Source organism: Aquila chrysaetos, chromosome 7, assembly GCF_900496995.4.
Source record: "Aquila chrysaetos chrysaetos chromosome 7, bAquChr1.4, whole genome shotgun sequence".
NCBI classification, from domain to species: domain Eukaryota; kingdom Metazoa; phylum Chordata; class Aves; order Accipitriformes; family Accipitridae; genus Aquila; species Aquila chrysaetos.
This window is the reverse complement of record NC_044010.1, coordinates 38,465,045-38,609,223: the sequence shown is the minus strand read 5'-3', so window position 1 is coordinate 38,609,223 and position 144,179 is coordinate 38,465,045. Positions and strand designations below refer to the sequence as shown.

Here is a 144,179-nt window from a genome sequence, read left to right as displayed (position 1 = left end):
GCCGGCAGAGAGGCTGTGGGTTTGATATTTACTCCCTACAGCATATGCCGTCGTGAGATCCTCTACACATGGACAGAGGGTCTGGAGCAAGAAGATGTCCCTACCCAGAGCAATAGGCCTGGGAAAACAATACTGCTCTACTTTTACCTGCACCTCGGGAAGAAATGACGGTTTTGAAAGAAAGGGAGCATGCACCATTGCTTAATATTGCCTGTCCCACGGAGCCAGCGGCGGACCTTGCCAAAGGTCCAACGGGAGCCAGCTATGGATCCCAGCTTCTTCCCTTACATCACCCTGGGTCCCTAAAATCACAGGCAGCAGTGCTGCCTTGCAAGAGACAGGGGCCAAGGAAACAACTTGGAGCTGTTACTTTGCTGGCCATCGAGTGCTCCAGCTCCTTCCCGATCTACAGGTCAAGTTCTGGCTGTATCACAGCCGTACATCTGCCCCTAAGGATTCTCCTGTGGTATAGGCAGAGCAAGCAGCTCACCTAGGCTTATTAGGGTAGCATGCAAAGAATATTCTTCATTTCCAAAACTATTGAGATTTGTAAGAGCCTGGTCCCTTTACAAGTGGGAGATGACGGCAACCGAGCAAGAGGTGCAAACCTCAAAAGAAAAAGGTAAAGAGGAGTTGTTACTTCTTAGGCAGCTACTGAAAGGTGTAGTGAGATACAGAAAAATAAACCATTTCTCTGTTGATGTGGGTTTTGCCATTGAATCTACATGAGATCCAAAGGCAAGCATAAGGAGGTTCTTCAGAAGATCATTGCCCTTGTTGCCAGCACAACAGCTAATTTCACAAAACTCGAGGTGAGTACACCATTGAGCATGCGGAAACCACTGGGGCTATTAGTGCTGGTTGTTTTGGTTTTTGTTTTCAAAATGAAAAGTTTTCCTTTATAACAAGATGATCCCCTCTGCATATGGGCCCACTGTGAAAGTCTGATATAAAAAAATTAAACAAGGTACTACTGGACTCCCAACGGGGTGATGGATAGCATATCCTTGGGCTTGCGGAAAAGTTTGACTACAGACCAGTACCAAATGTCTGATTTTCTCAGAGTCCACCAGACATTGCTTTTTATGAACACTCTATGTAAAAATATAGTAACAGGGATGTGGTCGTGCATAGCCTCATAAACAGCAATAGTCTGTCTACCTCAGTTTGGGGGACCATGGACTTATACCGAAGCTGCTGGTATCTGAGACAAATTCTCATAAGATATATGTCCAATATCTCTTTCATGAGGATTCAGCTTCCTTTCTGCATATGTAACTTCTCTGGCTTCACTTTCTTCCTTTCCCAGCTCCCTCATCTGCTGTAGGCTGTAGCAGTATCAGAGAAGTCATACGAGGCTTTTGAAACCCACAAGAGTGTTTTTAAATGCATTGGGCTGGTGGAGGTGGGAGACTCGATCATGATGCAGGTAATAACATGCAGACAGCTCCTGAAGAATAGCATTCCTGGAGGCCTGATGGCCTGCAGCCCCTCCACAGAAGCGGCACAAGGCACTGCATGGGGAACACTGTCTTAGGATCTATCTGCAATATAGAGCACTCAACAGTGAGCCAGACCCTGGCTGTCAGAGCCTGGCTTGGAACATCTGCCAAAAAAGACAGTGAGCCATGCTGTTCTCCTAGATCAGCCTACAAATTGGAAAAAAAAAAAAAGATTTGATCTGAGGATTGTCTGCTCAGACAGGCAAGCAATTGGCCTGGAGAGAACAACACTGGGCAACCATTCCCAGTGTGCTGGGAACAAGAAAGAACAAATTTTCCAAATCCTTTTCAAAAGGACGTAGACCTGGTGTCTGCTTTTCACTCTTACTTAGCAGGTATCTGCATCACTCAGTCTTCTACCCCAGCACGGGACCTTGGAGGTGGTTCAGAGCATGTCTGCGAACACTTTTTCCAGCACCCATCTGTGCAGAACTAGCCTCCTCTGAATTGTTTTTGACATGCATTCAGATCAAGCCAATTGGTCTCTGGTCTAGGAGTGAGTCAGCTCCACTGTTTTGCTCCTTTGAGGTGTACTGCTGTTCAGCTCAGGGACGAGGGGGATGCCTGCAGACACTGCACCTAAGATGAAATAAGCAGCCTCTGAGCAAACCCACAGAACTTATTAGGACCCATCCACACAAGGATGGGTACGGATCCAGCTAGAACCTATGTCCTTATAAATAAAAGCGATGGGGAAAAAAATTTTGATTTTTGCAGTGTGTGTGGCTAGGATAAAATCAGAGCTCTTCCATAGCAACGCTATGGAATTTCATATAATGGTAAGTTATATGCAGGATCTGTGCATGCCAAAATTAGAATATGCATATATAAGGTTTTGAATTCAGCTTACCTTGGGCAGAAGGGACTGCATTTCACAGTGGAGCTCAGGGAGTGTTGTGTTTACCACCTGCAATGCACAACTCAAAATTGTGATAAATAAATGACAGGTGAAGAGCCAAAATAAAAAGTGTTTTTCCCAATGAAGATGTATCATGTCCTTTTCTTGTACCTATATATTACCTGCTCTACAAACAACTCAGAGTCTTGATTATATCTACTCAGATCATTTCCTTTCTTGCAGCAAAGACACTTGTTCAGAGAGGCACATCACTCCTCATCTTCCTTTTGACTTGTCTCAAAGGAGTTTTCTGCTAATGTTGTAATACTTTCGGGCCTGTCCAACAGCAAAGCAGACAGATGGTGTAAGTGGGATTCTTGCTCAACAACCCCTGTCTAGAACATAATACTCAGCTACCTGCTAAGTGACTTCCTACTAGTTAATGTGAAGAACTGTCCATGTTCTAAAATCCACTCAGGCGAAGGTATAAAACAACCTGCAAATGAGCTGCCCGGGGTGGAAAAACTAAAGCGAAGAGACCTTGGAGTGAAGACGTGAGCCATTTCGTCTGTATCCTGCTAGCCTCTGACATCACTTTACTGATGAGGAATCCTTTTTCAGTACATTTGATCAATGTTAAGAGGGAGAACTAAAGGTTTCTGGATGCAAATACAGCAGATTTTCATAATAAAAGCACATTTATTACCTTCCATTCTTGTCTCAAATACCTAGAGCAGATGCAGAATACTGTTGATTCATACTACCCGCTTAAGCAATAACAACTGAGTCACAGGGCATTTCCTAGGGATTAATGAGTAGCTGGGAGAGTTGATGGCCCAAAGCAAACTGGAGGGCCATTAACCCCAGCCAGCCATTAATTCCCTGGGAATGCCCTATGCCTCAACTGTTATTTGCCGCTATGACCTCCATCCCCTTCTTTATATTGTTATACAGAGGAAAAAAAGATCTTGAGCAGCGATGATGCTAGATGCTGCTCCTGCCAGAGGCAGATATTTCTCAGCCCGGGGAATTCGTGGCGAGGCCAGGAGATACTAGCGGCACATTGTGCTCAGTTGTGTTCATGTGCTGCAGCTGCCAGTCAAGAAATATTTCTCTAGATCTTTGCTGAAAAAGTTCATGTCTGTTCAAAATGCACAGATAGCAATGAAGTAAATTCTTCTGTTTTGAAAGATAAGCTTATGAGCCACAACAAATGCAATGGTCAGTGCTCTAAGAGCTGGGAAGGACCACAGAACCCACCACATCGAAGTGCAACAACAAGCTTTACAGAAGAGTCTCCTTAGAATTCTTGTTTCTCCTTTTTGGAGGTGCTGTGTATGTGTCCCACGTTTGGAGTCTCGGAAAAAGCAAAGAGATGGGGACATCCTCCCGCTCCAAAGCCAAATGCAGCAGCAATGGCAGCAGCAGAGATGCATAGTGTCTTCCCTGCTGCACGATACAGAATACATGCCACGCTAGGTAATGCTAATTGGAAGACAACTGCTCCTATAAGGCATGTAATGCTGTGGATCACAAGGTAACCTGCTGCACGTAGCGTTCATTCAGAGCAGAGCAGTTTCTGCCCTCCCCTTTAAGCCCCATCCTCCTCCTGGGACACCACCCTGGAACAGCAAAATCCTTAGGTTGAAAAATCTCTCGGAGCAGCTGTGGCTGGTTCCCTTCCCCTGTAAATGCTGGAGCTCAAAATACCCTCCTCCATCTGGAGAATGAGGTTTCCAGGTCATTTTAATGCAGTTTGCTGTTTTTGACAGCACAAACTTTGTGCCAATTCACAACCTGCGTAACTTGAATTAAATTAGCGGGGCTATGCAGAACACAAGCCACTGCCTTTTCCACCCTCCCTGGTAGCTGACATAGCAGACAAAAAACCCAATCACTTAAAAACTTTTATGGGGTTTGCGTGGCAAGGTTTGGGGGGGGGGGGGGGGGCTACAGGGCTGGCTGCTGTGAGAAGCTGCTAGAAGCTTCCCCCGTGTCCGACAGAGCCAATGCCAGCCGGCTCCAAGACGGACCCGCCGCTGGCCAAGGCCGAGCCCATCAGTGATGGACGGTGGTAGTGCCTCTGGGTGAATGTATTTAAGAAGCGGGGGGAAAAACTGCACAACAGACTGCAGCCAAAGAAAGGAGTGAGAATATGTGAGAGAAACAGCCCTGCAGACCCCCAGGTCAGTGAAGAAGGAGGGGGAGGAGATGCTCCAGGCGCCGGAGCAGAGATTCCCCTGCAGCCCGTGGGGAAGACCCTGGTGAGGCAGGCTGTCCCCCTGCAGCCCAGGGAGGTCCATGGGGGAGCAGATCTCCACCTGCAGCCCGGGGAGGACCCCACGCTGGAGCAGATGGAAGCTCGAAGGAGGCTGTGACCCCGTGGGGAGGCCGCACTGGAGCAGGCTCCTGGCAGGACCTGTGGCCCCGTGGAGAGAGGAGCCCACGCTGGAGCAGGTTTGCTGGCAGGACTTGTGACCCCGCGGGGGACCCACGCTGGAGCAGTCTGTGCCTGAAGGACTGCAGCCCGTGGAAGGGACCCACGCTGGAGCAGTTTGTGAAGAAGTGCAGCCCGTGGGAAGGACCCACGTTGGAGAAGTTCATGGAGGATTGTCTCCCATGGGAGGGACCCCATGGTGGAGCAGGGAAAGAGCATGATGAGTCCTCCCCCCCGAGGAGGAAGGAGAGGCAGAGACAACATGATAAACTGACTGTAACCCCCATTCCCTGTCCCCCTGTGCTGCTTAGGGGGAGGAGGTAGAGAAAACCGAGAGTGAAGCTGTGCCTGGGAAGAAAGGAGGGGTGGGGGGAAGGTGTTTTAAGATTTGGTTTTGTTTCTCATTACCTTACTCTGATTTGATTGGTAATAAATGAAGCTATTTTCCCCAAGTCGAGTCTGTTTTGCCCATGACAGTAATTGGTGAGTGATCTCTCCCTGTCCTTATCTTGACCCATGAGCCTTTCGTTATATTTTCTCTCCCCTGTCCAGCTGAGGGGGGGACTGATAGAGCAGCTTTGGTAGGCACCTGGCATCCAGCCAGGGTCAACCCACCGCAAAACTAAACAACATTACATGAAATAAGCACTTTAAAAAATAAACATTTAAATGAAACGTGAAATTAAAACAATTCATATCAAGGTCTAAAGTTATATCATTTATTAAAATAACATTCAGCAACATACTGTTACTGCTGAAGTTCTAGTCAGGTGAACTAGGCGGGTTCCCTGGGACAAGCATTTGCTGAAGTAGAAAACCAGATTTGGAAGCAGCAGCCTCTTTGCACATACAGAATATTTAATCACTTCATTGTATTCAGTTAGTTCTATTCAACAAGTTCATTTCAAGTTGAGAAACCACAGAGAAGTTAAAAAAAAGGGGGAGGACTTGTTTTTCCTTCTCCAATATATGAATAAAGATGGGTACAATGAGTTCTGCAATTTCTTGGCTATGATTTACTTCAGTGACTGATAACTTAATTATTAATAGTAACAAACGAGTTAGTTACTTTTAAACTTAGAAAAGCATGTCTGTTGTTTTTTTTTTTTCCTTATGAGATATCACTTGAGGTAGTTTATTTAAGTAACAAAGAGAATATTAGGCTATTTGGGGAAATTCTGATTGAATTCTAATTTTCATTCAAACATAGATTCATAAAAACAAGAAAAAACCCCTGGAAATAAATGAACTATCCTTCATTTTCCAATTAAAAATATGACAAAATTAAGAATCTGATAAAATTATTCTTAATTTATCACCATAATAAATGTGCATAGATAAATACTTTCAGTTAACAAGAAGAAAGACCTCACTGAGTACTCTCTTGTTATAAATCAAGGTGTTCTAATGGTTACCAACCCATGAAAGCTAACTTTTCTTTAAAAAAATAACTAGCATAACTTACAACTGCAAGAAGAGATAAAATCTGTTATTTAAACCAAGATTTCCTGCTTGCTGATTTAAATCTTGATTTAAATCAGTTCACTGTGGGTGTTGGAGTTGGCTTACAGCCTTCAAATAATTGTAGGGAAGAAAGGAAACTCTGCTGAGACACATGCTATAAATGTAATATTTGCTGGTATCTGAGACTGCAGTGACGTCTTTACTTTCAGAACCTCTGGGTTATCGGCATTAGAAGACTGGGTAAAGCCTCTGAATTGCACTAAAATAAGTGACTGAGGCTAAGGAAGCCATAGTAATCGGTACTTGACTATTTTAACATTGACCTAAAATAGTGTGTGTAGCTTTTGAACACTGTTTAACAACCAATCTGTTGGCCAGTTACCTTCCAAATTCATCTTTCAGTATAGGACAGATCCTGTGATCCCAAAGTTTCACGGGCAGCAGATATAACATCCAAACCATGGGACCAGCACACCTTAGAATTGCAGCAGGACGTCAGGAAAAGAGGAGAAGCAGAACCATAGACCATAAAAGCAAGGATGGCTACAGGCACAGACAGCTAGAGAGACCTGCAAAATGGCAGTTCATAAAGCATATATAAAGACTGAAAACTGGCACTCGTAAAGTAAGGTGTTTTAATCTGTGCCTTCCCATTTTCTTCAGTACCTGGTGAACTGACTCCAAAGAACAGTATTTTCTTCTCTCTTGGCTATGTCAGCAGTCTCCAAATCCACACAGACAGCAACATGCCTACAGCTGGTGTATATGCTCAGAAATAGGTTCACAGTTTATCCAGTTGCTTGAGTGCTTAACCTGAATGCTTTGGATGGTTGGTGCTACATCCTACATCTGTATTTGTCTGTTTTTTAAAAGCATCATGTCTTACTGTGGTTCCCAAACAAATCTTCATCAGTGGTCTAAAAAAGCCAAATGCTGGCTTTTCTATCCAGTACAGGCACTTTCAAATCCAATTCAAGAATGGCTGGTATCCATTTAACTTAAGCCAGTAATCACTTAGATTAAAAAATTTATTACTATGAATTGTTTTAAAAACAATTTAAGGGTTCATCTGCACTTACTTTCAAGTGGTATAAGACCAGCTGTGATTTACCAGTTGCATGGGTTTAAAAGTGATACAACATCAGTACTACCCAGTGTAGTGCTTAATCTCAGTCTTGTGATGTGCCACTGCACAATGCTTCCCCTCGCTTCTCAGTTTCCCCCGGTTCATGTAAGAGACCTGCAAAGCAATACATTCTCCTTACTGGAGGTATGGTTGTGTTGGTATCCAGATGTGGTTTGTTCTGGTAGAGATCTTCCCTTAGGGGACAAGGAACAACTATGCCACTTATTATTTACATATAACTACATCTACAATGGTATTTTTTACAACACTGGTGGAAAGTCACCCTCACAACTGATGTAGTTACTTGTGTGCAACTTTTCAGCTCTGATGAGGGCAAAGAATGACCACATCCAGTCAAATACTAATTTAAACTAAAAAGTTAAATGACTAATTTTGGGGGAAGGGGAGAGAAAGATTTGGGCACCTTTGAGCAAAGTATTTTCAATGAAGAAACCCTTTCCTCCTCCGATAGTCGCCTGATGACTTATGAAAAAAACCTAGTTGTGTATGACGCCTGAAGTGCAGTTTCTGAGCAGAGCAGCCAGTAACAGCTAGGGAATATGGTATCGGCCAAAGAGCACTCTGTCTCACAAAACTAAATGTGCTTTTCTCAAAATTAGATGGCAATCTGACTGTGGCTAGACCAAATGCCGGGTATATAGTAACATTCATATTACTCCATTCACCATGGAAGGAGAGATAAACTCTTTCAGCCTTGCCTTTACATTGAAGCTTTGACAACTGTGGTACAGAAGTGATAGCTTTTTTTGTGTAAAGAACTGGAATAATTGTTGGTACACAGCTTAATCAAGAAAAGAGCAATATTTCTTTTTACAGATTCTGCACTGCTTGCAGACATTTTATCAGTCCCACAAAGCCATTCTCTGATGCAACTAAATATCCGTTTTACAAATGGGCATGCTGTGATACAGGAATAGACTCAGTCACACAGTCACTGGTGATAGATGACCTATAAACCACTTCAGTTTTGACACACAGGTATTATTATAACCATCAGACAAGGCTACCGTATTAGGAATGCAGAGGTACCTTTGCAAAGGGTTTTGAAAATACAGCTCTCACTTGACATCACAGCTGAAGTCAATGGGACTTCTTTAAGGTCAATAAACCCCAGAGCATCTCACAGGCTGCAGCCCATATTCATTGCTCCAGAGCTCCTCAGAAAGGCAGATGGACTGGACATGAGAAACGGATCTTCTCACTTTTCAGGTTTGCAGGAGGACTCAGTGGAATGGCCAAACACGTTGCTATTTGATGGGATCCATTTGGCTGGAAAAGACTTCCTTTTCCCAAAGGCTTCTCTTTATAGCAATCTGCCTTGGCTGTGAAGGTCTGGAGGAGGCTCCCTATGGAGCTTATCTATGCTGCTTCTTGACCACTGCACAGTGAAGTAGGCTTTCCAAGCCTTAGAGAAACATGCTGGGCAACAGTCCTTTCCAGACACTCAGAGCCCAGGTGACAGTGCTAACCCTCTGGGCCAGCTCTATAGCTTATTCATTATTAAATTTCAATCCTTCATCACTTGTGATAAAATAGAAGCCAGAGGGTGGATGCACAGAGAGCATTTTCGAGAGCCCTATTTGTGTCATAGTTTACTCTGTGGTGGCTTAAATATAGACCAGAATGAATGCTTAAATCACAGCACAAAATTCTTTGGCCTCGGGGTAAGAAAAGCATTTTAAACATTGCTGGCCTCAAGGTACAAAACCAAATATTTGCTAAATTTCCAGACTTCAAAGAGTTGGCTTTTCTAAGGCAATTCCTTATTGCTGCTTCTCTGGGAGGTTTTTCCCTTTCTCTGCTTCCCACCCTTCAGGAGGAACATAGGCAAGGACTAGGAACACAGCCTCTGTCTCCAGTTCCCTCTGCTCCTGTGGGATGATCATCTCGGCTCCCCAGGTGTCAGCCAACACCGAGAAGCAAAAGGAAAGCGAGATGAGAGAAATACCATCCTCTGCAGACGGTTTAGAGATGGCTTGCATTGTTCTCATGCGCTTAGTTCACTACACAGACCTCAAGGAAACACTGATCTCATCACATCTTCCACAGGATCAGGAAGCTTCCTGGTACCATATGTACACTTTTCTGTGCCTGGCACAGCACACCCTCTTACTTGGTGAGAGGGAATGTGTCTTGCAAGGTGTCAAGAATGTAAAAATGTGATTAAACAAAGACCACCACCACCACCTCTCTTAGCTCCTAGGTCCAGGCAAGACACAGGATGCGATTAGGCGTAACACAGAAGTTGTCATTTATTTGTTTTTTGTCATCTTTTAGAACTTACTCTAGCCTTTGTTCAAGTTCAGGTTAACCTTCGTCCAGCCCCCTACATAGTGTACAAACAACCTGCTGGGAACTTACACTGCTGGTGCAGTGTCAGGTCTTATTCTTGGCACCCGGGCATGGTTTTAGGCATAAGCTTAGCAGCAGACTGCCCATTAACTCACCATTCTACCCAGTTCCCTCATGGCTAGCAGCAAAGTCAGGGAAAAAGGAAACCCTTGCCATAGTTTGATGACCATTTCCTTCAGCCTCAGTGCCAACGCAGACGCCCCCGTACCTTGCTGCTTGCTCCTACACCATGCTACTCCTTGACTGTGCTAAACCAGCTGCTCATGGGGCCATGCTGTGAACCAGACTGAAGAACTGGTATGAGTTAAAAATAACCAATGCAACATTAAAAAGGTAATTTTTTAACCTAGAATAGTTCTGACCCAGCCAGGCCACCACACATCAAACCGTTACAGGTCGGCCAGGCTACACCTTCCACACTGGAAAATGAGATGTGACATTCGTTTTGCACTGCATCAGAGGCCGCAGCACTGCAGGGAGGTACAGACTGTCCCGCCAAGAGCCAAGCAGTTAACAGAATTTGAGCGTCTGATACCTGAACTACCTTTTCCCATGGGGTGCCATGGTTTGCCAGACAGACTGAGATTAATGTCACAGAGCACTAAGAGCCAACAAGTCCTCTTCCTTCACCAACTGCAAACCAAGCATTTCAGACCAGGAATATCAAAACTTTTTGAGAGGACTTTTTGAAATTAAACACTTCAAACTGAAATATTTTAGGACATTCTATCCCACTGAGAAATTCATTTCAGTTCCGTTTTCATCCTGAGTCCAAATGAAAACAGATTTTAAACATCTGAATAAAACTGAGCAAAAATTCTTATTTTCAGTGAAGTAAGGATTGTATTCAATACCAACTATAAGTGACAACAGGGACAAGTAGGGTTAGCACAATATATGATGCACAAAAAGGATGAAAATCCAAGGATTATCTTTACACAAATCTTCTGTAACTGCAATAAAATAACATAGCAAAATATAATACATTTAACAATTGTTATACAATATTATACATCATCATACCATATTGTCATACAATACTGCCATACAATGCACAAGTAACAATTTAAAATTTGCACATATGCATATAAAATATTCACAACTTGCTCCTCTGGCACTTCAGTATAATTCTAGTATTATTTTCACATAAACACTCTGAAGTAGCTTTAGGGGAAGACTCCAGAACACAAGAAATGTTGAAGCAATAACTTCATTTCAAGAAAAGTGCTTGTAAAGGGATTGGTTCTGTCAGTGGAAGGTAAAAAAGGATTTTGTTAATTTTCTCTTTTTAAAATGCTTTTTTAACAGACAAGTAGATTAGAATTTTATGGCTAGTGATGGAAAGCCTCAAATATTTTATAAAAAACCAGAAATATCTCCACCAAAAGAAAGACTTTTTTCTTTCTGTAACATATCTTGTCATTGTCTTGATCAATCAAAGATCTACTACTCACAGATATAAATGCTTTGTATCGGAAGTATTATTGCTGTACAAGGATTTCTAATACTAAATCCATATGACTATATAGACACAGTTACTATGCCACAAACATATACTGAACAGTCAACAAGGTATTGGGGAAAAGCTAGGAAAAAAGAAGTTACAGCATATGAGAAGAAGTTGAGAAGAATTTCTGGATGAATTATGGATTTACAGAAAATAGGGCTGAGGAAAAGACCACAAGAGATCTATACTTGGATGCAAAATTACAAACATTTCTGACATGTTTGTTTATTCTCTCTTTAAGACCTACCTCCCTAATTAATCTACTGTAATGCTTGCTATTCTGGCCTCTTACCATGAGGCTGGGAGGAAGTCTCTGCTGCTACAATTTAAAACCTTTACATCCTGCCCACCCCAGCCTAGACCTGGTGAACAAACTCTTTCTTTTTCTCTTCACAACAGACTTTTCCACAGGATTCAGGGAGCGATTTAAAGCTAAAAAGAAGGAAGTTATCATGGAGAGAAAAAAGGTTAAATGGGACAGAGCTTTGGGGACAGAATAGCTGAATGTTATTTATCCAAAATAAACAAACTGACCTTAGAGGAAAAGCACTGTGAGTTACTGAAGGAATGAGTGGTGGAAATAGCGAAGAATCAGCAAGAAATAAGATCCAAGATTTCATGAAACAACTTAAAAATGGATTATGTGAAGGCAGGTGAAGCACGTACTTCCTGAGCAAGAACAGAGACACAACGGCATGCTGAAGCCTTTGCTGGAAGTGAGCTGTCCTTTTTAACATTAACGATTTTTTCTCTCTTTGGTGTGCCTGGAATAAAAAGTCCTCAGATACATGCACAGTATCTACTTCCCCCCATTGTGCTCAGATGCAAAGGGAGAGTAAACATTAACCAAACTCGATGCAAATGAGACGCAAACATTTACCTTAAAAAAACCTCTGTCTGCAGGCCTGGGTTTGGAAATCTCTGCACTTACTAGATCTGTAGGAATGACTCATTTTTATGGTAACTACTCAGCAACGTTCACTGGACAGTTTCTTACCTAAAACACACGTGCCCAGAAAAGTGCTTTTTAATCAAAAAACCTGCTTTAGCAGAGTGTGCAATAGGTAGGACTGCAATAAACTAAGTTAATGGTATACAGTCCCAGTGATAAATACTGGCATATGAAGAAGACACCACACCTCTCTCAAGCTCTCTGAATTATGGATTTCTTTGTACCATGCAGGGAACTCCTGGAAACCACTCCTTGCATGGGGAGGACAATGTGAGAAGCCCACACGGCACAGCTTTTTCACTCAGGGTCTTTTGCACTGGGAGGATAATCCTTGCGAACTCTGAAGCTCAGAGCCTATAATCAATGGCTCGCCACTGCTATTACCACCTTTTTGTGATCTGCTCTGGGAAAACAGTGGTTCCTGCAGCACAGCTCCAGTGGTGCCCAAGTTCACCTACATACAGGACCGTGGAGTCAAATGTAGAGACCAAACCCTGTCCACGGCTCAGGATTGATATGTTGAGTTGTCCGTTCTTCTCTTCACAGCAGTGTTTAATTCTCACAGAAGCTACATAAACTGAACTTGAGGAAACTACACCTCCACATTTGCCTGGATTTCCTCCTCTCTTCCTCCCTGTGGGTGTCACAAAAGGCTTAAAATAGCTTGTGACTTGCAGTACTTTTCCTGTACTATCTATTGCAGACATTTGAAAAGGGTAGAGGGAGGTAGGTTAAGATCTGAGGTAGTATTTATAAGCCTAGGGAAATCGTTATAACGGTGCTAACCTGGCTCAGGACCAGCTGTCTCTTGGACCCAGACGACAGAGTTTTAATTCCGCAGTGTCTCCTGATTTTGCTGTTTCAGAAATGCACACCATGTTAAGAAATTAGGAAGCTGTGTCTCCTTTTGTCTCAAGGGACTTGGCTTTGTTCACCATTCTGGCAGTCCTCTGTGTCCTTTGAAGAAAAAAACCTTCTCGTATTTGCCACTATTTTTAGTGTGTGTTTCTGAAGGAAGAACTCCGTCTACATCGAACAGGTCCCTGAACACAATCTCCAGTGCAGACACATAGTGACATATGAATATGAATGTAATGCTCTGAATATTGTGCCTCTGCTTCATAGGCCAATTCTGCCAATCTACCACGGTTTGTGATTCATGAAAGTAGACCTTGTCCTTAGACACAGAACTTTAGTTCTCCTCTTTCCTGCGTCAACCCACTGAAAAACTAATTCTTAAGGAACATAATATTGTCCGTTTGCTGATGTAAAAGGCTTCTGGTACAAAAAAAGCAGCTTTTCCTCTACTGCCCTGCAGTGGGAAGCAGACTGTGCACAGCAAGGTGATGTATTATTAGAACCAGCAAAATCCAGGAAATTCCTTCATGAGATTGAAAGAAATTCTGTTTCGTTTGTAACTGTGTTTGCTATTTTTGTTAAACTGCCCCCTCTCAGGTCCTATCCCAAGAAGAAATCCTGTCAAGAAGGATTATTTTTGGCCAATTCTCCTTCAAAGAGTCATAATCAATAATCTCTCTTATAGAAGGCAACCTTCGGGAACACAGTAAAGGATGTTAATGGTAGTTCCTATGGACATCTCACTTTCTCTAAAGGCAACAAATGAAATATTAAAAACTAAGTAGCATTTAAACGAGTCACTCACCATGAAGTCTGTCTCAAAGCACACAGACTAATCAAAACCAGAGCAACACAAGGGACCCTGGCTTTATAAAAATAATCTTTTCTCCTATATCATCAATTTCATAAAAGGCCTTCAAAATCCACAAGAGTAAAACTGTTTCTCACTTAGAGAGCAAAAAAAAAAAAGTGTGTGAGCATGTCAGGCTTTTTAAAGGAAGTAATGTAGCAAATTGTAGCCTTGTGTAATTCCATTTAAGTAAGCTGAGTTAAATACATATGGCCTACAAGGTTGTGGGGTGGGAATTTGGTAGGCTTTAGAAATTCAGAAACATTATAATCTCCTTACTATCACCTGTAAGTGGGATATCACTCCATATTTTTTCAGCACTAAGTGGCTTATCAATACAGACTCTCAAAGAAGAGCTTCAGATTTTGTTACATACCCTGAAAACCTTCACTTTGAAACAATGCGCGCTGTTCATCAGTCAGCACTGTAACTATATATACAAATATATATATATGTTTTTGTTGAGAAAGCATAAACTGAAACAACCCATAATACCTTTCCTGCCAATATCTGCCTATAAAATTATTATGAACCTTGTGCAAATTTGGGTAGGTCTGTGATCTGTCAGGTATTAGAAGTAATAGTTGGGGTTGTTTGCTTCTGCAGCTGTAAGCAGTTACAGAAGGAGGTGCTGGCGATGCTGGTTCTCAATAGTTAGGCCATACATGAGACGTGCTGTAGCAAACTGCCATTTGCTCTTCTCGTTCCCTTCTCAACCCAGAGAGAAAATACTGAGCTTCACTGAATCAGGAGCAGGCCTGCCTCTTTGTTGCAGGAATGAAGGCAAAATCTTTCCTGTTACAGTTGGTGCAGCATTGGCAGCCGCACAATGAAAATCAACCAGAGCCAAATCTTGTCTCTCACTAGACAGTGAGGTACCACAGAACCTCCTCTCTTTTACCTCAAAGAGATGGTAATGACTTTTCCTTCTCTCTGTTCCCCTTTGCTCCTGGCTGCCCTGCATGGGTTTCTCTGCATAGGACCTCTGTATTGCCCACGCTGTGTTGAGCTCACTAAAACTGCAGGCAGAAGAGCAAAGAACTACCCCAACAAGCAAAAGGGATAGCAGCCTCCAGTGAGAGTCCCTCCTCTGCAGCACATCAAGCGCATCAAGTGCTGGAGAGCCAGTGTTTGTCAGCCAGAACAGGACTTTAAATACTCCAGACAGCTTAACTGAAATTACAGCTAGCTACAATTTCACTATAATGAGTGTTTTATATATATATATATATATATTCTGCAGTCCTGTAGTTGTGAAAATCGTTCCTATGCAACTGCGCTCTGGCATCTCCATTTAGCTTTTCATTGTGCTTCTAGCCTTTTCATTGCGAGGAAAACCTAAAACCTATAAACTGAATGCAAACTGAGACAGCATCACTGCAGGAAACCATCAGCCTGCACGGTCTGACCTGTCCCGCTCCCCTCCCTGGGGACTGTAGGACTGTAGCCGTTGGTGGCTGCCCTCAAGTGCAGCTGCGAGCATGGGACCTGCTTGCTCTCCCAGCCTCTAGCTCTCCCCGCGCGTGGCTGCTTTACAGGCAAACCACAGAAGAGGTGCAGAGCGCTGCGGGCAGCCCAAACGCAGCCTTTTTGGCCGTGCCTACTGGCCTGGAGATACAGTGCTGCAGGGCAACCCCCCCCCCCCGCAATGGAGGCTATGCTTCCAGCTTCACCCTCGGTGAAATCTGACCGCACATCTGAGTCCGCACAGGGTCCCTTTCGAGAGGCAGCAAAGATATACCGAGCGAGTCCAGAGCCCATGCGGTGTGCACCCTTCCCAGTTTGGCACAGAGCTCTCCACCCTGCCGGAGCTCACTGCTGGGAGGTGCTGGGGCTCTCTCTTTCCCTGGCCTGCCAGGTCCTTCCCACAGCTCCATCTCTTATTTGCAGGCACTCAGAGCTTTGCAGCCTGTGCACTGCAAGGCTGTGCCGCTTCAAGCAAGATTGCTGGAGTCCACTTTGCCACAAAGATCAAGAGCAGCCAAAAGCACGGGATGGCAAACTTTCTTGCCTTGAGGTTAGTGCAGCACCTGGAGAGCAGGGGAGGTGATTTCCTAAAGATGGCTATGAGCTTCTGACCTTCCCAGCCTATGTGAGGAACATATGGAGAACACCGATGAGCCCAAATCTGAAAGTCAGGGAGATGCATTGCTGAGAACAGGTACGCATTCTCCCTTTTCAAGGCATGGGGCTCTTCAGATGGGCGCAGAGAATGAGTCCTCATCCTCTCTACTGTTCCTGAAGGAGGGAAAGGGAAGCTTCCCCCCACTCCAGCAAACAAATTAATTTACTGGACTCCTATATCACCTGTTGGAATTATGAAAGAATTATTTGCCTAGGACACTTGACTGCAGAACTTATATCCCTTTTAAGCCTAAGCATGAAAATGTCATGTTAATATTCAAAGCAAAACTAACCAGCAGCACATTCTTTGACATCAGCTCCTCACTGACGAACCATGGATCAAGAATTATTCATGGGAATCCTTCTGTTGGGACACTTTCAGTAGCAACACTTTGTATTTGACTATTTGACTTGAATGGAAGCAGACCTCATCTTTTCCATCCAACTAATTAAACAGGCCAAGAATATATCAATTATATCAAGAGCCTGGGCACAAGGTTGGGTTTTAAAAAATTATTTTAAATAAACTCATCACTAGTAAGTATATGGAAAAAAAATGTTCTATTATCACAAACATCAGAACATCTGAAGGAAATACAAAATAAACATACAGCAAATTTCTAGTATAGCTTTCCAGGTCCAGTTTGAATGAGGCTGGAGACGATACCAGATGGGCTGTTCTCCCCAGGGATTTGTACATGTACTCAAATGGTAAAGAAAGCAAGCAATCTGACTGTATATTCTTTGTTGATACTAGACAAACTGATCAATCATGGTGAAAACTCATTCATAATCAGACATTTGGGTTGGTGTCAAGTCACTGCATGCTGCAGAGATGTGTGTGGCTCTTAAAGCATGCGTTGACCTTGCCGCATACCTAACATTATGCACATTCTTAACTTTAAGTGTGGGAATAATTCCTTTAATATGAAATATTTCTGTGCGTATTTGCAGGACTCAATCCTAACTCTGAGCTGGTCTTCACAAAGATATTCAGAAAAATTAATCCAAATTAACTAAAGGCTTAATTTAAAGCAGATTAGTTAAAGTGCATTTAACCCTGTAAAGACTTTTCAAAATTAAAGTAGTCTTAATTCAGCTTTGTATAAAGCTTAATCCATTTTCAATTTATACTTTAAGTGAATTTGGACTAATTAAGTTGAATGTCCTATGTAAATGAGCCTGAGGCCCTAATTCAGAACTGTGTCCAAGCACAGGTATAAAACTATCCCTATTCAGAAAAGCATATCCTTGAAATCAGCTGTTCTAAATAAGATGCATACAGGTACTTAAATGTTTTCCCGAATCACAGTCTTAACTATTTTATATTCTTAAACCATTTGAGAATTATAGTTTGATGGTAAGGAAAAATCATAGCCCAAAGGGCTGAAAGGCAGATAAATACATTTCATTTACTGTCCTCCAGATGATACCAGTTTCTCTAGTGTGTGTACAAGAAATATTCAACCATTGTTTTCTGTAGGAAATCTCTGATTGACACAGAATTAAAAACTGGTTCTTCAGGCTGGAATTATTTTTTCCTTAGAAGAGGAAAAGAAGATTAACCCTTCATTTTCTGGGAAGACTTCATAATAGGGTATTGTTTTCTCAACCCAAACTGGTAAAGCACCCTATCCATTCCCAGTGGAAAAGATGAATTTCAGCAATTGTATTTATCTAGGATTTTACATCTCAGATTTTACAACTTGTCTTTCAAAGCTCCCTTCCATGGAAGTGTACTCAAAGTGTTGGAATCTAGATTATTTTCTTGCTGGATATGCAGCAAGAAACTGAGAAAAAAACAAGTTTTACAACAAGGTCTGAATAAGTACCCTACTTCATATGTAAGTTTAAATATTCAATGTTAGTTACGTATGTGCTTAACTACTTCACTGAAGAGAGATAAAACTGTACAATAGTATTATCACTAGCAATGTAGCATCCAAGTTGTATTAAGTGGCAAGTTGTCTGCTGGCTACTTAAAGTGAACTAAGAAAAACCCACTACCTCCAGAATAAAATTTGCCAACTAAATTAGGCATGGAGCCAGAAAGGCTATTTACAGAGTCATGGAGCCTAGGCAGACATCCCACGTCTGCTTATTCAGAGTGGGTTGGAGAAGTCAGCTCAGACATGATACAGCTCAGCTCCTGATCCATCCAACTTACTGTCCAAATACAAATTCCTTCAGCTCCCCTGGTACTTGAATAGTCATATTCACACAGTGCAACAGAGCATAGGACAGCAATCTCCCAGATGCTAAAGATCTGAGATGTTATGATGTATATATGATGTGCTGTATCCTAACACAGAGAACCAGTACAGTTGTATTTTCATGGCACTGAGCCCAAGCAAATACTCTTCACCTCTCAGCAAGACAGTACAAGATTCTGGACACAAGCTGGCACAGATACAGCTGACTCATGCATCTTCACCTGGTCTTTCTGTACTAGAATAGGCATGGGTGGAAGTAGATGGAGTATGTCTGCACCACCACGTACCCACAGTCCACCCAATGCAATGATGCAGTTATGAGTGATGCCCACCTGATGGCCACAACAAAACTGAGATTTGACAGCTCTGTACATCAAATTCACCAAGTGTCTGTATTTTGGTTAGTCTTCCCCAAAGAGAAGAGTCCAAAGAGATGACTTCTTCATTTTTTTCTAACTCATGCAGTGAGAGAGAGAATTTTATCCTGTGTAGGTTCTTCAAACATGCTTATCACTATGTCAGCTGAGCACTGTCCAGAAAGAGGAAGAGGTATTGCAAAGAGATCCAAGGACAATTACTACCGTCCTGCTCAGTGACTACCTAATTGCTGCTGCCAGGAACAGCAACTTGTTTGGCCCTCCTTTCTTTTACTGCCTTTCCTTGCGTTATTTTTCTACTGTCTGGCAAAGTTACTACTACCACCTTTTTTTATTGATTAAAACAGTGAAGAGGAAAGATACTGACAAGAATATAGACATGGCTGCCTTCAATAGTGCTTTGCCGAATGGCTGGGTTGTGAACATGGCAGTCAGTAGCTTAATGTGGAGGGGGCAGGCACTGCTTGCAAATGGGGCTTCTTTTTAATTTCACTATCATCATTTCCAGAATTTCCATGGCTCACTTTTAGTTGAAGAGATGTTTCTGCCACACTGAGCTGAAAGAGCTTTTTAGCCACCATCACATGCCAGCCATTCTCTCCTTGTGTTCTGTAGCTGTTTCACATCAAGCACCCAGTGGTCTCTGCACTTGCTGCTATCTCCTCTTGAACCAAAAGCTTTTACTGTTCTTTAGTTTGCAGATGTGGTCCAGATGAGGACCAGTGCCTAGCTGAGCTGTGTACAGTAAAATAATCACTCCAGACACAGAAAAGCAACATCTCCCATGCACACATTAAGCTGGCGGCATTTAACTGGCACCTAGATAATAAGGACATCTACTTGACTGCAAAACATGGTCAGGACTCACAGCCATGAAGTGGACTTGATAGCCTTTAAATTCTGTTTTACTGTGCTGGCTTACAGAGATGGCTTGGAGCCGATGTGGCAGCTCATTAACACTCAGTTAACACATCTCTATATAGCACAGCATTGACTTTTACATTTTCTTATTTCCAGGGGAGCAATGCATGTGGAATTAAAGGGAGGGGTAATAGCTTAAAACACAAAAAATATTATGAACAAATCAGTTTTTAAAACATTGAAATAAAAAAGCTACAAAGTACTGAAAGTACCATTTGTGAATATAGAGTCCAGGAGAAGCATTACTTTTACCTTGCCAAGTTTCCAATGCACATGATTTCTGAGAGTCCCAGCTTCAGGTACCAGAGACAGACATCTACAGAGGAGCAGTTCATTATCTGAGGAAGCATGCATCTAAATCAGCTTCTGTTTTCAAGCTTATAGCAGCATCTGTTTTATTTAAAAAACCTGTAACTCACTTTTAACTTAGGCTGCAAAACCAGGGAGAGTGCAACTCACTTTCTTTGATGCTGTTGCCTTCAGCTCTGAAAGCCAGAATGATCTCTTCTTGCAAATAAAGCAGTAAAAGAGGAAGTGAAAATGTCAGACTGCTTTTGATTGCCAGAAAACTGACTGTTTCCCATAATAAAAGAGAGTAATCCCCATGTGAAATGGGGATCTTGTCTACTAGTTGTCTCAGACCTCAGACAGCACAGTGAGAGCGTGCAAGAGATTAATAGGCAGATTATCTTCCAGCCCTCCCCACTGCAACATCTGTCTGTGTTAACGAGCGGCCTTGCACAGAATGTGCTGAAATCCCACTTAGGTTGCTCTCCATCGGCATGAATCACAGTCTAGCAGCCACCCAGATTCTAACAAAGGATCGGCAAGCAACAACCTGCAAAGGGACTAACGCTAGCCAAGGAGGAAAAGGGCATGCTGAAGGTGGCCAGTAGATATACTGACAGCCTACACAGCTCCCCAGGGAAACCCCCCTCTCCCTGCCTCAATGACTTTTATCAGACAACCTCTCCCGGAGCGCTCAGCAGAAACAAAAGCTGCTTCTCTCTGCACAGGACTTTGGCAGGCAGCATTTCCACTCTTCCCCCCCAGGCTGAGCCTGCCAGGAGAGAACTTTTCTGACAGAAGGAGGTACCCCTCATGCTCCCCACCACCTGCGGGAGGTCACGGGTCTTTTAAAGGTCCCTTCTTCGCTGATCCGGTCACTCTGTGGACACCAGGGGCCTGAGTGTGCTGCACCACACGATGCCCTGCAGAGCTACTAAACTAGTTTTAAGAGAGCTAGCGTGGTAGTAGGGGCAGTATGGCTGCATTGCCGCAAAGCTCCACCTGCCCCAATTAGCCCCACTGGAAACCACTTTGGGTGTCTCCGCGTGGCCTTGTGTTGTGCCAAGTAAACAAATACATACGGCACATTTGCAAAGACGGCCTTTACAACCACGCCAGGAACGTTCATGCACAGATTGGGTCATTAAGCAGATTTCAGCTGGATGGCCGTGCATGAAGTCTGGCGTTTTGCACGTGGAAGATGGCAGGCAACAACCGAAGAAGCAGGTCCTGGCCTCTGACGGGGGCTCATCTCACAATGAAGGAGCAGTCCTACCTGTGGAAGCTAAAAGGCACTGAGCTTTCTTTTGGAAATGTGATTGCCAATGGAGATGGAAAGCAGTAGAAGAAGTAGTGAGAGATTATATATTTAGACAGAAATCTCTTTTTGGCTACAATGTCCAAGTGGAGTGCCTCCATGTAATGCAATGAATTCCTCTTTGGTGAGGGGGCAGATGGGACAACCCTGATGCAACCTAGGGTTTTGCTCATATTTGCAAACGAAGCAACTATAGTGTAAAGAGGACCTTTAATGACCTCTGGTCTTCTCTTTTCCTTTCTCCCCAGACAGCCCTAAAAACATTCAGCTGCAGTCATCTTTCTAGTTGATCAGTCAATGCTGGGTCTCCTGAACATTTTCTTCCCAGGTATTTGATTCATCATAGTATCATTTTTGTTTGTTTTTTTTTTTCCAGACCTACCACTAATTCAGTGGGGTATATTCCATCCTTGAAAAGCAATACAATCCTTCATATTTTTAATCAATAAATATTAAATGACACCTTATTTTCAAGTATTGCATCACTTATACATTCAAACGCTGATTTCAAGTATTGATCCTGATGGAAGTTAAAAATTTGACATCTCCATATTCTACGTTCTCCTCTAATTCTCACCTACCTTATCTTCTGGACATCGGAGGCCCAGAGTTTCCAGCAGGAATAAAAACCATTTTACTTCCCCCAACCATAGAAAAAGCAAAGTAATTTCACAGAACATTTTACATGAAAAATTCAGCTTTGCATCTCCTTTCACACTCCAGAACACCCCAGATCAGAAATACATAATATTTAGGGGCTCATAAGTTGGCCAAATTGACTCTTTGTTACAGCAAAATAAAAAGTGCACCTTGCCACAGGAAGGATCTCCCCCATTTAATACTGTGTCTCTGCTATGGATGCATGGATGCACTGAATTTCTTACATAAACTGAAGGTAAGCTGTTTGACATGGAAAAAGCAAAGTTTTATAGCCAGTGTAATTTTGAAAAATGGCTAAATTATCTTACATGAAACCTCATCATCCCTGTCTCCCTCCCACAAAAAATTATAATCAACTTAGGATATGTAGAACGGAAATTTGCAACCCCAATAGTTAAAGTTTGGTAAAAGGTCTGAAAAAAGAGTTACAGTGGGAAGTGTCAGGTGAGCTTAAGTGAAAGAGTTACTACCTGCTTCACCTGTAATGTCTTCATTATTGGGGCCTTGGATATTATGGTGATAGCTGCTACTAAAACACCTGAGACTAATATCCCTACATTAATCTCTTTTGGTGATATTGGAAAAATGCCTGTAAGCTAGTAAGTACTCAGCACATGGGAGGATCAGATTTGATATAAATGAACTATTTTTTCTGGGGCTTTGGCACTTAGCTACATACATAAGAAGCAGAAAATAGGACAAAACCAGCAAGTAATATGAAAGCATGTGATAGTGGTTTATTAAAAGACTTACAGCTGAAGAATATGAATGCCCCCTTTTTGTCTCTATATGTGATGTACCAGCCCCTCTCCCACAGCTCTTTGAAGGCAGAGTATCCAGAAGTAACAGCTGAATTCTCAAATCAAAAAGCCAATGAGCTGGAATATTCCCCTCGAAAGAGATGATGGTGGCTTTATTGAAATGACTCTCCAAGAAGTGGCTGGCTCCCAGAGTGTGGTGGGGGAGCCAGCCATCTCTTGGAACAGATCTGGGATAAATGAGGAATAATCCAAGGCAGTGTCCATGCCAGGCCTCTTGCCATCGGCCGACAGTGCCGCTGGGATGTTTAGTCTCAGGACTCCTGACTTCAGGAGCACAGGCTTCCCCTCAGCCAGCAGCTTCAGTCGATCTCATTCAGAATAAGGAATCAACAGTAGCACAACCAGGATTTTCAAGAAGGTACTTGGTGGGGCATAATGAAAGGGAACCTGAGCCTCAGGGAAGAGACTACAAGGCAGCATTGCCAACTAATGCTGCTAGAAACAAAGCTCTTGTGATAGCATCTCCTCTGCCGGGAATGAGCATGAATACCAGCCAAGCTTACATTCCAACAGACTGCAGGGGTATTTGAGCAAAAAAGCCATCAGACACCCTGAAAGGAAGATCATCTTGCCCTTGCTGGCCTGCCTGATGTAGGTGAGCTGCTGTATTTACAGATGCCTTGGTTTACAGAAAAATGAAATAACTACAAGTAACTGCAAAAGCACCACTGCTTTTACCCAGTATAAATAAACTTGTAACAAACACATCTTGCACACAAACTGTTGGGGTTCTTTATCATGCAGTACTGTGGCTCAAGACCTTACAGAAGAAAAGAAAACAGAGCACTTAAAGAACCGTATGTTTGTTTCACAATACAGTATATATAACACAAACTTTGCATCCAAATTGAGCAATAAGTCTTTATTGCCTTCCATCGTGCAAATTGCCAAGTTGCACATCAACAATTGCTTTCGTTTCAGAGAAAGTTGCACATAAGAGGTGGAATTATTTGCAAATTAAGATGAAGTGTTGATGATCGTGTTCTCACCTTACGATAAAAGGGTATTTCACTGAGCTTCAGGATGCGGAGTAACAGCATGGTCCCTCCTGTGATCTCGCTCAGGGAAAGGTCAGCTAGCTAGAGAAATTATATTTACTTTTGGAGCATTCAGCTACATAAGCTACCAGCTGGGAAAAAAGTGTCGAGTGACTCAGAGGGAGATGCTTCTACACCCCCAACATGAATTGAAGTTATGAAGGGTTAACAATGAGAAATGGTGGAAGATGGTTCAATCAACTGATCTGTACCCACTGTTCCAAAAAGAAAGCCCAAATGTTCCCAAAGTAGGGAGGATTCTCCAAAGCATTTAAAGTCATTCTCTATTTCACAGATGAAAAGGTGCATACACATCCGTGTTACCATGGAGAAAACTACATCTTTGCTCTCCCCTACTTGCGGATTTCAGGCTTTGAACTTTAGATTAATACAGGTCATTTTTTACCTTCACCTACCCTTCACCACAACACAGATGGTCCTGAAACTGAAAAGTAAAACCATTTACTAATGGACCCATAGGGTTAGATTCAAACCCCAAACATTACACTAAAACTCTCAAACCTTTGGCATATTTAAACCTAGCACTGTATTTTGCAGGGTAACTATATTTCTAACGCATTAGATCAAATTCTGAAGCCTGACCACTCGGGCCAGATTCTGATACCTTTCACAACGAGTAGCATTTTTTCTGTTGAAGAGCCCCAAACTAATAGAATTTGTACAAAGAGACATAGGAATGTGACACTTTCTAGCACTCAAAATCTGGATTCAAATTCATATTTTATGGGTTGGGTCTAGCCCACAATCCAACTCATTTGGCAACACTTTTTCTTCTAATTGAGATGTATAGTTCAGCACGAATGAAATACTTCCATAGTTAAAGACGACACTAAAAAGCCTTTTTCCAACAGTTAATTGAAATTAATTTTAAAGTAGTAAAAGTCTGATTATAGAATGATGTCATTTGCATGGACTAACTTCATTCTAACATTAGGCTAAGTCAAAGGAACAAAGCTAATGAAGGTGAGAAGAGTAGCAGTGTTTTTAGCTAAAATTAATACTTTCAGCACTGTATGTTAAAACAGGTAATAATCTCCTAATCTTTACTTTGATATGTGCTTTATTTCCATATACATTAGTGGCAGGACATCAATTAATTAGTAAAATGAAAAGAAAGATCTCTAAGGCAATATTAATATTTAAAAATTCAAACACCATTGTTCCTTATGCTGTTCTCTTTAATCTTAAGTTTTGCTCCTGGAAACTGAACCTAACTTCTCCAATGCATATATTGCTCAGGGCTCCCTGATGCTAATCTGGCTGCTGTTCTGTATGGGTTTAAAAAAAGTGAGAACACTTCAAGTATAAAAGCAGTACAGAAAAGAGACTATGCAAAAATGGTACTTTCTCATTCCTCATGCACCAAAGCAGCAGGGCAAGGCAGCTTCATGGCTGAAATGCACACTGTGATTCCCCAGCTGCTTCCAAGGGACCTCTTGGAGAGCACCACAAATGCATCCCTGCCCCATCGCCCACGGAAGCCAGGGCTCACGCAGGGCTCGAGGAGGGAGGTGAGCTTCCATCTCTCCTCCACACGTAGTCAAGGCATTGCCAGGGTGCTCATTCAGAGCCAGAATTTAGGACCCACCCTTGGATCCCATGGTTTAGATGTGGCCTGCATCTATCCACTTTATAGACAAGAGGAGCTCCTCACCACTGCAACCCCAACCCACTTGAGAAAACTCTGATCTGAGAAAATGAGCTAACTTCTATCCCGAGTCCTGCTTTATCAATAACATTTTCTGTTAATAACATTGGAGCAGAAAAGATCTCACGGGTCATTGAATTTGAGGTCCTTTATCATAGAAACTACATCACAAAATCTCTTTCATAAAATTACCAATCATAGTCTAATAATAAGCTAAATTGTTTGCCACCACCACCACTCTTCCTGGACACTTTTCCAGAACCTCACTATGTGGATGACTGGAAACCTACTTCTATTTTCTAGCTTTAATTTATATACCCCTGGGGATTTTTACTATGAGCAATGATAAGCAAGCCAAAAAGAGCTTAGTTTAATTCTCGAAACCAGCATAAGCAAAGAAGGAAAGTCATTAGGAGAAGGTACCTCTTGGGAAGTAAGCAAGTTAGAATGCGGAGGTATAAGAGAAAATAAGCATCCGCTGTTCTCATATTCGCCACTGACAGGTCTTAATTGAATTTTCTGGACCTACATAAACTTTTATCTGGTTTGGTTTTACTACCAGGAATGTGGTCCTATTATTTAGAACTGGAGGAAGTTGTACCTCCAACTCTCCTCTCAGCACCTAGCCAAGAACATGCACTTCAGATTTATGGATACCAAAGAACTGAACTATGTTTATGAGGACCATTACAGAAACTTTTAGATATAATCCAGCCTAGAAAATGTTCTGATTTAAAATGTTTATTATTTATTTACAATAGAAAGGGGCACATGCTTTCACAGATGAAAACCGCCATTTTCTAGCCAATTCTAGTTGCAAACAGGAAAGAATATAAAATCTTGATTTTAAGTTTCATTTCTGAGTTTACAAGTGACTCAGCCTGCGTTCTCACACCAGTCCCTTAACCTCTTTCTGTCTCCATTTCCTCATCTTTAAAATATGGGTAATAATACTTCTGTATCCCTTGAGCGTTTCTTAAGCTTAATTAATTCAATGCTTTTCAAAGTGCTTTCTGATCCAGAGATGGGAGTGCTCCACATATCCAAAGGATTCTATTTTAGACCATTTGTAAATAAATAAAACTGTACTTTCTAGATCTTATTTTTAATACAGAATAGGAATGACCTGGCCTCAAGTGATCTTCCCTCATGGAAAAGGCATTGGAAGCCAGGTCTGCAGCCAGCGTTTTCTCCCAGGTCAGTAGTCCTCCCTTGCCTGGGGAATGTGGGAATGTGGCTGCAGGCCAGGCCTCTTGTGCACAGAGGGAGGGAATTGGAGCACCAGGCCTCTGGCCAGCACTTGCCAACCAAAGCTGCACTTTTCTCATAGAAAGCTAGTGGGAAAATGCATGTGCACGCCAATGGGTCTTGCTCAACTGAGAGCTCTGCAGCTGTCCTGCTAGGAAACGAACGTGACACAAGGGCAGCAAACTGTACAAGAGTTTAGGGGCCCCTTGTACCTTGAAGGAAGGGGAAGCAGAGGTCAAAAACTCTGGCCAGTCTCGTACTTCATTAGGACTACAGCTCCGCAAATCAGATTGCTTAAGGTAGAACACAATTTTTAGAGCTGACGCTCCACTGCAAGGCCGAAGATGGGAAACCGGAGACGGGACCAAAGTTTTTCAACTAGGGTTAAAGTGTTTGTATGTATTCAGCTCCAAATGTGTGTGAGTAGGGAAGGAACAAGAATTATTGTCCTATTACTTCTTAGTCAGGAAGGGCCCATTACTCTCTAAACTGAAAGTAACCAGGGCAACTATGATGCTTTTCCTGCAATACATCTGTTGAAGTTGGTTTTGCTCCTACACATTACGGTGAAAATTAATCAGAAGGCGGCTTCTGGCTAGCTGTGATGTTTCTTTAAAATGAAAGAATGGTTTGTCATGGAAAAAGTGTGGTCAAGCACTTAAGCAGCAAGTTCAGATTCAGGAAGCCCAGGGTGCATTCCTTATCCTACCAGAGGCATGAGAGTGGTACTTGTATTTTCTGCAGAACTCCTCATTGGGAATGCAAAGTGCCTTACACTATTTTAAGTCACTGTATCTCTGTGTCTCAGTTCCCTATGTGTAAAATGGGAGACAATAGCAAAGAAGTCTCACAGGGACTGAGAGATGCTCAGATGCTAAAGAAAGAGAGGCCATATGTGTTCCTAAAATAAGTAACAGCATGGATAAGGCTATTTTGGGACAATAGAGCTGTGCTAGCTTTGCATGCAACTGCCTCCACCACAGCAGAAATGAAATCTATAGGAGTTTAAAAAAAAATGTATACACATATACACACTTCTGTATGTTATGTTTCTAAGGTAAATGATTTTGGGTTTTAGACTGCTCAGGTGATAGCATGTAGAAATCCTGGCAGCTACTGAACTCCACTTTTAAGTGGCATAGATAATGCTGTAAGCTAGTGTAAGGTAGCTCAAGAGTTATGGCATTACCAGTCAGTAGTTTTAAGAGTGATGTCCAGGGAAGGGGATGGTTTGGTGACTGCCTGGGGTGCCTGCTGTACCCTGGCTGCCCACACAGGCAGGGAGAGTGAGGTGAACACCAGTGCCATGTGCAGGACCAGACTGGTGTGGTGAAGAAGCAGTGATGGTGGTCATGCTGCCTCATTTCAGTAAGTTCCTGGCTGAGGCTTTCAATATCGTACTTAATCACCTGATGTGCCTAGTGGTGGCTTATCCCCTCCTGCAGGTCTAACTTTTTATACCTATCTCTGAATGATAAAAGATAAAAGCTTTGAAATATATAGCTATAAAATAAAGAGCATGTGGGGCACATATATAGCTTATGGCTGTTTGCCATAATTAAGGTCTGCACAAACTCGCTTTTCCTTGTCAGGTACAGCCATGCCCCAGACTGTGCCATAATCCAAGTAGCAGGGAGAAAAGAGGCCACCAGACAGGATCATATGAACTTGTAAACAGACTTTCAGCAACTGGAGATGCGAGCAGGTCACAAGGGTCGCTGGTCTGGCACCCAGGTACCTTATCACCCAGGTATTTATTTAGATATAGACCTAGCAATTTGGCTTGTGCTCAACATAAAGATTCAAGTCTGATTTTATCAAATATCGCAGAGTTTCACCTTATAAACTGGTCTTTTATATATGTGTATTAACACATATACCCATATGATACATTTCTCATTGTTGTTTAAATTAGAATGTCACAGTGATATTCAGTGCCTTTTAAATCCATGAACAGATGCAAAAACTAGAGGATTGTGAAAAATTAATGTTGAAAATTAGCCATGTTTCCCCAAATCTCAAAAATACTCACACTTGTGTTAAACTGCTTTACATATTCTAATTTATTTGCTCTTATTTATGGGTAGTTCCCAGGCTTCTTTGCCAGCAAATAAAGTCTGTAGGTATGTGAACATCCAAGATAAATTATTAGACCGAATTGCTACAACCATCATAATTTTCAGTCAGGGTTCAGCTCCAAAGGTGCTGAGCACCATAGCCAAATGCACTTGAAGTCAAGAGAATGAATGTGCTCACAGAGATCAGCGCAACATACATTAAAGACAGAGATAATTGGAATGACTTGCTATATTGGGCATAATTGTAAGGTTTTGGTAGGAGAAGGGGCTGCAGGGATGACCTGTGTAGGAGGAGACAAAGGGCTGCCCTGTGCTGGTCACAGCTGTTTCCAGCTGGTTCTGCAACGGACAACGCTGACCCACTTGTGCACCAAGACTGAACCAGTAAGAGGAGCGTATGGTGCCTCTGCAAAAACATATTTAAGAAAGGGCGGTAACCACTAAACAAGAAGAGATGCCAGAGAAGGAGGGATGCCACAGCAGGCATCGAACAAGGAGATGTTTCCAAGCAGGGGCAAGAAAGACAACAGAGCAGGGGAGATGCTGGAGAAAAAGGAGGGAGAAGATGAGCCTGATCCAGCGCAAAGCAGGGGTAGAGCAAGAGGAGAGGCTCGAGCAGGGGTGAGGATTCTCCAGAGCAGGCACACCTCTGAGGGGACCATGGCCCGTGGAGGAACCTCATCAGAGCATTTGAGTAAGAAACAAGGAGCAGTGGAAAGAAACACCACACACTGACCACCTCCTGGGATGCCCATTGTCTCATCAAAGGGATGAAGCACGACCTGCAGTGAGGGGACTGGGGATGGGGAAGGGGAGGAGAGGTTTTGCAGAAGGAAATGGTATTTTCCCTAAGTGTTTGTCTTCTTTATTTCTCAATACTGGAATCAAGAATTAAAAGTTTACATTAATTGCAATAAACTAAATTCTGTGAAATTCCCCAACTCAAGACTGCTTTTTTGTCTTGCGACAGTTGGATAACAAAAGAATCAACTGAAACCTTTATTCCAAATCTGAAATAACTACCTACAGTTTAGCAAAAATGAGAACCTTTCCCCTCTGCTCTCTTTCTTCATGCTTTCACCATACTTACCCCAGATCCAAACAGGCCTGCATTTTATGAATTGGACAATGCCCAATAACTATGGGAATTAAAAGATAATAATGTGCTAAAACACTGACTGCCAGAGCTAGACAGACACAAGGGACAAGAAGAAATGTTTTTTCCTGACTATCCAGCTGCTTTGAATTCAGCTGAAACACAGTCTCTCTCTGAGAAACTAAGCGAAAATGGCTCGCACTGTGCAAAGCTGACCCGCCTGCTCACTCGGGAGGGACTCGGCCAACCCAGGACACGGAAGAAGTGACATGAGCTTTCTGAGGAGGGGGCCAGATTGCTCCCCATGCCAAGATATGTTGAGCCCAGGAGAAGAGATGGGATGCTAGGGAGCCCGAGCTGATTCTCGGACGATGCTGGCCCTCACCCAGGTTCTCTCATCACGGGGTGCTTGAACTTGCGAGAACTGGACAGAGTCCCTGCAGGGCTGGAGCCAGATAAGCGCCAAGGGAGTGGAGCTTCTCCCCCTCTCTAGCTTCATTTCCCTTGGCATGTTGAGAATTCCCCATTGCCAGACTGACCAGCCCAAAAGCGATGAGGAGTTTGAGAATGAGCCCTGATTGTTGTTTAGCACTCACAACAGCTAGATAGACCTTAGAGTTTCCCACTTTTTCCATCCTAAATGCAAGAGTACTGAAAATGCTAAAGTTAAGGTAAACTCATATTTTAACCACAGGCCCTGCAATTCTTCCCCACATACCCCATTTCTACCAAACAGATTCAAATGTAAGCATTTTGTGGACAGAAGCTGGAAAGGGCCAGGAATTTTAAGAAAGCTCCTATGGATGACTTATGGGCAAACCATTGCTAATTCACAAAGGGTGTCCAATTTTTAAGTATGATTGCCTTTTCAGTCACTCCACACAGCTCCAGATAGAACAAGGGCCGGGATTAGCACTTTAGGGGATGTATAATCAATAATCAGCAAGACTGAGGTATGCAGACACTATTTATCTCAATGAAACTCTTTTTACATTATGATGACCTGAATTTAATTACATCAGCTTCATCCATCAGCTGACATACAGTCTCTCCAGTTAGACTGTCTCTCAGAGCATTGAACTTGCAGCATAACCAAGAAGACATCAGCCCTTAAATCATCTTCTCTAAAGCATGGAAACACACAAGTTCTTTTAGGTAAAGAAATGATTTTTTTTCTTTAGCAGGGCCTCTTTGTTAGGCATGTTGAGTCTAGTATACCCATGTCCCGTAAAACTTTACTGGCTTATTTGTTTTGTGTAAAGTAGCACAACACAGCTGCTCTTTATGGACTGAAACTTTTACCTGGCACTGAAACGATCCTTGGCTTCATTTTATAAAGCTGTGGAAAACCTCAACCTGTGATTATTTTGTTAGCTTTAAAAAATGACTTTTGTTTTCACATGCCTTTAGTACTCTCTAATTGTGCTAGGGAGTTAGCTGCATAATTTCCCTGTGTTGATTTGGAAACTATTCTTTCTGCCATAAGATCCATGTGTGTGTTTGTAGCATGGAAAGTTCCAGTTTGTGATTCAAAAGCTGCCATTCAATTAGGTATGGACATTTCAACTTCAGTCTGGCAAAAACACTACAGTGATTTCCCAACATCACAGATGCTTTATCTGCACACAAACCCTCCAGATGCTCATGCTGTCACATACGTACCGTTGAAGGCTGTCCAACAATGCTCCAAGATCCTAAAAGCATTTACAAAACCAAGCTCAACTGCACTCACCAACAGAGAAATCACACTGAAATATGATGAGAGTGAGGACATTGCAATGAAAGCAATGACCACAATGGGCAGGCACCAGCAGGAGCTGAGCACCTCTGGACAATTAGCTCAGGGTGGAAAGGGACCTCCAAAAGTCCCAGTTGTTTTGCTCTTCATTTTGACAACCAGTCCATCATTTGTTTTTAAAGACAGGCAAGAACAAGTTCAAAGTATTTAGGGCCTGACTCAAAGCCCCCCTGTAATCAGAAAGAAAATGCCATTGCTGTAGGGGTTGGTGGTGTAGGTCTGTGATGTGTCTTTGAGAAAACATCTATTAAAGGATTATAAAACACAAGAAATTGCCAAATTACATGTGGAAAACTGTTTTCTAAAGCTTTATTTTTCATATTAGTTTTAATTTTTCTTGTAGCCCTTTCTATTTGTTTGAAAGTTTGCTGCTTGTATCCATGACCTAGACCTTACAGAATGGAGCATCATTACACTCAGCTGCAAGGAACATTCATCACAGACAAGCCCCCAGCCTTGCCCAAATCCAACTCTATGTTTCTCAGGCTCCTCAGAGAAAGACCACAGCCTCACCATCATAAGTAATGAGGAAAATAGTGCTTGCCATCATGATGACAGTTCAGAGCAAGATATGAGGAAGAAAAAAAAAATTGTTGCCTGAATCCATCCATAGGGAACAGGCAGTTTCTGCTGGGGCTTCTCTGCAAGGGAAGTCACCACCACCACAGGGATTTCCTCTGCAGCAAGAGAAATAACCCCCAAACTCTCCCCATTGAGAATGCACTTCTGTTAAAGTCATCCCCCAGCAGAGGAATGGAGCAGCCCACTGCCCCACTCAATACCAGCTAGAGGGAGAAGAATTTTCACTCATTATTTTCTAAGGTCTGTTTCTGTCAGGGGAAAGGGCTCTGGAGCATTCTCCAGGCCATCAGTAAAGGAGGGTGGGGTTTGCTCTGAACAGCAAGCGATGAGCAATGAAATCAGTCAAATCACATAAGAGCAGTGTTTGGAGGAGTTTGGGGAATTATGAGGGGTTTGTCTCAAAATTCCTTTCAATGCAATGTGTTGAAAGATAAATAATATCTGATGGAAACACCAGTTCAGCAAAACATTAAGCGGGTACTTAATGTAAAGTTAAATAAAAAATAAAAATTAACTGAAGGTAAGTATAATCCACAAACTTCCCATGAGTCTTTTGAGCTACTTCTTTGTGTGGATTTATTGCTTACTTGACCCAAGAAACCACCATACCCAATCTATTCCCATTTTTCTCTTCTAGGAATCTAGGCCAAAATCCTTTTTTTTTTTTTTTCCTTCCCCAGAAAATTACTTTAGTAAAAAAAGAAATATTCCCCACCCTCCTACTTATGGAGAAGATGTTGTGGGTTATACCATGGACTTCAACAGATGCTCATAATTACACAAGTGTTTTCTTGAATCAGAGTTTGGAAGAGAAAACGGTATACAGCAGTAGAATGGTAATTATAACCTACTGAAGTCACTGGAGAAGGCCTGGCACTACCATGGTTGAATTTGGTGGGGCATGCCTGTATGTCAAGGGTTTGTTTTAAAAGCACAAGATTACATAATGTCAAAAGGACAGAATTAGTAAACTTAGATATATTCTCATCTCAGAATACTGTGCACAGGTTCTGCAGTAATGAGTTTGATAAAATCTCTCAGGTTCATCTGTGCCATCCTGTACGCTTTAGAGGTACAGGGAAAAATATCTTCCAAAGCAAGAGTAATAAATTTTGGATCTGAAAAATATTTAGCTCTCAGGACAGTAGTAGCTAGGCATGCAGATAAGAAGTAGAACTGAGAAGCATGTTAATCTGACCAACTTCATGTTAGCCCAAGGGTGGGAAACCTTTTCCTTGTTGACGGTCAGAGACCTATCTAGCCCCATTACCACTCACCTTATCTAAAAATGAAAAGAATCCCATAACATGAAATTAAGTCACAGGTCACAGCCAGCCAACAGCCAGTATTTTCCCTCCTTGCCCTAGAAGAAGCTTTGTGGAGCATGAACCTTATCTTCTTGTCTGTAACTGTAAAGCCTAATGCACATATATATCACACTGTAAAAACTGCAATTTCCATAGCGGAACACTATATGTTCTGAAATGGCCCACACTTTTATAAGTACTGTTCTGTTCATAGCCTTGTTTATGGAATGTAATGTGTAAGGACTTTCTGCAGACTTAGAAAAAAAATGAAAAAAGCATGACTATAAGATTTAACTACCATACAGATTTCAGAATGAGGCAAGAATTTTTCCAGTCTTCCTGATGTAATTCCTTTATTTGCCTGATTTACAAAATAAGAAAAATAATGCTCACTCTTCCTTTCTACTTCACTAGGCTGCTATGAAGACCATATATACAGTACACTGAATATGCAAAATAGTATTTAACTGTGATATTTGATCTTGCATTCAGTAATCAGAAAAACATGTTCCTTTAAATTCCATCTAGTTTTACTGGAAAATTATTTGCTTCAGAAAATTTGTTTCTGGCACTTTCAAAAACTGTATTGTGTGATAACTTTGTTTTATTCTCATCATTTATTGGCTTGTTAAGCCATTTCATTTAGTGTTAATGATGCAAACCGTCTTGTTTAATGCTTTGATGCTGCCCCACATATTATTGCTTTGGTCTGCAGAATAGGGCACTTTTAATACCTCTCTTTTAAAAAATATTATCATTATTTAATTTTTATTACATAAGTTTTACAAAAATGCCATCTCAGAACAAGTAATTTATAGATTAACTAATACCACAACAGCTTTTAAAAATCACTGCAGTGTTCCAGAGCATTGGCCTAAGACATCATAGCAAGAATTTTATGAGCTCTTGTGTTTGGGACAAGTACTGTGATTTATCCACACTACAATGTCCCTTTTTAACAGCCAAATGCAGTACAGTGCAACACAGTGTCACTGCAGCATCACTACGCTGGAATGCCGTGTTTATTGACACAAGAGTGTTCTATGCAGAAGTTTTCCGATGAAAGAGACAGCATAGCTTTGGGGGCAACCTTTACTTGAACAATGTTCCTTGTTCAATGTCAAGAGAAAGCAACTTTTTTGATTCTTGAGAGACTATTGACAGTAAAAACACAGACTGGAGCAAGCAGCAGTGGCAAGCTGAGCTGCTTCAGGGATATACTGCAAAGCTCTTTTATGATTACCACCAACCTGCTGCTGGGGCATCAGCAGGACTACACTGAGATCTCAGCAACAGAATCACCAGAGAATACAGCCCTCTATTTGTTACTAGAGGTAAGACCAAGCCCTTGCAACCTTATATGGGAGAAGGTTGAAAATCCAGAATTCTTGCACAGTGGCATAAAAACATAGCAGAGGTACTTTGCTTTACTCTATGTACTCAGGCTGCAGTCCCCCAGCTACCCTTCACACCACCACCACTACCTATAGGTTAACTTAAACTAGAAATTTCTTGTTACTTGAGTAGTTCTTCAACTTCAGCAGGTAATTATAAAACCTCTTTGGCACCAAAGTTGCTGTGATGTGCTTCAGACCTGTTGTTCTGACCTCACTTAATCCTTTCAGGCAGGTGTCTATGGCATCATAGACTTAGCACTGGCTTAACATTGCTGCTGACATTTCTACCCTGTTCCTAATGGAGGTAGCAGTTCTTTGGGCTTCATCTATGTTTTGAATGGTTTATAAGGAGGTAAATATTTTAAATGTGCTCCAAGAACAGACAGTATAGGGGTTCAAGAAAAAAAAGACACTGAATTCTGCAAATGTACAACAGACATTCTCTGTTACATGATTAGTATACGTAAAAACAGTATACAGTGCCTGTGTAGTGGGGTCCCCGAAAAAGTAACTTTCTATCAGCAAGGTACTTGTTTTTATAGGTCTTACTGTGTTATTTTTTTTTTTAGAAATAAAATAAGCAAAATTTAATCAGGGGAGTCAGTCTAAAGCATCTTTTACCCACCCCCAAAGTAGGCAGTATTTTTTTTGGTGTTTTTGTTTGTTTGTTTGTTTTAAATCCTTTTCCCCACTATTCCAGGTTACAACTTTTTCTTTTCCATTCCAATAGTTCCAGTAACCAAATTGTTTACTTCAAGGATCTATTTCTTCCTACATGATTCTCAGCTTCTGTTGTGCCATTATATGAAAGACATTTTTGTTTGACATTTCATAGAGGCTTAGGAGTAATACACTTCATGCATCACCTTTGTATTTCATTTCAAGCCACTGAAAGGTAAACTTCATTCAACCCCGTTGAGGTTATCTTATCCCAAGTCCACACTGGCTAGGTGAGCTCTTTCACACAACTGCTCAGGCAAAGCCCTGCATTTTCCATTGCTAAGGCCACTTCCTCACCCACAGCTCGGAGCCCTTTTGACCAGTTTCTCTCTTTCACTTTACGAACAGATTTTTTTTTTTTTTTTTAAACACAGGGGACCCCCACAATGGTTATTTTAAATCTGATAGCACCTCTCCAATAACCCAATGACAGACAGAAAACCATGAGATGGAAATTAGCTGAACAAGTCTATAATCAGTTTGGGAGACCACTAGGGAAAGTACCCAAAGCGAGCACCAAAACTTACTTACAGAAATTGTTAAATGAGAAGATACTGCAAGCTTGAAAAGCCTTTCTGTAACTTGCAGTTGAAATGCTGAATCCCTCTTTACCCTCTCAAAGGTGTATGTAGCTACACTGTGGTTTCACATTCCATGAGGTAAAATGCAACAAGAAAAGGGTCATTTTCTTATATGGTATCTTACCAAAAACATTTTCATTATCTCCCTTAATTTCACTGTTTGGCCTTACAGATGTTTACTATTATACTGCCATCCCTTCAGCTCTCAAGCATGCCATCTCCTCCCAAAACAACTATCAGTAACAAATGAGACCCACGACGCAGTGCAACTGTGTATGAGTAGAACTGGCCTGATTTTCCCAAACATTAAGTCACTACTAAAGAAAGTGTGATTAACAGGAGAACAGTCAGCATGTTTGTATTTAGGTATCTCATTTGGAAGCCTGATCTGAAGAGCACAGAAAAGAAAAAGTCTGTCTTAAAGCCATGGGTACATAGTCACTTAATTCAGGTATGAACTTGTGCTGGGGCTAAGACAGTCCCACTTGCAGTCGGTGGCCCCTGCCTCACTACTTGCAGCAATGTTGACGTTTGTACGGTCACACCATGACCTAGCTCACAGAGCTGATCTCACTGAGGAGTGACCCACCCCAGAGGACAAAAAGCTCCGTCGACTTGAGCTTTAGCACAAGGGAGACAGCACAAACAAGGGGAGGGAACTGGAAATTTTTCTGGCAACGGCAGTGACTGGATTAAAATGACTGTTTAATCATGGCCCCTGACCTTAGACGTAAGGCCAAGAGGTGCAAAGCAGCCTGCACTAATCAAATGCTATCAGGGCACCGAAACAGGGAGGACCCCACTTCCCCTGCTCTCATCCATGCACTCCTACCTCTTCCCTTGCCCTAGCTTTCATACTCATCTTGCCTCTCAGCAAGTCAGTTCAGCTTCCTGAAGTTTAAGAAACCCAGCTCCACAAAAGAGCTGGGTCAGAATAACCACACAGTAAACTGAGAGGAGACCCCCAGCCAACACGATACAGAACGGGGGATAACCAAACTTGGGGGAGAATAGATCCAACATCACCCCTTTCAAAAGCAAGAAAATATAAGCCTAGCTCAGCAATCTTCACACTAATGGTTGCCATGATTACCTTCAAAATATAGGACATACCTAAAGCACCCGGACTCTTCAACAGGAGCTTCTGTTGAGGATGGAGGTAACATAAAAGCTTAATGACAACAAATTATATTTTAAGTCTTAACGACTCCATTGTTAACCATTTTAGTAGAAATAGCAAGCTAAGGTGTTTATCTGCTGGTAGTGACTTCTCCTCTGGGTGAACTTCAATTAAATCTCTTCAAACATAGGGGGAAAAATGTCAAATTTAACTCACTCTCTCTCACCACATCCTAAATCTTCTCAAACTGGAAGAAAAGGTGCATTTCCAGAAAGGCTGAGTAGTCACAACAGGATATTAGGCTTGTGGGGCTGCAAAACACAAGAGGTCAGAGCAGAGAGGCCTCATTAACCAAAAGTATAAAAGACCATGTTTTTCCTTCTCAGTTGGAGAACTGGTAAAGGCAGATTTCAGAAGCCAACTCTTAAACCTGCTAGCTATGGACAAAGCGTAAATTAGCTTTACCGTTCACCAAAATGGAGCCAAAGCATCCTGCCCTCCTATCACAGCTGTGTATGAGTACGCACGCAGGTAGTTACTGCTGAGTGGCTGACCTGCTGGAGAGTCACTCCCCAACTTAGTGTGTGACAAGTGGCTGACATGCCTACATCTACAAGCTCAGGTTGGGTTTTCATGTTAATATTAGCCAGTTGTGCCAGAGAAGTGATAATGCACTTGGTACCTGGTGTACATTCTGCATTTAGGACAGGATGGAGAAATGCCCTTTCACAGTACCTAAACCAGTCACCCAGCACCCCAATGTCTCCTCTCTAGCTGGTTAGCCTCTAGGGTTTCTTGGAAATTGAGGGAAATTGTAGAAAGAAAACCGAATATTAAAGTTGCAGAGGTAGGAGACCAGGTAGAGAAAGAACTGGAGTAGGACAGAGTCTTTTGGGGAGAGGAGGATTAGCAGTGTTTCCTGATTGCATATGACCAAGGCCTTTCTCCTGCTTTATGGCTTTTCCTCGCCAGAGCTCAGAGCCATGATTGAAAGGATGTAGTAAGGATTTAAGGCCTTTCTAGAAGGCGCTCAGAAACTCTAAGAATGGCTGTATGTCAAATAAAAACACAGTCTAACTTATTCTTTTAGCTTTTGGATGACTAAGGTACCAGCTTCGGTCTTTAAGAAGAATTAGGAACAGAGATGCTTTAAGTGTTGTCAGCTAAAATGTGCTAAGCTCCCCACGGTGCAGCTTATGAGATTTTGCAGATTGTCTGCAAAATTTAGCCTGGCACTACTGAAGGCAAGTTCCTCCTAATAAGATAGTAAATTGTTGTGAATGACCTTCTTACCTCTTATGAAACCACATAAGCTGAAACAAGAATAACTTAAATTCTCCACTGATCTGGAAGGAAACAGTGAATGCTGATTTCCACCAAATGTTTGTGTTTCCTTGTTCTGACTCAGTTTCTGTCATCCACTTCAGTGATGCTCTTAGCCACTGTTTACTAGAAAGGCTGGGTAGTGGGACAGAACACGAACCTATGGAGGGGACACCAAACGAAGTGCTCCCGAGAGGCTGCCTTTCATTTAACTTTGGGTTTGAGCATGAGAAAGTACAAACCTACAAACCCAGTGAGGCTGCAGCCGTATTTTCGACCAGCAGATGGTGCCAAACGTGCCCACGACCTAGAGATGCTCATTCAAAATGCCTCCCACTGGCCGCTGGCAAATCTTTGCGTGAAGTGCTTACTACTAAAATTATTAAGAAACGTGGAATGAAAACGTAATGAACAAATCGACTACAATTCATATGCATCACACACACATATATATATATCGTAATTCCTCTCTGCAATTTCAGTAAAAGACTGGGCTTCTTTCTCCCAGGCTTCCTGCCTCGTTAGTGCTACAACCTCAACATGGAGGACCTGTGTACTTTTCATTATATCAAATATCCTTAAAACCATACTCTACCCCTACCTTCAATGCCATTAAAATAGCACATTAAAAATGTGTTTTGATTAAGCTGGCTTAATTAAAAGATAGTGATTAATGTGACTTTGAAACCACTGAAATTAAGTGGATTACAGATGACCATCTTCCTCAGTCAGAACTGTTACATCAAAATTATATTCTTATTGGACTGCAGTGCTGTGTACAGGAACAAAGTGTTTGTAAAATAAGTTCTTAAAAATCAGCTATTTTTCACTGAAGGCAGAGAGAATCCTCAGGGGCTGAGAGGGCAGCATAGGCTGAAGTGCAGGCAAGAGAGGCAAGGTCCTTGTCCTTCCATTGGTCTGCTGTAGGAGCTCAGGCAAGTCAGCCACCTCATCAATACTCTCTTCCAGCCATTACCACTACTCAGACTGCAAACTCTGCACGATGGGGACTGCCTTCAACAAAACACGTGCATGGTGGCACTCTCACCTCCAGTGAACCCATATGTGCTGGCAGAGTCATAAACAAGGCCATGGAGAAAACTGTTAGAAAATGTCAGGAGTCTATAGGAGCTGCATCACAAGATCACAATTTTGACATGATGATATTTGTACTGATACACAAAAGAGATGTACAGTTCTCTTTATATGATATGCATATAGAACCTAGCAAAAAAAAAAAAAACCTAAATGGGCTTCTCATGCTTATTTGGAGGCTTTAACTGTAGCTCAGTCCCACAGTTGAGAAAGCTAGCTATCCTCTTTAAGACCACAAAGTAAGCTATTGAGTGACAGAAGTAAAAGAGAAAGGCACTTTTCCTTCCTTTCACAAAGTTCAGAAGACATCTCCACCTTTTAGAGACGGCAGCACTTACATTTTGCTTATGATTTGAGTCTTCATGAAATCAGCTCTGATGCATCCCAAGATTTAGCTCAGTAACAACACGGGGGTTTTTGTTTATTTTTAATTGTTTTCAGGGGTTTTTTTGAGCCCTTTAGAAATTATTTGAGCTGCCTTTGATTTATTTAGCCTTGGTGTCCACATTTGCAGGAACAACAACTGTTTCTGCTTACATAGATGGAGTCTGCAAATGAGGACAGGAGAGCTGAGACCACAAAGCAATTCAGCAGCAAGAACTAACAACTTTTCACGCGAGACCTGTCTGCCATCTGCAACCAGTATAAATCACCAAGCCAGGTACAATCGTCTCGTCTCTCACCTCCCAGACTCGCAGTAGCCCCAGCCCCAATACTAACTGCCCAACAGACAGTCTTTCAAACTTGTCCCATTCCCCCACCACACCAGGACAGGGGGTGTCCAACTAACTGTGCTGTGTTAAGCACACGTTCCATTAGCATGTCAAGGTCAGAAAGCATCACAGAAAACAGTGTTTTATCTTCTCAATTTTATTGTAAAAGCTTACACTTAGCTTCTGCGCATAAATTTTCTGTGAGGCTATAAAGCCTCGTACCAAAGGGGATATTGCTCACTCTATGTGCTTCTGGACCTGGTAACTCCAAACTCTACCTGGCAGAGGGAATTCATTCTTTCCTGTAGGATACTACTGGCCTGGTGTTTGCAGCAGCTAGGCAAATATTCTCCAGTTGAAGCACCATTTTGGAAATAACGGTTGAGACAATTACTCCTGCTACCAACTATGCTAGATTTAGTAGTGATATGATGAAACCAAACGATAACACAGTAGTCCAGTACAGACAAACGGCTGCCTCTTTGACTTAGCCTCTTCCTCGTATTCCCTCTTCTACAATCATTTCGTCCACAACACTGTTAGTACAGACAGGGCTCTAGGCAAAGGCAACATCCAAACACCACATGAGCAATTCCTGCCGAAGACATTTTTGCACAGCACACTACTAAAAGAGCCAGTGAATACTGGTATTTTGCCTACAGCTGGCACTTTGATTTTGTGACTGCTACTAGCAGTATATGGCATTATAAAAATTATTTCTGACCTAATGTGCATGTTGTCTCATTTTTTTACTTGCCCTGAGCAGAAGCTCAGAATGAAATCAGTTTAATAGAATAATTTTACTGTGTGTAGATTTTGTCACAAGTATTGCTTACCGGATTACAAAACTCACTCTCTTCAAAGCACAGCTGGGATCTAAATTAAGCCTAGAGAAAATAGCTAGAACTCTGCCAGCCTGTAAAGTGATGGTATTATTCCCTTATACAAGGCTTCACTGACATACAGATATACCCAGTAGGCACTGAAAACCAGTGTACAGAGTTAGTGAGACTCAACTGTTTCATAATAAAATTTATTGCTTCTATTTATTATTTTCCCAAAGAAGAAACCAAGACGAGAACAGGAAAACATAAGATAGAAGAGAGAATTCTTCACAAACCATGTTTCTATTGTGATTTCAAGACAAAAAACAATTCAAGCAGCAGAGAAGGAATCTAAGAATATCCAAATGCAGAACTCCGATTTCTCTTCTATTTCTAGAATTAAATTGTAGTATTGCCAGCACCAAGAGTTCAGAAAAAAAAGGGAATGTGAACCCTAAAGTCTCAAAAATACAATTCCTTCTACAAGTATGAAAAAATAAGATGACACTCTTTGTTTGTAGCATGACTTCCAGAATGAACACTTTATGGAAATCAGTGTCAAGATAATCGTAACAAAATTTGAAATGATTGCTAACATGCATAGATATGAAACACAGAGAGAGTAACAGATATAAGAGAAACAACTTCTTTAAAACAGCCTTATTGACCCTGTCCCCTTCTTTTACCCATCATACTTGTAAGAAATCCTTGATTTAGATGAAGGGAGAAGCTTCTTCCCTCACATGTTCCTTTCCCTGTTCTGCACTTTCTGCTACATTCCCATCTAAAACACCATCCCACCCACCTAATGCCCTCTAGTAGTTTCACAAACTTACTGCTTTGAGACACCCTTCTTGCCTTATTTCTACGCACATTTTGGGTGTAGACCCAATCTGAAGTGGGGGAGGGTAAGGGGGACAATGCAGCTCTACAGCTGCTACTGTGACAAGGCAATCCAGTGGATACCCGTACTTGATGTCGCATGATCACTTACTTCAGGCTACAAGCATCTTGGTGCAGGAACTGTATTTTCCCAGATAGGTAAAACTTTGTGAAAGGACACTAAAATATACACAGTAAATAGCACACTACACTTGCAAAGTCTAGCGCCCAAGAGCCAGTATATGCCAAAAATAAGGTAACCCACATAACCTTAATCCAGAACCCATGGGCATACGCATTGTGGCATCATTGTCAGCCTACAAGATAGGATACGATTTTTTTAATATCGTCCTGCCTTGCTCAGTGCACAACAGGCTGGGCTCATTGAAAAAGCAATCATTCAATACCTCTGTTGCTCAGTGATCCAGGCCTTGTCTCCTGTATGATCTTCTAATCCTGTTCTGAAGGCAGAAAAGCCTATAAGGAAACAACTATTTTGATCATTTATTGCTACAGTATCCAGGTAATCTCACAACCATTTGTTTGCATTTATTTTTAAAAAGCTATTAGGCGGTGCTAGTTTTGAGATGCACAGTACAGAGTAAAGAATAAGTGAGTATTAATCTGAAGTGCTCATAACTTGCCTGGGTGATGAATTTGAGAGTACTCTACACATTTGGCATGGTTTTCACATTCAAGGTATAGTTTCCACCTGACAACAGTGGGAGCAGTAGCTCCTCTTCATTTACGCAAATCATCTCACAGACAAGGAATAGACTATTATTGTCACCTGTGAAAAGATGGGTTTAAGTGATTTGCCCATCACCACAGACTATCATGTCGCAGATGCAGGGATGTAACTTTACTCTCTTAAATACGATTCAACCATTGTACGCACACTTTCATTTTACTACCCGCCATTCCCCAACTCATTCACTGATTCTCCTAGACACAGCCCCTTTTTTGGTACAGAAACATTGCTCAGGCAGATTTTCAAAGTATTTCTATGGTTGGCTGGAATTTCTAAATACATAGCAGAATAGCTCTAGTTAGACAGCTGTAGGGCTAGTAACCTCTGGCACTTTTAAGCACATAAACACAGTCCTACCATGTGGATGTGACCCAGTTGCTGTGTTCCAGCACAGCAGACAAAATACTCTCTAGCACTGCTGGATTTCCTGTGAACTTACACACGTTGCTTCCTGAAGAATCCCAGACAGAAACGACAGTCTTACTTATAAGATGTTCTCCCCAACGAAATAGAAGTCTTAACCTCGTATACTACATGACAATTCACCTTGAAAGCCCAGTTTTCTCTGCCTCAACTTGCAGAGAGTCTCATCAAGACCCCTGAGCCTAACAGCGTACAAGACCCCAAGAAGTACTCACAACTTCATTGGTCATGACATATTACAGGAATACTACACATACACTGAACAGCATGCATGCAGCTGCTTGTTCCTACTGCAAGCAAGAACAGCTGAAGCGAAATGAGCACAGCTGGAGCAGTGAGCGTCTATGTTACTGTAACTGTTCTCAACAACAAACCTTCAGGGAAATGGGCAGGGATTTTCCAAAACACTTCATCTTGGCCCCTCTCCTTCACCAGCTTAATAAACCCTCACCAGCTTAACAAACCCAGTGAAGACCTTGAAGGCAGCTTCCTCCATAAATACCCAAACCACAAACTATATGGAGGTGCCCAACTCACCAACTCAGCTGCTTTGCTTGCCTTTCAGGGGTGAAGTGCTGAAGCAGGTGAGAGGCATAAACGAACAAACTTAAAAATTTTTAAAAATAATTATTTCAAACCCCACTGAAGAGAGAAACAAAAAAGAAAACCAACAACAACCACCCTTCCCCCCTGAAACAAGTCCCCTCACTAGAGGGAACAGCCCCCCCCTTAACATGGATGCTTGTCCTCCTCTCTGCGCCTCCTCAGGTACACCAGGTGCACTACCAGAGGGGCACAGGGGAAGAACTGGGACACCCAGAACTGCCACTGCCGCATCCACCCAGGGCCAGGGCCAGGGCCAGGGCCAGGGCCAGGGCCAGGGCCAGGGCCAGGGCCAGGGCCTACCCTCACGGCCAAAGCCTCACAGCCAGAGAACCCCACGCTACACAGGTGCAAAGAAGATGGAGTAGGCGCCCTTGCTCTCTGAATGGTGCATTTAACTGTCAATCAGAGCTCCTTCCCTCCCCCCGCGCCGAGGCTGCCCGATCCAACCACACCCCCGTCAAACGCCATCGCGGTCCCACTGATGAGCGGTGGGAGGGGCAAGGCCCCGATCCCTCGCGCTCCGATTGGTCGAACCAGCCGTCAACTCACTCCGACGTGGCTCCGCCTCCTCACCGCTCCCCTCTGAATTTACGGTGCGGAGAGGAAAATGGCGCAGAGATCTCTCACGATCTCATTGGCCAAGTGGAAACGCCACTCAAGTTAAAGACTCCGCCCCCCCCCAGCGGGCCAGCGTCTCAGCTGACCGGTCAGCCCCGTGACACGGCGGGGGTGGGCTTCACTGGCGACTGGTCAGTTCCGTCAGTCACTCCTGCGGAGTCTCGCCCAGCCGCCCTGAATCTCACCTGCCGATTGGCTGCGGCGGTTGTCCGTCAGCGCTCCCTAGTGGGCGGGGCGCTCGGGGCTCTCTGTCCGACGGTGCGGCCCGGCGTCTTCCCAGCGGCGTCTGGCAGCGCGGCGGCCGGCACCGCGGCGGACATGGGGCGGCGCGGCGGGGCTCCCTGGGCCCTGGAGGTGGCGGTGCTGGTGACATCGGCTTGTCTCGCCGGTGAGCGAGCGGGGTCGAGCCGGCGTGGGGGGAGCGCTGGTCTGGCCAGCTTGGGCGGGGAGGGCTGCGTCGCCGCTGCGGAGGGACGTTGCGGGGGAAGGGGCGGCCGCTCGCCTCAGCGACCCCGGCCGCGGCGGTGGGAGAAGGGCGCGCGAGCGATTGGGGGGGGGCGGGGGGAGAGGAGGGAGGAGCGCGAGCCTTGCGGGGCGGGGGGGGTGACGCGCGCGGCCCTGGTCGGCGCGCTGTGGCGCCTGGGGCACCCTCGGAGGGCGAGCCCCGGCCCCCCGCAGGTAGCCCCGGGGCTTCTCCCGCCCCTCTGCGGGCCCACCAGCTTCAGGACCGAGAGGTGGGAGCGGAGGGTTGCCCCCCCGACCCCCCCCCCCCCCCCCCCCCCCCCCCCCCGCCGCTCCTCTAGAGACGGGGCTGGGAGACTGCCCTCTCCCTTCCCAGCACGGGGCTCTGTGGAGCCTTTCGGGGCTTCGTTACCTCGTACGAATTTTCGTGTTTTGCCGAGCTGCTTTTGTGATCGTGGTGAGTCAGGCTTGTGATCCGCGCTTCAGGCTCCCAGGCCCCATAAATAGTTTTCGCTCGTTATACCTTCGTTCTTCAGTCCAGGCTCACAAAGGCTTTTGAGGGCCGAAGTTCTGCTGAGGTATAACTTCGGTAAGGTAGAAGTTGGATTAAGTTTTCCGTAGGTGGGTGGATAACAGTATGCAGGATTAATTGCATCTTAGAATTTATTCTCTAGACTTCACTGCGCATGTGGCCTAGCGTGGTCAAGCAGTTACAGGGGTGTTGTGGTCAAGCAGTTATAGTGTGTCTGAGGAAAACGCTTGTGTTCCCAAGTTCAAATTCAGTTCTAATCATTGAGATCTTGAACAAGTCTAGCAAGGTAAATTTCCTTGAAAAGGATAGTGCCCTAATTTTATCCACCTAAGCAATCTTGTCCTAAGTAAGCCAACTTGTCCTAAATAACATGTGTGACTGTCTTACAGCCTTGTGGAGAGCAACATGTGAAATCCTACAGACCGAGCAAAACTATTTGTAGCAATTTTGTAAATTCCGTCTTAAACAAATTGGTCTGGAAACATTGTCCTTCAAAATGCGGGTTGATGCACCATTAAAAGTGATAGCAGGCCATCCAATGAACACGTATCAATTTAAAACACTCTTGAATCTGCTCCATATACCTCTGTTGGTTTGGCCTGTGTCCTTCCTTTTGCCACCCTTCCCGAACCTGCAGCACAGTACTTTGTTCCTTTAGTATGTTTATCGTAACACAGCTCAGATTTACTGTCAACATTTGTATGCATGATCATGACCCAGGCTTTAAAACAGCATCTTCAAGGTCACATTGGTTAAATTAATGTTAAGGAAGATTATAACTGCACGACACATCAGTTTACTATTGCATTATTTTTGTAAATAGCCTTTAGATTTGCAGATGCCCTGGAAAACTCTTGTATGTAGCTGCTTGGATTGGTAGCTAATTTTCAGTGATCATATGAGTAAATACTAGTATTTTCTTTAGACTGTTATCTTATTGATGTAATTTTGAAGTATGCAGTCAGACTGATTGTATAACTAGAACTTCAGCTTAGATGGCCTGCAGATATTTATTGCTCTCTTACTTGATTTTCTCAAGTCTTGTGTCACATTAGTTTTCTGTTAGAAACCTACACAGATTGCTCATTGCGGGGATACGCCTGAAATTTTGCTTTGTGCATGTTATTGCTTATATACACCAAATATGTTTTAAAATATATTTAGATAAATGTTTGTGTACGCAGCATTGCAGTTATGCTTAAGTGACTTTAAAATAGGAAGCTAGGTTGAAATAAGCCTCTCATTTCTGTGGAGTCCTTTATGACTTTATTACACAGTAAATTATTGTCATCATAATACAGATTAGAAATGTGCTTTTAGTCAACTTTGTTGTTCAAGGTAATGGCGAAGAGAGTGAAGGGGGATCCCAAATAAGTGAAAACCCAACATGAGAAGTACTGCAGACTGTGGCTTCACACAGTCAGCTTAGGTCCAGTACCGCATCCAAGGAAGAAAAACATCTCACAACGTCATGTGGTTGGGAAGGCAGAGCAGAGACACCGGAGCTGTTCTGCAGAAGCCAGGTTGTTCCTGGCAGTGCTCTGTTTAAGCCAGCACTGACAAACTGCTGATCCTCCTCGCTCTGGGTTCAGTGGCTCAGGCTGTTGTCTGCATGAAAAGAGGTGTTATGCCAAGCAGTCCTGGAAGCAAACAGAGCCATGTTGGTGCATAGCTGCTTGTGAGCTAACAGGATTTTGGAGTCTGCTTGGCTCTACTGAGAGTTAGCTTTACCATATCTGAACTGTAACACTGCTCACAACCTGCTAGTGAGTACACAGAAGTGTACTGTGCTGTGGCTCAAATAATTTTCCTGCTTTCATTAATGTGGATTTGTCCATCCTTAGTTATTGCTGTATAGAAACCTTACTTTGTATTCCAGAGCATTAAACTGGTCAGTTCTCATCACTTGTGTTACATAAACTGATAGGCGTGAGAGGGAAGAAGGAGGAATGAAAGCTCTAATATGTTCTTTTTCTCTGTTATGTAAGGGAAAGATTGCAAGACATCTGACAGCTTTTTATGTTTGTTTTTTTAGGTGTATGCGGTGACGAATTTAGTGTCTTACGATCACCTCAGTCAGTTGTTTTTCGAGATGGAAGTTGGCCTATTCCTGGCGAGCGGATCCCAGATGTAGCTGCGTTATCCATGGGCTTTTCTGTTGAAGATGTATGTTTCAGGTCTTGATTTTAAAATGCCTCTAAAACTACAGACCTGCTCACTTAACATGCAAATCTTCCTGTCATGTGCTGGAATATGTAAAATATCATCCTGTTTGTCTTGAGGAATGCATGACTTGTCAGAGTGTGGTTTCTAAGCATAGACCTATATCAGTCATATGAGCAGCAAAAGGCTGTGCTAGCTGGCTAATTTGAATCATCAGCTATAGAAGGAAGCAAGCCTGCAGAGTCTTTACAGTGCTGTTCTTCAGTTCCTCTGAGACCCAACTACATGCTGTATCCCCCCCATCCATGGTCACGTACTGAGGATCTGTGGAAACCACTGTCATGTCTTGTCCATGAGCTATCTGTAGGGCTCTGCTCTTGGGTACTCTGAAGATTGTGAGAAATGCCTTGACTAGGCAGGCATTTTGTCAGGTCAGCAAGCTTGTCTGCTGAGCATAGTTAATAAGAACAAGTAGATAGGATACATAAGAAGTAATCCAAAGACTTGAAAACCTAATTTGTGGTAGTGTTTTCCCAAATTAGGTTTTTGAATATAGCTTTAGTGGTGTTTAAAGTGGGGCACATGAGTAAGAGTCCTTGGACTGATTCCATCTTGCCTACTGAATTTTTTGCTGGGCTTCAGCAGGGATGAGTGGCTGTTGAAGCAGTATGTGAAGGCATAATAGCCAGGCGTCTCTAGTAGTGTCTGTGTGCGGCCAGATACTCAAAGCTAAAAGCTGTGATATTCTCACAATGCTGGTGAGGAAGGCTGGTTCCCATTTCTTCCATACTGGAGCTAGGCAAGAGGTCTGGTAAGTCTGGTTTGAATGCAGGTCTGTTTAGCCTGTGTTTTGGAATTTGTCTGAAAATATCTTGCTGTCAATTAATTATGCTTTTTTGTCATTGAACTAGTAACAAACTCTTATGAGTAGTATTCCTAAGAAGTATATTTTGATTATTTTATCAAGGAAAAAAAATGATACATCACATGGTATTGTGTGCATTGCATGTTAAGACACCCAGCAAAACAGGGGGGTTTGGCCCATTTTGAACACTTGACTTTTCGCATACTGGTCATCCGGCTGTATGACGTGGTTATCATGGAAAAAAAGTGTTTCAGTGCTCACTCTGCCTTTGCCAGTGCTTGGAATTCATTTGCTGTGATGGGTCTGTAGCACCCTTTAGAAATAATTCTCTATTAGTATTATTTCAAATCCTAGAAGCAGGCAGGGAAGGAAGTGTTTAAATTACTCTATTCAGTTAAACCCTGAAACTGAAAGTTATCAGCATTGTCGCTAAGGCAGAGATCACTGTGTAGGCAGCTTCCAACCCTGGTATGGAGAATACTGCAGGGCCCAAACACTCCTTTTGCAGTTTATATCAAGGCTGTAGTCTAGGAACATAAACTGACAGTGCAGTAGGTGCACTGTAGGGAATTTAGAATTCTTATGCATTACTACATTGGGGATTCTCAAAAACATTCCTCCCCTGTTAAGGCAAGATAACACTGAACCCCTTTCTTGTCCCTGATGATGCTTTAAAAGGTTTTTCTTCTGTTTCTTTGAGGCAATACAGATCATAATGTCAATGACATTTAATTCTAAAATCCAAATAAATTGGTTGGTTTCATAAAACTTAAACAAGCAGTTTTGTCTTTTACACAAATGGAGAAAACTGTTTGAATTCATTCCAAATAGATGAATTTGTATTTTGTGCCTGAATAAACTGGCCAGGTAGCCTTCACGGTGCTCTTACCAATACGTAACTGTAGTAAGCTACTAAGGAATCTTTTTATGTTTCTGTGCAAATTTGCAAGTTTAGATTAGTATTAGTTGGTATGATTGACACCCACCTCCCTTTTTTCCCCGTTTCTTTCTGGTACTGAAAATATCAAGATGCTAGTGTTTTAATGTGCCTAAACCTGTTTCTGTGGTGTTTTGCAAAAGGGTTTGTTTTTGTGGGCTTTTTTTGGTTTGTTTTTTTTGGTTGGTTTTGTTTGTTTGTTTGTTTTGGTTGGGTTTTTTTTTTGTTTCAAATTCAGCCTTCACTTGTTAAATACAGACTATGATATTTCTAATTTATTTATGGGAAATAACTCTTGATATATCCAATATGTATAATGCTTTCTCAGTGTAGACTTTGCTATGAAGTTACTTGGAGCTTTTAAACTAACAGTTTCTTCATGGTTAACTTAGACAGCATTATTCAAGATGCATTCTAGTGTTAACTTACTTCCCCATGAAATTTCCAATAGGCTGTCCTGCACAGAGATATTTAACAAGTTATTTTGCTGTAGTGGTTGGGGAGGTCTCCTCTCTTTCTCCTTGTGAAATGTAAGGTTTTTTACTATTTTGTAATAGGACCTTTCCTGGCCTGGGCTTGCAGTGGGTGATCTGTTTCACAGACCACGAGCTACTGTGCTGGTAACAGTGAAAGGAGTAGACAAGCTGACGCTGCCTGTGAAAGGGATTTCTTACCCTATTGAGAATGTGAGTATCCACGTTTGGAACTGTCACACGATTTCTGTGACTCTTGTGATCTAATGAGAAGTACATGAGTGTCTGCTGTAGTCGTTGATGTTGACTTATTTCTTACTTCACTTGTAGTTCGCATACCCCCCTACAATGGTGGATCAGGCTGTATAGATAAATAATCCACTAAGACTCCTGTACCTTTAGGTAAGGTACAGAGGTAAGAGGCCTTTAAGATTACCCAGGGCCTCCTGTGTTGAGTTCAGTAACTTGTTTGCCCAAAGTGTGTTCTCCTTGAAAGGCATCGAGTTTTAATATGTTTGTACCAAGAGGCAGAGAATCTACTGCTTCCCATGTTAACATATTGATTCATAGTCAGAATCATTAACTTTTACTTTTTTTGCTTCAGCTGAGTGTGCGTGATAGCATTTTATATGATGTTGATTCTTTGAGGTACTGTATGGCCCTCTAAGCAGTCTTGTGAGTTTTCCTCAAGTACTTGACTGTGAAGTACAGCACTTTGAGACAATAATTTGATTATACTGTATCAAAAAGAAAACAACAAACAACTTTACATTTACCTGTCACTGTCTGTCTTTGCTGAGACTCTTTTCTCACACTTGTCACAGCATCATAGAATGCTTTAGGTTGAGAGGGACCTCTTGAAATCGTCTAGTCCAACCCCCTGATCAAGCAGGGTCAGCTAGAGCAGGCTGTCCAGAACTGTGTCCAGTCGCGTTTTGAGTATCTCCACAGATGGGAGTTTCCACAATCTGTTTGAGCAACCTGTGCCAGTATCTGACCACCCTTACAGTAAAAACCTGTTTTCTTGTATTCAGATAGAATTTCCTGTCTTTAAATTTATGCCCATTGCCTCTTCTCCTGTCATATGATTTTGTCCACACATATCTTAAAAGGAACACAGTAACTTACACAATATTGGTAGCAGTACAGTGTCTACTCATTGCTCATTTATAATACATTGTCTGCTTTAATCCATTTTGCTGCAATATTGGACCAGTTCTTCATGTTGAGCTGTTGTTTTTCAGGTTATTTCTAGTTAATTAATTCTGCTTCTGCCTCTCTTGGAAAACTTTGTTTTGCACCCGTTTACCATGCATTTTGTCTCTGTGTGACTGCTGTGCTCCTATTAAGAATTATTATTTATCATTTTATTACTTCAGTCAAACTGTGGCATCATCAGTGACAATGTTGAACAGTGTTTCGTTTAATATTGACACCCTATTGCACACACCAAGATGAGGTGATAATTTCCCTATGAAATTACTTTTGCAGCTATCAGGCAGTCTTTTAGTCTATTTTAGATATCAGCGTTTAATTGGAATGTTATGTGGCTTTATATTGACCTCAGGTCAAATTCAGCTTAACACAGATCTGCTTTCACATCAGCTTTCAAGCACAACTCACTAGGTCAGGCACAGTTACATGTTGGCAATTGCTGAAATGGTATCTGGACCAAAACTGATTTAGGATTGTCTGCACCTGACCATGTAGGCATTGCTAATTTGCAGAAACCTTAAATATACTTGAAGTCTTCAGTCATATTTGCACTTGTAACTTTGATAAAGTTCTGATGTGTACATAATGCATATTTTCTTTATTTCCCATTAATAGGAATTAATATTCCTAAGCTTTAATTGTTTCAGTTAACTGCTGCCATGGCTTCAGATGAGCTGCCCCAAATTTATGCTGGCAAAGTAGTGGTTCTCTGATATTCAAAAATAGTTTCAAATGATCATCACTGAGTCCATGTTCAGGACCGCTGGGTACAAATTATCCTAGTTTACAGACTTACTAAAATTTATTAGAAAAAATGTTTTTATGCTCTTTAACTAGTGAATGGAAATGAGCCATTCTACTTCTGTTTAGATGAAACGCAGAAGTAAGTGTTTAGAAAAACTAAGAGTTTTGTTAGCTTGCCAGTAATGGCACTATACTGTGCTAGGATTTCTTTTATTCTTAGCAATTTTTTTATATGGCTCCTTTCTTTAGTGTTTTAGCAGTTGGTCTTTCTGATGGTATATTTTCATTCATCAGTTTTCTGTTGTTCATAACTTCGCATTTGGACTAAGATTGGTTTTCCCTTTTGTATTGCTTCTGTATTTGTTGGTCTTTACTGATAAACAAGGCTATACTCTTAGCTTAAGTAAGCCTCTTAATTACACAGTCATGGCCCCTTGGAGTTCTTAAAAAATATATTGTGTCTGCCATATATACAAATAAATTGTCTGTTCATAGATACACAGGTGATGTGTTGTTTTGCACATTGGCTCCTATTGTTATTATCACTTTCAAAATATACTCTTTGCTCAGAAAGGAGTTGTCCTATTTTTGCAGACTTCTGTAATTAAGCAAGTTATCTGCTCTTACATCGTTGGGCCCCATTCTACCCAAAAAACTAACTAGACTTTGTCTTCCAGGCTGTTCCTTTCAGTCTTGACAGTGTTGCAAACGCTATTCATACTTTGTTCTCTGAGGAAACTCCTGTGGTCTTGCAGCTGGCCCCCAGTGAGGAAGTGAGTATTGCTTCACTTCTGATTCCAGATGTTCTAAGTAGTAAACCTCTTTCCACTTGTGTGGCTGGAGCAAACCCAATTGATTATATGAAATATTTTGCATTGGAGAGAGATTGCAAGTATGACTGATTATTAATGTGTGACTGGAAAAACTAACCTCTGTTGTTATTAAACAATGTTTATCCCTGCAGAGAGTGTACATGGTGGGCAAGGCAAACTCCGTATTTGAAGATCTTTCCGTCACGCTGCGCCAACTGCGAAACCGCTTATTCCAGGACAACTCTATTCTCAGCTCCCTTCCTCTCAACTCCCTCAGCAGAAACAATGAGGTAAAAAACTTTAATCAGTGGGAACTTTTGTGATTTTTTTTTTTTCTAGTATTCTTAGTTAGCTTGTGCTTTTCCTTTTTTTTTTTCTTCTTTTTTTTTTCCCCTTGCTTTGCCTAAGAGAGCCCACTCTAATTTTTTCTAACTGAATTCTAAGAATTAAGTTTTTTTTGTAAGTAACTTTATTGAAAGAGTAATTTCCTCCTAGCATGTTCTGATGCTGTAACAGACATAACCTGTTATAAAATACTGAGACTTGCAACAAAATGAGACTTCCCTAACTTTGGTTTCATCAAAGGAAGTACCTGTCTCTTTCTTTCTGCCTCTTCCTCCAGGTTGACTTGCTTTTTCTGTCAGAACTACAAGTCCTACATGATATTGCAAGCCTGGTAAGGTTTTTTTGAAACACTTTCCCCATCTTATGTCACAAACTTCAGACATCTCATTTAAAGGTAGAGAAGCTGTAGCCAGGATACTTGGCAGTCAGTGATAGATATTCAAGTGTGTCATCAGTTGGTTGCATCGGTTTAAATAGTGCATTCTCAAGTTATTTGTATCATCAGCCCTGTCACTGGCAGAAGAAAAAGAGAACCTTAATCATCTGTAGTTTCTTTTGTATTGTGTTTGGTGAGAACGGGGAATTCTGAGCTGCTATTTCTCCATACCCAAAGACACAGGAATTACTCATTGAAGAATTTGCCAGGGCTTTCCTTGTTTTCTTACTTGAGAGGTATAATGGTATTTAAGAACATGTTCTTTGCCCTGTCCACCATTTTACTTCAAAATATCACTGTAACATTTTAACTGAAAAGACAGGAGTGACTTTTGTAGCGTGAATAGTGATGGTGATAGAAATGTTTCAGTGGAAGGGTGAGTTTTTAATTCTTAATGATCTCTTTACTAAGAAGCTACTGTGTTGTTGCTGTGGTTTAGGGTTTGTTTTGGGTTTTGTTGGGGTTTTTTGTTTGTTTGTTTGTTTGTTTTTTTTGTCCTTTACGCTGCAGCCCTCAGCTACTTAAAGTGAAAGATACAGTCATGAAAAGCTTGGAAATTCACATTAGGCGAAGGGCTGGTGGAGAGAAATGGGGCTCTTGAGAAGAGGAGGTAGAACAACTTGGTTTTGTCTTGCAGACTAGAAATGCTGTAGTTAAAGTAGATGGGATGATAGGAACAGATTAAATTCCTTGCTTTCAGAGACTGTTCTCTTATGCAGGCAAATGTCAGTACTGCAGCTTCACACCTGCAGAAGTGCAAGAATATCGTTACTCTCCTTTGAGATAATTTGGATTATATTGGTTGGATTTTATGACAATGGGATGATACTCCTTAAGTAAACTACTTCTGTACATGGGCAACCTACTTAGTTTTATAAGGGCCAGCTTCAGCAGAGGGAATAGTAGTATCCAAGTATTGTAGTTTGTTTGGGGTTTTTTTGTCCAAGCTTTATTTTTATGGCAGTTACAGAACAATGATTCTGATGTGAAAAAGTATAATGTTTCTTTACTTTAGTAGAGTTCTATACTACATGTATATAACCTCATGTTAGGATTAGATGCTACAGGATGATCATCTGCTTTCTTCTGTAGAGTAAGGAAAGAAACAATTGTGGACATCTTCTAGTTAAGTTGGCAAGAAATTCCACTTCCTAGTCAATATGGAATATGACTGTGGAAAGTGAGGCTGGATTAGTCCCAGCAAACTGATTTTTGTGAAATGTGTTTTTAAAGTAACCTGTGTATGAATTAATTTCTTTCTGCCCTCAATGGTGTGCCAAAGCTGTCTCGACACAAGCACTTAGCCAAAGATCACTCTCCAGACCTGTATTCTCTGGAACTGGCTGGTTTGGAAGAGGTTGGAAAACGATATGGGGAAGACTCACAGCAGTTCAAGGATGCTTCTCAAATTCTTGTAGACTCTTTGCAAAAGGTATACTTTCTACCTAATGAACAAAACCCACAGGAATACTAAGGAAATAATTTTTTCTATTAACTACAAGGGAGTTAGTTTATTGACTATCTGCTGCTTTGAATTGTCACTTCATTAGTGATGGCTTGCCTGATGCTTGTTTTTGTTGTTTGGTTTTTAAAATGCAGTTGTTCAGTTGTAAAATCGAATGTTACAATTTGTCACTCTGAAAAGTGTTGACATGATTCTACAATGTGTTAGATATTTTGCGTGAAGGAGTAGGAATATATTGAAGCCATATATCAACATGACTCGATATGTTTGTTTTTCTGAAATAAATATCTTGCATTTAAAGCCACCAGTATGTCTCACAAAAACTGGCTCTCAGAAATGTGGAAATATCTTTATCCCATGGTACAGTGGTCAGTTTCCCGTTGCCCACAAAGCTGTTTTTCCAAGCCTCTAAAATAACTGCTGTTCATCTATCAATGTGCTCAAGAAAGTAATTCTTTAGCAGGTCTTATGTAATCATTCGATAAAATCTTTATTAAGACCAGTCGCTTTTGAGAGTTTCAAAAGCATGATGGAAAAGTGTAAAAGCATGAATTTCCCAGTGGAAGGTTGAGAACCTAAATATTTCATTGAAACTGATAGACATACAATTGGGAAACTATATGGCGATTGGCCTTTTGTAAAAGGGATGAAAGAACAAGTTTCAGCCCAGAAAGCAGTCATAAGCTGCAGTCTGCTGAACAGTGCTTGAGGGGTTTTAAAGAGATGTTGTAAACCAGGTGAAAGTTGGCACTTTCTCAGTGGAATTCTAAAATAGTTTAAATTTTTACAACTTTCCATAATTATTCCTGAAGGTGACATCTTATGGTTTAGTACACCTTGCTAACAAAACTCTGCTTAATTCCTGGCTACAGTGTAGGTTTTAAATTAAATCATTTTTGTTTTTCCAGTTTGCAGATGAGATGTTTAATCTGTATAGCGGGAATGCAGTAGTAGAAGTGGTAGCCGTAAAGACGTTTAATTCTCCCCTCACGAGGAAGGCTCGCTCCATTCTCCAGTCTACACAGGTAGTAGATGCACATTTTTCTGTATCTCATTTATTAAAAGTAATCCAAACTGCATTACTTCTTCACTTGAGCGTAACATTTTTAAGGACTAGAATACTGACTATGTTCTAGGCATGGGTGCAAAGAGGTTGGCTTACCTGTCTTGATCTTCGCTTAATGATACAGTAATTTAGGTTGAAGAGGGCCTCTGGGGGTCATCTAGTCCAACGTACTGCTCAAAGCAGGATTAGTTTAGTAGTTAGATCAGGCTGCTCAGGTTCTTGTCCATCCAAGTTCTTTAAAAGTCCATGGCTGGAAGTCCCACAGCCTGTTCCAAAGTCTTAACCACTTTCACTGTGAAAACTTTTTCCCATATGTCTTGTTAGAATTTGCATTTCTGCCATTTTCTCCCCAGTACAGTAGTAGTGCATGGGAGTCCTGCCTCCCGGGTGGGGAAAAAATTGTTTTCCTTGACTTGCTGCCTACAGTCCAGATGCAGCCCAAGATGCAGTTGCGCTGCATCATTGCAGGGGCACACTGCTGACTCCTGTTCACCGTGTCCACCAGGACGTCCAGGTCCCTCTGCAGAGCTGCTGCCCAGCCTGTCTGTCCACAGCCTGTGCTGTCACATGGGGTTATTCTGTCCCAGGTGCAGGGCTTTGAGTTTCATGAGGTTCCTGTCAGCCCATTCCTTTGGATTCCGTGAATGTCAGTCACATAATCTCTTTAGCATTTTGTGCCCTAGCATCAGAATTGTCTGGACAAAAATGCATCTCAGCTATTCAAATTGCTCAGATTTTCAATGTAGTCAGAATGTGTTTTGTATGCAAGCTAACTTTAAAGTAATACGCATTTTCTTTATTACAGAGCGAAACAGAAAATCCGTATAACCTTGCCTATCCATATAACTACAACTACTCTGTAATCTTCAACATTATTCTGTGGATGATGATAGGTCTTGCTTTAGCTGTGATAGTTATCTCCTACAACCTCTGGAACATGGATCCTGGGTATGACAGCATTATTTATAGGATGACAAATCAGAAGATAAGAATGGATTAAACCGCACTGTATTTCAGCACAAGGAAATGATGAAGAGTAAGGTCTCCTTTAAACTGTGTGGAAAACAAATATTCTGCCATGGTTAATTGTGGAATTTTTTAAAAGGTGTATTTATTTCTAAGTTGGGTTGGTTTTTTTTTTCCCCTCTCAAGCCTATTTTAAATGTTAGTAGTAGCACCAGAAGGGATTTAGAAATTGAAATCTGCTTGTTTAAAAAAAACCCAAAACCAAAAAAAAAACCCCAAAACAATCCCCAAAGTAAATGTTATCAAAGTAACATCATTCCATTTTTTTATCATGTAACATGAGTTTTTGAAATGCCCTATACTGCCTGTGACTGTGTGCAAAACAGATAAATTGAAATTATGATAGCAACATGTTGTTTGAAACTTTTACACTGGAAGATTAGAAATTATAGCTAAATTGTTGTGTTGTATATTATGAACCAGTTGTAAATGTTTGATGTAAATATTTATAATGGCTATATGTAACTTCAGAGAGGATAGTAATTATTCTTTAGTAAAATACTAAATATAGAAATATTTCTACAAGACTGTGATTCTAGTGGCACAAATTGCATTTTGATCTCATGTTGATGGCTCAGATGTGAGCTGTAGACAGAAGGTTCTTTTACCTAGAACTTTACTGATTTGGAGGTAAATAACATTAGTGTGGCTGGTCTATACAGTGGAGAGTCTGTAAATACTGAAGTAGCACCAGTCTGATCATGGTCTAACGTCACATACAGTTGAAAGTTCCTAGTATGATGCTTCATATTCCTTCCATTTGTGTTGATGTTATTATAAAAAACCTAAATCACTTCTTTTTGATGATAAGAGTGGACCAACACTTGATTTAAGTATACCTGGATTACAGTCCTGCTTCAACCATTCAATAAAACAAAGAACAGTGGTTCCTGAATGGATTTATTCTTTGTGGCTTCATAGGTCTGGCTACTTCTATTTAGTATTAGCTCAGCTGAACAGAGTGGGTGCCGGCAGCCTTCTATATGTGACAGTGGGCCTAAGTCTGTAACAGTTTAGTTTTAACTGTCTTTCAAAAGCAGATGTTGGAAGATCACCTTGTATGGATTGATTTTCCTAAACCAAATAGCGAGTCTTGTTAAAACAAGCGGTTAATCTCTGGCTTGAATCTTTTTTAGAACTACCTACTTTTTAGAAACTCATTTGCTCTTGTAAAAGGAATTCTTCCAGACGACAGCAATGTGAATGGAAACTATTTTTTTCATCTCGTCGTCCTCTAATGTGCTTAACTTTGCCTACTGTTAGGAGATATTTTTTCCACTTGCAGAAAAGATCTGCTCATTGAATTAATTGGTCTTGTTTACTGCAAATGTCAGATTTGGAGGGGTTGAAGTTGTTCGTGTCTTGGAGATCCCGGACATTGCTTCATGTTGAATTGAGTAACATGCTGCAGCTTTGCCTAAGTCCAGAAAATCCAGTTTAGTATATGTTACAGTCATTTAAAATTACTTTTAATGGCACTTAAAGTTAATCTGGGTGATTAAGATGAATAGATAGAACGGGAGAGTTGCACTGCCAGTTTCTCTGACAAGAATATGTAGTCTAATTATTGAACATTCTGTAACACACTTGCAGTGTTTTGATGAGAATCAAATCCATCTGATGAAGCTGTACAACTTTATTATGCAAACAATTAAAATACAGCTGTAGCATCCTGTTTGATAGGCATGAACCCTGATGTTGTAAGTAAACTATTAAGTGATAGTCTATATGTTTTAAATTTCTTTGACTGTTTTGCGATCACTTTATATGGAAGGCAATACTTCAGCAGGAAGAACTTCAGCAGGAAGCATGATCTACAGTAAGAAAGGGGGTAGTACATTAATAGTAGAATCTTTACAACTAAACTACACCTTAGAAAAATGATGTATGTGGCAGGAAGAAGAATGATCACTGTCAGGTTACTGTCAGATTGCAGGGACCAGTTTGCAGTGAAAGGTTAACAAACACAAAGGTAAGACAAAGGTAAATGCTCTGGGAATATTTAGAAGTTTGCATTGTTTTCAGCTGTCTTGGACATAAAGCAGTTGAAATAGAGTAAGCCACTTTATGGGATTCTGCTTGTCCTAAACAATACTAAGAGGTTTAAAATGTTAAAATACTCCTTAAAAAAACAATGCTGCAGTAGGTTCCCTGATATTTCAAATCACTCTCTGAAATTTCTGATTACTGATTTACAGTTGTTAAGTCTTTTTATATTAATTTCCTTATTTCCTAAGGAGATGCTTAAGCTCCATTTCTGAGACTTGTTGCATGAATTTTCTGGTCAATTGCAACATCTTTGCTACAACATGCAGTGATCACGAAGTGTGCTAAGGTGTCCCTGTGTACTATTAGAAATGAGGAGCTCAGCTCTGCCACAAGAGTAAAGCTGCCATAATTAATTTAAAGTAAATGGGAAGCTTTAATGTGACAGACTTTTTCTGAAGGACCTCTCGGAGAGGTTCTGTCATATGGAAGAACAATATATCTGGGGTGAAAATATACTACACTGTGATTCTGATAGGCCAAGCACTGTAGTAATAGAAAGTTTGAGAGGGCTCACCTGCTTTTATCAGCAGTAGGTAACTCAAGTTGCAGCTTTGTAGAGAGTATTTCAGTAAGGCCTTTTAAGGAGGAAAAAAAAAAGAACAAGGATAAAACATGTTGCACATCTACTGTCTAGTACTAGGACTCCCGATGCTTTTGCAAGATTAGGCTGTGTGGGCTGTGGGTTCTTCATTTTAAACCAAGTGAAAATTAGTCATGCTGTAGACTTTTCGGTGAGGATTTACTTCAGTTTGAGCTTCTTACTGGTCTGTATTGAATTAGTGCATTCCTAGTTTACTTAATTCAGAGGTTTAATCAGATTAGTAGTCCACTTCAGATACTGGTGCAGAGTTTCACAGGAGCTGGTTGTTTAAAGTGACTGTATAATTATTGTAAGTCTTTAATGTCTGCATGCCAAGTATACCTAGGTAGCTATATTGTAATCAGTCTGAAGTTGGCAGTATGGAGTTTGTTTAAATGCAGGACCTGCCATTGAGCTGGTCATCCTGTCAGCTCTGTTCCAGCTGCTTGCTGCTACTGTAGGCTCTAATTTTACTTTTTAAAGCTAGTCTTAGACTACTTTGAAGGGCACATTTGAGTTCCCACTTCTCGTGTTAGTACCACATTTGTTCATTCTCATGGCTGCAGCCCCTTAGCTGGTACTGAAGGTGCTTTTGAGTACTCTAATGTGCGCTATTTCTTAAATACCAGTCGCTTTGTGCAGCCCAAGCTACTTTTTGAACCACTCTAAAGCCACTGTGCCTTAGTTTGAGCTAGGTAAGCAAGACACATTATATTGTACAGTAGTACTGGTCCTTAACTGCTAATCATACAGGCAATTACAGTGCTCATCCCTGAGCCAGGAATAGCCTTTTCGTACTTGGAATTCAGTTAATTAGAATGAAAGTGCTGTCAACACCATTAGACCTGCTATTGATCATTCTCTTTAAATTTAATCATCCCAAGAATATAAATTTTGAAAGGATTTATGTGATACAGCAGAAATTGTAGGTTTTGTGTACAGTGCTGCCAAGCAAGCAATGAAACTGTCACATGAAGCTCTGTGAAGGAAGGCAACAGTGAAAGCAGAAGCCCACAGTTTTGTTTTCCAAAGGGAAGTTACCACTCTTCTTTTGAGGCACTCCTGCGAGGCCAAGGGAGGGAGAGGGATGCAAGGAAAATGTAGCCTGTATTGGCATCCTGTCTGCTCAAAGGGAGAAGGGCAGGAGAATCATAATGCAATGTTCTGCAGCAAGCAACTTTCAGCCAGGCTGGGAAAGGCTTGATATAGTGCTGTCTGTAGGATTTAGGATGTAACTGCTGCAGGGACTGGTGATATGTTCGCCAAAGAGTTTTTTCCTGGGGAGCTTGGCCTCTGGCAAAAAGGCTGAGACGTATTTGGTTGGGTCTGCTTCAGACCTTAGTCATATATTGTCCAGTATTTGGACTGGGGAGTACCTAGGGTCTGGGTAGCTGCTCTCATGAAGTGCTGGCATTTCTGAAAAAGGAGAGAATTCTGAGTCAGAATTGAAGCCTGAGCATTGCTTTTGATATTTAGACTGAAAAGAGAAAATAAGCCATAAAATAAAGGGTTCTTTTAAGAGTCAGTGTGCTGCTTTTTTCTAGATAATCCCCCAAAGCTTAAACTTGGCAGAAGGGAGGTATAATCTAGGCTTTGCGTATGCCTCAACTTTCCAGAATTCTCTGTGGCAGGCATAGTAACTTTCAAAGTTCTTCCAGCCAGTGCACTGCTGTTGCAACACACAGGCAAGGGAAGCCTAAAGCAGATCTGAAATGTATAAATGTTATGTTCAAGTCTTAAACAAAACAAGCCAAAAACCAACAAGCCCCCCAAAAAAAAACCAAAAAAGGAAGTGGAAATGAAGAAACCACATTGAAATGCAAATGTTCAGCAATGTTGCAAGTGATTGCTGGGCTTTATAGGTCAGCCTTAATGGAGGCGACCAGGACACTGCCAGAGTCTAGCACAAGGAGATAAGCATCTGTCTCAAAACAAAAAAACCCACAATGACAATGACATTTTGAATCCTATACTGACACAATTTTTTGGCTATGGTGAAATGGGTGCTTTGAGCTACAATTCACAAATGTTCTCTAGAAAGAATTAAATTTTGTGCTCAAGTAAGGGTCAGGGACTGTCCTGCACTTTTTATTTTCTCTCCTGCAGGCCCTGAACCAGATTCTTAAGATTCATCTTGTAGAGCGGGGAGAGGGGATCCACACAAGTATGGCAGGACAGAAAACAAGGCAGATCAAGGAAGACAGAAGTGGAACTATAGGATTTCAAATCCAGCAGAACAAAAGAAACTGGAATAAATGGGGAACCCAGAAGTTTATTTCCTGTCCTGTTCTGCCACTAATGCAAGGTGTTGCTATGGAGGAACTACAATACTAAACTGTAAAGGGCTTCTACAGCTCACAGCGTGAAGGATGGAAGAGAAATGAGTGAAAGCTAGCCAGCGTACACAGAACCCATATCCCTGCAGGAGCAGGGCTGCTATGTGGTGTGTCGCTGGATCAGAGAGCAGAGACTCCAACAACTCCCTTTGTGCAGAGCTAGCGCAGATGCTGGCACCGCTGCTGCCAAACCCTCTCCTGGCACTGCTTGCAGCCACAGACCACAGCAGGTCTCTGAACTGGGACCACTCCTGGGCAAGTCTTTGGTCTTGCTGTAAGTGACTGCAATCTGCTGGTCCAGTGACAAATTTGGGTCCCTCAGCTTTTGGTTTTTTTCTGGGGGGGGGGGGGGGGAAACATCTCCTCTAGTTGGTGCACTAGGAGGTATTACACCACTTCCCATACTTCTCAGAGACACGTGCCCTGGCACAACGCAACTGCTGTGAAATCACTGTGCTGTTCTTTCTACTCAGACTTGTGCAACATGTGTCCTGCCTGACCAATGATGAGGTACAGGGTACAGAAAGCCCAGGTGACCAGATTCCTCTGAAATAAACAGAGCAGAAACTGACAGATGGCATGAAGCCGGGCATCGGAAGAGCCTGCTCCAGTGCACCCTCCTACCTGAACTGCTGGAAAATCAACCGCTACAGATGGTGCCTGTCTCTGACAGGCAGCAGACAGGTCTGCTGAAAGGCTATCTATCGAAAACCAGGAACGGATAGGCGGTGCCCTGAAACTGTAGAGATTCTGATAGATGTCTGTAACAAAATTATCAGGAATTCTTTTCTAGAATAGGTCAAAAAGGCATGCTAAACTGCATCTGTACCCAGGAGTGTTTGAGGACAGCTTTTAGAATACAAATCCTATCCTTAAATAGGGACTTACCTTGCTAGTGCACTTTCAGATTTTAAAGAGATTCTTCTATTGCTGAAGAACAGCTTCACACTAAAGGACTCTGGTAATCAAATTTAGTAATGCCATCGATGTCACACAACATCACCAAAAATACATAGCTAAGTTCTTGGCATGAATACACATCATAAAATACGTAGAATGCTTCATAAAGGAAACAAAATTCATGTTTGCACCAAATGTTTTTATGAAGGCAGTCAAATTCCACTTTAATTATGCTCCAGCGCATGAAGTCATGATGATGACAAATTTACATGCCCTTAATCTAGTGAGCATATGCTTTTCATTAGGCAACAGGGATAGAAGCAGTATGGCTAGGATAAATTCGTAGTAATTTAGCTGGTGGTAGCTTATAGCCCAAACTGTAAGGTCACTGACTTGAAAGACTTTGGTGCTGCCTACCTACTTAACTTCTCAACCCCCTTATTTTAAGTACTTCCTTAAAATGCCATGGCCAAAGTATCCAAGGAATTAATAAAAAAAAGTCTGCTGCGATGCCCATGTAATCGATTACAGCATTTGGAACACAGCAGAGCTAAACGGGAGCTCTGACTACATCCTACAGTAGGTCATCAATCAAAATCTTGACTAATGTACAGCATCAGCTTGGAAAGAAAAAAACCTTTAAGCGATCAGACAACTCTCAACTCCTATTTCTGTCACTGTTAGTCTCTGTTGCAGCAAAAAAAAAAAAAAGAGGAAAAAGTACATAAAAACAGCTGTACCAATTATTTTCAATTGACCTATCTCAAATGTTTCAGCTAGTTGACAGAGCCAGGAGGAGGCAGCAAGACTCCACTGCCCACGCTCCCCATAGCTGAGCTGCCACCTCCACAGCTGCTGGAGCACCTCTAACTGGGGCAGCCAACCCTGAGAAAGTCATCAGATTTGCAAACAAATGAGTTTAACCTAAGCCATGTTGGTAAATGTGCAGCTCTGGCCTCTGGAAATCTTCAGGGAGGTGCGCCCTAGGTTATTATGTACATCCTTGGGAGCAGAGAGGCTCTAGTTCATGGCTGAATGTGGTCTTATTTCCAAGGGAAGCCTGGTGGCACCCAATGGTCAGAGTAGCTCTGGGTAACCTCAAAGGAAAATGTGCTAGGAAAAGGAAGTGCAATCAACTGTCAGTCATGCAGAGAAGCGGATGGGGTGAGGAGGTGTAACTGGAAAAAGCAAAAACTTGGATAAGCACTCTATATACAAATTGGTCTTGATCTCTTCTGTGCACGTGCACACACAGGCTTATATTGGTCTTTGCAAATGAAATGTTGGAAAAAAAGAGGTTTCCTCCCCCTATTAAAAACATTACTTTTATTAAAAAGTGGAAATATTTTTACATTCTTTCTGTATTTTAAAGGAGATTTTTAAAAAAAGTATGCTCAATATTTTGTAAAAATGAGGATTTATAAACTCAGAAGGCTAATAGGAATACATCCACCTAAAAAGATGTCCAGTAAAAACATCTTCAGGAAGAATGCACCCATACCCCTAACATCCCAAAGGTGATGCTGACTACCAAAAGCTGGTTTTGATGTGCATTACTTTTGGAGAAAAACAAAATAAGTGTACCAAAAATAAGCACAAGCAAATCAGGAAAATAAGAGTACTGGGGCACAAACGGTACAGTCAAAGCATAACGGCCTCAGCGTCAGCCTACAGCACAGTAGTCACTTTTTAATTTTGCCTTTGTCCCCTAACTACCGCTTTTTATCCAAGGGAGTGGAAGAGTCGGTACCAAAGGGAATACAGAGGGAGTCACAGGGGCCAGGCACAAAACTGAAAGAAATGTTTTATCTCCTGCAGGCAGCCGCTGATGCTGCGGGGCACGTGCCAAGCCTGTGGTTGCCAGCTCCCTCCGTCCTCTTTCCTGACTTTTAGGGAGCCCAGGGACACAAGCTGCCGGCGGCCCCGCAGGGTCCCCGTGCTGCAGGGCACAGGCAGCCCCCAGCCCGCTGCCACCTTCTCACGCTTCCCTACTGCTCTGCTGAGAAGCAACTTGTCCAAATGGCAGCAGAAAGCCTGAAACTTTAGCAAGTCGTTTCAGGGCAGCGCTCCCTCGACGTCTGTCTTCCCTGCCGTCTCGGGGCAGAGCCGGAGCCTCCTGTGTGCTCCTAGTGAGGAGCCAGCTGCCGGACAAACCCTTCCATCCCAGGAACCTCGCTTGGGAAAGCAGCCTCTGACATGGCGCAATCGGAGTCGTGATCATCGTCATGAGACCGGCTTCCTTGTCTTGAAAGGACAGTCTAGATTTAAACATCACAGCCAACTATTCTGCATTTTAGTTCCTCCTCTGCTCCCTTTTCATTTTTTTTCTTTACATTTTTTTTCTCTTTTTTCTGTTATCCCAGAGGTTCCGAGGAGTTCATCCACACAGGAATCACCTTTATTTCTTCTTTCCACCCTTTGGCCACTCTCACGCCACAGACCTGATTCATAACAAATTCCACAGCTGCTGAAATATTCAGATTGTTGGCAGTGGTAAAACAAGTCCTGGTTGCTATCATTTCCAGCACTGTGTAGGAGTCATTGGTTACTGCAGCCTAAATTAACTATTTGGCAGAGAGGAAAAAAAAAAATGTAAAAAGCTTAAGTCTTTAAATCCTATCGCCTGCCAAATTCCTTTTTGAATTTCCCTGTAACGTGGAACATAACCTTAGCTAGGAAATAAATACATTTACATTCTTACCTTCATTTTTTTCCTCCTCAAGCTCTTCATCTCCAGTCTCTCTTAAAATTTGGGTTTGGTCATGTTTTTATTTTTCAAACCATTGTAGCCTCTCTACTCCTGTCCTTCAAAAGGTTCTTTATAATCTGCATCTCTTGCAAGCGTTGGAGTAGCACAAATAGACAAAAATATTCTGATTGAACAAAGTATTACCACATAAAGTGCCTCATTTTCCTGATACCTGATGTCTGATGTGAAACTCTGTGTTGTCTAGCCAGAAATAAACATTTCTGAACTTGGACTTTCCCATGAACTGCAGAAAACATGAGTGGTTAAAATGACTTTAAAAGCATAAGCTACGAATCAGAGTCAGGATCTAGAAAAGGCCAAGATACAGGAAACCTGAAACAAACAGGTTACGGTGATGGTGGGTTGTTTAACACCACCCGGTGCTAAAAACCGCTCAGGCTGTGACCTGTCAGCTTCTGGGAGTTTTCCATCTGAAGAGCCGGCATTTTACCACGTGCTGTTGTGAAAGCGGCGGCTCGGGAAGACGCAGGACGTGGCGGGAGAGATCCAGTTGTTTCTCAGCCCGTCAAAGTCAGACCAACAGCACTGACCCAGCCGCCCGCGGCACAGATCGTTCATCGTCCCGCTTTGCAATTTATGTCCGTAATGGAATGTACCGTCGCGCGTGGAGCCACCCAACCAGAACAGGAGGGCAATCTCAGCTGCCCTTGCCCCATTTTCAGCTGGGTCCCCCAATACCTGCCCCAGGATGGCCAGAGCAAGAGAAAGAGAGAATAATTTCCCGAGACTGCAAAGTTTTCTTTCACGCTATGGTGTTGAAAAAGAAAATCGGTTTGCAGCTTTATAATCAAGTTGTCCTTGAAAGCAGCGAGGCTGCCAGGGGCAGCAGCTCTGAGGAATGCATGCTTGGCCCTGGCAAACCTGCTGTTGAGAAACTCCCACTACCTGGGCGATTCCTGGGAGCAGCGATAAGCTTATGCAACGCATACTTGCTGGGGGTCAGTGCTAGACCACGTCTCCGTGCTCCATCAGCGTTCGAACAGAGACAAAAACACTTCTGCCACGTCCGACACTGAAACACCAGAAGGATTTTGGAAATATTTCGTGGAAAATAACTAAGTTTCCCCATCAGAAACAAATTTATGAAGATCATCTGTGAAATGAAACAAAGGTTCTCAGATTAAAGTCTATGAAATGCCAGATTTTGGCAACAGAGCACTGATGGTCAGGACGGGGAGGGACGGAGGCAGGGAACCGTGCACAGGGTAGGCACTCTTCCTCAAAGCGGACAATGAGAACAGAAGCGGAAAACCCCTCCAGCACAAAAATCTTGGGTTTGAAATGCTGAAAATATTCCATCTGAAGGGATACTTCTGTGTCCTTACTGAGTATACAGCAGAGCCAGATAGCAAGTAACTGTGATACATTAAGTAGTTAAAGGGAAAAATATTTATTTTCATTTTCTTATGGATCCAGGTATGGCCCAAGTAACCATGAGGTTAAAAGTAGCCATATAGATTGAAAACCTACTACAAATTTTAGGAAAAATACATGGAACCAGAGAAAGCTAGGCTGGAGGATGTTTTTCCCCAGAAAAATCAACACTTCATTTAAAAGAACATTTCCACTGTCGTTATAAGAATTGCCGTTTAAAACAACAACAAGAAGCGAAAATCCAACAAAAAATACCCCACTTGCTAAAGGTAAAATTAGATTTGTTCTATCAAATCATCTGTGACAATAGAAGAGTGGAGGAGGAGGAAATGTCACATTTGCTAAAAGCTTTATTTTAACTCCTGATCTATGGAGGAAAAGAACCAAGAGCCGTGCAGGGAGGAGGGCTGGAGGAAGCTGTTAGCCAGACAATAGCAGAGACTGTTAAAAACAGAGTCTTATTTAGAGCAGGAAAACGGGGTTTGGATAGCACAGGTTTTGTAAGCGCATACCCAAAATTAAAGGTCAGAAATTACCAACGTGGGCAGCAGTTCACAACCGAACCCCAGCTATTATTTGCTTTTTGTTCCTAAGGCTCCCACGTCAGCTTCTGCCCAAAGACTTCAAAGTGCAAGAATGAAATAGAGGCGTTACGGGGAAAAGAAATAATGACCCAATTTCTCTGTGCAAAACATTATCAGAACAGTCAAACAGAGCCAAATTTGGGACAAGGCTGCAAGGTCCAGCAGGTGGGTTCACCTAAAGTAAAAATAGAGAGAGTGTGTGTGTGTGTACGTGTATGTTAAGCATCCTCCCACTGGAAACTGAAGGGTTAAACAAATCTTCTTTTCAAGCTAGGTTCAGAGTCACATTTTTATTTAAAAAAAAAGAAAAAAAAAAAAAAGAAAAAAAGAGAAAGAAGTCTTTCCCACAGTTACAGTATTTATGGAGTTCAAAAAAGGCTCTGTGCCGTTCCGGGAAAGGTCTCCTTCGGTGCGCTCCAGCAGGTGCAGGCTCCTCAGGACACCTCTCGCTCAAGAGGACAATGTGAATTAATTCTCCGATGTGAATTAATTCTCCGGGGCTGGGCTGTTCCTGCACAGTTTGCATGATCTTCAGTTTGTCAGCTTTAACCTGCGCTCTGCCAGTCCCTGAACCAGGCTAATCCTGCACGTTTTAGCATGTGGGGCACCCTGGCAAAGATTTGGGATGGGATGGAGTGGGTTACTTTTCTTTCTTTCGTTCTTTAAATGCCTGTGCAACTCAAATGGGGAGGAAAACTTGGAAAATGAAAGAGAATCAGAGTAAGATATTGATGTCTTTCCTTGAAAACTAAGGTATGAAAAGCACTGAAGTAAAACAACGATGCAGGCTGGTCAGCCTCACTTTCTGTTCGTTGCTGTTGGTTAGCACAATGATGCTATATTCAGATTTGCAAAAACACAATGATGTTCACATTGAAAAAAACAACCAAACAACAAAATCCAACCCAAAACTCAGTATCCCCATCTCAGCTATCTCCACTGGAATTAGAATTTGTATAAAAGATTAATCTTGTAATAATTCTATTTTAAATCTTTAAAATGTTTAAAACTTTAAATGTCTTAAAATTTCCTTGTAGTGTTAAATCAAAGTATATAGACATAAATAGGCTTTCAAATAATTACATTTGCTCCAAAACCCAATAATGACAGGTTGACTTTATTATTTTTTTTAAACCATTTGCTTGTATAAGCTTTGCTAACTTAAGTCCTCCAGAGCCATAGCGTGATGCGTGTAAAATCTTGACTATAGAACAAAAAGCTCCAAGAAACTGTGGGACGGGAAAAAAAGCAGAGAAAAATTAATTCCTTTTAAAATTCCTCTTTTGGAATTTATTTTGGTTAGTTTGGTTAACTGAGGAGCCCTGCTGCTGGCAGAGGCAGGTAAGAAATGTCTGAGGGTGCTGCATAACTGCACCGAGAAGTGAAGAGAGCAGCTCGCAAATGCCAACAACGGAGGCAAAGGCAAATGCACGAGGCGTTCTCTGCAAAATTGCCAAGCTGGACTAGAACAAGAGAGTTGTGAGAACATGGAGAACGTTCCTTTTGGAGGGACTCCAAGCTTGTCACATCGCAACCTAAAAATCTGCCTTTGCTCGTTCAGGCCTTCATCAGCAAATATTTTGTTTAAGGTCAAACAAGGAATCCTACAGAGCTAACTGCCTGCTGCTCTCCTAAAACTAACCTCTCTAAAATGATAAGCTGAGTTCAATGGGGAGAGTTGAAGTACCCTCTCAGACAGCCTCTCCTGCTCTTCTAGGTCTCTTGAAGTCTTTCCTTCATTAATTCCTACTCTCTTTCCTTTACTTGCATGGAGATCAAGGACCCTCCCACCTCTTCTTCCAATCCACCTCACGGATCTGCCTCCTCCTGTGCATGGACAACCCAACCCGATGACCGAAGCTGTCCGAGGCACGAAGAGCCAAACAGAACGGGCAACGTCAGCCCAAGAGAGACATTCCCGCTCCCTCCCAGTTGCAGGGAGGGTGGCCCAGCACCTGGGCTGGGAGAGCGGCCATGGGGAAGGAGGGAAGCAGCCAGGGACGGTCCCTGTGCCCAGCCCGCGGTGGGTCCTCCGCGGGACGCTGAGCACCTCCGGGCCAGTCTGTGCCGCGTTCCTCCCTCCGGCTCCCTCCACTGCTCCCCAACGTTAGGACAGGTCTTTGAAAGGGAGCTGTAGCTGGGTGGATGTTGTTGTTGTTGTTCCTGCAGGAGAACGAATCAAGATGCTTCTAAAATCATGATTTAACAGCTGCTGCCTGACTGTGGTCCTAAGTCTGCCCAAAGGGACTGGAGCAGAGAAACAAGATGGAAAAAGGGCAGTTTTTTCCTTGGACGCTTAAAAATATCACCTCATGCTCACAGCTTTCTGTGGCTGACATAATCTCTGTAGTGCACCACAAAGCTCAGAGCAGTGAGGATCTCCAAGAGCCTCACTCTCAGGGGATACTGAGAGGACTTGTGAGTTTAGGCAAAAGCACGTAACTTTAAGGTAGAGCCTGCCAAGTTTATAAAAAGCATTTTACAGCGCGTTTGTCTGCAATGGATCTGGGTTTGGAGGCAGAGGAGGCCACTGCCAGCCCTATATTTCTCATGAAATGCAAAGCAGAACCCCTTGTTTTACCTTTTTTTATAGCTGTATGAGCAGTCAGACCTCTGGCACCTTCTACAACACGCACAGTGAACCTCGGGTCTCCCTCCCAAACCCCTTCAGCCAGGAGCAAGAAGAAACTCTCATTTCTGCAGAATGCATCAGTTCATTGAGGTCTCCGATCCCCCAAGGAGAAGGTGAAGAGAAGCAGCAGGGCCACAACCGCTCTGCGCCCAGCACTGGTAAAGCTGCCCACAAATACCCTGCACAATGCAGAGCTGTACATATTATGAAAGAAAAGAGGACTCTTTGGAAATATTCTGGTCGGGATGACCTCTGTGACTTTTTGCTGATGTCTGTCTCTGAGGCAGTCATAGAAGTTAAAAAAGATGGTCCAAAACTGGTCCAAAAACTTTCATCTGCCCACAAGCCAGGTAAACCTGCACAACAAAACCCGCGCGGCTGATGGGTCACCTCGGGCTTCAGCTGCGTACTCTGTCCAGCGTCACTACCCGACCGTGAATGCCACCGACGTTTCAAGGTCACATCACCTGAAGAAAATGAAACGAACTGGAATAATCCTCTTCCAGGATGGCCAGAATGTGCTGTTTGCTAGTCAACCGTGTGTTTGAATAAAAGGTTGATTCCTTCAGACTTAAAACTTTCCCTGTTTGAGCAGCTGACTCTTCAGAATGAGTTGAACATGGGTGGCACTGTACTGTGCCAAACTGTGCAACGAGCAAGAGGCGGGGGGGTGTGTAGGCAAACCTTTTTTTTTTTTTTAAAGCACCCATCTGCAACAAAACAAATGCAGAAAAACAAATAACAAATGCAGAAGTGTGTAGAGGAAAGCAACTTACAAACCTGATTTCAGGACCAACGAGTGTGCTTTCAGATGTAAGATGAATTCAACTTGACTATGACCAACTATCTATAGACCTGAGCACCTGCAGCATAAAAAAGAATGAATTTATTTCTAAAGCTTGCCCTGGTCCCCATTTGTGAGATTCCACGAAATGAAAGGCACTACGCAGCACAACAGTTGCTCCCAAGCTAAATTCCAGCCCACAGAAATCAAAAGGAATTTAACATTTCCCAGCATTCAGAGCCACCCCAAATGCCCACGTCACGCCTGTGCGTTCAGCATGGAGCTCCGTGAAGGTGAGGGACTGCACCTACGCTGCCACACGAGAGGGACACGACCTGGCCTGGGCCACTGGGACAAACGGCCCCGACTGACTCACCCCCCCACGCGTCCATACCCGCCCTGAGCAAATTCAGCTTGCGGAGAGCCAGCCGGAGAGGTCCCGCACGGAGCCGGGAAGCTTGCTAGCCCGCAGGTTCTGCAGGTCAGCGCGGCAAGCCCGACTTCGCTACGTGGCTCACTTTTATTTCGCAGTGGAAAACACGCTCAAACGGAGCCCACCCTTCGGAGACTCCTGCTAAGCAGAAAATTCAATAGCGTGACTGCTGCGGGTCCCCAAGAGCTGCCTGGCAAAAACCGAGGTCCGCAGTTCGGTTTCCCCAGCCGACTCCCGCATCTCTGCTGGTGCAGCGCGACAGGGTGGAGAACACGAGAGGTGTTTTTCCACGGCAGCAGCTGCCAGGAGGGTGCTGCCGGGAGAGCCGCTCGGCAAACAGCTTCTCATATGGTGTCCCGACACATTAACCGAGAGCTGAACTGGAAAACTTGAACCCAAGAGTGCTGAGTCGGTGGAAGGGGCAGAACTAGGTTCAAATACAGGTTAGGTCTCAGCCGGTAGCTCACCTCTGGGCACTGAGGTGACAGCTAAGGTGGGCTCAACCAGCCTGTTTCAGTGTGGAGGGGTATTCAGTAGTATTTGAAGTTATACTTCAGTTCTCACACAGTAATGTTAGTAAAACAGCTATTTTAACATAGCTAAATTCCTAGGAAACAGTCAGCTTTGCAGGCTGTCCAAATAGTTAAGGCGTACATCCATTTTACCCCTTTTTTTAAAATTCAAGCTCATTGATGGCACACGTATAAAAACACTTCTTTTCCTTGTAGCTTTTGATGGGAGCAGGACAAAAGAGAGATGTAATTAAACAAGATCTAGCCTGTCCTGTTAGCTGATATTTTAACAGATCGGCAAGTCAAAGCGTTAGATCCTTGAATGCATCCAGAGGAGGGCAACAAAGGTGGTGACAGGGCTGGAAGGCATGTCCTGTGAGGAGCAGCCGAGGACTTTGGGCTTGTCTAGTTGGGAGAGAAGGAGGGTGAGGAGCAGCACCTCATTGCTCTCTACAGCTGCCTGAGGAGGGGACGTGGAGAAGGAGGTGCTCAGCTCTTCTCCTTGGGATCCAGCGATAGGACACGTCGGAACGGTTCAAAGCTGCGCCAGGAGGGGTTCAGACTGGACATTAGGAAGCATTTCTTTACCGAGAGCGTGATCGAACACTGGAACAGGCTTACTAGAGAGGTGGTCAGTGCCCCAAGCCTGTCAGCGTTTAAGAGGCATTTGGACAATGCCCTTATTAACAGGCTTTAACTTGGTCAGCCCTGAATTGGTCAGGCAGTTGGGCCAGTTGATCGATGTAGGTCCCTTCCAACTGAAATATTCTATTCTATTCTATTCTATTCTATTCTATTCTATTCTATTCTATTCTATTCTATCTTATCCTACCTCGAGGAGCAAGGCAGGAGCTCCCATGCAGAGCGGCACCACAGACCCGCACCAGGCTGGCTCCGTCCCCTCTTTGCGGGACCGACACGGCACCGATCTGTGCTGAAAGCACAGTGGGGCCCAGGCTGGCCTGCAGCCCCCCCGAACCCCCTCCCTCCCTCCCTCTGCTGCTGCAAAATCAGCTTCAAAGGATGGGAACGCTTTTCTCCGTCTCTTTTAAATGCAGCGCTTACAGTTCGCCTGCTGCTTTGCAAGCTTGCCAGCTGCTTTCAAGGCTGTATTCGTCACGGAGGAAGCCTCAAAAATAAAGATGCATAAAGGAGCATGCTGCCTGAGCAGCGAGCAGCCCCCGCAGCAGCAGGCAGGGCTGGCAGGGCTGGTGGGAGGCAGGTCCTGGCCCGTGGGGTCCCTGCCAGCAGGTCACCGGGCAGGTGGGGGGGCCGTGGGCGAGAGCTGGGGGCTTCGCTGCTGAGGGCTTCCCTGCTCATACGCACCAGGTTACGGCAATGCAGACGTGCGAGCGCTTCAAGGCCACAGTGCAGGTTTCTTAAGGGTAGGGTAGGGCTCCTAATTTATTTTTGATTAGCTGCAGCGGCCCTGAGAGGGATTAGATGTCAGGGAGGCAGGCGCATCCCCAGGCGAGGCAGAGGAGAGGGAGGGGATCCCCTTCTCACCCGAACCCGCTCTGCCCTGGGAGCTGCCTGTCCTAACCCACGGCAAGGATGTCAGCAAAACCCTTCCCCGCCTCAGACCGGCCTATTAGCACACCATTTTTTTGGAGTTTCTGACAAATTCCCCCTTTAGCCTCTGCTCCCCAAAAGAAAGCCTCAGGTGCAGCTGCAACTCGCCCGCTCTGGGACATGCAGCCTCGATAACGGCCTTTTAAAAACGTGCGGCAGTGGGGAATCACAGGAGGAGTAAAACCAGGCAATGACAAGCCCAAACATCATGATTTTTCACCCCTACGAGAGCCCCATTTCACATAGCAGAGACAATTTTCATTGCAGCGCTTGCTTATGCCAGTGGCTCCTGGCTGGGTGCAGCAGCTCTCCAGCGAAGCGCGAGGGGAGGGTCCTGCTCCGGGGGCTCTGCCCCCTCCAAACTCCATTTCTCCGGGCAGGAATTCAAGCTGTCCAAGCTTAATCTGCTGTAGCTTTCTGCATCCGTACTGCTCTGCCCAGCCTCCCACCAACAGGAGTACAACCCTTCCTCACTCAGCATCTCTTATCTTTTGGAGCAGCAGCCGGACGTTTCCTGTAAAACCCATTATGCAGGGTCATTTCCCAAAGAAGTTAATTACCGCTCCGGAAAAATGTGAGGGGCTGGAAATACGTGGGGAGAGCATCCACGCAGTGAAGGGGCAGCACAGCACTGCTTCACGGGTGTGCGATGCTCCTGGAGCCAAAGTTAAGTCTTAAAAACATTCCCAAAAGATTACGATCTACCCACTGAATGCCAAACCACCAGTGGCCGTTGGAACGTCTCAGGAAAAGCCTCGCATATTTGAAGTCAATGTGATTTAATTTAAATAAGAAACTCTCAATTATATTGCTATTATGGGGTTTCACAGCAGTCACAGCTTTGTAACTACAGTCTAGATGCTATGTACAGTTAATACATTTCAATTACACATTATTTTATTGAAATATATTCTTACCTTAAAAAAATTTGAAATTGTGGTACATGGAAAATTTGAGTCAGGGGAACTATAACCACCTGAGCTAAAATAACCAGTATAACACAACTTCTGAAGTGACACCTTTGACAGTTTAATCATAAATCTGATTAAAATGACCCAAATATTCTCCTAGCAGTCTACTAGTTTTCATACAGAAGATTTTGCTTTAAAATGCCCACTAACTAGAGTAATTTTCAACTACGAGGTGAAACTGAGCACATGCTTAGAGACAAACTATAGCTCTTGAAAGAAAAACAGCTTCTAGTTTTATGGAGCTATGTTTTGTCTCAGCTACTTATTATCAGAACTCGTTTCCTGCAATCCTTGTAAACTCAGTTAAAACGTGTGCAGTCTCAAAGGCAACCTGCAGGACACCCAAATGTGTAAGGATAACAAGCGATTTAAACTTAGTTTGAAGCGAAAAGCCCCCCCCCCAAAACCTCACCTTGATTCAGCTCCTTGTCTGAGTATTTGCAGGGCTCAAAAAACCTCTCCCCTCTTTTCTATATTAAGAAAACTTTTAACGTGATCTATACTTGTTATCTGGAAAGCCACAAAGTCTATTGCTGTCATCTGGGATGGCTTTTTGGATAGTTAAAAAGTTGTGTTCCCATTTGACACTGGCTAACATTGCTATGCCAGATCTGGGGATCAGTTCAGAAACTGCTATTTTTCTCTGTATAATTCAATTTCTCTCACGCTTGTCCCACAGGCAGGTTTATTAGAAACAATCTTTGGGACTGCAGAATGTGGAGTCACTGCAGGCAGCATTTTTAGTGAAATAAATGGACAATCAAATCTCCCATAACAATGAAAATCTACAAATAGTCCCAATGCAGCAGCAGGGTACAACATCTGGCTACCAGAAAACTAAACTGAACACATGAAAAATGAAACTTAAAACTGCACTTGTAAACACACACAGTCATTTCTTTGAAAGGAACAAGTGTCACTGGTCAGTGAGAAATGCTTCCTTTTACCAGTAGCGTTTCCCGTAAGAATTTAATTATTTAGGAGAAAGGCTTAAAATGTGGCGTATGTTAAGAGGAGTGCTGTGTATAATATAAAATAAAACTCAATCCTCCCATAATCTCAGATTGGGAATGTCAGTTCGTCACCATCTGTTACCAGTCTATATATTTTGTTTTCTTTGCCCTGTGGGGAGACATCCCCCCTCCCTTTTACTTTCAAGTGCTGAAGCTCTCGAGCCGCACCAGCACACTCACCTGCCCCTTAGCACTCGGAACAGCAGGTAACTTCTCTGCGCATCAGAAAGCTGCTTTTAGGCATGGGAATGCTCAGACCTTGAATCCAGACTGGTAGCCAGCGTAATAGCCAGTCTTTTTCAGACATACTTGTATCACCTCTCAATTTTAAAACATCAATTTAGTTGTGAAAAGGTAGAAATACAAAATCTTTCCAACTGATTAGCAGCAGCAGCAACATTTAAAGATTGCCAGGGTTTTCACTCCAGTGGATGAGTTTTGTATTTCAGAAGCAGAAACTGCATGACCACCTGTTAGGTACACATAGGTCAGAGAAGTACTGATACAGTAGCAATACCCAAAACAACAGGTTCAAGGCTGAAATCTGAAGCAGACACTAACCAAAAGATTATTTCTAACGGCAAGGGCTTTGAAAGAGACTCATTCATTCATAGGGAAAGAAGCATTGCAACAGTTGTAGGGGCAATAGGCAGCCTTAAAGCCAGCAAGGCAGGCTAGAATACATCCACCAAAAGTTTTTTTAAATTAGTTTAAAATATCCTTCAGCTGAGCAGGGAGCTGACAGAGCTCTGCAAAGGGAGTGAGGCAGCACAACAGAAAGCTACTCTTGCAGGAAGTCAGGAAAGCAACTTGAACTCAATAAAAATTTGAGAATACTGATCCATGAGGACAAACGGTTAAATGACAGAGTAATTCCTAAGGATGGAAATTTTATTCAATTACAAGAGCCTTCAGTCATCACTGACATGACAGTTATCTACATACAATTCAAAAAATTAAATGTGAGGTTGTTTCTTTTTTGGATCAGCCTCTCCAGTTTCATGGTGTACAGTTCAAGCTTCTACCTTACCTGCCTTTACAATAAGACAAATAAGAGTCTGTTAGTATAGAGGTGCCTGTAACTACAAACTCCATGACAGATGAAAAAAGGTGCTTTCCTCCACTAAACTTTGTTTTTGGGACAGAACAGATGTAGTTCCTTACAACTGTAAGAAATGAAGCATTGTTTTAAGTAATTACCAGTTATTTATACAATCAGGAAAATGAACAAACTCTGTTTTCCTATGACTCGGATCGAAGCAAACCCACAGAATAAATAAATAAGGTTTTGTTTTTTAAGTTAGCAGCACATGTGTGTGTGTGCGAAAACAAGATCACATACAGAGATAGCCAAGTAAGTGTGACTACAAGAGATCTGGCCAGTGGCTACAGTGGAGAGGAATAAAGTTTAAGATTATACGACATCCAGTTTAAGATTTTTTAATCCAGTTTATTAAATATTGCTTTTTGGGGACATGTTTACAACAAGCCCAAATAAATTGTTTAAGGATTCAAAGCAGTCATATTAAAATACAGCTTCAATATAAAGTTTGTCACAGTTTTACAGTATTCAAAAATGACAGACCTGCCTTAAAAAAAGACTATTACACCAAAACATAAGAAAAACAGAAAAACAAACAAGTTTGGCATTTTCATAATCTTTATAGTATAAAACAGAATATTAAATCTATTACCAGCAAGCTGATACTTCAATCTATTACCTAGTCTGAAGTGTCTCCCATTAAAACACACTATACAACAGCACTATACAAAAGTCGTGGTGATACTCATTTGATGAAAGTGCATCCCTGAAAAGTTTGCCAGTTTATTATAGTTAGCTCTTAAAAAAAAAAAAAAAAAGGTAAAATTAAAACGTCCTCTTTTAACCGAAGGCTTTACTAGATTTTTTTTTTTTTTTTGATTTTTTTTTTTTTTTTTGCTGTTTTGTCTCACTTTCAGCCTTCTTTTAAAAGTGTCTAGGGACGCCCACCAGGGGGCAGCGTAAGATTAACCATCAAATCACGAACGGCTGCAAATATTGTGCATTCACCTGGAACAGGGAAAAGAGACAGGTTAGCATCACTCCACGGACACGCCTTCACACCCTTAACAACCTCCCGAGGCACCGCGATACGCCGGCACGGCTACTACCCCCGTACGGGCAGGGCTTGACGAGACGTGGTGACCGCGAGCGGCAAATCCCAGCGACCTCCAAGGACGTCGGGATTTGTTGGGATTTTAACTGAAGTAGCTCCGGCTTTCCCAGCAGGACCGCTCTTGTTGGTCACAGAATTGCAAGAAGCTCTTAACTTTTAATTGCTTTTGAATGTCAGATTGAATCTATGCTAGAAATTATCGTACGTGGCACTGCAATCCGAATTTTTCTGGATGTTATTAATTAAAAGCACTACGTCTTACAAAGAAAAAAAATCCCAACCAAAAAACTTTTGCAAGTTCTATTTGTATTGATTAAGAGCAGAAACTAAACATTTCAAAAGACTCGAGTCTGAAACAGCTGGAAGACGTTTTCTGTCCTAAGCCTAGTTTTGGAAGCATTTCTAATTCCAAGACTGGGCAAAAGTCAGAAATCTGTTTCTTTCAAGCAAATTACTTTGGCTCTACCCTTGACATCTGAACTGCAAAATAAAACACAGAGCAAATGGACTTTTGTTTCAAACAGCTGAGACCTAATACAGAGAGGAAAAACCAGCCACAGCTGTCTCAATTTTTAATACCAGCATTTTCTGACAAAAACACACACACATTCTGAAATAGCTTGAAAAAGTTAAAACCAATAGAAGCAAAAGGGTTTAATTAGAACAACAAAAGGTGAAGTATTAGGCAGCTGTGACTTTCGTCTACTGTTTTCTGGTAAAAGAATACAATTAATAGCCACTATTATACCCTGGTCGCTGTGGGCTGAATTTTTCCTGCGTATTTCAAGAAACATCATTAGAAGACATTGAATTTTGTTGCTGAAGGAGCAACAGTGTGAGCAAAGAGATAAGAGCAGAGCCTGTTGGGATGTATTAATCCTAACTGCCAAACTAGGGATTCCCAAGATTATTTTGGGCAAGCCATTGTTATATCAAAGCTACAAATCTGGGCTAAATACCATCCACTGCATCACTGAAAATCAGACACTGAAAAATGCTTAGTCGTGAAGTGCTTTAAGAAATATCACGAGTCCCTTGAGCTGCTCTCTAAGGGTAACCTCCAGCATCTGTAGGGACTTTCATTTCTTTACCAGACTGATGTCCACTACATAATGCAGGTTGTAGACTTACAGCTCAAGTTTAACCCTATTATTCCAGGGCATTGATTCCATCTCAGTTCATATAATTATTTCCCCAAAATAAAATACTTTTCCCCATGGAGGCATAGGTAAAGTGATCTCAGAAAAGACAGCGCACTCACAATGAGTCAACATTTTACTGTTAAACACAGCAGAATGTGTTTGCCCACAGATCTGAAAAGAAAACTCTTCCAAAAGAACTTACTTTTCAGGCACTACCATTTTATTAAGAGGAAAATTAAGCTGAATACAAAATACTTTCTCACAAAGAGAGAAAGGTAAAAAAGATACAGCCAAAACGAGGCAACACTGATTACGGGTTACAATGAAAGTGCCAGTAATATCATACGTGCATGATGGGAAGCCCTGGTCCTTTCTGACTGAAACAGTGAAAAATTCACTTAACCGAGCAAATGGCAATTAGTGCAGCAGAAGAGCTAACACAGGTAGGAAAATCCTGGGTACAGCACAATAGCATCAGAAGAGCAAGGATATGCATCTGGGATCTCCCACGTACTGCTGTTGTAAAAGTCGTCTCCCAACTATCTACTTTCATTTGTTAGCTCTCCTATCCCCTTTCAATGGCAAAGAAAAGAAGGTATCTTGTTCTCTTACCAGATACAATAATGTAAGTTTTGACAGTAAGAACACAGGAAATTGCATTTCAAGTGTGTTCAGGGAAGATCCTACTTTGGCTGGAGGGTGGTGGTGGAAATAAATAAATAAATAAATAAATAAATAAATAAATAAATAGATAGATAGATAGATAAATACAGACTCATTCTTTCTCTTAGAAGTCAGAGGAAAGACTGCTAGAAATGTCCTCTGTTCAGCTAGCTACATTCTTCTTTGCCTGGGTAAGGTCCTGCTAGGGCCACAAGCTCTTTTTATATGCCTGCCTTTCCCTGTCTATACTTTGCTCCCTGTACTGCATTCCCAAACTACTTCAAAACTTGTGTGACAAACAAAAATCGTCTACCCTGATCTATCTAATGATCATCAGAAGACATCTCACCTGGGATACTCAAGAGCAGCTTTGACAATTAGTCCCTATGCTGCGGTATTTTGTGGAGGGTTTACCTTAAAACACAACTTAGTGCAATACCAAACAGCAAAACAAGTAGCTACCCTTCCCCACACTAGGGAAACTCAGTGGGGAAGCACCTTCCAAAAGAAACACCTGAAGTTTAGTTAACATATCTTGAAATAAAAGCACTATACAAACAGCAGTTCTGTACCACATACAGAACTCTTGCAGGTAATCCCACATGTCCTCAAGGCTATTCTCTCTCCTATTTACCTACACTATTACTATATGTTAAACAGAAAATGCATGTTAATTTAAATCTCATCACAATTTTCAGAAATGTATGCATACCCACACCAATTTAAGATAAACATTGCTCGTGTTCTAGCAATCGAAATAAACCATCAAGCATAGTTAAAATTACCGCATAACAACAAGATGAATAATTATACAAAATAGAAGTAGAATTCAACCTCTGGATTCACAACTTCAATCTATTCACTGAGTTATTGGAAAAAGGCTTTGTTCTTCAGCATGTAACTACAGCAGAACTGAAAGTTACTGTTCTTATGAGCCATCTGTGTACTAGGACCCCAAACCACTGCTTACAGACAACATGCTGCCCAAAGAACCCGCTACTGTTGTTCAATGTTTCAGATATTAAAAAAAAAAAAAAAAAAAAAAAAAAAAAAAGCGTGACAAACAAGAAGGAAAGCAAAGCACAATGTTGCTCACAGTGCACTACCTACGGGCCAATGAACATTCAGAACAACCTATTTAGCTCAAACACTTCACAGCACGTTTGGTGGACAGAACTGTATGCGCCTCTGTCAGTGTACACACCGACAAAGGAGTATACAATCACTCCAATTACCTTTTAATCATTCACAGCACGTGGACAAGTTCTGATAACTATTTTAACATCCCTTTATATTCTACTGTTAAGCTCAATAACTTTGTAATTAACCATGAAAACTGACACTTGACCATAGCATATTTCTTGTGACTCATTCTGGGCCCATCTGTTAAAAAGTATGACTCCTACTGCGCAGCTAGAGTTGGGCCAACAAGAGGTGCATTCTATCACTTGGGCAGAAGAGCAAAATCCAGCCTGAATTATCAGTGTAACCTTCTGCTGTGTTGCCAGTACTTGCTATTAAGTTATGTATTGCCTGTCACATCAGGAGTTTGTAATCACTAAAGAAGTATGATAGAAACCAAGAAGAATTCAGACTTAAGAGAGGTTTAGTTTTACACTGGAGATTTGTCACAGATCTCTGGGTGAAGAGAATATATCTACTGGACATGTACAGTACCTGGTCGTGGTGAATTCAGTTCAGCAAACCTCTTTAGAATATTGCTAACCATCATTGGAGCAGCAACAGAAGAGTTCTGCTGCCTGGGAATGTCAGCCTGTTGCGTTGTACCCGAAGCCATATCATAAATAATTGGGACAATAATACTAACAGCTTCCTGTGGGACTGTTGTTTTCTGTGTTAGCTGGAGCTGTGGGAAAAAACAAAAAGTGTGTTACATTGAATGACCGTGTACTTCAGCGCAACTTCCGATACAGTTAAACACTCCAGGTCTACAGACAGCATGCACTTCCACCCCCTCAGTTTTCAGACATCAATTCTGCAGCAGAGAAGGTGTCAATCAGGTGTAGACTATTTTCCTCTCAAAAGCACCCTACAGTGAGCATTGCCTCAGAGATGACACTAACACAGATGTGTTCCAAACATCTCATTCCTGCTGTCCTTTCCCAGCACCACTAATGTGTGTATCACTTAACCTAGGTGGCTAGTGCCTCAAAGGAGAACAAAACACCCAGAAGTTGAGCATTCGAAGACAGCTGCAGCCCAGAGGGAACTGAACTTTATGTCTTGTCAACATCTCCCTAAGAACACAAAACATGAAGAGTTGCTCTGCTTTTATAGGAAGGAGAATAGGAATACTAACTGAACTCACTACAAGAGATGCATGCAAATCAAGGCTTCTAAACAGCAGAACATTTTTAGCTATTACAGTTGTCAGATATAGCATGCTTATATTTTGCCACTAACCCGTGATGATTTCAAAGACATACAGCCCACAAAATTTTGAAACAGACAGCTCTACTTACAAAAAACAACATTTTGGATTTCAGCACAACAGCAGGTGTTCCTGGAGGCGCAATTGGCGGTGCACTGGGAGGAATTGTTAAACAAAACTGCACATTCCATTTCAGCTGACTTGCCTGATCAGGGAACTGTTTAAAAAGAGCAGCACAGAGAAAGAACAGCAAAAGGTCTCACATCAGTGACATACGTGGCTACGAACTAGGGAAGCGTTAGAAAGTAGAATGTACTTCTCTAGCTAAACTTGCAGATCTTGCCAGGTTTAGCGTAAGTCAGAATAACTCTGAAAGAATTGAGCATAGGGTAAACAAGAATACAATCAGAAAGATTCCAGCCAGCCTATGCATGTGCCTATTGTGCAGTAACATGCCTGCAGTTTCTCAAAATCATCAAGAGAAATTTTGGGAGTTTCCAGGAGAGCTAGTAGTAAAATGAAAACTTCTTTATTAACACTAGATAACATATATATAAATTTAGAGTAATTTATATGTTTACAGATGAAGATACAGCACCTTTTTTTCTTAAAATATGGTGAACTAAATAGAATGGTTAACTTACCAGCTCAAGTTTCATGATGTGTACACAGTCCCTGAGGATATGCGTTGGAGCCCCTAGTAATTTTGTGAAGGCTATTAGGGTGTTTGCTTTAAAAGGTGGTCCTGCAACCTAAAGAAAGACACTGTTTAGTACTGCCTATTTAGATAATAGCTGTATCATTTAATATGGCGACCAGCATGCACAGCTATTAATTTCATATTTTGCAGACCTTACACATGCCAATGAAAGTCAGCAGTATCACTTAAAACACCACCAGAGATTAAAAAGCAATGCACAAAAATTTAAACAGTAATGATTTGAGTACGTACCCTTGTTTCAAAGAACTTCTCCAAAACTTGTAACTCCTCCGATTTCCACTGTCCTGTATTTTCAGGTGTTACTTTCAGTTGCAAGGTCTGGTTGGTTTTGGGATTGAGAGCAACCCTGCACTTCAGTGCCTCCGTCTTAAACATAATTACACCTGGTTCATTGGAGTTTATTAGCTGTAGCTGCATAAAAAGAAGTATCACATTCAATCAGTCATCCATTAAATAGCATGAACGCACACACACATTCACTCCCAAGACTGTAGTGATCAATATGCCCTCTTTCCAGAAAGAAACGCGTGATATTTGTATACAGGTAAAATTGCCTTGAGAATGAAGCTTATGCAAGATTTGGCTTCTTGCTCTGTCACTGAATCAGTGCCAAAGTGAAGAGGCGCATGTTGTCTGTCCCAAACCCTAAAGCAACATTCATGACTGAGTAGTTATCGTCAACTAGTAACTACTTTCTTGGGCACTCCTGCCAAATAGTGGCATCCACAGTAACCCTGTGGCTGTTCTAGTTAAATCCCAACGGACAGGCTAAGCACACAGAAGCCATAGCATCTGAAAATCTGGTCACAGTCTTGCTATCATATCAGATATCAAACTCCACCTAGCCAAACAGGCTTTCCACTTCTGATTTGCATGGAACAGAAGCAGAACTAAATGCTTTTTCTAAATTTTGACACTTTAGATGGCAAGATTCAGAAGTATAGCGCAAGTCCAACAGCAAATACTTGTTATACTTGAAGCATTTCACTTTGTGCCCGATTTGAAACACATGGAGTACAGAAGCATGAAAAAGAACAGCTGTGAAGTCATACTCCCAGGTCAATATTAAAACAACCTAAGCCATACCGTTTCCTGTTGTATGATCCTCTGAAGATGCCTCCTCATAATAACTGATCCAAGGAATCGCTCAAGAGGGGAGCAAAGATAGCTGCCAGCTAGTCCTGGCACAAGCCCAGGGGTAGGAGAGGGCAACAGCAGAATATTCAAGGCACTGTGGGTGAGGATTGTAGGTATGGATGCAGCCCAAGAGCGCTGAGGTAGTTTACGAGGTGGAGGCATGCTAGTTGGCATTGCTTGGGAACCTATTGATAGGGAAAAAGTACTTGCAGTAAGGAAGGATTTAAGCTGAAACATAAGATATGTGTTCACTTTATTTGTTGTCACTATACAAGCAATGAGTTCTCTGGGCCAAAGCTTAATCCTTCTTGTTTAAGAATTTGGCTGCCTAGTGATAGGCAACAGATAGACAAAGTCAAAGAATTAGAGTTTCAACCCTCCACCCATGCAAAGTCTCAGTAACATTAAAATCCTACTCCATTCTCCTCCTTCTGCAGCATGCTAGCAGATAGCAGGTTTGTACAACAAACTCAATGAGATGTAAAGATGGCTAAATCAGTCGTGCAAGAGCAGCATTACAATTCTATGATGTGAAAAGTTAATATTTGGGTAGGCAAATATGCCTATCGTTGCCTTCATTCCAAAGAATTTTCTCTCGGTCACAGAGCTCAATGGTTTAAGACTAATTTCTGCAGTGCAACAAGAGGTATCAATCCTGCTGAAGTTTATGCTCTATGATTTAACTCGTTTTCCAATTCGTTATAGAAGATTTGAACTCGGACAGAATAAAGGCTTAATTTCCTTAGGTATTTTACTGCACAAGGACAGTAAGGACTGTTAGGCTGACCCACAAAACTACCAAAAAGAATAGAACTAGAAACGTTAAACATGAGTGTTTCACAGTCGTAACACTGATAAAGAAGCCTACTTGTTCCAGCTCGTGGGGAATGAGAGGCATCTGGGACAGGTGAATGAAGGGAAGGGTTGGCTGGTGACATTCCAGGCATCCGTGCTGCTGGTGATGGACCAGAGACCTGGGGAGATCCTGGCCAGTTCCCTGCACGCTGACTGGGTGACATCATGGTGTATGGTGAGCTTGGGTCTATGGTACCTACAGATGTTACAAGACCGTTATTATTTAAAAAAAAAACCAAAACAAAAAAAACAAAAAACCAAGGTTTTCTAATCTAGAAATCTAAAAAAGTCCTACCAAAATCTGTAAAGCATGAAAGTGTCTGCAAGCTTTTAGACTGCATTTTACAACCATATAAAAAACCATAATGGTGGGGAGGTGGAAATCAAGGTACAGATTGAAAGGTTTTCTGGTTGTATTTTTTAAAAAGTAAAATAAAATTGAACGTTAAGGCAAACTGGCATGTTCAACATGTAACGGGTTCTAAACTAAAAAGAGCTCTTGCCTATAGACTTGAACTTCTACTGCTCCTTAGCAAATGAAAGTCTCAGCTAGACTGTTCCTTATCGATTCAGTATCTTGCAGTTATCTCTGCAAAAGTATCTTTGGTTTTGTACTCTGCTATAAAGACTGATCAGAACAAGATTCTTAAACAGTCTGTTGTGTATCTATCTCACTTTGTTCATCTTGACAGTTAAACTGGTGTGCTAAAATTACAATCTGAACTGTTCATTTATTGTGATCTATGGAATGGTTTCCAATGCATTGTGATTACAACAAACAATTGTTTTGGCAGCTTTCCAAAAAAACTTAATAAAGGAAACAACCAAAAGGCATGTTGCTCGCATACAGGTATGTCAAACCAGCAAGATTTTGGCAATGTTTTCAAATTGCAAGTATTTGAATTTCTAACCTGTTCCAGTTATTTTTCCAGGAAATATAAGCAGTGAAAACACCTTAACTAATCTAACAAGAGATAATGCTCATTAAAAGCTGCAGCCATTGTTCTGCTACAAGACCACACGAAATTTCCCCACATTAGTAAGCAGGAAAGAGTGACTGATAGTCAATTTTTAAAATGTTAGGAACACCTGAACGTGCCACGCACCTACTTTTGAATACTGTTACGAGTTACACCCACATGTATGAAAACAGCTACTTAAGCCAGTTAAAAACCATGAATTTTTCTCAATTAACTTAGGTCTGCTCCAGAAGACTTAATTTCAAGAAGCAAATATGCTCTCCCTGCCACTATATATACACCTGCCAATAAAGAACTCACCATGCGGGCTGGCAAAGTTAGCTGTTTGTCCCATTGTGATTCCAAGAGAGGAAGGCGAAGGAGTTGGACCAAAGGATGCTGGTGATGGTGCTCTTAAAGCTCCACTAGGTGAGCTTGCAGCATGCAAATTTCCTAATCAAAGACATCACATCACTCAACATACACATTTCCCATTTTTCTGTTACAATTTTTTCTATCAACTGCTACAGCTATCTCCTTTTTAGGGAGACAGCAAACAAGATTCATGAGAATTCGTTTTTGCACTCAAAGGCTTTATTTTGTACACGCATGAGCGTTATATTTTCCAGATTGATTCACCACACAAAGGAAACTTTCCAACATATTTGGCTTGAAGAATGGCATTTCCCCCCTGCCCAGCCCTTCCCCAAATGTAAATATTTTCAGCTGTTGTGCTGTAACAGCTGGGAGCAGAAAGCAGAGCTTTGGTGATGAAAAGCTTTTCTGAAGAAGCAGGTATTTAAAATTAACAGGTTTTGATCTGAGCAAGTTGTAAGCCATAACAATGAAACGGTCCCAAATATTACAGAGCTAAAGGTAACAGTTTCACTGAATGCTTTTTTTTAGCTTCAAAATGTACTTTAAGACATGCACAGCAGGACTTTGCTTTGCTATTTTTCCACAATGTAAGGTGCATTCTCTTGGCTAATTTGGAGCTAAACACAGCTCAAATAATAGAAAAAGCATGCATGCAAAGAGCTGCATGTGTATTTCCAGCACATGATTAGCACACAAACTCCCAGCCATCTTACCTGGTGACTGTGTGTGCATCATAGACGGAGATGGTGTCACTGTGTTGTGATAGGAGGTGGGTGGTGAAGTAAGAGGATATGCTCCCGATGCTCCTGCCTGTTTTGCAAATGGCTGGAATTGTCAACATAGGACAACGAAAATTTTTTATCATTTTGTACTAAAACTAAAGTTAAGTATGCGCAGGAGAATACTAATGAGAGTTCAGTCCCCACCTATGAAATCTTATAGGTCCAGCAACATGGTAGTTTGATTCTCTGTATCACCTTGTTCAGTGCTCACTATTTTTTTCAGTGACTTTTTGCAGTTTCTCCTCAAGACATAATACCTCTGCACCTCATTCCTTTTTATCTGCCACCCTGTAACAGCAAAGCCTCCTGACTCTCCCTCCCACCTTTTATCTTAAACAGTTGGTTTCCCTCCCTCAGTCCTTCGCTTCTACGGCAGCAAGTCTCATGTGACCTTCCAAAGCTGCTATTCATATGCTATGGGCTGTTTACACTAGAATGAGAAATGGCAAAATAAATTAATATGTTTTGCCCCAAGGGGAATTCCACAGCAAAGCAGTTTTATAGTCTCCCTTTCCATTTTTTCCTGCTAATCCTTTTAGAACGCAAGTTCTTAGAAACCTACAGTTGTGGAAGACAATAAACATTTCTTATTTTGCCTGGAGGGTACCTGTTGTTGTGGTTGCTGCGGTGGCTGCTGGGGTTGAAGCTGCGATATCAAGGAATCCATCATGTCTCCTCCAATAGGAGAAGGTGGGTTATCGTCTTCATTTACTGATCGCCTTCGTGCATCCTGATTGCTGTCAACAAACATGTTCAGGAATGTCTGTGGAAAAATCATCATTTGTTAGCAATTTCCCCATTTAAATTGTATTACATAAATGAGCACAGTATTTGCTCAGCTTTAACACTATCTTTACCAGCTACAGCACATAAGAAACAGGCAGGTCTCTAGAACTAACTACTAGTGGGCATTCATTATATACAGTATGAACAGTTTGCAAAATATATCAATTCATAAACAGAGCTTCTCAGTGGATATTTAAGCTCAATTCCCTTTTTCTTTTAAAAAGGGGGTTTTGCATCATCACCAAACAAGAAATGTGGCTCATTAACATGAACTACCTCTAGCTAATTGAAATACCCACATTTTTTTTTTTCCTTAAAAATAAGGAAAGGTCTACACTTGGAAGTAGCTGTTCCAGAACAATTCATTAGTATCAGAACCTACTGGCTGTTGTATCACAGCTACAACTGCCCTGTTTGGACAAGAATGCTCTTCACATCAGATCCATACTTCAAGTTAGAAGCTCATTTATTTACAACATGCCAGAAAACACAGAAACAGTCACCTTTAATCCAGGCGCAGGGTAAAAACCTTCAACTATTTTGCTGTTGTCAAAGAGACTGTACGCCCCATCACGTATTGCTACAACACCACGACTCCGGCAGTAGATGTCAATGCAGTACATACTCCTAAAAGCCAGCCTGATATGTGTGGGTGACTGTGGCAGAATTGAGAAACACTGATAGGCAGTGTTGGTGCGTTGAGTCAGACCAAGCATGGGCACAGTTGGAAGTTTGTTGATGGCATTTAATGGAGCCTGAGTGTCAAACAAAACCTGAGAGAGAACAGATATTGAGAGATCAGGTTGCTTACCTTTAAGTAAAGGTCAGGGAAAATGGGGCATAGGGGGGATACAACCTTCACCAAGCCACCTTCTGTCAGTGAGATCCGTAAACAATCATAACACACACATCTAATTTTGAAGAGCACAGTTTAATCAGAATTCAGCTCTTAATTATCTTGCACTTTTCTTGAGAGAAGTTTTTAAAATGTTACCTGTAACAACAGTACCACATTTGGTGTTTTATTAAACATCTCCTGGAGCTGGTGCAGAATTGTGTTGTGACAGTTACTGCAACCCGAGTTTGGGCCAACAGTTCCCAGTGAAATGTGGAACTTCTGGAGTATGGAGTTCCACTGAATGCTGATCTGCAATGTCAAGAACATAAAATGGCCTTGGAAACTAGAACAACTACGAGGTTATAACAAGAAAGCTGGTCTGCTTTAATTTTTTTCCCCATTTTTCATCAAACCTCAACAGATCCCTAACTCACCGTCCTCAAAAGCTGCTGAGGTTGGTGGGGGGGGAAGCACTGTTAGCTTTAACATCCATTTAGCTAGCTGGATTGTTGGCAACCACAAAACTGGACAATTATTTTAACAAGTCAATTAAAAAGAAAAAAAACCCTTTTCTGTCAAAGGTGAGAGAGAGAAAATTAAACTCGAGAGATTCATGCTGCAGAGAACTGATTAATGAGTTGCTGGAGGTGGACTGCTTTTCTCAGTCATATCACACAAACCCAAGAACTGGACATGCTAATATGTAAGGAAGTGACATGCAAAATCCACACTGCTAGTCTTGTTACTTATTAACTGTCCCAGTAAAATGCATGTAGAAATACTCTTAAAAATGCAGCTTAGAACATGAACACAAAAACCTTCCAGGAAGCAAATTTCAAGTGCATCAGCTACTTTGCATCAGTTGCATGCAAAAATATATTCTTAGTCTGTAGTAAGGGTGCACTTACTCCCTCCTCTACCTTGCATTTAAGGCAAGGTTATGAGCAAGTACTCAGTCAGTAATCAAAGTAATTAATAAGGTGTAAATTCAAATACTACAGAGTAAGCTAGAGTTCCAAACAAGGGAACAGCACTGCTGCAAAATAATTCAGGACCACCTCATTTGAAAGCACAGTACTACATTTAAAATTTTGTTAGTCCTTTTTTCTGAGGCAGAATTAGGCACTCAGCTTACATATATCCATCTACCCCAGTACAGCAGTGACCAGTAGCAACACCACAAGTTTGTCAGAAAAAGGCTGCCACACCAACTTTCATCAATCAGGAGCATACAACTGCCCTTCCCAAAATTTAAAGCATTGTACACAAATTCTCAAAAATTCTGAACATCTAGTAATCTAGCAAATTTGCAATCTGGCACCCTCTATTCCTGTCTTTTCTACATTCCTCAGTATTAATTCCACAATAATGTAATACAATGAAATATTTTGTAGCACAATTTTGAGAACTCTAAGCCTACCCATTCTGTTTTCAAACATACATTTTAAGTGCACTTAGGAGTTACTTACTGAGCTCCCCTTGGTAGTTCCATAACAAAGGATAAGTTTTCGGTAATTGTAGATACGAACTTCTGAAAAAACGTTTAAGTGGTTGGGTATGTCTTTGAAGAGAGGAGGGAAAAGACTTAGAGTGAGAAAACCATAGTAATCTGTAAACACATCATTTTAATGAAAAGGAGGCGATTTCTGTACCTGGTAAGGATCGTGCAAACTCCAGAACACATTCATACAGCCGAGCAATACTGTTCCAGTCATTAAGGAACATCTCAACAACTTTGCGACCTCCAACTGGTTCAGATAACTGGTTTTCATACGTCAGGTAAACATGACGGGTTGGTCCTGCAGTGTTAGGAGATGGTAAATACTGATTAAACTAGTGGTTTCTAAACTGTGCTTTATAGACTGTGAGTGAACTGTAGCAAGTGACCAGGAAGTGTATTTAAATAATAAAAATGCATCAACTCAGCAGTCAAAATTTTGATTCAGGTACCTTGTGGTTTATTAGAAATCTGAAGAGCTGACAGTTGTCCAATAACGCCAAAACATTAGAACTATTGGAAAAGACAATGTAAACAAAGAAGCAAAATGTACCAGTCTTCCTAAATAAAAACTTACCTTGCTCCCTGGATGAAGTGCTATTAAGCGGACAGTTTGCAAACACCAGCTCAGCCACCCATGTGCGATTATTTCTACCTTGTAATCGGAAAGTGCAGTCAAGAAGAGATCGGTCCAGAGCCTTCTGCGTTTCCTCATTTACACCTTTACAGGGAGGAATTCTATTCATGATAAAAAAAGACCTCAATTATACACTGTAGAGTTGCAAAACTAAAAATATTACCTTCTAACATTTCCTGAAGGACTTTCAAGTCTGGACGTGAAAGAATGAGCAAATCAACAGCAAAGACAGCTGGACTGTAGTAAGTGTGTTACAAAAGCACTCTGCGTTAAGAGCAATTTTTATATGGATTCAACACCTGCAAATTACAGACTGTTAAGGGATCTGTTGAATTGCCCTCATCTCCTACTGAACTAAGAGCACACCGATATAAAGCTTTTATACAGAGAAACAAGCCAAAAAAGATGAAAATAAGTAAGTTCTGTGGCAACCTGAATTCACGAATCAGTTTGCCTTCTAGAACAAGCTCACTCTAAATGCAATGAACAACCTGGCAGTTACCTTTGTGCCCACTAATTTATTCATATGCCAATGTGAGAATTGAGCTCAGGAGACAGACTAAATAAAGCTTAAGTAAAAACATGGCAAACTTTTAAAAATCCCTAGAGAGTCTGTCAAGAAATTTCATGTACCACCCTCACCTTCAGCTCACAAGTTCTCAGTACTTCTCTGCTCATATGCAAAGTTAAAAAGGTAGGGCCTTTAGATGCATTTAGAGACTGATGCCTTCATATCACTATACATTTCTGCAGCATTAAAGAAGTTAAGAAGGTTTTACTGTAGAAGGCATCTTTTGGGTTTGTTTTTTTTATGTTTTAGACTAATATAATCTGTTTTACTTCATAACACAATCCAAAGTTTAACTGGTGAGGCTTGAAGTAGGCTCCAAGAAGTGTGAAAAACTGGCTGGACTGCCAGGTAGAAAGCACTGTGGTCAATGGTTACAGGTCCAATTAGTGGCTGGCTGTGGCGGGCATTCCTCAGGGTTAACACAGAGGCCTATACTATTTAACAATTTCAATAACCTATGTGATGCAAAGGAATAGCAAGTTCGCAGATGACACCAAACTGAAGGGAGCACTTAACATGCTGGAGGACAGGGCTGCCATTCAGAGAGACCTCAGATAGCTGCAGGAATGAGTTAACAGGAACCTCATGAAGTTCAACGAAAACAAATGCAAAATCCTGCATTTGGGCCTAAATAACCTCAAGCAACAGCACAGAGTGGAGACTGACTGGCTGGGTAGCAACCCTGCAGAAAAAGAACTTGGGGGGGCTGGGATACAGACTGAACAGGAGTCAGCAGCGTGCCCTTGCAGCAAGGACAGACCACTGCATCCTGGGCTGTATTAGCCAGGCAATCAAGTGACTACTCCCCTCTAGTCAGCACTTGAGATCACTGTGCCCAGGGAGGGCACAAAAACCCTTGGAGATTGGAAAATGCAGCTGATCAGCCCTGCTTTGAGCAGAAGATTGGACCAGATGACCTCCACAGAGTCCCTTCCACACTTAAATTACCGTACAATTCTCACATGTTTCCTCTACAAGTTTTTTACCATGCAATTGTCTTTTCTGGGATTCCTTGCATTTTCCTCTGCAGTATCACATACTGGTAATTGTCAAATAACATATGGAGTATGTAGGCCTCTGATCTGATCTAAAATTGCAATTACATGTTCATGAATCATCACCATATCTTCCTTAGCACTGCCTGGATTTTAGGATTGAGGACTGTCAAGACTGTTTTCAGAGCTCCCCCATTTAGGCTAATGAAGGAAACAAATTATAGTTGGCTCTGTGTCTACTCTTACTTTCCTCTTTCTCCAGCACTGCTTCACACGAGAGCGCAAGACACACAGTAATTAAAAAAGAACAAAACAAAAGACCCAAACCAAAAATCCCCCCCACCCCAACTTTTTTAGTGTTACTCTCCAAACAATCCTTTTTGTCTCTCAAGTGTACGTACAGTAATAAAATGAAACACAGGAGCATATCCTCTTACTTTAATAAACGTATTGCATGGCTGAAGCCATCTCCTTCTACTTGTACCCCTTGGTGAGGAATGTCCATATTAGATAACTAGAAATGAATAGGGAAATGTTATCCTAAGCAAAAAGTCAAGCAAAATAACTGTAACTTTTTCAAGGATCTCCCCCCCCCGCCCCCGGTAAGGGTGACAGATGTTTCACATCCTCAGGCACTGGAAAGCCAAAAACCAGTCTGTGCAAATCTGGTATAAAGTTGTCTCCCACCCCCTCCCACAAGTGTGTCTTTCATCCTCTCATTTTCCCTTCTCCCTCAACTTTTCAAGCTTTTCGCAGTGCTTGGGATTAGAGAACCAGCTCTAACAAGACTCATCTAGAGAAGAGAATCAGGAGTAGTAGAGGGGAAGAAGGAAACAAAGTATTTTTTAATACATACCTCCATGCGAAGCCCTATAAAGGGCATATTTGTATCACACATGGCTACAATATGAGCTAGCACTTTATTGAAGGCACACATTTCTCCCGAACGTTTTGGTTTCTTAGGTTCTATGGAACATGGATCACCAGATAACTAGAATTAAAATAAAGACAAATGTACTCGCACATTTGGAGTAAACATTTTGAAAAGATGTCAGAGAATAATCTAATTCATCCAAGTTTTAAATGAATCACACCCTGAGCACAAACTCCTGAAAGGATCTGGTCCACTTCAGGACTGAAGCAATTAAGTTACAGTAATTTTATAATCGCCCCCTTCCTTAAAACAGTATTTACATATCACTAAGTAATGTCAGCCTGACCCCAAGAAGTAATTCTTATCAGTCCCTGCAAGTCTTTAAAAGACTACACCTACATGGCACAAAGCATATCACGCACATACCAGTGTTCTGCACATACAAGCTATTCTAGCTACCTCGGCACAGTGCTCTGCCTTGGCTCTTTAGAACAGCTGAGAAGGCCTGGCATGAATTAAAGGACAACTGTTGCAAAATAGTTTCCCAACATCTCCCTAGGGAAGCAGTCCAGAGAACCAAGCCGCAATACAAGTAAGATGCCAGCCATAAAAACTTCTGAAACAACACTGCTGAAGCTGGTATTGATGCTCAGAACACGTGTTTCGCTTTCATGCTCTATAACTAGTCCAATGCCTTTTGAAGCACATACCTTACGCTTGACACCACTTTTCACTTGTTTCCCACTTTTTGTGTCTAGTACCAATTCTTCAATGTTTGGTTTGAACTGCTGTAGTAAAAGTGCAGTAGCAGGACTGTCATCTCCTTCAGCATAGCTCACAGAGAGAAAATGGTACTTGTACTCTAGTTCTGTGGGGTTGCCAGGAACATCAAACATCTCTACAACCTATATTTAAACAAAACAACAAATTGAGAAGACCCTCAAGCTAGGAATACGTCTACATCAGTTCCTATCCTCTCCCCCTCAAAGAAAAGACACTAGACTTTTTCAAGATATTAATACTGTGGCTAGGAAAGGGATCCAAGAAGAGAAGATGACTAAACTTTCACGAAACATAAAGAAAATGGGAAGGTTGCTAAGTAATAAACCTTTACGTCCCCTCCCCTCTATAAGCCTGACTGCTTAACAAACCCACTGAATGAGAGAAAGGAGGGAGAGGGGAGAGTTGAGGATTACATCAATCACTTGCTTCCTAATGTTAGAGTTAAACTGTCTGGTATATCCGTGACGGGGAGCAAAAGATAGAAGGAAGCATTTTTCAGTTACTTACAATGTAGTACTGTGGAAGGCGAGTGAGTTTGATAAACAATTTGTGTTTGGAAAGGTTTCCCACTGGATGGCTAGCATAATTAGCTAGTTGAAGAGTTTCACTGCTCACTGTAGGCAGATGTTTTATAGACTGTTTGCAACGTTGCTGTCCAAGCCAGAACCTTGCATTGAAATAAAGGTATTAGCACCCCGAGACTGTTTTACATAATTCTAGTATACTGCTGTTTAGAGCATTAGTGTCACATTATCAGCTGTATTCTAAGTCAACATCTATCATTGCTGCACAAGTTACATACAGAAAATCACACAGAAAATTTCATGAGTTTATATTTTCTTATTACTATCTTTACATATTGTCTTCAGCTTGAGTAACAGACAGCTGTTAATTTAAGAAGAAAAGCCCTGAAATTACTCGCTGAAGGAATACATAAATTTTTATACACCACAATAGGAAACTACAATATAAAAAAAGGGGCAAATTAAAAACCATGCAGATTACAGTTATTTTACAATTTGGAATCTTGAATTATTTTTTGGTAGAGAAAATAAAATATTTGCTCCCATATGCTGGTAAGCAATACAGTAAAAAAACTCACCAAAGCTGGACATCACTCTGGATTATGTTATAAACAAACTCATTCACCTGAATAAGTTTGGACATGAAGAACCACATGCAAGACACCAAATTTATTCTAATGTTTGAAATTAAACTTTGCACTACTCCAATGGATTTGGCTATAGTGGCAAGGCCAGAAAGCCTAGCTAGGCTTGAAAGGAGCTCAGAAATGTGTGGCTTGGTTTTTCAGTCAAACTTCCACTGAAAACAGCAGTGGAAAGTGTGGGCGCTCAGCATCTCTCCATCACGACATACCACGTTTATTCTTGTAGATACACGTTAGATATAGCTGTCCTAAAAGACATTTTGTGGGACTGCCTAGCTTCCTCAAAAACTGCAGCACTACCCAAGCCATTATCTTGAGTACATTATTTATAACAAAGGGAGGTTGATTAGTTTCTCCAGGGTGTCAGTGCTTCATGCGTCATCATGCTGCTTTTAGAAGCAAAATTCCTCAAACAGAGGTTTCATCCTGCAATTAACTCAGAGTACTGGGAATTTCCAAAATGACAGAGCAGGTGGAACTTGGTTTTCATACAGATGCAAACTGTATTTGTATTATTTGCTACAACTTCTTACAGGAGCCAAATGTATCTTGTGCTTAAATCTCAGGGCTTTATGGAAGGAAGATTAGAGGTTTAAACCAGCAAGGGCTGAAGTGTTAGAAGATAAACAGATATTATTTAAATCATCCTAGGCCACTTCCTGGTTTTTCCTCTGCATTGTGAGAAGGGAGATCATTCTTGCTGAGAAACAAGCAGAGTTCAGCTGTAGAAATAGAGTGGAATAAAGGAGATAGAAAAAGAACATGAACACAAAATGAGATCCTCAGGAAGCAAGTGGTCTGCTACTGACTTGAAGTGAAAAGACTTCATGCAGAGTGTGCACACAGGAATGCATGAGGCTACGGGTAAGGGGGCAGACTAAAGGAAGACTATGTAATCAACTCCAAGCAAAAGCAGAATTTCCTCCACCCATTTAGAGGACATGGCAAATACTCAAGGTTGCTTAGAACAGTGAGAAAGTATATCCCCTACTGTGGTAAAACACAAAGCCATGCAAGTGTCATCATCCAAAATACAAATATGGCGATTCATTGTATGCAAACTAAGTGAATCATTCAAGTCACTTACTTGAGCTGCTGTAGCCAAGGAATGATACGCTTCATATCATCGTTAACAGACTTCTCTATGTCATCGAGTGTCAGTTGATCTGCAAGAACATTAGGTGAGTGAATGGTCTTAACATCTGCTCTTCAAACAAAATTTTGACCTTTTAATGGAAGTGTCTCATGTAATTTAACAAACAATTAATCACAGAATCATAGAACAGCCCAGGTTGGAAGGGACCTTGAAAGATCATCTGGTCCAAGCTTTTGTGAGAAAGCGAGGCTAGATGAGATTATCTAACACCCTGTCCTGGTTTCGGCTGGGACAGAGTTAATTGTCTTCCTAGTAGCTGGTACAGTGCTATGGACACCCTGTCCAACTGCATCTTGAAAACCTCCAGTGATGGGGACTCCACCATGTCTCTGGGGGAGTTGTTCCAGTGATTGATAGTTTTTCCTCTAAAAAATTTCTTTCTTATATTGAGAAGAAACCTCTCCTGCTGCAACTTGTAATTGTTGCCCCTTGTCTTCTCCGTGTGGCTTATTATGAAGAGAGAGATTAAAGATATGCAACAAATGACCCATAATGCTTGTAAAACCATAGCAGTATGTTATTAGGCAAACAAACTAAAAGAACTCACTTTCCTTCTTTTCTTAAGTAATCTGAAACCTGAAGTGAAGACTTGAACAGTAACTCAACATGTATAAGGTCACATAATACAATTCTCGATCAGGTCCATATGAAACGACCGCATCCATTAACAGCACAACCCAGGAATCGGGAGTCATAAAGAATATGCATTGCAATGATGCCTAACTATTTAGTCTGTTGTCCTCTTAAAATATACCTAACTGAACTGTGACTCTTAAGCACAAAGATCCATTTCTCTATTCCTCAAACTCAAATACCTAGATGATGATCCAAGCGTGGTGTTCACTTGCATTACCCTTACTTTCTTACAGAACTTCGCAGATTTGCCAGAACTGTTCACACAAAATTACCTCATAATGCAGGATTGTTGCAAGATATTAAATACAGCCTGGTTTTGCACCTACTTACCAACACCATACAGCATCAGTTGAAACATTCCAGAGTGGAGATCAACAAATACATGCAGGCACTCCGATCGACCACATGGTTCCAAAATTGGAATTACAAGAGTTGGAAGAGCCGTCTCAATGAATGCTAAACAAAAATTGATGTTAATAATTTGAAACAAATTTCAAGCCCATTATATTAAAACTTAGCCCATTATAATCACAAAACCTGTTTGTTTTTATAGAAGCAATCTTCACTTGCACATTATTACACTATTAACAAAGAGGGAACTGAATGTAAGAATTTCTCTGTGAAAATAGTGCTAGTAACAAACCAATGAGAAAAGACAGAGCAAATTTGAAGGAGATTATTAATCCTTGAATATCTTTTAACTCACCGCTTCATGATGACAAGCTCAATTCAAATCCCAATAGTTTCAACAACAGTTTAAGCAAAGTCTCATCCAAAGCTAGCTCAAGACAGTGAAGGATTTGCTTTCAATTCTGAACACGTATGAGTTTGAGTAGACAACTTTTAACCCTTCAACCAGCTCTACCAGCTTCATCTATTACACTGCATTTAGAAGTATGAGTATTTTAAAATTATCAATGCAGAATAATTTAAAGTTGTCTTGTTAATTCTGAACACATCTCCCTTTGTTTTTTCATATTTTTTATGTAAATTAATGAAAACAAGAAACACCAAGAAAAAAGGAAACCATTTCTAGGCACAAATGGAAATTAACTTGAAACAAACTTCAGTAGAAAACACATACAATTGTCATTAACATTGTAGCTCTTAAGAATGGCTTTCAGCTCCTGGAGTTTTTGATGAGATCTTGCATGGACACTGTCTATTAGGAGTTTTTCTATTGATAGGTGGTCAATCTGTAAAAAAGGAATGTACCTGAGCAAGTTCAAATTTGATTTGTAGACTTTATGCATTAGCACAGTGGAACAAAGCTACTTAATAAAACAATCACTTCAGAAAGAATTTGCTTAGAACTGCAGTGAACGAAATGAACTATTAACTTGAGTATTTGGATCACTATAAAATACAACAAACTAACATATGATGCTGTCTGTGCAGCAGCCAGTGGGAGGGTTTTCGACAGAAGACTAGAAAATGTAAAAGAAGAGAAGTTTCACGAAGTATGCTGTTACCACTCCCCCTGTGCAGACCTACTTGTTCTGGATCAAGGCTAGAGTATTTTCCAGCTTAGCATGCATCCGTTTATAACTAGCTTAAGCTAAGGAAAAAAAAACACCACAAAACCCCCCCAAACACCACTCTATTAGAATATGGTTGCCTCTACACAAACACATACATAGCTGTAGCACGGAATGCAACACACTAGTTTTAGTCCTGCTAACGGGGTAACAACACAGTGAAGATGCAGTGGCAAACACTGAATATGAGCAGCCCTTCTGAAGCTAGGAGTATCTAAGAGGATTGCATCTAGAGCATCTACAGGCTGTTGCACTGCCATTGCTGATGCTTATGCCACCACTTATATTCACTGTAGCTTACTTGTGCAACTTAATTTAAGGCATTTGCATTTATATCCATTTACATTACAGTCATATTATTTACATATTTTGCATAAGCAAAGCTACAGATTACTGCAAAACCTTTTCCTAGTTAACCTCACATTGCTTTGAAACGTGTTCAGGGTGAATTAAACTCAAATTTTATTCTAGCATAGGAGATAAATGCAGAAGAGATTTATACCAGAACAGAATTATACAGAATTTCAGTACATGCCTTCGTATATACCAGAAATGACCTTCCCCTAAAGATGAGCTTTCCAAGACAAGGCCTTAAAAATCAAGTGTTTATCCATCCACAAGAGCATTTCAACTCAGCAGCTGCTATGAGTTAAATCTTCCTCAAAAACAAGTGACTACAGGTTCTATAGCTACATCCAATTTTCAGTAGGTTAATGTATAATAACCTGCTTAGACAAACATTTGTTCCTGCACTGTTTTACATAGTATCTTAAATAAACAGAAACAGTGTGCTATCTACGTCATTACAGCTGAGATCATTATTCAAACACTAGAACAGCAGTGTGTATACCATAGCTGATACATTTTTTTAAGCTCAGAGCAAGTAGTTATAAAAGGAATCAGCGTTAACTTTGATAAATCTCAAATTTACAGTGGCCTCGTATCTTAATCTACAGTCTGTAGACCTGATTCAGTGAGCTTAGATTGTGTCAGCTCCAGTAGAACCTCAGCAGATGTTCTAGATAAAGCACATTTTCCTGGATTTAGGCATAAATACAGTATCTTTGCTAAATTAACTATATATTTACTAGCCTAAATATGCTAATTTAGGCTGTTAAATGAGTAAATTTAGTATATATTTACTATACTAATAGTAGCATTTCTACTCTAGAAGTAGAGCAGAAGGCTACTATGCTCCACTAAGTTTCCCACATTCCTCTGTAGCCCAAACATATGAAGCTCTTGACGTTCACCATATAGAGATTTGTCTGTCAAACTTGGTAAACAAGATGGGCCAAGAGGCTCAAATACAAAGCATGTACAGTAGGTGAAGGCTATCATCAGTAGAAAGTTCTGTAAGACAGGTGAAGAATCCGAGCTGGGGAGTTTTTCCCTGTGGAAAAACTGTACTGAAAGTTTGAAAACTACACCATTCACTCCAGTTTATTAACTCTGTTAAAAAACCCAAACACTGCAAGAAATAATGACAAACACACATCCTGATATATCATAGCCAGACTTGCTGAGGAACTTACAGAAGACTTGTTATAAAACCTAGAATGCAGTTTCTCTCAGATATCGTTAACCAAGATCTAGAATTATCACCAGTGAAGCCTCATCCAAGTAGGAAGTTGACTGCAGTTATTCATTTTGGACCATTTCAACAATCCCACCTTTAACATATAGGAATCTGAACAATCCAAAGGCACATTCAAATAGGCCACCTGACATAATCTGGTTAGTGATAATATAAAACCAAGCTTCACCTAACACTTGAAGAAAACCACATTAGCTCTTTTGCACAAGATTTCCAAATAATAATGTAAAATTTTCTAAAGTGAATAGCACTGCTGGGTAGCCAAATCAAGTGATATGGGGAAGCTGATTTTCAGAGGAAGTTTACACAGCATCTCCAAGACAGCAAAGATAAGAACTGTCTCTCTATAAAGCATTTCAAGCCAAATGCTAACCATAAATGCAACTTTGCTGTTGTTTTCCCCCAGCCTCAGCATTCTGTCTCGTAAATGGTATATAATGCTCTGTGAAGTAGGTGTAATTTTTAAGATGAAGGCCAATGATTTGTAACAACAATTTTAGGTCCCAACATAAACACAACACAACCTAGAGTAACTGCTGACTAGAAATCTTAGAAGCAGCTCTTTAAATAGAATCAAAGTGAAACAAACTGACAATGCAAAGCATTTTAAAGTTTTTGATTTATAAAACTAGATGCCTACTGCAAAGCAAATCTTTACCTTCATGGCCCTTTCCATCAGTTTGGAATCACAGGCTGGCAGTGGAGGCTCATGAGAGATTTGTAAGGGTTTTGAGACATCAGTCTCATCAATCTTAATAGTGACCTTATGAACAGATGCGGTCCCTGTTTTCCTGCCAAGCACCTGTTGACTTAAAATAAAGAGAATAATTAAACCATATAACTGGAATAGCAGAAAATATGTTTTTCAGTAGCTAATGATTGATCCTGAGAGTTCTGGTTAAAAATAAGATTATGTCAGCTGAACTGAAAAAAGCATTTGTTTTAATTTACATTTTAATGCAGAACTGTTGGTAAACTATACATAAAGAAGTTTTAGATGGCTAAAAATTCAACACAATCAGAAGAGCATTTGGATTGATTTTTTTTTATCTAGTGCAAGTCAAGCAATAAATATAGCAGAAGACTGACAAAGAACTAATTGATTTATTTAGATATCCGCATAAATACGAGCTGATTTATAACTCTATCTGTTGTTCTCCTGTACATTAATGTACATCCCTCACTTCTTTGCAAGTAAAGCAACATGCTTAGGTACTTAACTACAAGAATTTAGGAGTCTCACATCAAAAAGAAAGTAGAATTCTGAAAATTCTGGCTCAAGCTTAGTAAATGAAAACCCTCTTATTATTTCATCTATTGTTTCTTAACAGCCCTTTTAAAATAAACTTACTTCCAAACAGAGAGCGAGAGACATTTCCCTGCATGATATCGCTCCACTTGCACAAGGTCACCCCAGCGCTCACGAATCAGCATTAGTGTTTGTGAATGCAAGACTTCCAACTGAAGTGCTAAGCAGAAGGAGTCTAACGAACGGAGTTAAGAAGACATAAGAACTCCAAAAACTCTGTGCACTACATAAATCCATTTTGTGACAAAAGTCAGACAAGATGCTGTCTGAAAACACACTAATGTACCTAATCCAGAGATAAAGACATATAAACAGCATCAAATGTTTCTCAAAGGTTTTTTTTGGTTTGTTTTTTTTTTTCCCCCCAAACTCTTATCTAGCATAGGGTGTCAGACAAGAGTGTCACAACAGCTTTGTTTTATAGATTTTTAACTCTGATCATCTTTTAGGGAAAAGAAGATTACTAACAAAGAAATTCAATTCACCCTGTAGTTACCACTAACCTCATCTCCCATGGTCACCCTAAAATAACATGATTCTGTTTATTTCTGCAGAAACTGTTTCACTGAAAGCCATTTCACATTGTCAAGCAATTTGCCCTTTGCACATAGAAAATCACTGCACTACTTCCTGCACATGCTATATCTCATTTTATTATTCACACAGGTGCAATACAGTTAACACACCATCATCACCTTACTGCAGTTCTTGGTAGCAAGAATTATCAGCTACCATACCTTCCAAGTCAGCACTGTATTCTATCTCCAAAATTAGCACACGTAGCCAGCTGCTGCTGCACTGACTTAACACACAACCTGCTGTCTTGAGTACCTCACCTTTACCTTTGCTAATTAACTGTGTAAGATCAAATTTTACATGCTGGCACCTGAGAATAACTGTTTCCAAGGCCATCGTTTTTACCCCATGTCCAGACATTTCCCCCTAGCTTAATATGGAATCCATTTTTCTTGACCTCCAGCTACTAGGACGAGCAAGGCTACCTTAAACAGCTTATTCAGAAGCAACTTTTAAAGGATACGCAGACAGCTGTACATGTCCTGAAGTGGCTTTTCATCAGCAAACAGCCGTGACTGGACCAACTGGTGGATGAAGTTGATCTGCATGCTGTGAACCAAGGCTCGACCATCTTTCATGAATTAAAAATAATTCACATTAGATCAGGAAACTAGGTATTTAAAATAATTAAATAAATTAAAAAGAAAAAAGATACAACTGTACTGAGCAATTTCCATAGAAGAATTTCTAACAAAATAACAAAATCCTTGGTTTACTCTGGAAATTTCAGTCTACTACACTGTCACAGTCTACCATCGTTAAGGTATTAAAACCATATAGAGCAAGGTGAAAACAGGACAAGTATATACAGCTTCATTATCTTAAGTTGTGATATGCAAAAGACCCAGTATAAACAAGACCTATATAGCATCAGAGATGAACATCATGTTAAAAAAAGAAAGTGTAAAGATTTGATTTTTTTTTTTTTTTTTTTTTTTTTTTTTACCACCAGTTTCCTTGTCTTCAACCAAAATTTCCAGTTTGAGAAGGCGCCAGGGGATGTCAGGATCATCACCCATCACTGTCAATGTGGCCTCAAACTCACCCTCAACTCGGAACTTCACACGGCCATTGGCTAAGGAAGAAAAAAAATGTTTTATTTCACTCAGTCTCCTAAGATGCCTCAAAATATCAGTGTAGTAGCTCCTGGCACTCACAATGGATTACTTCCCTATGGTTTCTGCTCTGTTGCATATGTTTCTGTGCAACTCTGAAGACTTTAGAGCTGTTTCTGCACAGAACCAGTGTCAATAAGCAGCATGGACAGAGGTACCAAACTGTCCTAAACAGCAGTACTTCAGTCACCATAACTTGTTAACAGTTGTGCTACTATAATACAAAGTAACAAAGAGCTGACTACCAGCCTGACAAGTTACAGAACCAAATAGTCTGGCTTAATTTTTCCAATTCTTTGCTATATCAACAATGGATACTTTAAGCAATATTCAAAAGATGTTCAGAATATGATCTCAGTCCAGGCTGAAATCTAGCCCTGGAAACACATCTCACTGCAAACCATTTAACATTAAAATATTGTAACTCCATTTTCACGTGAGGAAGATAATCTTTTGCATAATTTATATATATGCACGAAAGCAAAGATTATGTACGCTATTTATCTGATTGACATATATATCCTCACACCTTTGTGAACACTGCTATCAGTTCCAAGAACTGGGAACAGACACTGTCAAAACTATGTAAGCAAGGTCATAAAGAGAGTGGGTGGCAGAGCAAACAGTTTAGTACAAGTCCTTACTACAACCTGAGGGTCAACTTTCTTCTCAATCCCTTAACAAAATACGCCATATACCTTTACAATTATAACATATAGAAACATTCCTATAGAAATTTCAACCATTTTAACTCACAAAGTTTTGTTTTCAAAAGCATCTCAGACATGCTCTTAAAACAAACCAAGGACAAGTATAACAAACCCCAAACCAGAAACTAATAGTCACTGAAATGTTTAGTTAACTGAAAAATCTGAAGAGCTCAGACATATATCCATCTACACTTCCGTTAGACAAAAATAGCTCTAATACTGACATTTCACATAGTGTTCACATAGGGACCAGTGAAAACCCAAGATTTTTCAGAAACATCTTCAATCTAGGTCTGTGGGGTATGGTTTACACATGGCTAACCTTGTCTTAGTTAAAAGCATGGACTAGGTCCATTCCAGCCCTATTCTCTGCGATTCTGCAATAACCTAGACCAGTTTATAGCCATCCTTCCTGTAAAAAAGGTCATCTTAATATCAACCACTACTTGGGCTAAATGAAAAGAGAGATGTGAAAACAGATTGAGAGATCTGGCACTGCAGTGAGCCACAGAACAAAAGGCATGCATAAATCGGAACAAATTCTGTGCATGAAGATGAATATCAAAACAGATTAAAAAAGCAACATTAGAGTGACTTGTTTAAGCTAAAGGTCAAAGAGTTTCTACAGAAAGACCTAACAGTTTAATTAAATTGCATTTTAAAATTAACTTAAGATAAAGCAGTTACATTATTAGGCCTAAGACTCTTTCATAACACATTTGCTGAAAGAGCAAGACCATGTCTACAACCCTTTGCCATTACCTATACAGAATTTCTTCTTGAAAGTAAATAATATTTCAGCAATATTACCAGTGCCCTCATTTTTCAAAAGGAGAAAACATGTATTTTGATGTCATACAGAGACAGGATCCCAGCCTTCACAGATGAAGCATGTGTGCCTAATGGTCTCACTTAAGCTATCTTTTAGCTTTGCTTTAGCACTAAAGCAACAATTTTATATCAGCGTGCAATAATGTATTCTTCAAAAAGTAATTCCAGTTCTCACCAACTGTAAGATTTGCCAGCTGTGGAGGGAGATCTGTAGTCACTAGTCGATGTCGAAGAATCTGGTTTAGCTGATGAAGTGTGGTTTGCTTCTCACTTTTTGTAATTGGGTCAGGAGGGATTATTTTGTCCTGTTAAAATAAACACAAACAAGTCTATATATCTCAAACATGTATAATACATTGACAGTAGTGGTGGTGAAAACTAACCAGACTAGAAGTCTCAAAATATAAATACTACAGGCCATTACACACGAGCAAAGTTTTGTATCTTACACTCAGATTTGTTATCTAGTTGATTACATTTTACCCAAGACTGACCACTGAATAAAACTGCTCAACATGGATCAATTAAATAAATTCAGGGCCTTACATGAGGCTAAACTTGTTTTTAGATACTAAGATTTGAAAGCCAATCCTTATCTGTAGCTATAGATCTAAGTCACAGGTACTACTGTTTATATTACTTCACAAAATCCTGTTACTCTGCATTTTAACAGAGAGCTGTTAGGTGTTTCAGTAAATTTCCAAATACAGGCAAAACCTCTAAGAACAAGAGATGTCAGTATCTCCTTTTCACACTTCATTTTTCTAGGATGGTGGCTTAACATGTGCAAATACTTAAAGAACCAAGGAAGAAGAGTTGCTACTATACTCATCCTAGAGCAGAACTAGTTTAAATGGAGAGAATGTTTTACTGGGAAAGCATAACTTGTCCAAATAGGAAGTGCTCTGCAAGAGAAACTGACACTACAGAGACTTGGCACTAGGCCTGTACTAAACGACAGTTCCATTTGTACATAGACAGTTAGTTTAATTAACATGCATTTGATACTGTACAGGGGATTACCTTCCCCCTCCCCTGGCCCCGACATATGGTAGCATTATTTACCCTAATGCAGGTAGGCAGACGCGGGTATGATCCAGTTGTCAGAACATCAATAGCATACGGGATAGCAAAACTAGGTAGACGAGCATGAACCAAAGCATCTCTAGCTAGCGATGCCAGACGATCAGCAGTGTCCACAAACAGAATGGCTTGCTGATCTAAAAAACTTGATATCATCTGCAGAGGACAAGGTGGGGGGGGGAGGAAAAAAAAAAAAGGTATGTGTCCAAAAAAATGCACAAATCAATGCCCCTTTATATTCAGTTCATCTAGTACACAAATGAGATGATTTTTATCTGTCACTTCCAATTCAAGTCATCACATCTATAAAACAAAGGAAGAATTAATATTCTGGCCATTTCTTACATTCGTATGCAAGGACACTTTAAATCTGCATGCCATTTCTGATGCTGTGGAGGATCTGTAAAGCCTCACAGCTCTTTATCTGATGATTGCTACTGGAATGCAACCATACTTGCTTGTAATCACTCTGGGCTTGTTTTTTGCAACATTCTGGACTTTATTCTTATTTAACCAAGAGCAGGACTAAAGTGATAGTAAGAACTAACACACTGAGATCACCATCTTCCCTGTCCTATAACCTAACCCCAAAGCACTCCTGAAACTATGTGCAGACAAGCCTTTCATTTTTTGCCACTGATGAGTTTTTGGGAACATGAACTATTAAAAGACAAAATCATACAATTTCTAAATAGGAAGAAATTGGTTATAATTTAATATTCATTGGCCTATGAAATAGGCTTTTGTTTTTTTAAACTTCTATAATAAGGAGAAGTTAGGGTGAACCAAAATCCCGTATCACTTAAGAGCTTATTTCATATCAAACTCTGTTGCTAACTTACCGCGCATTTTTCCACCTTTCCAGCATTATTAGCCCATTTGACTAAGGCTAACAAACGAACAAACAGTTGACGAGTGCGACTTGCAAACTGCACTATTTCTATTTTTCTGGAAAAAAACAAATGTACATTAAGCCAGTGCTCAGATATATAATAAAGCTGCAATTTAAGTCTGTGCCAATAAAAAAAAGCTGTACTTATAGCTTCTAATTGTGTTAATGGAGGCATCACTAATATATGGCTTGTTTGATTAGAATATGGGGAAAAAAAAAGCTCACTGTTATGAATACCTAAATGCTAACACCATACATGGATTCTAACCAACCAAGACTGTCTGGGGAAACAAAAAAAGCATACTCACATGAATTAATCACTGATTTTAAGAAAAACAATTCCATAGTGAACTCAACTGAACTATTTTTATACCTTTTACAGGATTTCCCGGGGGCTTATGATTAAGTTGAAAGTAGACAACGCAATATACCTAAGGGTTACAGAAACTGGCAGTAACATTACACTGACATTCACTTAAAAAAAAAATTTAAAAAAATTGGATACTAAACAAATTTAAGACTCCTTTACACAGCATGTTACAATATACCACCATTTTGCCAGGAAATGGGGTGGTGGTGGGGAAGACCACAAAAAGCTCCCACCCTTTTACTTTCCTCTCTGTTCCTCCCTTGCAAAGAAATTGGGATAAGGAGAAACTACTGATAGTCAATATTCCTCCCACCATGCTTTGTATGAGGTAGTCAAAATGAGGCAGTGTATGTTTCCATGTCTTAAAAGTTATTTTTCTTAAAAAAGAATGTAATAGGGGCATACCCGGATTTCCCCCCTTCATTACAGATCTACATTGTAGATGCATTAGACAAGACATGCAGATCTACAATGTAGATCTGTAATATCATATACTCTGAAATACCATTTCATCTACTGTTCTTGGAAGTTTTCCTCCCTTTCCACATGTTCAATTCACTAATTTCACCATGGTTTTCTAGTTACTTTGAAAAAAAAAAAAACAACCCAAACCCAAGATGTTTTCCTGATACAGTTTTCTAAAGTAATGTCCTGGTTTTGGCTGGGATAGAGTTAATTTTCTTCCTAGTAGCTGGTATAGTGCTGTGTTTTGGATTTAGTACAAGAATAATGTTGATAACATACTGATGTTTTCAGTTGTTGCTAAGCAGTGTTTATACTAAGTCAAGGATTTTTCAGCTTCTCATGCCCAGCCAGCAAGAAGGCTGGAGGGGCACAAGAAGCTGGGAGGGGACACAGCCAGGACAGCTGACCCAAAGTGGCCAAAGGGGTATTCCACACCATGTGACATCATGCTGAACAATAAAACCGGGGGCAGTTGGCCAGGGGGTGGTGGATCGCTGCTCAGGAACTAACTGGGCATCGGTCGGCAAGTGGTGAGCTATTGCACTGTGCATCACTTGTTTTGTATATTCCAACCCTTTTATTATTATTGTAATTTTATTATTGTTATTATTGTCATTATTAGTTTCTTCCTTTCTGTTCTATTACACTGTTCCTATCTCAACCCCCGAGTTCTACCTTTTTCCTTCTGATTCTCTCCCCCCATCCCACTGGGTGGGGGGGAAGTGAGTGAGTGGCTGCGTGGTGCTTAGTTGCTGGCTGGGGTTAAACCACAAGTAACAAAAGCATTTGGACAAAAAGAACACTCATCAGCGCAACAGATATTGGCCTCTAGCAAACAGAAGTTGCACCTCCTTCTGATCCTAATCTCTAAAACACATACTCATAATATAGATAAGAGCCTGTTTCTGCTGAAAGTGTTGGTGTAATGAGGTTAACTCTTTGTGCAATAAGTAAAGCATAATCTGCTTGTAGCAGATGAAGATTTAGGCCAGAAGCACAACTAATACCATCTGGTCCAGTTTCTTGCATTACATACTACAAACCTCAACCAAGAGCTTGGGCATTAAGCCAATAACTTCTCTGTGTTCTAGAGCATATGTTTTAGAATGGCATTCAGCCTGATATTAAGATTTCAAGTGGTGGACAAGCTGCTGTATGTACATACTGCTCTAATAGTAACCACACTACGAGAACAAGATGTTGAGAATTTTGAAAGATTCAGAAAAACTTTATGGGATTTGAAAGATGTCTACGGTGAGACTTTAGAAAGCCAGTAAGCTCTCAGACAAACTCCATATAGAAGTTGCTAAAATCTAGTAGTTATGTCAATCAAACTCCCGTGGCGAGAACAGCATGATAGCAAGAAAAATTCAAACTGATGTTCTGTGACTGGAAATCAAAGGTAGACACCCCCCCCAAAAAAAAAAACCAGAAAAAAGCAATTTAATAATGAAAATTATTGATAAAACTACACACAGTATTCCAAGTAACCGTTTCATTAATACCACATGTATAAAGTTACAGAAGACATCTACTTGACAGAATCTTGCTTCCAGAATCACCCCTGAATGACAACTGTGTTGGGAATTCACATCCATCTACTTCTCTACTAAGAACCCAAAGTCTTTCAATTTTGCTGAATTCCTTCATTATAGACACAGGACCTTATGCTGGACTGCCCCCCCCCCAAAAATCAACCTCCATCAACAACCTGCATGATGTGAAGGAATGCACTCTTTGGAAGTTTGCAGGTGATGCCAAGCTGGTGGGATCAAACAGAACGACCTCAGCTGGCTGGAGGAACTGGTCGACAGGAACCTCATGAAGTTCAGCAAAACCGCATGCAAAGTCCTGCATCTGGAACCAGTCTCATGTAACAGCACAGACTGGGTACTACGCAGCAGCTGGGCAACAGCTCTGCAGAGGTGGACCTGGGGGTGCTGGCAGACAGGTGAACGGGCATCAGCAACGTGCCGTTGCAACAATGACAGGCCATATTAGCAGCAGTGCAGCCTAGGTCAAGGAATGTGATTAGTCGGCATTTGTGAGACTACATCTGAAGCACTACGTCCAGTTTTATACTCCCTAGCCAAGAAAGATACTGCCGTACAGAAGTGGGTTAGGGGCTGGAACACATGACATACAAGGAGGGGCTGAGGAAGCTGTGTTTGCTTCTGCTTAAGACGAGAAGGCTATGGCGAGATCCTACTGCCATATTTAAGCATCTAAAGGGGTGTTACAGAGAAGACGGAACCAGACTTCTCAAAAGTGCAAAAGGCTGAGGGACAACAGCCACAAATTAAAACAGTGAAAAACTAATTAGACATTAGGAAAACTCTAAAGAAACACACAGTGAGACAGTCAAAGACTGAAGCAGGTTGCCTAAAAAGGTTGCAGGATTTCCATCCTTGAAGATATTTAAAACGTAACTGGATATGACCCTGAGCATCCTGAAAGAAACTGTCTTTTACTTCAAGCAGAGGGTTGGACTAGGTATCTCCAAAGTACTTTTCCAATGAAAGTTATTATCCGTGTCGATGAAAGGAGTGAAATAATGGTAATTTTGTCATTAGAAAAGAATGGAACTCAACATTCCACAAAAATTAGGTGTGTAATTGCACTGTTGAAGTCATGTATAACATGTTTTTACAACAGTTCTGACTGTTTTTATTTTTTTAATCTTGTGTAGGTGATAGAGTCTTTGCTGCAAGTTTGAGAAGTAACAGTCTTGTTCAGGCACTACTGCAAAACCAGTAAGAAAACTGCCTGGTTTTAGGAAAACAGTATGTTTATATAGTTCTTGGAAGTATTTTGACAATACTTCTCTTTTAAATACTTCACAGCAGGAACTGTTCCCCACAACAGAAGACAGGGCCTCGCAAAGTCATTATAATCCAAGTTCCAGTTAAATCTTATACAGCTGTTACTGTATTCAGATAAAAGCTTCCCACATATTACACTTTATTGGAGGATAAAAAGGAAAAGATAAATAATACTGAGCAAAAAAAAAAAAAAGGTCTCCATTATCAAGAAGCAAGCCCCTGAATTTCCTTCAGAAACCGTATTTCCTTCAGAACTCAGCACTATTAATTTTACACCACAGTACTAAACCACTTCTTTCTTGCTGCAAAAGTTTATTCCTGTCATTGATAACTAATAAATGACCCTTTACAAAGAAAAGCCACACTATACTACAATGCATAACGTCCTATCAGTTTTTCTTATCACGGCATCTTTTAGCTAGGTACTGTAGTAATTGAACTTAGATTTTATGTGAACTTTATTAGAGGATAATACCATCACAACTTCACCAAAGTATGTATGCCATGTCACCAGGCTAGCTTCAAGAAACAGAGCTTGAAGCCCAACTACTGCTGCTATTGCAGCTCTCAAAGTTAGGAAAAATAGAATAATCTGGATAATTAAACTACATTCCTTACAGATTCCCTCCAAGAGCTGGAAAGCCACTTCACCAAGAAGAGTTGTAAGTCAAAGCCAACAAGGATGTGAACATTTAATTTCAAGACAATTTCAACTACAGGACATTCTTTGTAACCATTGAAGGCTGTCTTATTTTCTTTTATCTGTAATCCATTGGGACTGAAGTTCTCGCCCCAGACCTGTGTGCCCCACAAGTAGATTCCAGCTTTACCAAGAAATGCTAAACATCTAGATGGGAGAAGCCCCCCTCCCCCTGTACGAGGGAGCTCTGGACCCATATTGAATGTAATTTCCTCAGCAAGTAGAGTGATAATTAAAAAGAAAAAAAAAAAAACCACAACCAAAAAAACCCAATAAAACCCAGATTGTTTCTCTTTGTAAAAGATTATGCATAAGGAAAAGGGGTACAAGGAATCACCCCAGGTTATGATTCCCTGAAAATGGGATTAATTCCACAACATGTTATGAGAGTTTTGGAAGATTTGAGATAACTGAATTGATGATCACCCTTGTACACAGAATTCTTTATTAATATTCTTAGGAATATCATAGCTGCTATATGTCTCCAAAGAAAATTAGGTCAATTAGCATATCAATGCAAATAAAGGAAACAATTTCCTGCAACTTCCATAAAATTTATTCAAAAAAACAAAAAAGTAAATAAAATTCTTTCATCTTGGGGGGTGGGGTTGGAGCAGGGTGGGGAGGAGAGAGGCCTGTTCTGGTCTCTTACATATGCTGTCTAATAATCTTCACACTTCAAAACCGCATAGAACAGAAGCAGAAAACTGCTCTTGATAAGAAAGATCAGGTAACATGGAGAAAAGCAAAAGAAAAGAGGTTTTTACCTTGTTTTCATTGTTGAACTACTTCTTCTGAACAAAAAGTTTCTTTATCATACTAACTAGACTCTATTTAGGTTCTCCAGTTACCTTTCACATCAGCTTTACTGTCACTTCATTGTTTCAAGATTCATGAAGAAAAAAATGCCCTTAACAGAGTTCACCTACTGTAACAGCAACAGTATGTTACAGAACAGTGCAACAAAAAAGCCCAAACAACAAGACCGAAAGCCAACAAAAACTAATATTGCCATTGATGTTCAGAAAAATCTTGAAACTATGTAGTGACAGCAAGATAGACAAGTCTTATTTTCTTGTATAAAATCTAAAATTAGGAGAAAAGTATTTTATTTAAACAGTTCTATATGAATCTTAACATCCTAAACAAAGTTCTATATTTATCATGCATTACAGATTGTCTTATTGTAACTCACCTTTCCATATCAGTCTTTCTTGGTAACCTATATTAAAAACAAAAATGGAAAAAAAAAAAAGAAAAAAAAAGAAATGCTTATTATATACTGTTCTATTACGTTTCAGACTACTAGAAGGTTTTTTAGTAACCTTCCACTAAGTAGAAGACTTCTACATACCTATAAAGAGCATTTTAAAATTTCTATGATTGTAAATGTTTCCTGAATACAATGAAATTTCATGTTTGATACAGGAAGTAGCTTGACAGCTCTAGAAAACAGCCTAGTCAAGGTGTGTAATAGCACCACAGGGCACCTGCCACTACTCTGTACCAGGTAAGCTGGAACTGGTCAAATTAATTTTAAAAGCTTGATAAAGGGTGCTGAAATCCCAAGATTTCTGCTAATCTAGGGAGCCACATAGTATCACTGCCTGTGCTTTCTAATTGATGACTCTCACTCAGCATCCATGACTAGAGTTAATTAATTCATAGTAGCAATCCTAGAACATCTGCAGCAGGTGTTAAAATTGGCTGTTTCCTGACTTGCCTGAAATGAGTTTCTCTTCCCTTTTTAATTAATCTAAAAGTGGAGAAATGCCGTACTCCAGAACTTTATCAACGACCTACGTGACAGATACTACTGCAGAGAGGAGACTGTATTTCTGTAGTGTTCTATGGGTATCACAGGTATCTTATTTCAACAGTTATTTTTTTATTCTAGGACTAGGCTGGTGCTGGTAAAAGAATGAGAAATCATTTTCTTGGAGGGAAGGAGAAGAATACTTTCCAGCTGGGCTTTCTACTAGCCAAACCCACGCTTTGTGGGGAAATACAGTGGAAAAATCTAGCTCGCTTCGCTTTTGGAGGGGACATCACATAGCTTATAAACTACTTTGATTCACCAAGCGCCCAAAGCATTCTCCATGTGTTGTTCACAGCACCCATTTTATCTTGTACCCTAGTTATGTACTTAAGTCAAAAGGACCTGTTCTACACCTTAAAACAAGAATAAAAGACATCACAGGCACATGCTCCTACAAGAACACACACAGTATCAACTACTGCCTACACATACCATAAACATACAGGAAAGACTTCTTAACTCACATTTTGAAAGTTCTTCCAAAGCAAACTAAAATTCTAAAACTCCTCGTCCCTTCCAGAGTTTGAACACTCTTAACCCCCAGTCAAGCAAAACCCTGTTTGCATACTTACCAGATATGGTATTTTGCAAGAACTATACCTATTTTTTTCCATTTGTTCTGTATGTCACTTCTTAAAACATACAGGTTCCCCACAAGAACCTCTAAGGTTAAACAAAGTAAAAGGAAAACAGGTTTATTCAGAGTCCAAATGCTTTCAGGAAAGTTTTTCTTGGCCCAAAAACATTCCTTTGTTTTGCCACTTCAAACACAACATCAGCAGCACAGCAAATCATAAAGTAAATGTAAATAACTTATTTCCCCCAAATAATCAAATAGTATTTTAAGAAGTACACAGGTAACTCAAGGAGGTTCAGCACCTGAAAATATCTCAGTTTCACATGTTTCAGCTTCACGCACGTTGACATCAGTACAAACACTACAGTTGGGTGTTTTGACAGTAACTTGTGGGCAAACTTAAGCATTTAACCAGACGACCTGCATTCAGCTGCTCTGCGTTGCTTCACAATAATTTTCTCTCTTTACGACCGATCACCCGGCCGCTTTCGCTAGGCCCCTGAACACAGCCCGATGCAGAGACAGACCTGCGGGCACAGGGCGCTTCCCCGGGGAGGGGGACAAGGGGAAGGAACAACCGCCTCCCCCCACTCCAGCCCCGGCCGGGGTGCGGGACAGCATCCCTGGCGAGCCCTCCTCATCCTCCCGGGATGCTGGGAGGCGGCACTGCTGACCCTGGCAGCCGGGCCGGGGGGGGGGAATTTGGGGCACTCACAGGTCGGCCAGCACGGTGAGCTCGGCGTAGGTCCGGTGCAGGAGGAAGTCGATGAGGGTGCTGAGCCGGTAGCCGGGGCTGGCGGCGGCTGTCACGGCCCCGGGGGCCGGCGGGGCCGGGGCTGACGCCGGGCCCCCACCAGCCGGCACCAGCTGGTTGCTCTCCAGCTGCACCGGCGCCATGGCGGCGGCGGCAGCGCCTCAACCCCGGGCAGGAACCGCTCGGTAGCCCGGGGCGACCGGCGCTCCCGACGGCACCCGCACCCGTCCCGACTCGCCCCGCACAGAGGGAGCGGGGAAGGCGGGAGCGGGCCCCGGCGCTGGGGCGGACAGGCGGCACCGAGGGGAGCTCCGCAGCGCTCAGATCCCGCTTGGCGCAGGGGCCGCCGCCATGTTGGGGGCACGGAACCGGAAGTGAACAGCTGTGGCGGACCGGAAAGAGAACCTTTCCGGGAAAGCCTAACTCGGGACGGGGCGGGGGCGGAGGGGGAGACGGGACCGCGCTGGAGTGGGCGGGGCCGGCAGGTGGCGGCGGCGGCGGCGGCGGGGGGCGCGCGCCGGCCGCTGAGCCGTTGGGGCGGGGCGGGGCGTGGCGGGGCGTGGCGTCGCCTCAGGGCCGGCGGGCGGGAAGGGCGGCGGGCTGGCGAGTCGCCCGGCCCGGCACACTTCACCTCTCCTGAGGCCCCGGGCGGGGCGGAGAAAGGTGGCCGGTGCTTGGGAGTCCGGCTTTAGCGCGTTCGTGCGCCGGTCTGGTGACGGGGAGGCTGGAGGGGCCGAGCCTGGCCGCCTCGTCGTGGGGCACGGCGTGGGGGGAGGAAATGGCGCCGTGCCCGGGAACGAGCTCTCGGGACAAGGGCTGGGGCCGGCTGCCTTCCCTGAAGGGCTTCCCGGCGGCGGCCGATTGAAACGTCTGTAAAAGATCATGGGGGTTCCCCCCGAACGGGGACGGCTCTCCCGTTGTATCTGGCCGCCTTAATGAAATACGGAGCGAAGGAGAACCAGATTAGAGACTTAGCGTCTCAAAGAGCCTTTGATGGGGTTCTTTAGGCTGTCAGGGAAACAACGGTCGGTGTTAGGCGCTGGGTTGGCTAATCCCTTTCTAATGACTTGGGATATGTGAAGCATTTGCGACGGGTGCAAAGCGATGCCGGGTAGTGGAGACTAGAGGTAGCTAGCTATACGTCCTCCTTTAAAGTCACTGTTAAAGCTCGGAAAAGGAGCAGTGAGCAGCAGAGTGTTCGGTGGGGTCTGGTGATAAAACTGTGGCAACTTTTGCATATTTCTGTCTTCCAGCTTAACTGACACTTCTGAAGGGAGAGGGAGAGAGGGAAGGTCCGTAAACAACTGAAGATGGAATTTTTTTGTGTGTGTGTACTGGTTACCGAAGTGGATGATGTAAGGAAAGGAACAGTATAAATCCTGGGTGTTTTGTACCATGATCCACTCAAGTGTTAAATCACAAATTCTTGCCATATGATTACAAAGAAATCACTGAAATAGGCACGTTGTAGACAATAAATATCCAAACTTTTCAAAGTTTAATAAAAGAAGAAAAGGTCCTGCTTGTTTTGCATTAAATGTAGACTTCTGAAAAATCTCTTCTCTTATTCATCTCTTTCTAAGGGGAAAGTAAAAAATAAAAGGAAACATTTTTCAACCTGAGAAGTGGGTAATCAACAGTTTAGTAATAATAAAAAAGGCATCTACACCAGCAACAAGAATAATCGGTTCTATTTCTACGCAGAGCATGTTTCTTGCTCCAGGTTATGAGCCGGTTGCCAACTGACGAGCAGCGCAGCTTCGCTAGCAGGCAAGCTCTCTGGTAGCCTCTGTGGAGGAGCATAAAACAATGTATTGAGCAAGGTGGAATGTTAACTCCATGCTGGCATGCCAGCTCCTGCGTTGCTGTACAGGCTGCCAGCTGATGCTTCAGCTGTAAGGAGAGAAGAGACATTACCTGTGGTGGAGTGCAGTGTCTCACCCATCTGGGTAGGAAGGGGCAGGATTGGTGCAGTTGTCAGCCGTGCTAGCCCACAGTTTTGCAGGCTGCTTCAGTGGCAGTGAGATGAACCTGTGAGCCTTAGAGCCAGGGGTGGATGCTGATGATTGGTTAGGAATGTTTTACTCCTAAAATCACAAAAATGTGTTTAGACCTAAGTTTTGCCTTTTGTTTTGTTTTGTTTTGTTAATGGAGGTTTTTTTCAATACGGGTGAAAGAAATACCTACTTTGTGCTCTTTATAAAAATTAATCTATAAAGGATAGAATGACAAATACCGCCTGGATCATATTGTGATAGAAACAAGTTATTTGCTTAATATATTGTAAGTTCTTGCCTCCCCATTGCAAAGATGGGTTTTCCAAATGTATGAAAATCTTTTTTTTTTCCCCTCTACATGCATGAATACATGCAATATACTCATTTTATGGCCAACTAGTTGCACTGTTGAAGAAAATAGTGACTTACATAAACAGGAATACAATTAGCCTATCTGTGAGAACTATAACTTAGAAATACAGGCTTTTTTATTGTTCTTGTCCCTTCTTCCCATTTCTTCCTTTCCAATTTAGTCCATAATAAAATGACCATTGATTTCAGTGGCACAGGCTCAGGCTTTGTTGATGAAAAGGCAGGTGGGAAATGGTTGTGATGCAATTTGACTTTGGCCCTGTTAGAGTTGTTTTTGCTTGGAGAAGCTCTGGTCTTGGTGAATTTTTTGGCCTTGGCTGGGGAGGGGGAATATCTTCAGCTTGGCTGCCTTTCTCCACTCTTGGAGAGGAGTGGTTAATGAGAGCTGTGGCAGGGATCATGCTGAGCTCTCCTCTCACATGGCTGCGTAGGAAAGAAGCTCTTGATACTGTTTTCAAAGAAAGGAGGAGCAGCCGCAAAGAAATTTCAGAAGCTCAAGGGTTACGCTTGTGTGCACACAACGGTCATGCTGTTGGGAGACTTGGCAAGGTTAGTTGTTTTAACAGTAAGATGAGTATTAGGAGTTCAAAAATCAGGTGACTGGCCTACATAATACTCATGTAAAAACATACATACGTTTGCTGCTTCTTGTTGCCTTTCTGAGGTTGGCAGTGCTACCACTCTTTGATACAAGCGCTTCTAAGAAGGATGAGCATTGTGTATAAACTCAAAAACCCCAGCTTGCAGGAATTGGAAATAGGTTTCAGAAGTCTATTGTGGCAGCAAAGGCAAAACTACTGTAGGGAGAAAGCTCGGGCAGTGGGTTTGCTGGAAAGAGTAACAGGACTTCTCAGGGAGAGAGCGCTCCCTGCACAGTGCTTTCATATGGACCTGATGAATTGCACATTTGCTAGGTAGACTATAGATAACCCCTGTAGAATGTATTGTTCTCCCTAAGGGTGACAAACAAAGTTGGATTTTTTAAGTTATAAAAAAGGACGATGAAGCTTCAGTTCTGATTGGGGCTGTTGGTTCCTGCAATCTTATAGATCCTCCATTTCTTAACATTTAAGTGCATGGATGGAAAACGGTGTATCTGATTGTGGACTGCAGTCATTATATGTGCAAAATTGTTGTACGTAGATAACAGAGTGTCTTGAATTAATACTTCAAGGTAAATAGCACTCTCCAGGCGCAATTCTCGAAATAACAAAACACACTCCAGGCACAATGCAGTGGTGCATTTCAGGAGCATAGTCAAGCAGAAGCAATGAAAAATGCTGAAACCTAATCCAAATCGTATTCTTTTGTACAGTAGTACAAAAGTAGTGTGTGTCACTAAATTATATGCTCTGGGAGGTTCATTTTGAGTTACAGAATTTTGCAGTTTGCGAGGGTAAGAGGATAATTCAGCATAAAATATAAACTGATTTTATTTGATAGGTACGGTTTATTTTTTCCATTTATAGTTGATCAGCTATAGTTGATCTGTTTCTATACTGCCTAGTTACTGGAATTATGACATTTTGTCAAAACTTCTGAATCTGCCGTTGAGCGCTTTTTAAAAGGAGTGACATTTCAACAATCTTGAGATTACTGTTGCGCCTTCCTGTTGGCTCTCTGCTAAGAGGTAGGCAGTGCCCATTTGTCGGGTAGAGAAGGATGGCTGTGTTCATATGTGTTTTTCAGGCTACTTAAATACAGATTTCTACTGTATTTTCATTTGTGTTCATTCTCTTAATTCAGCAGGTTTCAATCTTCTGCCATTTAAAGCCGACGACAGATTTTCTAGTAGTAATGGGAAGAGAACAGGCCTGGTAATTTTCATGCATGCAGTTGGCTCTCGCCTCAGGCTTTCTTGTGCACAGGCAATACCTCACACACACATGCAGTGTGGCACTGGGACTCCTGTCCAGCTGAGTGACCTGATGTGCGGGGCATGGCTGGCCCATACATTTAACTTGATGACTGGCTCTACCTGGCTCATCTCGTCATGGAGCACGGGCAAGGTCTCAGAACCACCAGGGAAGTGCCTGGTGGGAGGATCTGGTAGGCATGCAGGGGAATTGGGGTGATGCCCTTGCGGGGGGCTGCCCAGCTTTGCAACCTGTCTCCAGACGTCAGCCTGGCCAGCTCCTGCTATGTGCATCGTGTACTCCGCTGTGTGATAGATGTCTGTCATGTTGCACGAGCAGCATGGTAGTCTGCTATGCTAGGACTGTACTGCTGTTGTAATGCACTGCTTAGTCTGGCTTAAAGGATGTTTGTGCTCAAGAAAGGCTTGGGCATTCCCAGCCCAGGAGTACTGCCAAATCTTTCCAGTGCAGATGGTGCTGAGAAATCAGAACATCAGCTTCTCCTTCCAACATTGTTTATTAATATACTTTGTGACTCCAGGCAAGCCATTTCTTCTCCATGCCTCAGCTTGCCCACTTGTGAAATAGCTACAGTAGTGATTGCACCCCTCTGTACATGAATATTTATCCAAGCATGCAGCCAAATATTTTAAATTGGCTCCTCTTTGTTACCATAATGGGGAGCCTAGAAGCCTAACTTCAGATAGGGATTTGTTGATTGATCAAAAGCTGTTGATATTTAGCCATGGAGTAACAGTGTTATAGAGCTAACGGGAAGGACAGCAGATGACTTTCTATTTCCAGAGAAGTTAAACATTTACTGTTCTTTGGAGCTGTGGGACAAATGTTCAGTGGGAGGGAGGTAGACAGTATCGCACTCTGCAAGACAGCCTCCTAGCTATCCTGTGTTTGTGTGTTTTAGAGCTTGGTCATTCCATTTCTCTGTCAGTTTTTTTATCAGAGAACTCTTTAATCACATAGGCACCTCCTGGACTTGACATTTAAGCATTCTTTTAATAATAAAAAATAATGGCACACAAATATAATGCAAAGATTTCTTGTTAATCACTTGATTTATAAAGTGTTGCGACATTTAGCAATGTTATAGTCAAATGCCTATGTAAATTATGAGTAATAAGAGTTTGACCTCTTTCATCCTTTTCAGAAGACATCAGAGAATTAGATATGGTGTGGGAGAGTTCCCACACATAATATCAGTTATTGCAGTGCTGTGTATTATGACCTTACAAAGCTTCAACCTTGTATTTAATAAAAGTTAAGGTATGTATTTAAATTCTAATGAGATATCATGCATCACTATACATCAAACGCATACCAATAGCCAAAAAATATTTAGACTTTTCCATTGTAGCACTTGCATGAACATAAGACTTTTTTTATGATATTATGATAAAAGCCCAATTGAAAAATATCCATGACCTTTTAATCACAAATGATTTTATGTCCTATATCTTTATTAGTGATTACATTATTTGTTGACAGTTCAGTACTTCAGGACACAAATCGCTGGTTTGTGAATTGTACAGTGCTATTGTACCTACAGTAGAGCCGTCTTTGCAAAAGTGTATGTGTGTGTGTTAGAGGAAGCGGGTTTGTAGCTGGGTACTGCACAAGTAAGTGCTCTGCTTGTTTTCTGTTTATTAAAAGGGCTACAAAGGGAACCAATTAAAAAAACCACTAACCTTTAAGTTTTAAAATTATGTCTTTTTTTTTATCACCTTTGTTCATAGGATTAAGTTTGGCAACTATTTTTTGAATGGTAGAAAACATACAGTAACAGATTGAGAGTTCTCTGTCAGTCACTCTTGGCTTGTGAAACAGTGTGCCACTGTGAGACAGATAATCACTTGTGCAGCATGTAGTAAAGTACACTACAGTTCTAATTATACGTTGTGAACAACTTAAGAAAAGAAACATTCTCCAAGTCATAAAATAGAATCTTTGATTTTATTTGAATTTACAAAAGTCCCCTTTCTTATAATAATGGAAAATAGGTTATTTTTTAAATGCTGAACATAGCCGTATCAGCCTGAGCTGCTTTTTGGGCTTCTTTACTAGCAATGTTGATATCCACTGTAAATTTTAAATTGGTTTGTCTTTGTCAGACTGGAACTAAAGCTAGCTAAAGGCCTTGCTATCCTCAAGAGAGTGTATTTTCATTATTATTGTAATTAAGTTAAATACAACTCACTTTACTATTTCAACCATACAAGCTGCATTTTTTTTCTGTGGGTAAAAACCCGCTTTGTTCAAGAGTAATTCTGAAATAGGAGCAAAACAGTAACATCCTTTCTGGACCCCATATCTTTGAAAAGCTAACAAAGGAGAAAGAACCCCTGATCTAGCGCATGGCAGTGAAGTGATGAATTGCACTGTTCAATCATTGACTTGAACAACTTGACAATACCATCCATAACCTGTGATTTCTCCCTGTCTAACAGTCCCTGAGTGTTACTCACAGAATTTGAAAAAATACATGTATGCTGGAAAAATAGAAAGTAAGCACTTACTTCAACATAAAAGTACTTTTGGCCGAAAGGGTTTATCTGTACAAACACCTAAAGAGATGGAGAGAATATCAGGGAAGTAGATCTGATTAGTCATACCCAGTGGGAGAAGGACTGCAGCTGTGAAGTATTCTGTCCTAAACTTAGAAGTAGACAGCTCGATTGTATTTAACTGCTGCTGGCTAATACATTCAGACAGTGCAAACTCTCACGCTTTTCTAAAGACAAGGGTGGGTACCAGAACATGCTTAATTGCAAACACTTTTTAGATCTGCAGCTGTGGTCAGATAATGTTTAAATGCTGACTCTCACTCTCAGAAGTAAGGACATAGAGAATTATGCCTGAGCTGCCATTCTCCACCCGGACTTTGGATGTGAAGGAAGTTTCTGGGGTAAGATGCTATCCAAGTGAAGCTTCCTTCTTGCGCAGCTTCTAGAATGGGATAATTTTTTTTTTTTTCAGAAAGGATAAACTAGAGCTTTTTGTAGCAGTTAGGAGAAACTTATCTAAACGCTACCTATGTCACAAAGCTCCGAGATGTCAGCTTTGACAAAAGGTTTGGCTTCGGGGACTGAAGAGCTGATGACATGTTTAGCTGTGTGACTGCAAAGTTGGTTGACTTTGTGAGCTCAAGTGACTACTCACTGTCCATTAAAACCGAAAGAAAAGTACAGTGAAAAGGCAGAATGTTACATCTGTAGCAATGCAGGAATACTGGTCCTTTGGTGGTTTATAGGACATTTTGCTTATGGGCAAGAGGAGCAGATTGTTCTCAGATGCCATAGGGGCATGCACATGGGCAGCAATTCTGGCCAGTGCCAGTTTTGGAAGGTCAGACAATGGAGGTTGAGGGTGAAATCACCTCTGTGCAAGGATCCTAGTTCTCGTGGAAGCACAAACTTCTTACACCTAGCTAAATACAGCCTGTTGCGCCAGAGGGATATGCAGCGCTTTGTGTGGGGTCAGGCAGCACCTGGCTGAGCAGTTGTTTAGAGATTTTTGTGGGGTACAGACCACATCCTGAGATCTGCGTATAGACCACAGTTCGTGCAACTTACGTTTTAGCTTAGAAGAAGGTTCCCAGACCCACAGACTGCAAAAGTAATTGACACCTGTGGCTTGTTGCAGTGCTGTGTGAGTCTGCAAGATGCTAAAAATTACCTTTCTGCGCAGCTGTAGAATGCAGAAGACATAGTAGAATCTCAGTAAATCCTAGCAACGTTTTATTTTAAGTTGAGGTTCAGCCAGGAAAGCTGTCTTTTGTTTGTTTGGTTTTTTAGAGAATGATCTGGTCCTGAAAATGGGCATTTCTTGTGAAAATGCCTTTTCAACAAAGTACAGCACTGTACAATGGCACCGTAGCGCACACTGAATAAATCATACGGGGAAATGACTGAGCTTCACCTCTGTACGTCACTTACTAAAATCGGTTCCTTCAGGCTTGAGAGCATGGTTGGAAAGAAGAGCAACAGCAAAGCTATCTCTCTCCCTCTAGTGCCTACAGAGCCAGACTTTTCAGAGTATGACAGCTCAAAGAAAGACTGAAAGAGATGAAAAAAAAAAAAAAAAAAAAAGAGGTGTCTTTCTGCAGTGTATTTAGGACAAGCAAAAGCACATTCACAGCTAATTTTAAGCAGCCTTCAGAATGCAGTATAACACCTTATTAACTCACTTGTAGTTAATCCTTGCATTCTGGTATTTTTAGATCCATCATGCAATTCAGCAGTACTTTCAGCCCATGTTTCCTTTGTAATGGATGACACTGCTGTATTTCTCATTTTAATTTAGAATTAGCTTTCTGATAATAAGCCTTGCTCACACACAAAAGTTATACTGATTTAACTAAATTAATTTAGAAATTGAATTAGTTAAACATGCACACTCTTCCTTCTCCTCCCCCTAATGTGGCCGTCTTAATTTGGCTAAAGGGTGCCCTTTGTCGCAGTCTCGGTGGAACTGGTAAAGGCCTGCCTTCAGCACTTGCCCCGTCTGATCCTCTGCAACGGGAGGAGGGTTCGGTCTAGTTGAACCTCTTGCAATCTGAAACTGTAGGAGGGTAAAGTCACCTTCATAGATTTAGTGCGCTTTGCCAGAGGGCTACCTCCCTTCATCAGTTTTGCAGTGCCAGTAGCCCTGCACGTACTGGATTGCAGCAATTTGAATGGATGGGGTTTGAGGCTTCTGAAGACAGTGCCTCTTGCTTTGGTGGCTTATTATTTTTTGATCACATGGGAACTCCGGGTATGGCTGTATCAAGCGTAAACAGTCCTATTTTGTCTGCGCCTGGTTTTATCTTGATCCAGTATCTCCCAGCCAGGAGGCTTAAGTTAGCTTTGGGCTGCCTCTAATGACCTGCAAATGAAAACAAAGTCCTCTAAACCGTGGTTTCTCTCTGTTATGTATTATCTAATCAGGGCGCTCTGAACAGGCCTTTGGAAACCTGTTCTCTGCACAAGCGCACAAACTAGACTTATCAGGTAGTTTGTGTTAAGGCTGTTGTGAAGCAGAGAGAAACTTAGAGGTCTTCTGGATGATTTTTTTCCTAAATGTATAATGTGCTTACTTACAGAGACATACACAAAAACCCCTCTTTCTCTCTTTAGTGTCTTGTAGGGCACTAGTCAGAGATACAGTACATAAAATACCAGTACAGCAAGAGGTAAGAATTTAGAACAAGGGATGGTAATGCCCCACTGAACATTTTCTGGAGGAAAACAAGGAATGCAAACCAAAAGCAATTCCTCTTCCTTTGTCTTGCTAGTATGTAGGTAAAAAGAAAACTAGTATTTCTAGGTCTGGGTTTGTGTACATGGGAAGCTGCTGGGAAATCAGTGAACGTATGTACTTAAAACCTGATTATTCTGCACCTTTCCCCGCATAGATCCTTTCATTCCATACAAAGAGTGTCCTTTTGCAGTTCAGCTTAATCTGTTTCTAAAAGGTGAAAAAAACCTTGGAGGACCACATGGTCCTCCAGTGCAGAATATCTGCTGCAGAATAAGCTGGTCAGACCCATTTCTCTATGCACAACAGTTCTAGCTTAATTGCAGTTAATCCAGTCAGGAAAGAGCAACAAATCTCTATGCGTAAGAGGTATTTATCAGTCTAAAATGTGACAAGAAAACAATGAAAACTTCCCCAGAGAGTGCTGAGTCTGAGCCCTCATCTCGAGCTCTCCCTTCATTCTACCCCAAAGTTTGTTGTTAAAGAGATTCACAACTTATGTTTGTATTATATCACTGCTTTGTTTGTAATGTTACATTACATGAGGAAATTGTTTCTAGGACTTCACTGTGCTGGTAAATTGTATACCCACCTCTTGGAGAGGGAGGCAAAAGGACAAGTGAATGACATAGCAAGTGTTTATCAGTTGCAAGTATTTTACGTGGGTGCCTGAGTATGTGCGAATTTAGACTCTTCACATGCCCTGAACTGCATCTAATCTTGATGCCCAAAGAAGCTGATGTGAATACAGCTCCTGTGCACATGCACAAACACGGGTAGTGGAGGTGTGTGTCTGTGTACACAGTAGATAGCAGCAGGGAGGGCTGAACCTGACCAAGGCCATTATTCTCTCCTATGATAAGAGAGAAATCACAATAAATCACAATTTTCAGAAAGTGCAGGACAAGTAGCAAAGAGCAATGAAGATGGGGGTTGTCATCCGATCCTCCCCCCCCCCCCCCCGCAAAGTCAGAAAGCCTGTCTTTTAGCCCAGAACAACTTCATTCAATAGCCGTTTAGTCTCTCCTTTCAGAGTGCTGTTTCATTTTCAAACACAAAACTCTCAAACTATCTTGAAGTGATTAACTACCCTAAGCAGAGCAACCTGCAAATGGTATTTCTCCCATCTGACTCCAGTGACTCAATATGTCAAAAGGCCTTCCCTACTCTCCTAATTTTTTAAGGAGTCATCTGAGCCCCTTCTCGCAATGGCTGGTAATCTTCTACAACCCACAAATAACTGTTCTTAAAACGGGTTCATCTCTGAACAGATGTGGTTTGCCTTAATATGTATGATGCTGCAACAGGAAACCAACTTGCTACAGAACCAGACTCACTATTTACAGTAGTCCTGGACCATGGGTAGAAACTTGTGACAAATTTTGACTCAGAAAAAAAAATATGTTAGTCATAGGAAAAAGGGAGAAAGTTAGAGAAATGAATAAACTGTGGGAAGCCAGAGAAAGCCAGACTGCTTTTAAATTGAGGCAGGAGAAATATGATCCATAACTTGTCATGACTAGTGGGAGTAAGAGCGAACTAGGATACTGATTAGGCCGCTGGAGGAACTCTGGTTTAAGGACTCTTACTAAAAGGTGCTTTTTATTGAACCTATTGCTAGGGCAGGCACTTACCGCTTTAATATCTGTAGTTCAGACTGTATTTTTCTGCGTGCATTCTGAGTGTAAAAAGTTATAATGAAGATAGGAAATGAACGTATTTCTGCTTAACCCATGAAGAGAGGCTAAGAGCCTTGCTGAAATAAAGTATCTTCCACAAATTTTGTAATCAGAATAGAGATTACATTTGGAGGGACTCAAAGGTCTCTGCTTAGCATGTAATCTTGCACCCTTTGCAGTGTGCGCTCTGCATGTGTTTCTCTCACAGACTGAGCATGAAAGGCTGGGACAAAGCACATAATTTCTTACTGTCATGGGAGAAACAGAAATGACGAAAGCATTTCCAGTACATTGCTAGGAGGATGCTGAGATGCCACATATACATTCAGAAATTAGTCTTCTAAACAGAGAGAGGACCTGCAATTTCTGTAATTGCTGGTTTGGTGCTCATGTCCACAGACCAAAAGAGAGGGAGCTCTCTTCCTGTTAGGTAAGGAAGGATGGTGGTATCAGCAGGGAGAAACTACTAATCCAAGATGAAGGGCATAGGGAGAAGTCCTCTTTGTTTTGGAAGAACAATAGGAATTGGTCATGCTCATTGCCCCAAAAGTCTTGCTTTAGTCTCTCTTTTTTTTTTTTTTCTCTTTGTGTAATCTGTACTTTACAGATTTATGGAGTATAAGATTATCTCCTTTGACCTCCTCTATATCACAGACCATTCAGTTTCACTGAACTAACCCTGTTACTGAGCGTAACATGTTCAATGAAGTATACCTTGTCTTTGACATAGTGTATCTTGAAGAAAGTGTGCGGTCTTGGTCTGAAGATACCAAAAGATGGAGCAGGCAAGGTTTCATTTCAGAGAGGAATCACTTTCACAGTTTGACAACGGTGCTGCTCTTAGCTCTATTTCTGCGCTCCTCCACTAGATTCCATAACAGGGCAGGTCATAGTTGACTCTTAATGGTTTTCAATATTTCACATATTTGCTGTAACATCCCGAGAGACAGATTTTCCTAGAGGTATAGAGATGCTGTGCTTGAAGTGGGTCTCTATAATACACTCATGCTATGAATTGTGGTAGAACTTGCCAGCTGAGCATAGAAGGGAAAGAAAATTAAATATAAATTCATTCCTGCATAGCTAGAACAGTGAGGATAAATTCCCTCTATTTCCAGGCATCTATATTATATTCCCAACTGGGGATACCGTTAGTGGAGACAAACTGAGCTCTTCTGATCACTTTCTGCTGTGAAAAGGGTCAATCCTCCTTGCTCTTCACACTCCCTCCTACATGATCCTGACTCACCCTTAGGCTGACTTTCATGTTCACCGCGCTGATCCAGCTCATTAACCCATCAGAGAATTGTCCCTTTTTTACTTCTCTGGATTTATTTTCTGCCAGTTCAGTGAGCTGAATCAGCTCAGCGAGGGGTCAGGTGAGTGTCAAAAGTCCTGTAAGGAGGCATGGGTGAGCAACATAGAGGTGGAATTAGGGGAAGGGAGAGGAAAGAGACAGGGAAAAGCATGCAAGGTGAAGGAACAAGACTGCTTCTTTCAACAACAGAAAGCATTAAGATCAGCTGATCACACCTTGTCTGGTTGTATCTTTGGGAAGGTAATTTCCTTGGAGTTTCTGGGGAGTCAATGTAGAAAAGGGAGTTTCTTCAGAAGGGTGGCTAAAAAGGAAATAAGGGGAAGTAATCTAATTTAGACGCATAGGTTAGGCAATGTAAATATGCCTGTTCTTTACTGCAAAGACCCCTGTGGATTAAAGCTTTAAAACACAGTTAATGAGTAAATGCCTGGAAAACCAAAATAATGGTCTCTAAATGCAGAAGTAGTCTTTGGAGAGCTCTAAAAGGTCTCAAGTACAATCAGAAAGACCGTGTAAGTCCAGCGAGCAGAGCATGAGCACCAGGTGAATCGGCTATGTGAAGTCGGTGTCGAGCAAAGGTTGGTGAAGCTGATGTCACTTGGAATTTGCTCAGGCTCTGCCTGAAGAGAAAATCAGGAACAATCCTCTCGTGTACATCTTGTTTTCAGTAGAGTAGAGTTTCCCCTGCCGTTCCCAGCGTGCCACCAGCTCTCTCCCTAACTTTGTTTCTCTCTTGCTCTTTTAACTTCTGCCATTATTTGTAAAACTACTACTGAAAATGACCTACATAAATAAATAAATTGAATGAATAAATTATGAGGGAGAGAACGAATGTGTGAGTGTGTGTAGGTGGATAACACAGAGAACCAGGCTGGTGGGAGCAGCAGGAGCTATCAGTTCATTTGCTGTCAGCGGCAGAGCCCCAGGGAGGGTAAGGACATTAAGTACCTGATTGTGCAAGGTGCCTTCATCTGTCATTTTTGGAGATAATTGAAAGCATTTCCTTACCTTGCCAGTAGAGGCTTCAAGGAAGGAGGAAGGCAGCAGCAGCCTAAACCTGTGATTTTCAGCCTTTTTTTTTAAAGTTTGCAGATCCCTGAGGATTTCTGCTGTAACGAATCTTTTCATAATTACCTTTCATGGAGCCTTTTAAAATAATCAATGGACCCTCAGGGGCCTGTGCAACTGAGTTGCTGGCTTTCCGATAATGCAACACAGGAGAAACTTCCTTCCTGCAAGAGCAAGGCTGGAAGTGTAATTTCAGAGTTGATATTGGTTGTATCCTCTCAGGTACAACGTTTTCTCCATGGAAGACACTAGCCATTATGTTAAATAGCTGAGCCACTGGCGCCTTGCCACACCACCGAACCCTGGGACATTTTCTATACGAGAGCATGAGGTGAACTCTGCAGTGCAGGAGGGGTGCAACGCTCCCTTGAGATTTGCCACATCTTGTCCCAGAGATGAAATGTGCTCATTGCACCGTGTTGTAGAGCCATGCGTGCTGGCAGCTCTTCCCTTCAGGATGGGGCATATACAGCTGGAATTCAACTGGTTGCAGAAAGACATTTGTGTTATTAAATGGATAAATATAGGGGGAAAAAAAATGGTTTAATTATCAGTGGCATTTGCAGTAAGTACTTAGTAATCCTGACACTGCAGCAGTCCTCTCTTTTTTTCTGAAGTAGTTCAAACATTTGTATGATATTTCCAGAGTATAAGATTGTATTATTGTACCTGGTAGATTGAGCAGCTTTTTAAAGAATGCTTGGAGATGTGTGTCCATGTCTGTGTATTTTGTATGAGTACAATTTCCTCTTGCCTTTTCTAAGTATGTGGCTCTATAGAACTCTTCATAGGAGTCTAGGTATCCCTCACAAATGGTAAATGTAGGGCTAGAGCTGAAGAAATTGTCTTGAATTTCCCTTCAAAACAAGTGTAGCTTATTCCTGTTCACTTCTAAAAGATCCAGTTGTTGCCCTGACACGAACTTACTCTTTGCAGTTGTCCATTGGAGCTGTTGTGGGAGATCCAAATGACACGCTGTGCAGCCAGCCCTTGGGTAGATTATCCACTCCCCTGGAGAGCACTGGAAGGGAAAATAAGATTTTTCAATTTTTTGCAGTATTCAGGGTAGCAGCAGAGGAGAGAATAGGATATAAAGGATGAGGTATTGTTGGTTGCAGGCTCTGCCTTTGAGAAGATGTGATGTTCTGAATCGATTTTCACTTTAAACTTGGCAATTGTATATGCAGGAATAGGGAATTACAATAATAAAGCCTGGAATTCATAAATACACTTATAACTCTGGTCAAGTGCAAATCCCTCAGATAGTAAGAAAGGGGCACAGTCTGCCTATCAGTCACAGGTAGAACAGTCTCTAGAGATTGCTCTACAGTGATTGCTCTTAATCAACCCTTTATTCAGCTGCGAGATGCTGTTAACATATAAAGTAGGCCAGGCCGTCATCTGACTGTTATTGACAGCCAGTCCAGTGGCTGAGTCTAGAGTTTGTTGCGGATGTGTGTCTAAGTCCAAGGTTACCTAAGTTAACACAAGAAGAAGGAGGAGAGCATTAAAAGGAAAATTTGGGCAGTTGCACCAGAAACCTCATTATCGTGGAACCGTGAGCCTCCAGAACGACTTGTGAACGTCCCTGCCAGGTCAAAGGACGTTGCCCTCCGTTCCTGCGGAAAACACTGCTTTCTGTAGGACCTGACGGGTCGACATCACTGGCATACTGCATGAGCTTGCTTTGTGCCAGGGCCGTGCAGCAGCATGGCCAGCCCTACCAAGTCGTTTTGAGCCTGGGCTGTGGCCGGTACTGACGCAGCAGCTGTGCTCCTTGCTGCCCTGGATGTGCCACCACCTTTCTGTATCTTTCCTTGCCTTGGACATCTTCTGTTCATCCTCACAGCATAATGTCTTGAAGCAATGGAAGAGGAAGGGAGTCTTGGCCATAGGCTGATATGGGCAGCAGTAAAAATGCTGCCCTGTTAAGAGATTATGCGTGTTATCTTCGATTTGCTCTCTTTTTCAGGCGGTTGAAAACAATAGAAATATAAAAGTATTTACATGACACAGAACCCTCCATCCTGTTTTCAGAGAGAACTGAGCCATAGAAGTACTTAAGGCCTCACTGACAGTCAGCGGGCCGGATCTTACAGACTATTTAGGTGGAAGACCAAACACCATGCTTAGTGGGATTTCTAGAAGATGTCATTACTTAAGGGTCACACTTTTTTAAGAGCAGGCACCTAACTACATAAGCACTTTTATAAACCTATCAAGTGTGCATTTGCATGTGTAGATGTCTAAATATTTATTTTTGTGTGGCGCTTAGTAACTCTGAAAATAAGGCTTACTATCCAGCTCCAGTCCAGAAGCCTGCACAGTCATGCGAACACAGCCCTGCCTCTCAGCAGGGGTTATTAAGTCTGGCACCACATGGAGCTAACTCAGATATATGACTTCTCAACCAGAACTGTACTTGGATGCTTTTAAAAATGCTACCTTATTCAGCTAGAACAAAAGAACTGGAGTTAGTCCACCACCCTGTCAGTGCCCTCTGCTCCTTTGGGTAAGGATTGTCTTCATGTCACTGTGTTGAATATGGCATCCATGAGAAACAACAAAGGTAGCTGCACTGTACTCTTTTCCAGGTATATCATTGTCAGCTTCCTTGTATGTTTCTCAATTCTTGAATCTAAAAAAAACTATTAAAAAAGCTTAAAAGGATCAGAGATAACATTTACTTGTTATTTACACACCTATTTGAAGTTAAATAATTCGCACTGCCTCAGCCACCTTGCCTGATAATCAGGACAGCAATATGGAATAGTATGCGCTTCTCCCTTTCACCTCCACTCTCTCCATCAGTGCTGCAATCCGGTACCCAGAGCACCATCCTGAATACAGATTTTCTTTTTCCTGCTACGCTTATTTCCTTTAAGGCATTTTTTTCCCTCTCTCGTGGATTGACAGACTTATCAACACCAGCTAAGATTCATTTAATATGCCTAACATAAGCCAAACAGTATCCTGTCCTGTCGCTCCATATTCTTTCCTCAGAAAGAATTGTTTTTAGCTGCAATTATTTGCATTATCTGCTTAAATATTTAGCAAATGCAATAGTTTGGTAGTCAGGCATTGCTGTACTCTATTCCAAATTTTAACTCTATAAGCCAATTCCTCAGCTGCCCGGTTGGATTTTTGTTTTGTTTTTCCTCCTGGCTATCATGAGACGATATCCCCAGGAAGCAGGAACAGAGCAGCACCTGGGGCTGGATGCTGCACTCCCTGTGCCTGCGGCTCTGGCAGAGGTGTGGAGGGGGATCCGCACACAGCAGCCCTGCAGAATCAATCCCAGATGCCAAATGTGGAGATTAGTATCACGCGGCAAGGCTTTGAATTTTCATTTTCATTCATTAAAAGGCAATCAGAAAGAAAGAAGCTCCGTTCTCATCCTCCTAAGTGCTGTCATACTCACTCGTATGCGCACATACATTGCTGCCTTTATAGTTAATATCAAGGGATGTAACAGCACAGTAAGCAGAGAACTGTACCAAATTTCCCTGGATTATGGAGTATATTTTTATGGATCCTGTTGCAAAAGGATCATTGCCATTTTTTTTTAGGTTTTAGTATCTTGCAAAAGTATTTCTTCTTTCTCTCCTCTGGCATTAGGCAAAATGTTTCCCTTATTAATCCCCACGGTATAGTCCTAGTTTGCTGCAGATTCTCTGCTGGGTGTCTTGGCTTTTCCCCCAAATCATCACAAACTCTTCTTCTGAATGTGCTTATCCACCTGTAGGAGTACTCTCCTAGGCTACTACAACCTTCCTCCAGGCAAGACTCGATAGAGCAGCTAGCTGTCGGGCAGCAGCACGCACAGGCGCTTTAGAGTCATCCCTTTAATCTGAGGTTACAGGTCACTTTCAAGTGCTGGTGGACAGAGTGCAGGCAAGACTGTCAAAGGTGCCAGCTGAATGCAGAGCAGTCACATGGATATCACCTCTTGGTGATAGCAGCAGAGGAAAAAATGCCTTTACTCACTGTAAAGGCTGTGGCAAGGCATGCCCAACTCACTCACAGTCCTGAAATCGAATGAAGAAAAGGGAGGACTGGCATTTCTTTCCCCTTCTTGCTGTTTACAAACCTGTCTCTAACACACTCGAGGGCTCCATGTTCCGTTTCTGATAGATATGCAAAAGCCTGCGAAGGGTAACTTTGTCTGGCTTCCAAGCTAACGCAGGACCATATCTGGGACATCCTGAGTTTTATGCCCTTGATATTGGCACATCAGAGTACGTGACGTCAGAGGATATCCTGCCTGCAGCTTCCCAAAGTTACTGGGAAGGCTTTGTGGAAGAATATGGCTTTTTACAGTGTGTCACCGATAGACAGCAATGACACTGTCACTCTTAGGGAAGTGACGGGGTTCCTGTCTCAACAGCATGTTCACTTTAGTGCATGTGTTCTGGTAAAAGTTAAAAAATGCTTGTTAGAGAAATTCTTTCAGTGTATAACTGATATTGGCACATCAGGGACACAATTAACATTCTGCTCACGTGGAAGGGAAATGTTAAAAAACCCCCTTCAACTTATTCCTAGTATTTTTTATTTATCATTCGCCAAATGTACACTTTTAAAATTGTAATACTTGCCTAAGTGTAGTATGGTTTTTAGATTGTTTTTAAAGTTTTTTTTCCATTAGCATATCCCAATTTGCAAAAAAACTTTGTTTCATTCTGGTGGACTATGCCCAAATTTAATGGGCATCACCTGGAATGATGGAGCCATTATCAGTACATATACATGTACGTATTTCATTCATGAAAGCACCAGTCTCAGCTCTTGGGGACAGCCCTTTCTCTGCCATTAGACAAATGGCATTGAACGTTCAGAGTTACAGAGCAGCATTCACCTTCTTTGGCAAAGGCTGTCTCTGACCTTCAGGAGAGCATGTGAAAGTGCGTACAGGGTAAAAGCAATGAGCAGTTCTAGTCTTGTAGTTTGCAGGCAGGTACGTGTCCCTGTAAAAAGAATGTCCTCATGGTACGGGAAATCTGTCCCAGGAATATAAGAACACGCAAATCCTTGAGGTATAGACTGCTAGAGATAGGGAAGTGTCGGGAATATGCTTGCCCTCTTCTAAACTTTTCTAGGCATGCAGGTTTGGCCATTATTGGAGAAAGGGGTGCTGGGCTAGATAGACTATAGGTCTGAGTGGGATATTCGTTATTAGAAGTGGTCAATGCCTGAAAGAACCAGGTGATCAGGAAACGATTTTTTCATGCATTTCTGCATTTCCATTGGCTTCAGCTGAGATGGTAGGTCTCGGCTCAGAATCAAGCTAATGGCTTAGAAGTGTTTAGTCAGCACAAGCAAGTATTTTCTGTTCCTTTTTCAAGTTGTTTGAGTCTACTGAATAGCCTCCATAATCTATTTCACCATTAAGAAGCAAGTATAAGCCACATACTGTGGATTACGTGCTCTGTCGTGGTCAAAAGGTGGCAGATGGAAATGAAAGTTGGTTAAGCAATCAATTAGAAGAAGATGCTTGTCGTATAACAAACAGAAGTGACTCATGCAACGTCCCCTTCCCCCTCCAGTCACTGCATGAATCACCACACCTGTGTCCAAGGAAAGGTCAATTCAGTTTCTCAGTTCTTGGATGAGTTTTCAATTTTAAAGTACTGCAGGATCAGGACATTATTTAGTGTGAAGAGTTGTACAAGCTGTTATTCAGTTTTAGCGTGTGACTACAGTACAATTCTATTAGAACTCTGTCTCAAATACACTCAGTGTGATAAACATACATCTTGACTAGCTCTCGCTGCTGACGCAGATTTTCCTCTTCCAAACTCCTTTGGTGTTGTCTCTTGCTCTGCCTTGTTAATGTTAATTGTTTGTCTTAGAAATGAAGAGTGAGGAGATGAAGGAAAAAACATTTTTGCTGGAGGAAGTTCAGACTCATTTTAAGAGGGCCAAGGAATTGGAATTAATAAAGTATTACTCTTCATGATATCAGCTGCAAACCCATCCCAATTAGGCTAAGAGGGGCATTCACTTTTTTTGCTTCTCCCTCACATTTGGGCTGTACTGACCTCTTCCCTGTATCACTCAGAAGTTAAAGGGAGAATATGTGCTGCTCTGGAAAACTTCAACTTGTCAGAAGTGACACGGTGTTGGTACCAGGAAGGCTTCTTTCATCCCATCACCTGGATTTTCCGTGACTCTCCTCCTGCTCCCAGCCCCATCTGTTTCCATACTACACACTCGTTACCAGGGACTGGAAGAGTACGAGAAGAAATTCATCCTAGTATGGATTTCTTTCACGGCACATTTCTCTCATTCCTATTTTGTCTTGATCTTCTGTTAACTATCATAAGATAAAATCAGGCAGCTTGACATTTTTATTGTGTTTTCCACACAACAGGTTGGGTTAACCTATATGAGACTCCCGTATGTAACTTACCCAGCTAATTTACGTGGAAAATACCAACTCTCTTGCCCTAGCTTGGATTTGAGTTTGAATAGGTACCTCAGTGTAAGAGCAAACCTAATTCCAAAATGAAGACACGCTTTTTCCCCATCTGAAGTAGTTTGTCTTCCTGCACAGATGCAATATAAGGGCACATATATGTTTTTCTGCTGTTTCATTTTCCTCCTTTCAGTTGTACACTCAAAAAGCAGGGGGTGAATGGAAAAGAGATGTCCTGGCAAATCTGGTCACTGCCATTACCATACCTGCCAAATGAATAAGGAGGCAGCAAGCCTTTTAAAATAAGGTGTTTAGATTCTATACATGGGATCATGCTTGATATTTTAAAACAAAATCCACCTATTTCTGTCTGCATCTCATGCAAGACTGCACACATCTTGGAAAAATCAATTGAAGGGTTTCTGTGTTATGAAACATAGGCACTTTATTTTTTTTTAATTATTGCACTTAGCTTAAGGCTATGTGTCTCTGTGACTGGCCAGCCTGGATCTGTTAAAACTCCTTTACAACTCAGAATTCAACAGCATTAGTAGTTTTGATTGCACTAAATTGTTATTGAAAATGCTTGTGCTGAGTCTGCCTTCAAATATAACTAAAACAACCAGAATGTAGCTCTTCCTATTGATTATTTAGCCTGAATACAAATTAATAAGGATGTAGTCCTCCATCTTTATGTTTAAAAAGAATTCATTTGCTTATTTGGAGGGGCCAGAAAGTAAGTTATGGTGAATGAAGTGGAAAGAGCACTTTTGCCCACTGGACTGTGGGTTTGAAACGGAACAAAATCCTCGACAGTTTTACCAGAGAGGGTTTGAAGAAGCCCATCAAAATGTTTGTACGCAGACTGGCCCTGCAGCATAGGAGCAGCAGAATGCACTGCCACAAGGGAGATCTGTCTAGGTATTTATACCATGCTCATTGCCATGGTAACAGAAAACCGTATGCAATGTAGACATTACATATAGAAGTGTTTGTGCTTTCCTGCCTCTCTCACACTCACTCTTTCCTTCCCCCCCAACACCGGGGCTTTTATGGATGCTTTTATAGCGAGGAGGCCCCGTGCCAGAGAGTGACTTGCACTGATTCCCAAAACCTTGGGATTCCTGGGCCAGACTGGTCCAAGTGCCCCCTGGACTGCACCCTTCAGCACTGGATCCTCCAGCCCTACGGCCACCCACCCGCCACAGGTGCTCCTGAGCCCCTTGAGCGTGCCTGGCGATTTCGGTGGATGGTAAGAAGTCCCTCAGCAGTATCTGAAGGGCGTAGCTGTAGAGAATGATCACCAAGACTTAAGTCATAGTGAGTCTCCTGCCTCCCCAGGGATGCGGGACGTGGCAGCCACGGGGCAGGATGCCCCGAGCTCAGACTTCGGTGGTGGGCTATCTGCCAGATATACTGAGCAGTTACGAAGGGATGAGTACAAGAGTCATGTCCTCACTCCTATACTGCGAGGAAGCACGGGTCTAACACCGTGCTGCTCTCTGGGCCCTAAAATGGTTTGGAGCGTGGATGTGCCCGCTTCCACAGAGCTGAGCTTGGTTTTCAAACTCTGGACCAGCACACTTCATGGATTTCCTGCTTCTTTAGAGAAAACATTTTCTAGTTGAGCAGCCACATCCCAGAATCATTCGAGACGGGAACTCTCCTTTCTGTGGTCATATCTGGCACTGACCAGAATGTGAATTTTAGATAGGTATTAACCATGTTTTTGCACCTCCATACCTCACCGGCATGTCGTGAGACTTTTTTTCATTAATATCACTGTAAAGTGCCTGGGAGCTTATCAAATGAAGCCAATACCAATAAAAGTATCCCAACTGATTTTAAAAAGAAATGAGTCTATTTCTGCTTCTGCCTATAAAGGAGATCCACCCTAAGAGTTGGGTAATTGTTAAGCTTTGTCCCTCTTAACCCATGTCTATATAATTTGCAAAGCTGGGTTTAACACGATGCTTCAAGTTAATATGCTGATACAAACTAATTTTCTAAAGAAAAAGGCTGACTACAGGTCTTCAGAAGGAAATATTTAGAAATGCTCTGCTTAGTTTTATGGCAGTCTGTTGTACTAGCCAAGAAAAATGCAAGGCCGGGTTTTGGGCATTTTGGAGCAGTTAGAGACAGGAGTGCTGTGGAAGGAAAGTGCATGTTACCTCTTGCTTCCTGCGGACTTCTCCATGCAATAAAATATTGCTGTGATGGGGTTCAAAGAAATATACCTCAGTCTCCTTGACCAGATGGAGAGTTTATGAATGGCAGGGAAATTAAAAATCCAGGAGATTCTGGAATGGGGAATTGAGATGTCTAAAGCCAATGGAAAGGTGCATTGCAATTACAGTATATTGTTGTTTTTCTAAATCTGTTAGTCTATTGGTTTAAAAATGGTTGTATTGTTAACATAGTTACTTCTTTTGCTGTAGCTACACGCTTAAGTAGGTATGATACAACACCAGAAATTGCTACCTGGAGATACGGTATTTTGTACACAGTATGATTTCTAATTGCTTGAATAATACTGCACAATGGAATAATTCCTTACTCGGTGAGAGTTGTTTCTCAGTGCTTGAGATATAATAACCTCTTGGGAAGTCACGGAGCTGCAAACTATAATGATCTATATAGAGCATTTTGCTCAGTCTGTACTTTTAAAATGCTCAGCATTCAGAAAAAAATGAATCAGGAGAAACTGGTAAAGTAAGTTGCAGCAACTGAATGAGATGGCTCTTCAGAATTATATATAGAACCCTTTTTAGACGCCCACAGTCCCTATATTAAAAACAGTGATTCAGAAAATCAGCCAGCAGATTCCTGAACCAAAGTATTGTGTGTAATTTTTGCAAGCCACATTTTAAAAGATGCATTGTTTACAAGACTGAAATGAGCATTACAAGACACTTTTTCAATAAAGCCATTTTGTAGTGTAGTCTCTTTACTTGGATAAGGGCTCTTTTGATGTTGCTATTTTTAATATACCAGTTCAATTTGTTATAAGCATCCATGCATTTATAAAAATGAATTTTTTTCTCAGAAATATGTAGGAAACAATTCACCCGTGAATGTACACGGTAATATTAAAAAAAACAACAGAGCGAGCCTGAAAATAGTAGCAAGGACATATCTCCAATGCCTACAGCAAAGAACCTGGAGTTGGAAAGCTATTGTGGTTAAGCCTACCAGCAAGTCAAGTATTTGCCATCCAAATCCAGAATCACCTTTTGCTTTTAAAAAGACACGTACCACACTCACTGAGCAGGACTGAAGGGGCTGACTGCAGCCCAAACTCCCTGCATCACTCTTCCAGTCCTCCTTACAGGTGAAGGGCCACCTGAAACATTTCAGTTTGTCGGTCAAACCACAGTAGGCAAATGTTAGTTAAACTCCCTGGAGGGAAAAAGCCGTTTTTTCTCATCAGCTGAGTTGAGCTAAAGGGGACGTCTCTCTGAAATGATACCACCTACTGTCCAGGCACAGGACCTCCCAAGGCCAGGGAGGTGCCTTAAGACCTCAGTGCCGAGGACCCAGCTGGCATCAGGACCTGGTACGGGGCCAGCAGCTGCCCTGGTCCCAAACCCCAGCAAGGTTTAGGATGCAGTCCGGAATAGGAGCTAGAACATTTTTTAGAAAGCTGCAGTTTTTCTGTATGAAGGCATTCTCGCTTCTTACCAAGCAGTGAGACAGGTCAGAGTAAGAAGTCTCCGGCTGCAATACACAGCAAACCCTCGTGGACAAGAGCCCTGTCAGGGGGGACCCACAGACCCAGTCCTGAGTGCCAGGAGTCGGACGGCAGCTGCTCTTTGCACAGGGAGCCAAGGGGATTGTGTGTCCTTTCCCTTTCCTCCGTCCTCATTCACAGCAGAGTGAGAGGGTGACGATCCAGTACAAGCAACACCGATGGTGGCTCTGCACGTTATGTAGGCACTTCAGTAGACTGGAAGCAAAGGCAGTCCCAAATGCAAGCTAATACCTATTGAAAGGTCGTGTGCCCTGAAACAATTCTATACTGGTGTATGTTGATGAGCCTAGGTCTATTTTTTAAATAAAGTTCTTAGTGTTATTGACCCACCTGCCTAAAAGCATAAGCCCAGACTGCAAAGCTCCCAGCAGACTGATAGCTGGGTACCAACGACAGCCGCCCTGCTTGCCCAGACTGAGAAGCTGTTGTGCAAGAGCTGCCAGCCCTGACAGCAGCTGCCCGGAGCGAGAATTCCCCAGAGGGATGGCTCTTTGCTCAAGCCCTGCTCAAAAGCCTTGAAAGAGAGGAACTACCTACCGCAGAAACCCTCCTTCTCCAGTAGAGAAAAGCAGCATATGACCTTTTTGAATGCTCTTGCCCAGCTCAGTATTTAATTTGTGTTCTGAATTATATTCTAGACTCAGTACGGAGCAACACTGATGGTGTCTGTGCATATCATATGGGCATGTAAGTAGACTGCAAGCTGAGTAACAATTCAAAAAAAGATACACCCTAAGGATTTTTTAGGCAATTATGGCTACCTAGTTGGACTGAAGAACCGTAGCTATTTATATCCCCTTCCTGGCTCCTCTGCTCCAACAGCAGTGGAGGAACTTTCTGAGATATCAGTCAATGTTTCATCCACTGCTATCTATGATCTTTCTCTGGACAGAATAAATGGTAGGAAGGGCTTTTCTGGATGGAAACTAATGGTAACTCTAGTACTTCAGAGAAACAACAAGACTTTGCTTCCCTCCTAGTGTTAGCAAGGAAGAGAGGTCTGCCATATAGGATATGACATAACTAAAAGTAGCTGTCATATAGGATGAAAGTAAGGTCAAGAATAAGGTACACACTCACGATACCTTTGCTGTTTCAGACTAGAAATCAGTGCTGTGCCATCTTCTGAGTTAATGTGAAGATCAGGCTTTGCTGGACGCTAATATAAAGGGAGAAACCGTAGCACAAGGGCAATTACTGGCAGAGTTCCCGTAGACGTTAAGGAAAGGCAGAACTCATACAGAAGGAATTTAAAGCAGTTGGTTATATTTTGAGTGTGGCCTCTTGTGTACTATTTCTCCAGTGCTTTTCAAAATGAAGCTGGTGCTCGCAGAAAGGGCTGTCTTGCAGGCCTCCATTCCCCTGCAGAAAATCCCTTAGCAAGACAAGGCTTCCCCTTCTAGCCTGTCTCAGGCCTGTGCCGGAGCAACCTGCTTTTAAAGTAAGCGTTAGACCACGTCAGTGATTGAGCTTTCTGCAGAAATTGCCAGCAAATGGAACAGCAGCTTAGACAATTTGGCCTAGTGGAAGTAGCTCGGCTAAGGTCTGAGATGGTTACCTATGTATGAACAGTCCGGGACGGTTTCGGGAGGCACTGGGCTAAGTCCACACTGGTGACGAAGACAGGAGATAGCCAGTTTTATTCTATTGCCATCACTTGGGGAATTAAAGCCCTTGGAGGTGGCACCAGGAAGAAATGAAGTGTCAGCCCTCAGAGAAAGCTGTGTTCAAGGAGAAGGAGATTCCCCTAATAAATCTTTCACTTGCTCTCTCCGAGATCGTGTCAGCCTGCCACAAGTCTGCAATACTTTTCTCTAAAACTCCACATAACTCAGAGCTAGACAAGCAAACAGCACTTCTACAAAATGCGCGAGGTTCTAGCAAGTGACAATTGTATCGTTCATCCGTTAGAGAATACATCGGAGGTATCCCGGCTGTGTGTTGATTTGTGGGAAGGGTTGCGTTTAAAACTGGGCTCTGACTGTATTAGCTGACCAGTGTGGGGCATTGTGCGGGGTTGTATAATCTGAATGAAAGACCTTATTGTAATGAGTGCCGCTTATGGCATAGAAAATTGTTGTGAGGTTTTCAGGCTGAAGTCTCATGTTAACACTATTCCAACACTATGCTATTTGTGCAGAGATTGTGCTGTGTTCCCGTAAGGAGCTTTTGTAAGACAAGCCAAATGAAAGATGAGTATGCTGGAAAGGAAAAAAGAAAAGAAAACCAGTGTATGGATTGCAGAAGCAGGGGTATACTGGAAACCTCACCATCTTTTACTCTAGCCTTTCTACAATGCAAGGTTACATCCACTGACCATAGCATTTTTCTGTCTTCTATTATACATTCTTACCCAGCAATTTTGCATTTAACGGTAAGTGCATGAAGAATATTAATGCATACATAAATCAGGACAAAACCCCAAAGTTGATAAAGCCCAATGTAGACAGACTGGAGCATTAGAGAAGAAACCAAGGGAATAAACATAAAAGATCAAGACCTGAGTTGGACTACAAATGGTTTAAACCTATGTCTGGACTACCAAAATATGTACAATCACATTAGATCACTTTTCAGATATTTGGAAGCAATACAAAGTTTCCTCTGTTAGTAAATTATTCCCTTAACTGTCCACTACAGAGTTTCTTTCATTTCCTCTCCCAAACATCTGGCAGTAGATGCTGCAGAAGCCCACAGTCAGCAAGATACGCAAGCAGGGGGCTAACTTTAGTTCATGAGTCATCTCTGTGGCTCCAGTGGGACAGTTCAGGTGGTTAAAGTTAAGCGTGTACTTAAGTACTTTGCTGAAACGAAATGAATCTGTGCCAGTGAGGGGTTACTGCATAGGTGGAGAACCGGTCGGCTGCGTAACTGCGTGTCCTTAACCGTTTGTAAAAGGGATTAATTTAAAATGTAATTAAAAGTCACACCTCTGCTGTGAGAGCAGTGATTCCTAAAGACTTTAAAAAAGCGGACCGCTATCAGCCTTTACAGTCTCTCGCAGGCCCCCGGTTACTATCGAACTGTTAATTAGAAACACTTTAATCAGGTTCAGCAGAGCAGGGAGTGATTGCTCACCCTTGACTTAAAGGGCTCAGCGAGCCTGCGGGTCACGGATAGAAAACCCCTGCTCCAGAAGAGGGATGCCTGCTCTGTTACAAAATTCTGCTTTTCTGTTAAGAACAGCTCAGTTACTGACCTATAACTACATTCCCAGGCAAAAATTTCAGTCGATGGAGCCACCATTCACGAGCAGCCATTTCCACTGCAGAGGCACAAAACCAGGGTGCTTCCTCTCCGCCATCCAAACGTGTGTGGAGCTTAAAAATCCTTGTTTTTTAAAATTCCATTTGGAGCCGTTTTATCCAGGCCACGGTGAGCGCGTTCTCTGAAGCCCTGATCACCACAAGGCCTGCAATTAATTCTGCTCAGGCTGTGGTCTTGTCTCCGCAACGCCCCGAGTGTTTGCTTTCCCCCCGGCTCTACCGCTACAAACCCAGCCACAGGTCACCAGCTGGCGGCTTAGGTGGGCTTGGGGCTTCGCAGTAGGCACATCTGAGCAGCACCCACTAAGGATACAAGACTTGCATTACCATGCCTATAGAGGAGCTGTATGATGCCTCCAAATAACCCTTTTAATACAATCAAATAATTATTTGTAGCTGAAAGAATGGTTTCAAAACTCTTTAAGAGTATCCGTGTCACCAGTAATTCCTTTTTTCTGAATATAAAAAACGAAATTCAACTTTTGCCAAATACAGAGCAATTTTTCCTAAGCCCTAATATCTGTATAGTATTTCTCCTTGCACATTTTTCCCAACCTGTCAAAATCATAAGACTGAAAATTATAAAGCCAGCAGCTTTGCTAGAAAATGTCAGGCAGCCACACATTTTTCAGAAGAACAACAGAGTCTATTTTATGCTGGGCAGCATTGTTTAAAATTGAGTTTCGAAAGTCCCCAATTTTTCATTTCCAAGTCAAGGCTAATGGAGAAATTTCACTTCCAAAGGTAAGATATGGAGCAACTGAAAACGGGGATTTAGAAAAGAACTGCCATCTCAGCAATCATTTTGAACATTAGTATCTTTTGACATTTTAATACTGGTGGCAGTGATTCACCTAGCAGAGAGACTTAACTAGGATTTGCTTATATGTCTTTCAAATACTAAGCCTCAATCATCAGTCTTTCATGTCGCCTTTTTTTCCTCCACAGGGTCTCTATAAGCATTCAGGGCTTCTCTCATCCCTTGAATCTTCATGCGGTATGGACTTTATTATTTACTCCCCATTCAGCACGAAGCGAATTTTTCCTTCCTTCACTAGTTTTAATGTGTGCCTGTTGAGCACGGCCTGAACTGGAGGCATGTTCCTGGGGTGGAGAACCCGAGCTAACGCCACGTGATGGTGTCTCCATTTCTACCTGGCTGTAAACTCTGCACTGCCCAGAGGCTGAGATCGTGCACGTGAAAGGCAGATTGTAGCAAATGAGTTAAGAAAATGAGTGTGAAGATAAGTAACAGCATTAGAGGAAACTACAGAAGGAAGTTTTGAGTTGTCATCTTTAAGAGAAGTTAGCTCGGGACTTTTTTTGTACGGTGCATGGAAAGGTTGCTTTGGCCAGATCCTGGGGAATGGATGCAAGACAGCATTGTCACACACTAATGCTCTCCTGCTGCTAAGCAAATATCATGGCCTTTATTTGAATACACATGCATAATAAATCTTTGGCAAACAACCCACAAAAATTACCAACAGTTTCCTTGAAATTAAGAACATTCAAGTATTTCTCCCTTGCAAGAAATTTTTACTGCAATGCCTCTGTTCTAGTTGAAGGGCCTTTTCCAGTCCTGCCGCACAACGAATTGCCCACCTTCCTTTTAAATCACCACTGGCAAAACCTGAGCGGCAGCCTGCCAGCCTGGGCTGGGCAGGTGCCTGACTTCATTTCAAGGCAGGCGGAGGGAAGACGCTTCACGCTGTCGGAGAGGAGCAGCATTGAAACAGCAAATGGAAGTGACCTGCCGTGGCAGAGGAGCGGAGTGGTAGCGTCAAGAAGTGAGGCCATTCTCTCCACAGGATCATCATCTGCACCATTTACGTACATATATAGTCCTTGCAGGCGTGTTTCCTGCTTATTTCGGCTAGAGGAAATAAGGTAGCAGGGAATACAAAAGGGTCAGGCAAAGGACCTGTGTCAAATTACAGCTGGTACAGCTGTCCCTAGAGCAAAACTAGGCTGCCCAAAGAAGACTACAGAGGAGAGGAAGGTTAGTCTAGTAGAAGAAATTCTTCTTTCTGCTCCTTTTTCCCCAGCATCTCTTTTCCCTTCCCATACCTTTCCCCTGACTCTTCTGTCCTGCTTCTGTTCCTTATAGTAATTTCAAAAAAGTTCTTGTAATTTGTCACTGTTTCCTGTGCAACCAAGTAGAGAGCACAGCCTGAGCATGAATGCTGACCATCTCACAGCACAGTCTGGAATTAGCCTTGTACCTCCCAATTTCCCCTCTTGTCCCCACATTGTCCCCATTGAGGTGCTTCACACTGAATGTATCTATATAGCATAGTCTCACACGCTGCTGCTGAGAGCCGTCAAGGAGCTTTTCTTCCAGCAGTCACTTATCTATGATCCAACAGGCATATAGACTTCTTAAAACTTCTTCTTTAAAAGCATTTTCCTTTACATTATCCAAAGTGATTGTTTAATAGTAGCCTAAATTTACTCACTTGAAATGCATACCCAAACTTACGCATCTGTCACACCTGCCACCGACAGAATCGTAGCAATGTGCTGGATTACTGATCTCTAGAGACACAGTTTACCACTCCAAACACTTGAAAATGCTTCTACAGGGCAAAGGCTTATATCCAGGCCAATTACTTATCTAATGCAAAATTTTCTGAGGATCACTTCCATTTAGAGAAGAGGTCAAAAAAACCCCAACCCCAAACCCTCTCAAAAAATCAGTTTTCAATTGTTCTGTGCTAAAGGAATGCAAGAGTGTTTGATGCAGCAGTCATATTAATGTGCTCTGTAAGTCTGTCTGGAATAGGAAAGGAATATAAACAAATTATTTCATACAGTGCAGTTCTGTCTCTGACAGAGAGGAAGTGAAACTGCAATGACACTAGTTAACCCTTGTAAGATCAAGTATTAGCAGCCTGGCTTAAATGACAACATTGTTTTGCATGTTTTCTTGTCCCAAGCAGAAGCAGAGACAAGGGGATATGCACTCTTAAGAAGAAAGAAGCTGTCAGAGCGTATGCCTGCCTCCTTTCAGAAATGTTACAGGAGTGCATGTTTTTTTACAAAACCAGATAAATGTTATTATGCCATGGCAGTTGTGCCCCCTCATTTAAATAAAACAGTAGATGAAGCCCAAATTTAAGGAGGGAGAAGAACTTGTTCTTAAACATGTATTTTACACTTACCTAAGCATCTCAGACATGTTAAGAATGAATGTAATTTGAACAGATTGTGTACCATTTCATAAAATAATGCAAATAAAGTTTAGCATTCTGTGATGAAGTGTGACTGTTTAAAAAACTCTCTGAAAAGTTTATTGCCATTAATATGCTAAATAGCCCATCACTAAGAGCCCCAGAAGGCATGAATCGAAATCAGCAGTCAAAACC

The 144,179-nt window shown here is 41.7% G+C and overlaps 3 protein-coding genes across 4 annotated transcripts; 1 reads left to right on the top strand and 2 right to left on the bottom strand.

The window, feature by feature from the left end:
• The first annotated feature begins 44,717 nt into the window (after positions 1-44,717).
• ATP6AP2 (ATPase H+ transporting accessory protein 2) lies at positions 44,718-57,933 on the top strand. The gene is made up of 9 exons (XM_030020866.2): positions 44,718-44,885; positions 47,527-47,657; positions 50,014-50,142; positions 52,566-52,661; positions 52,853-52,990; positions 53,323-53,376; positions 54,764-54,913; positions 55,855-55,971; positions 56,818-57,933. The coding sequence occupies exons 1-9, from the start codon at positions 44,816-44,818 to the stop codon at positions 57,010-57,012; spliced, it is 1,080 nt and encodes a 359-aa protein (XP_029876726.1). The 5' UTR covers positions 44,718-44,815; the 3' UTR covers positions 57,013-57,933.
• A 19,044-nt stretch (positions 57,934-76,977) lies between these two features.
• MED14 (mediator complex subunit 14) lies at positions 76,978-114,212 on the bottom strand. Its single transcript, XM_030020182.2, has 31 exons — positions 113,795-114,212; positions 111,879-111,905; positions 106,277-106,382; positions 105,417-105,590; positions 104,527-104,656; positions 102,642-102,770; positions 102,159-102,266; positions 101,162-101,294; positions 100,469-100,619; positions 97,760-97,871; positions 97,006-97,131; positions 95,971-96,049; positions 94,223-94,382; positions 93,643-93,837; positions 92,915-93,049; positions 92,496-92,572; positions 90,433-90,593; positions 90,010-90,156; positions 89,827-89,918; positions 88,514-88,666; positions 88,023-88,292; positions 87,341-87,496; positions 86,665-86,776; positions 85,895-86,026; positions 84,628-84,810; positions 83,709-83,944; positions 82,854-83,033; positions 82,546-82,653; positions 81,993-82,118; positions 81,187-81,376; positions 76,978-77,598 (listed from the first exon to the last, which is right to left on the bottom strand). The coding sequence occupies exons 1-31, from the start codon at positions 113,974-113,976 to the stop codon at positions 77,525-77,527; spliced, it is 4,344 nt and encodes a 1,447-aa protein (XP_029876042.1). The 5' UTR covers positions 113,977-114,212; the 3' UTR covers positions 76,978-77,524.
• Positions 114,213-119,052: 4,840 nt separating this feature from the next.
• Positions 119,053-143,345, bottom strand: LOC115343752. 2 transcript variants are annotated; one of them, XM_041124900.1, is made up of 5 exons: positions 143,271-143,345; positions 142,569-142,674; positions 128,304-128,397; positions 126,524-126,609; positions 119,053-122,633 (listed from the first exon to the last, which is right to left on the bottom strand). In XM_041124900.1, the coding sequence occupies exons 1-5, from the start codon at positions 143,295-143,297 to the stop codon at positions 122,608-122,610; spliced, it is 339 nt and encodes a 112-aa protein (XP_040980834.1). In that variant the 5' UTR covers positions 143,298-143,345; the 3' UTR covers positions 119,053-122,607. The 2 variants fall into 2 exon arrangements, 1 of the variants encoding a protein (XP_040980834.1); XR_005932846.1 differs by lacking the exons at positions 119,053-122,633; positions 142,569-142,674; positions 143,271-143,345 and adding exons at positions 125,706-126,024; positions 126,240-126,385 and having other exon boundaries at positions 126,524-128,395.
• Between the last annotated feature and the right edge of the window lie 834 nt (positions 143,346-144,179).

Coding starts and splice junctions, on each gene's coding strand:
- LOC115343752 (XM_041124900.1), bottom strand. CDS start 143,297: ATGCGTAAGTTTGGGTATGCATTTCAA. Junction 142,675..143,270: donor AGTTTGGGTATGCATTTCAA/GTGAGTAAATTT, acceptor CGAAATAAGCAG/GAAACACGCCTGCAAGGACT. Junction 128,398..142,568: donor CACTCCGCTCCTCTGCCACG/GCAGGTCACTTC, acceptor TTTCCCTTCCAG/TGCTCTCCAGGGGAGTGGAT.
- ATP6AP2 (XM_030020866.2), top strand. CDS start 44,816: ATGGGGCGGCGCGGCGGGGCTCCCTGGGCCCTGGAGGTGGCGGTGCTG. Junction 54,914..55,854: donor TTGTAGACTCTTTGCAAAAG/GTATACTTTCTA, acceptor TTGTTTTTCCAG/TTTGCAGATGAGATGTTTAA. Junction 55,972..56,817: donor CCATTCTCCAGTCTACACAG/GTAGTAGATGCA, acceptor TCTTTATTACAG/AGCGAAACAGAAAATCCGTA.
- MED14 (XM_030020182.2), bottom strand. CDS start 113,976: ATGGCGCCGGTGCAGCTGGAGAGCAACCAGCTGGTGCCGGCTGGTGGG. Junction 94,383..95,970: donor CCTTGGCTACAGCAGCTCAA/GTAAGTGACTTG, acceptor TTTCAATGCAAG/GTTCTGGCTTGGACAGCAAC. Junction 83,945..84,627: donor TTCCCCACGAGCTGGAACAA/GTAGGCTTCTTT, acceptor CCCTATCAATAG/GTTCCCAAGCAATGCCAACT.